General features: G+C 56.2%; 1 protein-coding gene across 9 annotated transcripts; it reads right to left on the reverse strand.

The window, feature by feature from the left end:
* Positions 1 to 574: 574 nt before the first annotated feature.
* ADARB1 (adenosine deaminase RNA specific B1) lies at positions 575 to 113814 on the reverse strand. 9 transcript variants are annotated; one of them, XM_074377830.1, is made up of 10 exons: positions 113635 to 113813; positions 40575 to 40694; positions 36357 to 37297; positions 32895 to 33009; positions 30885 to 31053; positions 30035 to 30183; positions 28836 to 29004; positions 22342 to 22523; positions 5727 to 5905; positions 575 to 4879 (listed from the first exon to the last, which is right to left on the reverse strand). In XM_074377830.1, the coding sequence occupies exons 2-10, from the start codon at positions 40645 to 40647 to the stop codon at positions 4700 to 4702; spliced, it is 2157 nt and encodes a 718-aa protein (XP_074233931.1). In that variant the 5' UTR covers positions 40648 to 40694; positions 113635 to 113813; the 3' UTR covers positions 575 to 4699. The 9 variants fall into 9 exon arrangements, 7 of the variants coding, with proteins under 7 accessions (XP_074233931.1, XP_074233993.1, XP_074234203.1 ...); XM_074377892.1 differs by having other exon boundaries at positions 40620 to 40694; positions 113635 to 113812; XM_074378102.1 differs by lacking the exon at positions 113635 to 113813 and adding an exon at positions 96108 to 96399 and having other exon boundaries at positions 40620 to 40694.
* Positions 113815 to 141547: the final 27733 nt, after the last annotated feature.

Raw genomic sequence — 141547 nt, forward strand, 5'->3', positions numbered from 1 at the left:
TGTGCCACTCACAAGGGAACAGGTGTGTCTCCAGTGTGATCGGCACGTCCTGCGCCGCTTTCCAGGCACCGGGAGGACGCGGCCAATGACGGACCCCAGGAGTCAGGATCTCGTTTTTGGCATAATTGTGGGCTTACAAGAGGCGACTTTGCAGGACGGCCGGGCCCACCTGCTGGCTCCTCAGTCCTGGAACCCGGGGCCGTGGCGCCGGCCACGCCCCACGCGCCGGGCTCACTCAGGCTGCTCACGCCGCCTTCGTAAAGACATGGCTAATCACGACGCTGATCAGCTCATCGGAACTGGTGTTAACACTTGTTGATTTAACGGTTTCTCAGGCAGCTGCCCCGTCCAGCCCTGTCCTCCCCGCCAGAGGCTCCGCGGCCCCCGGCCGTGCCACGAGAGTCCTCTCGCCTTTCCCCAGGGGGATGCGCGCGGGAGGCACCGAGGACGAACTCGAGAGGGAGGCGCCGCTCCCAGCCCTGCTCTGCAGCCGAATCTGTCTTGTGATGCAACATATTGTCACTTAAATCTCGCTTTTTTTTTGTGGGAAAAGAAATGAAAACGGAATCAAAACTGATGCAGAGAGCACGTGCGTTGTCTGTAGCAGTGCTGCTTTTTATTTGAGTGAGTTTTTGACTTTTCAAAAGATTTTCCTATTTTCACTTAATTATAGAAATATTCAGGAAAGACATTTTTTTTTAAAGGGGAAATAAAATTAAAATGGCCCGAAATCCCATCCTTCACCCATGGCGACCAGAGGGGTCCCGTCCAGACTGCTCCGCGTGCTCGTGCACCTGCTGACTGGAGCGCCCGCATGTCTTCACTACCACGGACCTGGACATGCTTGCAGCCAGCTTCACCGAGGACATCCTCCTCCAGTGCTGGTCCCAAACAAACTGCTCTCCCTCGTAACCCGGCGGCTGGGCTGCCTCCCCGCCCACCCGGCACCCAGACCGTCTGGTTCCAGCTCTGCTGCCCGGTTTCTTGTCCCTCTGGCCCTGGGGGCTGCTGCCAGCACCCCTCCGTGCAGACAGGACAGGAGCAGGGGCGGCCCCCACCTCTCACGTGGGAGTGGCTGGGGGTGTAGGGGGCCCGTCCCCAAGGGAGGTGCTCGGAGCCACACACCGAAGACAGGACAAGAGGCTGGCGCCTCCGCACACTTTCCTGGGTTACGCTCTGCACCAAGGAGGGGAGGAGCGGGGAGGAGAGAGAACGTCGGCAGGCTGCAGCAGTGAGACATGGTTTTATTGAGAACATCTCCGGTCCTGTCTCCGTGACAGCGTCTCATGCTCGCTCTGGCCGCTCGCGGCACGGAGGAAGCTCATGCAGGTGGTCACGTCAGCACGCACACAGAGGACATGGGGAGGCGCCTCGGGGACAGGGCTCTTGGCTGAATTACATTCATACAGTGTCCGGATTCAGAAACAGAATTACAAGCATGTGACTCAAAGTCTGGAGAAGCAAACAGCTTTCGGGGCCGACTCCATGGATAGCCCCCACACAGGCTGCCTCTGGCCGTTGGTGGCTGTGTCCGGAAGGACGGCCCTGGTCCCTGACGAGTCACCAGCCCACCCTGAGAGAATCCCTGGGGCTGAGGGCTCGTTCCTGCAAACAGCAGACGGGGCGGTGCAGACGCTGCCGGGAACAGGCGCTCAGTCAGGACCGAGTCAGACCCTCCCCCTCCAGGCCGTGGGTGCGCAGAGCCCAGGGGGCCGTCACGGGACACGCCGGGGACAGGGACACACAGAACGGGACACACGTGATCGCAGCACTCTGCCCTTCCCGTCTGTATCCTTTTGATAAAAAGAAACCTTCTGAGAGATTCACCAATTTCACAGAATTTAGAGCTAATTTTACTCCTCACGCTCAATCAAGCTTATGGTTGGGAGAGACCTTGTATTTTGGTGTAAACTATTTTAGAAATGAAAAAACCCAGATGCTTCTTTTTGTTTTTGTTTGTTTTTGGAGGAAAAGGGCAGGTGGGCAGCCCCCCTCCCAGCGCTGCCTGGCTCCTCCCGCTCTGCCTGCCCCGAGGGGACGGGCCAGGCCCGTGTCAGACCACCAGGAAGGCCGTGATTGTAGAGTCTGGAGAGCAACAAGGTTATTTAAATAAAATAAATTCCACAGAAATTAATGCCTTGCGGGAATCTGGCGTGTACTCTTTAAGACATAATTGCTTCTGATGTAACAAAAGCCTCCGAGACAGGCAAAGGTGAAAGGTCCAGCGAGGACTGAGTCGTGGCCGTGGGCTCCGGTGTCCCTGCCTGTGGGGGGGGGGGTCCCTGCCTGGGGGGATGGGGGCCCGGCCCTGGCGGGCGGGGGGAGGGCTGAGGAAAGCGGGCACAGCGGCCCCCACTCGGCCCCCAGGTGGGCCCTGGCCTGGGTCACAAAACGAGACTTCTCTCCAACGTGGGCCGTCCTGCCCACAGTCGGCTGCCCAGGGCGCCCGGGCACTGCAGGACGGCCAGTGTCTCCGCAGGATTCACAGCCCAGGTTTAGCCAACAAGGCAGGACGGAAACCCTCCCAACCCCTGCTGGTCAAAATGTCCTCAAAACTCGATTGTTCTCAAGAGATCAAGTTCTTGGTTGTGGCAGATTCTCTAAGCTCCCTCTAAAACCCAGAATAAGGACCCTGGGTACAAAGTAACACCCAGGCAGTCCTATACGGGGTGCATGGCGAGCACTGGGGGTGGGGTCAAGGCGGAGTCCCCTGATTTGCCTCACGGAGGGGTGACATTTCCTTCCCTTCCCTGCCCGCAGGGGCGCTGCTCCAGCTGCCCCGTCTGAGGCGTCGCTTCCTCCCGCCCAGCCCAGGGCCCGCCGGCATCCCCCACCCCAAGCCGCCCCGCGCCGCCCGGCCCCCAGCATCCTCCCGGGCCTGGTGCTCTCGGGGCATGAGCCCCCGCCAGGTCTGTCCTGGACAAGGCACAAGTCTGACCTGGGGAAGGCAGCCGCACACAGCTGGGGACCGCGAGGACCGCGAGGCATTCAGCCCCCGGGGGCGAGGGGGGGCCACGCTCAGGTCAGAGGGAAAAGCCGGGCGCCCCGCGCATTCACGCGCACGCAGCAGCGTCCACTGGACTTTGTGACCAAAATCCCCTTACGTTTTAAAAAGTCAGTCCATCCCTCTCCCCATCAGGAAAAATACCATTCACAGAGACAAGAGTGAAAGTGCAGGGGCCACAGGTGTTCTCTGAGTGCACGGGAGCCCACGGGGCGGGGCAGTCGGGGGGCGCCAGACCCCTTTCCCTTCATGGTGGAACCAAACTGGGCGCCCTGGGTGCTGAGGGCCCGAGCCCCTGCCGGGTGAGGGGCAGGAGGGGCAGGTGGCGTGAGCGGCCCTCATCCTGTAACCTGGACGCCCCGGCAGCGGGAACCCTGCCCTGCTCCCGCCCACGGGTGCACCACCTCAAGTCTGCGGGGGACACGGGGACACCAGAGGCACAGCGCTTGGGCTCAGACCCGCTCTGAGTGCACAGGGCCTGGGCACAACGACAGCGGTCATTTCCCTCCTGCCCATGGAGGGCATGGGACACCCGGGCACACAGCTTGGTGCCTGGACTTCGCTGTGGAGGGATCTGCCTCTCTTTGCCTGCGGCACCCACGACACCACCCCCAGAACCGGGAATTGGGGCTGAGTCGGCAAAGGGCAGGAGCCCAGGCCCAGGTCCTGGGAGGAAGCAGCGAGGCAGGGGAGCGAGTCTTCCAGCTCGGGGCGGGGGGGGGGGGCACCGCTGCCCCGACCTCTGACCCCGCCCACCCTGGGGCCAGCCGGGTGCTGTGGGGTGCTGGGCAGCGCCCTGGGTGCCCCAGGCACCAGCAGCACCTGTCCCTGCCGTGACATCGACCTCAGCCCTGGTGGGACCCTCACCACAGCGTGCAGCCTGGCCTGCTCTCAGCCTGAATCCGTCCGACACGTCACCCGCGTCTTCCACAAAGCTGGAAAGGATACTCTAAAACACAGCTTCAGTGGCTTTTCCAGGAATGAGTGTCCACTCACTTCACTCGTCCCCTCATGACGATCCTGGGGCGAAGGTCACATCTCCCTCTGCACTCAGAGGGAGATGCAGAGGGCTGCTCCCCGTGCCACCGCCCTGGGGTTCCTTCTAGTCCCGCAAAGGTAAACGCTGTTTAAAAAGCCTGAAGGAAGGGCCAGGGCGACTGGCCCTGTTTTGCCCACGATGTGGCCCTACGAGGGACACAGAAGCTTCTAGAGGAGGCTGAAGGCTGCAGGGCCGCCGGGAGCCGCTGCGCTGTGGGACTCGGGGGTGGGGGAGGGAGAGGGCCGCGGCCAGCGCCTGCGGGCGGGGCCTGGCGCCACTGTGGGACGGTTCCCTCAGGTTCCTACCCTCTCTGCTTCCTCGCCTCCTCCACATTGAAATGCTGTTTTGCAATGAAAATAACGTGGTGCAAGAGTGACCTGACCAATTACTCCTTATTTTATAAACCATGGTCCTAGTTCTGAATAAGTTAATTATTCAAGAATTTCACACAAAGTAATTTCTATTTTCCTAAACTTCAGGAAGCCCTACTCAGTAGAACTCAATTTCTAAATGTAAACTGAGATTGAAAGCAATCACTGGAGAATTCAGAAGGGGAGATGCCACCGTGGAGAGACGCCGGCGGGGCCCCGACGCCAGCCCCCCCCCACGCCCCACCCTCCCCGGTCCAGGTGTGAGGGTCCGGCCGCACTGCACCGTCAGGGTGTGAGTGAGAACTGGTCCTGCTCCGTGGGCTTCTCCACCCAGGCGCCCAGCCCGGCCTTGAGGAAGGCCCTGAACAGACAGGCCTTGGCCGCCTGGTACTCCTTGGCGACCAGCTTGGACTCGTGGTACACGCTGGGCTTAGAGATCTTGGCGCGCAGTAAGCTGGGGGGAACCTGTGAAAAGATACAGACAAGTGCCGCTGTCAAAGCCCAGCAGCAGAAAACAAAGCTCAGCAAGATGTCCAAAAAGTGGCGCTTCAAACGGCTGGCTTCTGGGGGGCCCCCAGCGATGGCGCCCCCTGGGGGCCGCGGCAGGCAGAGCTCCAGCTGGACGCCCTCGGAGGGTCCGTGTCCGCCACCCGAGTGGCAGCTTCACGTTAAACAGGCAGGTGCGGAGCCGCGCGCCGCAGAGGGCCCGGGGCCCCACGCCGCCGGCCCGCTCTTCTGGGCAACACGCTCAGCGCTTTACAGACAGCGCCTCGTGTGGGGTCCCCTCATCACAGGGAGCACTCGAGGCCCCCCGCGGCACTGGCTGATGGTTTCTGGGAAGATCTTGAGAATAAACAGGACAGCCACCAGCGGGGGACGCGCCCGCCACGGGGACACTGCGACCTCTGTGTACAGTAAAAGCTCCCGACCTGACTTACAAACCAACGGAGATGGGTAACATACGGACGCACCATGTACAGCTTTGCGTGGGGGAAAAGGGCTGCTGCTCCAAACAAAACAAGACAGAAGGGTTTAAAGACCTTCCTGGAGCTTTAACTGAACCCCGAGCAGCACCCGGGCTGCGGGCCCGCATGTGGGACAGGACGTTCCTGGGAGGAGGAGCCGGGGTGGGGTGAGTCCCAGAGTCAGGCGGGAAGGACGGAGCCTGCTCTGATCTGCAGAGCCGGCCACGCTCTCGGCTCAGAGCCCTCGAGGACGGGCAGCCCCATCTGGGTGGTGGCGGGGACAGCAGGGGGGCAGTGAAGACGGGCAGGCGGGGAGCGGGGCGCGTGGCCGCGAGGGCGCTCAGTACCTTGCCGTGCACACGCATCCAGCGACAGTACAACGCGTGCTTACACAGGCGAGACGCGCGGCCCAGCTCGTCCTTCCCCGTGGTGGCGTTGATGACCTCGATGGCCGTGTCGCCCACCGTCCAGTTGACACTGAAGTTGGGCGCCTTCCCAGGCTGCCGCGCCTCCGCGTTGCTGATGCCTGGAACGAGACAGGGGAGGTGACGCGGAGCCTCACGGGAGCCACACAAGAGACGTGTGGCACCAGCACGGGAGCCGCTCAGCGCTGCGGAGACCCAGCCCCAGGTGAGCCCTGCCCAGGCGCATCTCCTCCCAGCAGCAACCTGTCCGGAGCCGCCCAGTGCACACCGGTCCGCAGGGAGGCGGCCAGGTTGCCCGAAACCTAAAACCGTGAGACTTCACGGCACTTCTGAGCTTACTGGGGGCCGAAGTCTCTAGAAGTGTGGGTGGCCCAGGTGCAGACGGGCCCCACCTCTGGGACTGATCCAGGGTCGCATAAAGCTGCGCTCCTTAGCGTGTCACACCCAGGTTTGGGGCTCCCGCCCGGCCCCTCCACGTGCTGTGTTCAAGACAGGCATCCGGCTCCTCCACCAGCGCACGGCGGCGCCCTCTCACCACGCCGCGCTCGCCCGCTAACTCAGCGGAGGCTCGCTGTGTGGCGCTGAGCGGAGAGGCGCTCGGGGGACGGGGCTGAGCACACACGACCACCGTGTGCACAGCCTGGTGATTCAACCTCGGGGACGACACGAGGCCACGCAAATTGCGGCTCCCAGACCTGGGCCAGGGCCGAGCCCCTTGCACTGACGGAGCTCCACCGGCTGCGCTCGCCCGGCCCGGTGCGCAGCCGGCGGGGTGTCCCCAGGGCCCGGGCCACTTCCAGTGCAAAGGCCTCTCTTCCTGAGGGCCGGGTGGCAGCTCGTCTGAAAGCAGCAAGAAAATTCACATTTACAGGCCACAACGCTGGGACACGCAGTTAAGGGACGATAGGTGTTGAATGTGCAATCAGGGCCCTTTCCGTGGGGATGAGGGGGCGCCTGCTCCGCCCGGCCTCACCAGTGCCCTTCCCGCCCGGGTGCGTGTTGCACGGACACACGGAGAGGCGGCGCCGCCTGTAACTGCACCCGACGGCTCCTTAGCGCCTGGGGTTTAACACTAGTCCCTGGACATGGCGGGACAGCTTCTCCTGTGGGAGGAGGGGCGGGGCGCTGGGCTCCCCTCAGGCTCGTGGGCTCTGCACCAGGTTTTGCAGTGGGTCGCAGTGACTCCAGGTTACAGGGCACCCAGTGATACCCCATCTACAGGAAGGCACAGATTCCTCCAACCACAAATCTGACCAGTTCCTACTGACCTTCTGTTTTGGCACCTGAATTCTACTGGCCACGGTGGCCACCTCTAAGGTCTTTTCTGAGCCCCTGGGGGGCGGCCCAGTGCCCACTGAGCAGCTCACACAGTCCTCCTGCCGACGTGATGACGAACTTGAGAGTGGGGTCAGGTTCCACCCAGGGAGCCAGGCCCAGGCTGCTCGACGGGGCAAGGGTGGAAAATGCCCACAGACAGAGCAGAGTGCAGGTCACCCTGCTGGTCCTGGGTCTGACCTATGGCTGACCCTCCCCAAGCTTCAGACCCACCTCTCCACCGCCTCTCACACTGCACACCCCGCATCTGCCTGGGGTGACAGGACAGGAGGGGCCGGGGTCAGCTCCTATGGGAACAGCCCTCCCGGTCCCTGCCCTGCTGCTAAGCAGACGCACTGCCGGGGCCTGTCCTGAAGCAGCAGCAGCAGGAACTTTCATCTCAGATCCTTCCTTGTCTCACTTCCCATTCGTCTGGCTGCTGCCCTAAGTTCACACATCCCAAGTGAAGCACCTGGAATTCTCGCCTCAGTCTCTGCCCAGCCTAGGACCGGGAGGCATGAAGCAAACCTCTGAGTAATAATCCTATAAAACCTGCCAGCCTGGATGACCGGGTGCGTGACTGAGCCCACAGACTCCTGGGACTGAGAGCACAGGGAGACCAAGGCGCCCAGAGTCTGGAGGACAGGGGCCCTGGGGTGTCCAGCGTGGGCTGGTCAGAGCACATATATTACTTGGCGCTGTGGAAGGACCACCTGCAGGGCGAGAGGAGAGTGCCCAGCACCCACATGGGACACACAGACACAAGATACACACTTGCAGAGATGAAAACCACCACACAGCTGAGTGAAAACGCTCTTGATGGAATTAACCACAGAATAAAAACTGTGGAATGAGTGAACTTAAAGATACAGTAACAAAAACTGTCTAAAATGAAATAGAGAGGAAAAAAGGAATTGGAAAAAAAAAAACCCCAGAAAATCAGAGAGCTGTTGGACAAATTTCAGCAGCCCAATATACATGCAACTGGAGTTCCTAAATGGGAGAAGAGAGAAGGGAGGGCAGAAAAAATATCTGCAGAAAAAATCTCAAAAAAATTTCCAAATTTGGTGAAATCAGTGAGTCCACAGGTCTGTGAACCTCTGTGAAGCCCAATACAAGGAATGTGCAAAAAGCCAAAGCACGTCGTAACAAATCGCTCCGCAGCAGCATCAAGAGAAAGCACGATGGCCAGGGAGAAGACACACCAGCCCCGAGGGACAAAGACACGGACCGCCGAAGATGTCTCACCGGAAGCGGTGCCGACAGGACGGCTGGGGAACAGCATCTCTAAAGTGCCAGGAAGTCCAGCAGTGCCCCGGAAATAGGGTTCAAAAATGAAAGCAAACTAAGTATGTGTTCAGACATGCCAAAGCTGAAAGAATTCATCATTAGAAGCCACGCACTGCACGGAATGGGAGAGGAAGTCCTTCAGGCAGAGGGAGATGAGGGTCCACACAAAGGAGCGAGGAGTGCCAGAAGCGGTAAACCTCCCCCAAAGCTGACGACTGAAACAAAAGTAGCAGTGCGGGATGTCTAACATGCGTGAGAGCTAAACGGATGACAACAGCACGACAGGGGCAGGACAGAAACGGAAATGCGCTTTGTGAGGTTCTCACACTGAACACGAAATGGTCCAGCGTTGCTAGAAGGCAGATTGTGAGAAGCGGGAGGTGCAGACCACGAGCCCTAACATACCTGCTAAGGTAGCAAAACAAAAAGTCCCAGCTTTTGTTAGAAGGAGTTAGAGAGGCAAAACAGACTCAATTCATGCAAAAAGATGCACGAAAGAGAGGAAAAGGGAACAAAGAGTATATAGGACAAATAGAGAATACGTAGCAAGATGACAAATTCAGACCTAACCGTATCAATAACCACAACAAATGTAAATGGCCTAAGTACCACACTGAAAAGGCAGAGATGTTAACTGGGGTGGGAAAAAGCAAAATCCGAATGCATGCTGCCTACAAGAAACATAATTTCAACATAAAATAGTATAAAATAGTTTTAAATAAAAGTATGGGCACAGATACTGTGCTGCCACAACTCAAAATTACCAGAGATAAAGAAAGTCATTTTATAATGAAAAAGGACATCAATTTATTAAGAGGAACCAACAACCCTAAATTTGTACCTAATCACAGAGCTGCAAAATAGCAAAAATTAAAAAAACTGGAAAGAGAAATAGACAAAAGCAGAATTACAGCCAAGAGATTCCTAGCACCCTCTCTCAAAAACTGACAGGCCGAGCAGAAGATCACCGTGGACACAGAAGATGCACACGACACAGTCGATCAACCTGATCTAACTGACAACTGACGGGACACTCTCCCCAGCAGCAGACACACGTCCTTCCCAAGTTTTCATGGGACACTTACAAAGATCACATCCTGGTCCTTAAATCAATTCTTAATAAATTTAAAAGGACTCAAGTCACAAAATGAAACTAATTTAGCACAGAAAGATCTCTGTAAAATGCCCTAGTATTTTGAAACTAAATAGCAGATTTCTAAATAACCCATGAGACAAAGTATTTTAAAATGAATGAAAATAACAGCACAACGTATCAACATTTGTGAAATGCTGTGAAATCAGTAAAGAAAGGTCTCTAACAATGACCTCAACTAGCACCTTAAAGACTAGAAAAAGAAGAGCAATCAAAACATAAAGCAGAAAAAAGGGAGTAATAAAGATTAGAGCAGAAATCGTTGAGAAAAATAGAAAACAGCAGAAAAAAATCAATGAAACTAAAAGTTGGTTCTTAAGAGAAAAAAATCAGTAAAATTGATAAACTTCTAGCTAGACTGATAGGGGAAAAAGAGAAGACACAAATCATGATATAGGAAATTAAAGAGGAGCTACCACTGCAGCCCCCACAGACATGAAGAGGACAGTACATGAATGTCATGAACACTTTTTTGCCAATAAATTCAACAACTTAGATGAAACAGAGAAGTTCCCTAAAAGACACAAATCACCAAAGCTCACTCAAGAACAAACAGATCACATGAATAGCCCTGTATCTATTATAGAAACTGAATTTGTAGATACTTTCTCACAAAAAATCCTTTAGGCTCAGATGGAAAAAACTGATATCAAATCTAAACAAATTTCTCTGGAAAACAGAAGAGGAAGAAATGATTCTCAGCTCATTTTATGAAGCCAGCATTATCCTGATGCCAAAACCTGACAAAGAAATTTTTTGAAAACCTCCCCAAAACTAGAGACCAACATCCACACAGACCAGTGTACTACAGAAGCAAAAATTCATAAAAACACCATAAAAACAAAATTTTAGCAAACTGAATCCAACAACGTATAAAAAGAGTAATACATATGACTGTTAGAGTTGCTCTAGGAAGGCAAGGTTGGTTTAATATTTAAAGAAATCAACGTCACATTAACTTAAAAAAAAAACAACTCCACAAACAATCATTTCAATAAAGTAGAAAAAAAGCATCTGGCAAAACCCAACATTAATTCCTGACTTATACCCCTTAGCAAGTTAGGACTAGAAGGAAATTGCCTTAAACTCATGAAAAGGAAAAGTGCGCAGGCAGCGTCACACTTCCGGGTGAGGCTGTGCGCTTGCCCCGAGGCTGCACGCGGGACAGGCCGGCGGCTCTGACCACGTCGGCCCGGCCCTGCGCTGCAGGCCGGCCCAGGCGCAGGAAGGAGAGAGAAGTCAAAGGCGCCCAGATGTGCAGGAAGAGAGAAAACATGAGCCACAGGCTCGCACAGAGAGCAGCTTCAGTCCAATCTGCAGAAAAGCTGCTGTAAGCGCTCTCTCGGTGTCCGCGCAGCGGACGACTGGAAGCTGAAGTACAGCCTTCAAAAGAGCATCAAAACTAGGAAGCACCTGGAGCTACATCTGACCAAAGACGTGTAAGGCGGGGGTGCTGTCAACCAGGGAGCACTGGCCCGTGAGGAAGCGCAGGAGCCGAGTAAACGCGGAGACGCTCGGCCTCCGTCACCTGAAGACTCAAAACCCCGAGATGCTGGTTCTCCCCCGGCTGACCTGCATGTTCAGCACCATCTCAATCGAATCCAAGCCGGCTTCTGTGAACAAACTGGTAAGCTGATTATAAAATTGTTATGAAGATGCAAAAAGGACCTCAGTGGCCAAGACAACTTTGAAGAACTACAGAGCTGGAGGATTAGCCCCACCTGATCTCCAAATGCACAATGAAACTGCAGTTACCATGGCGTGATACTGGCTTCAAGACAGACAAGAGGTGAATGGAAAGCACCAGCGTCCAACACCAGACCTAAACATATACATGCAAACTGGTCTTTTAAAATATAAACTGAAAAAGCCCTCATTTTTGACAAAGGTGCAAAGGCAGTTCAGTAAAGGAGGCACTTTTCAACAAATGGTGCTGGAACAATTATCTTGGATGTTACAAAATGAGCTTCACCCTCACATCTATACAAACTTTCACTTCAAGTGGCGTCTAGTCCGAAATGTAAAAACTGAAACTAAAATTTCTAAGAACACAACATAGGGAGAAATCTTTGTGGCACAGACTCAGGCAGACATTTCTTGGCTACAATATCAAAAGCATGATCCAACAGAGAGAAACTGATGAACAGAATTTTATCAGAAATTTTATCCATATCAAAATATTATCTGGTCTCTGAAAGACCCTGCTGAGAGAGCAGAAAGATGAACGTTTCTAATCATGTCTGATAAAGGACTTGTATCCGGAGTATGTAAGTCGCTCTCAAAACTCAGTAGTAAGAAACGAGAAAAGTTTTGAACAATGTATCGGAGAAGTCACACAGATGGCACCAGCACACGAAGAGAAGCTCGCATCCGTCAGTCACGCGGGAAGTACAAGCCAGAACCAGTGGGACACCACAGCCACCAGCATGTCCCAAACCGCTGCCCACACCAAGCGCTGGCTGGGGTGGGAAGGCCCTGGCTCGCTCCGGCAGTGCTGGCGGGAGGGGAAATGGTACAACCGCCTTGGGAAAGTGTGACAGTGTTTAAAAAGCTCAACGCACACCCAAGCCATGACCCAGCCTTCCCACCCCCACCCCGCGTTTACAGGAGAGGTGCTCGCACACGGGCGTTCTCGGCAGCTTCGCCTGAGGCAGTAGAAGACTGGAAACTGCCAGATACCGTCAACAGCTGCTGGATGAACAGACTGGCTGATCCCACAGCTGAACGTGACGCAGCGATGACAAGGGCTAACGAACCACCGACAGACACAGCAAACATGGAGGAGTCGCAAAATAATGACATCATGCTGGATGGAATAAGCTAGACAAAAAAGCACACATCTCATGATTTTTGTAGAATCCTAGATTTTGTAAAATCCTAGAAAATGCAAACTAACCCATTTTGGCAGTACGCATGTGAGCGGCGGCATGGGGAGGGCTGGAGAGAGCAGGGGCTGCGGGGGGGGGGGGGGCTGGGACACCTGGAGCTGAGGGCGGGGTCGGCGTCTCCCCTGCGTGGTGGCAGGACCGATGCAGACGCGGGTCAGAACACAGGCCCTGTAAGTACAGTCTGTCGTATGTCGGGTGTGCCTCAGTGAAGCTCTGAAAAACACTACAGGGGCACGTAAGAAGGAAGAACACTGTTCTCAGTAAAAAGGTAATACTTGCTCGTTGCGGAAAATTCCAAAACCTCACACACACCCTGGAGAAGAAAACGAAAGCGCCAGCAGGCCAGCAGGCGCTGCGATAGTTTCAGTGGTTGGCAAGCAGGCGGGATCAGTGTGACGCACCAACGATGAGCACGTGTTTGTCCGTCAGACATTCCGACTAGGTAGGTGTTGGTGGGGCCCTGGCTGCTGTCTTTAGAAAAGAGAAAAAGCTTATACGTAACTGTTAAAGGCGCCATAGACAGATTCCTCCCGTCGTCCCCCCGATGGGAAGGAGCGCCAGCGTGCCCTCTGGAACGGCCTGAGACCGACCGGGCGCCTGTGAGGACCACACCTCAGCACCAGGGGCAAAGCTGCTCTCCACCTGGGATCCGGGGCGCGCTGCAAGTTCCATCTCCTGGCGTCTCATTTAGGCGTTGTGCGCCCACAGCCACAGGGGACGCTGTCCTGTGGTTGTTATTTGTGTTTCTCTGTCCAGTGTTAGGAGAAGGAGAGGTCAGCTGCCCTTTCCTGGGAAGCTGACGCACAGCTGGGATCGCAGCTCCCTGGCAGGCTGACCAAGCCGTCTGCAGGCTCATCAGAAGGCTGTCCGTCCCTCGACAGCGTTTCCAGCATCTTCCCTGGGAGCGCCGCCTGCCAGAGCTTTGTCACCCCCTCGGGTCGGTGTCAGCAGTTTCCGTCTCCTTACTCAGCCTTTGCCGCTGTTGCTGAGGCTTCCCAACTCGTCAGCGTTAGAGGTACACACGGGGTCGTCCTGACGTCCCAGCGCCCTCAGGGCGCCCCGGCCCTCCTTCGCGACCAAGCCCGACGGCAGCGCGTCGCTTCGTGGTTCTCTCACGCCAGCATCGATTTTAACCCGCTCCCCCGTTTCCCTGCCTCCCCCTCGCTCTCTGTCTCCTTCCTTCCCCGGCCGCTGTTCGCTTTGCCGCACCTTCCTCTCCCGGGCTCCGGGCCCAGAGGCTGGCTCACCTTCACTCCCTCACTGGCCGGGACCCTGCCGAGCGGACCAGCGGCTCCCCCTCGCCACGTCTGACTCGTGTCCGCTGCATGGCCAGCAGTTTAAGTTCCAGTTTCGTCTCTAATCTGAGAATTGTTAAGAGCCTAACCTCTAAGTGGTTGAGCCATTCGACTTTAAATTTTAACCCTTTGTAGCCAGCCTTCAGTTTCAGCGCCTTGTGGTCAGAGAAACCACCTTCACCATCGATGAGTCTGGACTGAGCACTGAGCCCCTCCAGGGAGCCCGCTCCCAGCGCCACTTCCGATGGAGTCTGTCCTGCCTCCCACCAGCTGCTCAGGTCACGCCGGTATCAGTCACGTCCTCCAGAGAAGCAGAACCAGAGCTCGGAGAGTGGCCACGAGGGACTGGCTCACACCAGCTATGATGGGGTTGAGAAGTCCCTGCCGCCCGCAGACTGGAGGCCCAGGACAGCGGCGGCACGGTCAGTCTGAGACCAGAGGCCCGAGAGCTGGGGTGGGCGGGGCAAGTCCCAGGCACGCCGTGGGAGACGGTGAGCTGAGATGCCCTGGCTCCAACCACGAAGCAAGAAAAGGGGCAAGTTCTTTGTTCCTCACTTCCTGTTCTGTTCTGTTCTGCCCTCCGTGGATTAAATGCTGCCACCCTTGCCGGGGAGGGCAGTGTGCTTTACTGAGTCCACCGACTCCAAAGCTAGCCCACCTGGAAACACCTGCCAGACACCCCAGAAGCCATGACAATCTGGACACCCTGTGGCCAGTCAAGGTGACACACAAATTCCCCTTCACAACACCTTACTTTTGTTTGCCTTTATTTGGACCTTCTTTCCTGAGCAGCCTTTTGAGTTTCCCAGAGTTTCCACGTCCCTTCACTTTTCTGTTGTTCACAAAAGCTTTGTCATAAAGACCACTCAGCTTCCCAGGCTCTTCGCTGAAACACACTCGCGTTCTTCTGAAAACATGTTCCTTTTGGAGCTCTCCGACGCGGCTCCCGGTCGCGACCCGGCGCTGTCCCTGTCCCTGTCCCTGTCCAGGCTTGCTGCTGAGCTACCTCCTCTCCATCGTGTCCTGGATTTACGGAGCATTCTTCTCAGAGCCCGCATTTCTCTCTTACATGTCTATTCCATTTTGCTGGAGCATCCTCACCTTTTTCTTCCTCCAAAAATATACGCCGGAGAAAATGCTTCTCAATCTTTGAACATCTGAAAACTACTACTTCGTCGTAACGCTTGACTCACCCTTGCTTGATAAAAAAAAGCTGGGACCAACGTGTTTTTCTCCTCAGAACAGGGAGGCCGTTTTGTCATTGTGCCGGCTTGCAAGGTCCCCGACAAGCGGCACATGAATCTGGTACTGACTGGAGTTAATTTAGAAGATTTCGGCATCTTTCCTCTGCCCTCGGTGCCCAAACCAGAAGGATGCGCTGGGGATGGGGATTTTCATCATTAGTTCTGCTCAGTGCTCAGCGCATCCTTCAGTTTTAATACTAACGCCTTCCTTCAGGATCAGCGGTTTTTCTCCTGTTACTTTCTCCTCTCGATTTTCTGTTTCTGAGATGCTGCCAGGCGGGAGCCGGGCCTCCGCATCAACTGCCACAGCTCCCAGCTCTTCCCACGCCTCACACTTTTCTGCTCGGAGTTATCTGAGATGTATCTGACGCACCCTCCCCTCTCCCCGCACGAGGATGTAAGCTCCGTGGGGGGCTGTTTTGCTCTGCTCACCCCGCACCCCACCACCCAGAACAGCGCCCCCCACTCACTGGAATGTGCTAAGTGAACACTTTCTAGAGCTTCGAGTGAGCATCTGCCTTCCGCACTTGCCGGCGGCTCCACGCACTTTGGGGGGACTAGCATTTGCATCCCCCTCTGTTCTGAGCCGTTTTCTCTCAGTTGTTCCACTTCTCATATAAGGTCACGCTCGTTTATGTTTATTTTCCTCCGAAGTTTGACCATGCTCGTTCCCTTATGTCTGTGATCAATGCAAGTGGCTGGCGTGGCTGCTTCTGTTTCTTTCTGGGAAGTGGCTCCAGCTCCTGGGGAGCCTGGAAGAAAAGCCAGGACCCACGCCCCTCCTGGACCAAGAGCCCGAAGCCCAGTGCGGCCCCGCCTGGCTGTCCGAGGGAAGCGCGCCACGGCAGCCCTCCTGCGGGCCCGGCTGGCTGCTCCCCGTGCGACCCGGGGCACCGCTCGGTAGGGGACAAACACACGGCCCTCGAAGCTCCATGTCCTCACGTGACCAATTCTCTGCTGCCAGGACACCCTCACCTTCACTCTGGGGTGTTTTCCTCGGCACAGTTTTGTCAGGGTGTCACCAGCACACCTGGCCGACCACCAGCACCTGCCCAGTGTGCGGCCAGTCCCCTCAGGCCAAGTCAATGGTTTCCTTTGTGCTGCGCAAAAGCTTTTAGGTTTAACTAGGTCCCATTTGTTTATTTTTGCTTTTATTTCTTTTGCCTTGGAGATACATCCAAGAACGTATTGCTACAATCTGTCAGAGTGTTCTGCCCATGTTTTCTTCTAGGAGTTTTATGGTTTCAGGTCTTACACTAGGTCGTTAAACCACTCTGAGCTTACTTCAGTGTGCGGTGCAAAGGAGTGCTGTGCCTCGCTGACGTGCACGCTGCTGCCCAGTCTTCCTTCTCGCCTCCCTGGCACCGGTTAACTGACCGCAGGCGCATCAGTCCGTGTCTGGGCTCTCTATTCCGTTCCACTGGGCGATGAGCCGGTGTCTGCGCCAGCACCATGCTGCGCTGACCGCTGCAGCTCTGTAGCACGGTCTGAAGTCCGGGAGGATTCTATCTTCAGCTTTGTTCTTTTTTTCTCAGGATTGCTTTGGCACTTTGGGGCATTTAGTGGTTCTATACGAATTTTAGGATTATTTGTTCAAGTTCTGTGAAAAACGGCATGAATAGTGGTAGGGATTGCATTAAATCTGCAGACTGCTTTGGGTGCAATGGCCATTTTAACAATATTAATTCTTCCAAACCAAGGACACAGGATATCCTTCTATATTTTTGTATCGCCTTCAATTTCCTTCATCAGTGTTTTATAGTTTTCAGAGTTTAGGTCTTTTACCTCTTTGGTTAAGTTTATTACTAAGTATTTTATTCTGTTTGATGCAATTTTAAACAGAATTTTTTTTTTTTTTTTTACTTTCTCTCTCTGATGTTCATTGTTAGTGTACAAAACAGCAGGTTTCTGTGTGGTGATCACGTGTCCTGCAACCTTGCTGAGTTCACTTACTATCTGACAGTATTTGGGAGGAGACTGTAGGACTCCCTGTATAGAGTGTTGTGACATCTACAGACAGTGGCAGTTTTACCTCATTCCTTCCAAGTTGGATGCCTTTTACTTCTTTTTCTTGTCTGATTGCTATGGCTACGACTTCCAATACTATGTTAAATAGGAGTGGTGAGAGTGGGCATCCTTGTCTTGTTCCTGAATTTAGCAGGAAGGCATTCAGTTTTTCACCAGTGAGTACTATGCTGGTTGTGGGTTTGTTGTAAATGGCCTTTATTATGTTGAGGTATGTTCCCTCTACACCCACTTTAATGAGAGTTTTTTTTAATCATAAATGGATATTGAATTTTATCAAATTCTTTTTCTGTGTTTATTGAAATGACTATATGGCTTCCATCTTTATTTCTGTTAATGTGGTGTATCACAATGATTGATTTTCATATGTTGTGTCATCCTTGTGACCCTGGGATGAATCTAACTTGACCACAGTATATGATCCTTGTTATGTATTGTTGAGTCCAGCTTGCTAATATTTCATTAATGATTTTTGTATCTATTTTCATCAAAGATATTGGTCCTTAATATTCTTTTTTGTAGTTTCTTTGTCTGGTTTTGGTATCAGGGTAACAGTGGCCTCATAGAATAAATTTGGGCGTATTCCACCCTCTTCAGGTTTTTTGAATAGTTTGAGAAGGATTGGTATAAATTCTTCTTTATACGTTTGGTAGAATTCCCCGTGAAGCCATCTGGTCCTGGACTTCTGTTTGCTAGGAGTTTTTGTTTTTGTTTTTGTTTTTAATTACAAATCAATTTCACTTCTAGTGATTGGTCTTGTTCAAATTGTCTGTTTCTTCTTGACAGTCTTGGCAGGCTGTACATTTCTAGAAATTTGTCCACTTCTTCTAGGTTGTCCAATTTGATGGCATGTAACTGTTCACAGCGTTCTCTTATGATCGTTTGTATCTCTGTGGTATTGGTTATAGTTCTCCTCTTTCGTTTCTTATGTTGTTTATTTAAGGCCTCTCTCTCTTCTTCTTGGTGAGCCTGGCTGAAGGTTTATCATTTTTTTTTTCCATCTGTACAAAAGACCAGCTCTTGGTTTCGCTGGTCTTTTCTATTGTTTTTTTTTTTTTTAACCTCTATTTTATTTACTTCCTCTTCGATCTTTATTATTTACTTCCTTCTGCTGACTTTGGGCTTTGTTCTTCTTTTCCTAATCTTTTTAAATGGTAGGTTAGGTTGTTTCTTTGAGATTTTTTTGTTTCTTGAGGAAGGCCTGTATTGCTGTGAACGTCCCTCTTAGAGCTGCTTTTGCAACATCCCACGTATTTTGGAAAGTTGTGTTTCCACTTTCATTTGTCTTGAGGTATTTTCTGATTTCCTCTTTGGTTCATTGCTGACCCACTGGCTTTTTAGTAGCTTGTTGTTTAGTCTCCATGTATTTGTTCTTTACCCGTTTTTATTCTAGTTTCACACCATTGTGGTTGAAAAATGCGCTCAAGCTGGCTGTGTTCCCTTATTTATTTTTCTATTGAGTTATCGCCAGTTTACAACGTTGTGTCAATTTCTGGTGCACAGCACAGTGCTTCAGGCATACGTGAACATACATATGTTCATTTCCACGCTCTTTTTCACCGTAAGCCGCTGTAAGACACTGAATATATTTCTCTGTGCGGTGCAGTGTGAGCCTGTCTGCATACACCGGCTGCTCCCTCCACGTGTGTTTCTTCTGCTCTTCACACTGGGGGCTCCGCCCCAAAGGAGGGGATGGCGGAAGCAGCGGGGCTCGTGCGCTCACAGTGGTCCAGAGCGCCGCCTGTGTGGGCGTCCGTGGCTCCGCTCGGGTGCAGCCCTCAGCCTCCTCTCTCCACTGCGTGGCCGCCCCAGACCTAGTGCTGTGCCGTGTGTGGAGCTGGCGGGGCTGGACTAAGGCGCCTGGCAAGGCCGTCGTGGGAGTCCAGGTGGCCGCGCTGCCGTCAGAAGTCTGGGCTGCTTTGGGGCACCGCTTGGGTGAGCTCCAACAGCGGCCGCATCACCCTGCCTGGGCCCCACCCCGGGCCTCTGAGTCGCCTCTGCGTCCCTACATGGAGTCTCTTCCCCGGTCTTGGCCGCCCTGGGTCCAGTGCCAAGGTGTGGCGTGGAGCGAGCAGGGCCAGCGCGTTGGGCAGACCTCTCTCCATCTGGGCGGGCTCAGCCAGCACCGCGTCCTCCTCACGAGTTTAGTCCAGGCTTCTCCCACCTTCTGTCTGTACCCCGGCTCTCCCAGCGGCCAGCCAGCCTTGCCTCCTGCACGTCGGACAAAGCCTGCGGCTCCACCCGCTGTCTCCCAGGGCAGGCATCTGCCCCTGCGCCCTCCCCTTTCCCAGGGAGCGACCTCCCCTTTCCTGGGAGCCCCCTCCCGTGAGTGCAGGCCCTGCCCCGGTGCTTTTCTTCCCATTCTGCCGATTCCGTGGGAACCTTCCTCGCAGCCTTGCCCTGGCTGTGCAGGAGTCCCGTGTCAGCGTCCGGCTGGCTCTCCGTGAGAATCTTCCCACAGGCGGATGGATTTTTGATGTGTCCGCGGCGGGAGGTGAGCTCCACACCATCTCCTCCTGCATCCTGATCTCTCCCTGCCTGTTACTGTTTTGTGACGGTGTCGGCAGTAGAGCCAGCACTGAGAGGAGTCTGACCCCATGAGCCGGGGCAGCCTGGCTGTCCCCACAGCCCCGGGACAGTCAAGCACCTTGGTCCTACCTCTTGAGATCTCTCAGGGTGCCTGACAGCACACCGGCCAGTAGAGAAACTCAGACTCAAGGGCCAACGGAGTGAACGAGACGCAGAACTGTTCTGAGACTCGCAGGTGTCGGATCTGAAACTCAACGGAAAAGGAGGAGTGCGAAGGCGCTGAGGCTCTGCTTCCAAGTCCCCGGGAAGAGCCGCACCTGAGCGTCAGAGGCGGGGCTCATGCGGCGCCGCTGCCACCGGCAGGTCCCTCCTGGGCGTTTACTTTCTATGCTGAAATGCAAGTGAAATCCTTCTCGTTTTAACCTTGTCGGCATTTGCAAGAACAGCCCATCGCTACATCGTTCATGAACGTCTGTCTTGTCTGCTCTGGTTTCCAGGCAAACCAGCTGCTCTCCGCGCCACCCTCCGCGCCATCCTCCGCAGCACGTCGTGGCCCATTCTCGTCGCTCCCCGAGGACGCAAAGCTCTCTCGCTGCTGTTACACACCACTCTGTCCCAGCATGGGAGTGGCCCGCGGTAAACTGAGAGGTGGAAAAAGAGCAACAACCCGCGTGACTGGTTACACGCACACGTCTGCACTGCAAGAGGACCAGAGGGGCCCCAGGATGCTGGTTCCTCCCTGGACCAGTCACTCACTCCCTGTGGGACCTCGCTGTGAGAGAGAGAGTTCTGAGGGCTTTGCCGTGGGGCCCTGCACAGGGCAGTGGGCCCTCCCAAACCGTTATGACAGCGACACCCCCTCCAGATTTCTCTGGACCAAATCTTTCATCTGGGTGGCACCTGTCGTGGTATCTGCCTCTGAGCTGGATTCCCCGGGAGGCTGGACCTCGCAGCTGCTCTGCGGGGCATCCTGCTGCCCTCCCTCTCAGGCCTTGCTCCCCTACCCCAAGGCGTCTTCTCCCAGCTCCCTGCAGTGCCAATGTGAGCTCTCTCAAAGGGACACAAAACACCACTGGTTCCAAATAAAGCATTTATCCGAAGTGAGCCATTTCAAACAGTTTGCATTCTGAAATAGACTTTGAGGCCAGTGACCTTGTCTCCCGGCTCAGCATTCGAGAAACACTTGCTCCCAGAGACCTGAGGCTGTCCCCGAGTTTCACTGGTCTGGGAGGGCTGTGCCGATACTCGGCCCAGCCCATCCTGGGCAGGTGAAGAAGCCGCACGGGGCTGCCGATGAGGCGAGCTCCAAGCCAGGCCTGCGGCAGGGGGCGCGACCGCAAGGGCTGAGCATCCCGCTGGGGATCAGAAGTGATGTCAGGCAGGAAGACAGAAGAGCAGACTCTTTTGCTATTTATAACTTCATGTTTTTAACAAATCTGCACGGAGCAGCACCAAAGCAGTATTGTCCGCGTGTTTGTACAGATATGGATGCACCTCACGCACACGACGTGGGAAGAACACACCTGACCTCTGTCAGTGAGCCCTCCTCCCAGCACCTCAGAACACGCTTCCAGCAAAACGACCCTGTCTTTTCAGATCACGGTGACAGAGGCAACAATGCTCGGCACCGTTCAACCAGGCACCTGCCAACAGCTCTTCCTGAGCACCGCCCACGTGCCACGGACTCCACACGACGTTCCAGTGTCTATGAACATAAAAGACAAGCGACAGCTGAAATGAAACAGGGCAGTCTTCCTTCAGACACAGGCCAGAGACTAAACAGGGAAGATTACTTTCTGACTCATGAGAAATTCATACACCAGCACACACCAGAATACACTTACTTCACGTCTACCAGCAGAACGCCAACGGACGTGCGCTACAGCTTCAACTGACACGCCATCGCATTTTATCAGTCTATTTTTTTTCTTAAAAGATAACGGATAAGGTTAGAGAGCTGTAAGATTTGCCCCATAACAACCTTTGTTTTTCTCGGTTCTGGCAGAATTTATGTGCTTTAAGAGACATGCTTTCAAATAAAATTCCACACTGCTTTCCTCCAGTTAAAAATGTGCCAGTAGCGAGCACCACAGAACACGGCACACACACACACACACACACACACACACACACACACACACACACACACGTCGAAAGAGGCATTCTAGTTTAGGGTTACGGGTTTAGTTCTGAGCTTAAAAAAAGTAAGTAAAGCGATATTTTCAAAAGGATAAAAATACCTTAACTGTGTCCTTTTAAACAAGGGCGAACTGAGAGCTTAGGACCCTTGAATTCAAAAGCGCTCGCTCACTTTACTGCTAGCCTCTGACACTCTAGAAGAAAAACAACAAACAACCGGTAACACAGGGCACGGGGGAGGGGGGTGGTCGCCCGCTTGTCCCGGCACGCGCTGCAGCACCGGCCTCCTCCGGGCGGCCCGCTCACCGCCGTGGGCGCCTGTCCCGCGAGGCCCAGCCCAGCTTAAGCTAGGGCGGCTGATGCCTGCGTAACCCTCGTGGCTGGCATCTGTGAGCCTCTACGGCTGAGACGTAAGGATGGGTGAACGGGCCGCACAGGGGTGCAGGACCTGGGCTGTAATTTCCCCATAAACGGCAAGGTTTTCAGTCGGCAAGAGACAGTAACCCCGAGGGACTCCCTTAAATGACCCATTGCCTCTGCCCTTCAGAACGGCCAGCCCCCACCACAGGGCAGCTGCCCCCGCCCAGAACTGTACTCCTAAGACTTCCACGCTGCAAACCAGGTCCGTGGGGAGAGGACACAGGCCATGGAGATACTTGCCGCTGAGCAGAGGCTTGTTGAGGGTGTAGAGGGGGGGCAAGTCTTCTATGTTGGAGATGCGCTGGTACATGGCCCTGGAGAGGTGGTCCCCATGGTACAGGCTGCCCAGGATGATGCTGGACAAGTAGATCGGCTCCACGAAGACGCTGAGCAAGGAGCCCTGGACGCCCACCACGTTCCACCTGGGGGAACAGGGACAGGAGCTCAGTGCGGGCGGCCTCGGGCTCACCACCCCACCGCGCTGACACCAACGTGCTGGGGGTTCTGTGCACGTGCCAGCCATTCAAAGAGGAAACGGGTGACTCAGCAGCTAAACATTTTATAAAGAAAAACCTGCTTAAAAGTCATCTAGAGCTGGGACGATCTTTGGTCCGTGTTTCTCTTGACGACACATTTACTGAAGATCACTTAGGGAAAGGTGTCAGTAAGCCACGCTTCTCGCAAGAAAAATCAACCAGAAAAGCAAATCTCTGTTTTATTACGTTAGTAAAGACGGGAGCCCTAAAGGAGCCCCTGCGCATGGGAACTGATGCTTCCTGCTCCGAGAGGGGGTCAGCCCGCGCTCTGGCTCAAGCCAAATGGCTGGGACCACGGCCGCCTCCCCATCCCTGTCACAGGCCAGCGGCCAGCAAACCTTGGGACTTTCTCTCTGAACAGATCAGGGGCTGCTGGTGCCACTGCCTCTGCTGATCCCGGGTCAGGTCACCTCCTGCCCACTTCGCCGCCCCTCCCAAGGGCAATCCAGTGACCACAGCCCCCGGCCCCAGGGGCCCAGCCCACGCAGGACAGGCCGCTCTGAGTGCGAAACCTCCCGATAGTCCCCATCTTCCTCCCAAATGACACCATCCCAGTCCCTCCAGCCTGTCTGACCTGGCATTCCTCAGCTCCCTGCCTCCTGCCACCACCCCTCCCCCAGGCTCCGGCCGCCGGGCTCCTTCTGCTCCCTCAGGACCTTGACCACCATCCCTTCACCCTGGAACACAGTCCCCAGACAGTCCCTGGCCTCAGCGCCCCCATCTCTGTCTGCAGCCATCACCTGAGCCAAACTGGTCCCCACATTGGTTGGCTAACTTCCCGCAAAACTTACCCCCCCCAAACCCGCCCAAGTACAGAAGCTCCACACCGGAGGGTCTCTGTTTAATTCACCGGAGCTGCACACTTGGTACACGCAGAGCAGCAAATACGTGCTGAACAGGCAGTAAGTCCTGACTCCGACAGCCCAGGCCTCCCGCTCCCTAACAAGGAAATTAAAACCTGGTTTTCCTGCCCAGTGAGAAAGCAGGAGACAACTCAGCGCTTACAAAGTGCACGGGTCGCTTTCTCAAGTAAGTCAGAAGCTGAGAGCAGCCGCCCGGGGAACCTTCAGAGCCGTGATCTGGCAGAAGCCTGTGTTGTTACAAGCCATAGATGCCGAACACAGGCCTCGTCGCAGGAGCCAGGAGCCCGGCCGCTCTGCGGAGGCCCTGGGATGGAACCGCTGGGGCACGCCTCCCGCCAGCGAGCCCTGTGACGGTGAGGGCGAGACTCCCCCGGGAGAAAGACCCAGCAGGGCTGGGCAGTGATGGCGACAGGGCATGCTCAGGCAAAGCTGGAAGCCGGCACAGGGGGTGCTGCGCCCCTGCCTGGCCGACCCCACGACCCCGTGACCCACGAGCGGCCTCCTGCTCTCCCCTTCCTTACACGTTACCTCTGGAGCACGGGGTTCAGAGCAGGTCCTGCTGCCTCACCCCCATCCGGCTTCCCTGCACTGACCCCAGCCTACCCCCAGCACAGCGGAAGCCCCTTTCCCCCTACAGCTCTGAACAGCCAAGCTGCAGCCCTGGGGGTGGGGGTGCACCCAGAGCCTGGAGGCTGGGACCCTCCCTCTCATGGCCCAGCAGAGCTGGTGGGTCCCTGCAGGCCCCTCCCATCGCTGCGCCCCATGCAGCTCCCGTGCCACATCTCAGCCACGCTGCCCGCTGGATGGACAGACGGCACCTCCCTTCTCACCTGAGCCCACGGCCCCAGGTCAGCTGGCCTGGCGCCTGCCCATCGACCTTCCCTGGGGACTCTACACGCCCTCTCGGCAGGGACCGGGGCGCGGCGGGGGCGCCCTCCAGCCAGGGGCGGTGTGGTGTTGAATGACAGGCTTCTTTCAGCGATTCAAAGTTTACGCAAATGAGGAGGGAGAGGCTGGTCTCCAGGGAAACCAGCCACAGATCGCAGGCTGGGACTCAGCCCCGCCCCCACCCTTCCCTGGAGGGGAGGGGCTGGGTTGAGTTAATCACCAAGGGCCAAGGAACCGATCAATCTGCACGAAGACCCCTAGGGTCAGGGCTAGGAGCTGGGGGCTGGGACACCCCCTTCCCCCGCACCCCCAGGACCCCCACAAACTGGCTGCTCCTGGGTGGTTTCCCTGATAGATAACCAGCCAGTAAACCTAAAGCGGAGGTTTCCCCTGAGCTCTGGGAGCCATTCCACCAAGGTCCTCAACCCAGGGAGGGTCAAGGGACCCTCGGGGTGCAGCCCAGTCAGACCCTGGGCACCCAATGCCAGCATCCGGTGGCTGAGGCGCAGCCTCGTGGGTGAGCCCCGAAACTGGGGGTCTGCACTAACCCCGGGAGGTGTCAGACCTGAGCTGACCTGCAGGGCGCCAGCCGGCATGGGGTGCAGGGGGGGCCCCCTGGAGTCGAGGGGTGAGAGGAGGAGCGGCTGGGCGCTTGTCCCAACGCCGTCCCTGCCAGGAGCCGTCCCTGCGCCCTGTGCTCCCGCCCGTTCACCTCTGCCTTCTCCTTGAGATGAGGCACCGTCCACACGGACCTCAAGGCTTCACATCACTGAGGCCTGACTTTCAAGCGTGGTGGGGGGGGCCCGCATTTCAAGGAGGCAGAACGGTCACATCCTGCCAGCAAGGGCCATTGGCTGAGCTGCGGGAACTGTCTTTATACCCCCTGCTGGTTCTGTGTGTCAGAACCCTCTTCCCAGTGCGTGGCCTTCTATTCACAGTGCATCTGTGGGGTTTTTAGTGCATAAATTTTAAAATCTCAATTCAGCCAAATTTATTCATGTTTTGCTTTATAACTTGGGTTTCTTGTGCCCTGTTTGAGAAACCGCCGAGGTGGAGGCTCCAAATGCTGCCGGGCACCCCTTTTCACACCCGGGTCCTCCTCTGTCTGGAAGATGCTTCCGTGCACGGGCGGGAGGAGGGCTCAGTTCCCTGCGTGCACACGGTCCCCACGCTGACCAGGCCACCTCTTCCATGAGTCGCACACAGCACAGACCACAGCAGCGGCCCCGCGTTCCCTCCCTTCCGGGCGACAGAGCCTCCATCCTCCTCCAGACGGCTCCCCGAGCCTGCTCCGCAGGGAGACTTGACCCCTGCCCGGGCTCTAGATGGTGAAACGTAGCTGCTCAGGGGCACAGAGCCAGCTGGCGGCCTGCCACCGGGCCCTCTGCTGCCGGGACTCAGACCCCAGGCTGGCATCTGGCCACCTCTGGGCGCTGGGAAGGCTCTGAGGACAGGATGCAGGATGGACAGGGTGGGAAGCCGGAACCCGGCCTCCGGGCAACCAGAGACCCAGCGCAGCAGCTCTGGGTGACCTGCCTTTGCGTGTGCTCTCCCGTGAGAGAGGAGCATGCTTCCATTTGGTTCACGCTTCCTTTTAAGTAGCGGCAAACTCAGCATCAGCGGTTCTCCCTGCACCCGGCCGTCTCTTCCAGATCTGTCCCCCGTGACAGCAGCCTTCTGCTGCCACCGCCCGGACTTACACTGTTACTCTTCCACCTGAGTGTTGGGATAGATCTTCAAGTGCTATGAAAAATGATGAGACTTCAGTTACATTGCTTTACTTACAGACGTGGAAAAACCTGGCCAGACGAGTCCGAGTGCTACTGGAGCTGGTGTGCGCGTGCCTGTCTGCACTGCGGCTGGCCTGCCGCCTCGCCCCGCCCCGTCTGGCTGGGGGACACAGGCGGCAGCACCCCGCAGTATGAGCTGGGGCTCTTCCCCTGTTCTTCTGATCTCTAGACACAGACAAGCGGGGACGGCTGCCCACCCCCAAAGTGCAGAGGACTCGGGGAGAGCCATTTCCCTACACAGCCACCTCCTTTCTCTGAGTTTCTTCAACTTCTTTCTTTCCTGGAAGTGGGGGACTGGTTTAATACCTTTAATGCCTACAATTCCATTCAAATTTTCTGCTTTGCTTGAGTCAATTTTAAGAAAGCACACTTTTCTAAAACCTTTTAACTTCAGCTCAGTTTCAGGACCCGCGGGGAGGGAAGCTGTCCGTAGTGCCCCTCGCAGCTGCTGGGGCGCCCGGCCACGCCGCCTCCCCTGCCCCCGCTGGGCCTGACGGCCGGGCCCGGGGCCCCATCGCGCTCCTGCAGCGGCTGCGCCGGCCTGGCTGCTGTGGTCGCTCATCTCCGCTGCACACGAAACGCCGTCTCCCCCCCACCCCCCGCCGCTGTTTCCTTCTTCGCGCTCATGCGCGTTTGTTCCATTGCTCGCACTCTGTTGTTTACTCACGACCGTTCTCTCGCTCGCCGGGATTTCTTCTCCGCAAGCGGCTGGGGGGCGTCGGACACGCAGGCCCCTGCCCGTGGTGCAGGCGGGCAGAGGTGCGCAGCCCCGCGAGCTCTCCGAAGCCTCCGCACGCCCTGCCCCAGGCCCCGTGCCCGCTGACCCGCCCTCGCGCCTGGCCTGCTGTCTGTCCCTGCGAGGTGGTCTGCATTTGCTAGACGTCTGCGCACGTGGAGTCACACGGCAAGCACTCCTTCCACTCTGGTTCCGCGCACTCTGCACCACTGCTCTGCGACGTGTCCGTGTGGGCTCGGCTACATCGCTGTTCACTCTGTTTCTCGCCGGAGCAGTGTTCTGTCGCACGGACACACCCCGTTTACACACTGGGCTGCTTCCCGCTTTCAGAGACGCCGCTGGGAGTGCCCCTGGGTGAGTCTGCGTGACACGTGCTTCCACGTCCCTCGGGAAGCAGAGCGGCAGAACAGCTGGGCGTTGGGCAGGGGCACCTTTAACCTTCAAGAAACCATCAGACTGTCTTCCAAGGTGACTACGCTACTTACACCCCAGCAGGGCTGGGGCCGGCCTGCCTGCTGGCTCGCCACGCCGGCATCTGTCCACAGGTCTGCTGGGCATCGCTTTAGTGAAGTGGCCGTTCAGATATTCCGCCCGTCCTTTAAACAGTTCTTCCTCCTCGTTGGGTTTTGAGGGTCTTTACATGTCCTGGGTCCAGGTCCTTTATCAGACACATGATTTGGAAACATTTTCTTCCAGTCAGTGACTTTATTTCTCATTCTTTTAATAGTGTTTTTCAACGAAGTAATTTTTAACTCGATGAGGTCCAGTTTACCGTTTTTTCCCTTTATGGAGAGTGCTTCTGGTGTTGTATCTGGGAAACTGCCCATCCCAGGTGCCAGGATTATTTCCTGTTTCCTTCTGGAACTTTTGCACGTTTAGGTCTATGACATGTTTTGAGTTAATTTTTGCCTATGGTGCAAAACATGAAGTTCATTTGGCTGTTTTCACGTTGGGGTCTCCAATTATCCCAGCACCATTTGTTAAAAAGATTATTCTTTCTTTACTGAATTGGTGTTGAGCCTTGATCAAAAAGTAGTTGTGACAATGAACAAGTGAAATTCAAAGCAGTACTGTTTACATTATTAATACCTCCGAAAATTAAATACTTAGGTATGAATCTAACAAAACATACACAGGACCTATAGAAGGAAACTACAAAGCTGATGAGGGAGTCAAGCAACCAAATAAACGAGAGCTGCCTCGTATTCACGGACAGAAGACTCAACACTGTCACGGCGTCAGCTCTTCGCAGCCAGATCTATAGGCTCAGCACAGAACCCGCCAGAACCCCAGCAAGGTATCTTGCGGATGTCGACAGCTGATCCTGAGGACGGGGCAGAAGGCCCAGAAGAGCCTCCAGCTCCCCGGAGGGGGACAAACAGCTGGAGAATGGGCACGACCGGCTTCACAGCTCACCACGAAGCCGCAGTCTTTGTGACGCTGAGACTTATCAGGAAGGTGCACTTCATCATCCAGACAACCAAAAATCTACTTCCCCTTGCATACGTTTGGTCTTCTGCTGGGGTTCTTGCCTCACAGCTCTTAGAACTCCTGGAACTTCCTAAGTGAAGGACCCGTGAAGGTGTCTTTTGCTGCCTGAACGAGGCGGATTTCATCACTCGCCTGCGGGTAGGGTCTGGTTGTCTGTGGAGCCACCGTGTGAGACCAGAGGCTGGCACTCTCAGCCGCACCCCACCGGCACCAGGGGAGGGGCTGGAGGTGGCGCTCTGACGCCAACGGCCGATGATTTTCACCCACGGGGCCTCTGTAATGAGGCTTCCGTGGAAACCCAGAAGCACAGGCCCACAGAGGCCCGCCTGTATGCCCTCAAGGTGGCCCTGAAGCACCTGTCTCGAAGGTCGATCCTTCACAGAACCCGAGGAAGCACGGGGGCGGGGGCGGCGCACGGCCAGGGCCTTACCGGGCCATCTTGTCGCTGCAGGACATGGTGAGCAGCCTCTCCCCCTGCAGCACCCCGTCCCACGTCTGGATGCCCGCGTTCGAGCGGACCGGGATCGTCCCCTCGCCGGACTCTATCTTTGTCCGTAGCTGCCCTCTGGCTTTCCGATTCGGATGTCTGTCTGCTGGTTCTGCAAGAGACACATGGGGTGAGAGACTCCGCCACAGCCGCCGTCGCTCACCTCACTGAGAAGCACGTCTAACAACGCCCGCCAATCACACACCCCTGTGTGCACGCCTACCCTGTGTGCACAGAAGACACGCGTTGCCATCTGAGAACACAAAACTGAACAGGACGATGCAACACACAGCAAGCCGGGAAAGGGGCCCCTCAGGGGCTGGGGAAGGACGGCTTCCATCTCACCCGAACGATTTGTGTCTATCACTGAAGGTGAGCTGAGCACACAGGACAAAATGCCAGCCGTTGCTCGCTCTGCGCGATGGACGTGCGGGGATTTGCCGTGTTTCTTCCCCGTACAGTTAAGTTTCCAGCAATACGTCTATGGGGCGGCAGAAGTGAACCCACGGGACGCGTTCACAAACACCCAGAGCCATTATCTCTGGGTTACGCGAATACGGGGTGAGTTAAATTTCCCTTCTTATGTTTTAAAAATGTCTAGCAATTTGCTAAGTGGGTATGCATTGCTTTTATAATCAAGAAAAATAATGAAATCAGACGTTCTTTTTGGAATAAATAATGCTTGCGCTTGTGGGAAGGGCTGTGGGTGCAAACAGCCATCAAACAAAAGCCCCGACAGGAATGGGAGCAGAGCAGGGCGGAGGGCAGCGTGCTGGCCCCTCCCGGTCGGCCTGCTGCGGAAGGCCAGGCCCGCAGCCGCACACGCACTCACAGCTCATCAGAGACAGAAGGGGGACACTTGCTCCCAGCTCAGAGACCTGCGTCGCCCACGTTTAAACAGTGAAAACAATTTTGGTCCAATATTCTCGAGTCTAGCCTAACTTCCTAATTTATCAGAATCTGCATTCTCAGTCATTAACAGTTTCTAACTGAATTGCTGGCAAGAAAAACCTCCTGTTTTTATACATTCTGATCAGATCCACATTCAAGGTGGGCATCTCCACAAAGAAAGGGCACTGATGGTGGTCGCTCTGCCCGCATGGTCCTCTGGGGGAGCACCGGCCGCCAGAAGCCGAGCCCACCTTCGAGAAGCGGCTCGTGCGGCGAGAAGATCCGGGCGTCGCCGCAGGGGGAGGTGCTGATGTACAGGTGGAACTGGACGCTGTCCTTCAGCCTGAAGCCTCCACGCTCCGACCTCTGAAAGATGGATCTTTTTTGATCATCTTTGTTACTGAAAGGAAACAAGTTGCAAAAATAAACCTCAAAGCTGTTGACAACGAAAGTTTAGCCTAGCACAGCTCACAGTGACTTTCAGAGGCCAGTGTTAAAATGGGGGGTTTCAGCCTGAACTGGGCTCTTTATTTTATATGTTAACAAGCAACACGGCTCCTGTCTGCTCACTGACAGGACGCGCCATCAGCACGCGAGCGACCGTTCCCTCTGCTCGTCCACGGCTGCCGGCCACGAAGATGACACAAAAGAAACGGCTCGTGGGGAAAAGCGGCTCCGGCACGGTGACCAGCACAGAACTGACACCCCCACTGGCAGCTCAGTTCCAGCCATGCTCACGCCGCACAGAACACGAGCTCCGAACCCAGAGGCGACACCCGTGACTACGTGACATGCATGCACACGTGCATATGTGCATGCAGGTGTGTGTGTGAGTGCACGTGTGCATGTGTGCTGCCTGCGTGTGAGGACGTGTGTGTGCACATGTACACGCGTGCACACTTGTGTTACGTGTGTGCTGTAATTTAGTCAACCCTAGTCTGTAGCTTGAGCATCGTGAGGAAATCGTTACCTAAAACGTTACTATTTTGAGACTTTTTCCATGATTACAGAAACGATGAAAAGTTTGCAGTACATTCTGACAGAAGGAAAATGCATTTCTTGAGAAACAGCTTCCTGGACGCATTCACCTGCTACACTTACTTTAAGTAAAGCTCCAGCTGCGTGTAGAGAAACCGAAGCAGGGCCCTCCGCGATATGATCTCCGCGTGGCAGTCATTCAGCGCCAGGCCCCGGTCGCTCATGTACTCGCCGTTAACACACTTCGTCCCTGTGGAGACACTTATCACCTTGGCATCCTTGACGTCCGTGCCTGGAAACAGGAGAGAAGTCATGCTTCGGGGGCCCGAGCCTCAGGGCAGGACGCGCACCCTCGCGGACTGGGGGTGCGGCGCAGGGGCAGGCGGCAGCATCCTCGCGCAGCCGCTGACCCCTCCCGGCCGCCACGACGGCCTCCCGCTGAGCACGTGCTCTGCCACATTTCTGGAAGCTACCCCTCCTGACTCTTTAGTGTAAAGATTCTAAACTTAAGAAAGGAGCCTCCTCTGAAACGCAAGCCTTTCCGTGCACAGTCCCCCCGGACACGGGTGGGGAGCTCCGTGGAGAGGTGGACAGGCTGGCCGTGACCGACCTCGAAACTACCAAGGCACCAAGGGGGCCGGAGGACGGGCCCAGGGTAACTCAGGTGTTGCTCAGGGGCCTCTCACCATTTAGCTGCACTGGGAGGCCCACCAGCACTGGCGGGCTTCCGGGGAGCGACCCCCCTGACAGTCAGGGGTCCACAGGCCACACACAGGCCCTGCGGCTACAGGGCGGTGACCGCGCAGCCCGCTGGGCAGGATTTCACTCAGCCCCAGCGTCCTCCCTCTGAGGCCCGTTCCCCTCCTGTCTCTGCGCATGAGGGAACCGTGGCATAGGGCGGTCACAGTCCATTCTGGGACTGGAACCAGGCCGCCTGACGCCACGCCAAGTACTTCAGGTGTAAATCGTGGCTCTGAGCAGATGGTCCCAAGTGAGACACACCCTGCGGTGCATCGTGTCCCCCGACGTGAGGTGCCCCTTCTGAGGCTGTCAAACCCGAATGAAAACAGTCTGCTGGAGGGGCGCAGGCCCTCGCCCGGGAACGACAGTCCTGCCTGTGCAAGCGGTCACGGCGTAGGAGGCAGAGCGCACAAGGGAACCCAGGCAGTGGACATCGGAACACAAACGGGCCCCACTGAGGCTCAGAGCGCCCCACCCCGCCCGTGACATGCTCTAGCTGTGCCGGAGCACAGACGGGCAGGGCGAGCACGCGGCGGCCGTGTCCCAGGGCCTCGGGGATGCACTGAGTGTCACAGAGCCACTCCCGTCACGGTCAGACAGGTGAGCGCACCTCAGGGAAAGGACAAGGCAGCCACCTACATGGAGAGCTGGGCCCCTGGCCAGCGGGTGTAGACAGAGCAGCCACTCCTGGAGCCCGCCCTCTAGCCTCTTGGGCGGCTTCCTGTGCGCGGCCGTCCAGGCTCGGCCAGCGGGGCCGAGTGGATGCTCCAGGAAGAGAGGCCCCGCGTGACGGCCCAGACTCAGCCCCCACGGTGATGGGGGGCCTGCCCGCCCCAGGATCCAGGCACCCGCCATGGCTGTGGGTCCCGTTCGTCGGACCGACCCACGGGGCACTGCTCAGACAGCTGGCTCCTGGGAAGTGGGGCGGGGACGCAGGAGGGTTCCTTTGCTGCTGGGATCTTTGGGCAAGCGTTAACAGGGCTTCTGCCATCCCAAAGCATGTTTTCCCGATTTTCTGCTCTTGCTAGAGGGCCCTCCCTTCCCCACCCAAGTCACCCGGGAGCCGTTCTGGCAGCGTCAGCATCACTGGCAAACCCGCCATGTCCTACTCTCAAATGAGGCAAGAGCCAAGGGGCCTCCTGCAGTTTTCCAGAGCAGATCAAGACCACTCCCAGAAGATCGCAGGGCTCATATTAACACACAGTGCTTTCTCCAAGTGGGAAAGCTTAGGTTAGAGAGACGAACTTTGAGGAAAACACGTAAGATCACGCGGCGGGCACTCCGAAGGAGGGCAGATGCGCTGCCCGCCGGGTCCCGGGGCTGTTCCAGGCTGAGGCGATTCCCCTGCTGAGCGTGAGGGCAGGCGCGCAGACGCACCACCAGCACAGTTACCTGTCGTCATGACGATTCCAGCAAGGACTTTCCTGCGTGCGTGAGGGGAGGAGAAGTTGTCCGTCAGGTCCCCAAACTTATCCAGAACCAGGCGGGCCACGGCGTCGGCTAACACCTGAGGACCAAGCAGGGGGTTAGCGCTCCCTTCAGGGCCACGTTCCCTGGCCTGACACCGGAAACCACGCAGGAGCGTCGGGCAAACAAGCATGTGTGTGTGTGTGGGGGGGGTGAGGATGTGTATGAGGGTGTGGGTGGGTGTGAGGGGGTGTGGGGTTGTGCCCGTGTTTCTCCTCCCAAACACTCCTTGCAAACAGACACCTGAGGGGTGGGCGAGGGTCCCTGCAGAGGGGCCAGTCCAGAGCCCGGGCCATGGGAGCCAGGCCCCGTGCAGGGGAAGCGCCCTCACACCAGCCCGGCCCTTGGCGACAGCGCCTTCCTGGTCACCTGCCTCCAGCCCCCTGCTGCTCTGAGTCGGGGCGAGAGCCCTGGGGCCACACTCCCTGAGCAACGGGGCTTCAGGAGGACGTGACACCACAGGAGGTGCTGCCCGGCCAGCTCAGGGCTGGCCCGACGGGGAGCTTGTCTTCCCAGTGACAACCACAGGCAGAGAAAGGGGCGGCCAGAAGAGTGATCACATTAGTCACCAGGCTCACAGCACCTGCCTCCCAAAGGGGCCCTTTCCATGTGTCCCAGTTATTTCAACATCTAAAACTAGTTACCTGGCTCGGTCCTCGGAACCAGCACTGTCAGAGCCTGCAGGGCACCTGTCACTTAGATCCAGTGACGTGGGACGTGTGCGCAGAGGCCACACGTGTAAAGGGAGAGTGTAACGGGGCATCTGGAGCAGCTCAGCTGGCGCCCTGCGGTATGGGCAGAGCTGCTCAGAAGCACACGTGTCTGTCAGCCTCGGACGCGCCCACTGCACGGCCTCCGACTCACCTTGGGTATGAGGGCCCAGGGCGCGCGGGGAGGTGATGTCCGAGGGGAGGTGTGTGAGGACCCGCGCCCGCCCTCCCACACTGGTCTGGAGAATTTAACGGCCAAACCAAGGGCCCCCTGTGGGGCCTTTAATAAAACCAAGAGAAAAGTCACTCGTCCTAAATGGTGCCTTTTTGGGAAGAACACAGCTGTCAGGGTGTCCTTCCCCATCACCGCACCAGCAGGTACCAGCGAGCCCCAGCAGTCGGGATGTGGACAGAGACCCGGGGACGGGGCCCGGGGACCTCACTCTGCACCCAGTGTGAGCCGGGAAGGCGGTGAGCGCGCAGGCAGAGGACGGGCATGTGGCAGCACGATGGTGAGGGTACCGGAGAGGGGACGCAGCCTTCCAGTCGACAGAGAAGTAGAAACAGCAAGAGGTGAAGGGAAAGCAGAGGAAACAGGTGTCTGCTCCACACAAGCTTAGACGTGGCTCCGAATTCCCAGGGAAGAGCAGCCGAGCTCAGCCCGAGTCGGACCCTCCGCTGGGGTGGAGCCTGCGCTGATGGGCACCCACGGCGTCGGACCACCCTCCCACCCCGAGGGGGCCGGGCAGGCTCTCCCTGCGGACTTTGGGGCGCAGGGAGCAGCACAAGTCAAACCCGCGCCACCCACCGCCCCTCCCGGCCCGACACGGGTGGCGGGGGCCCTGGCTCGAGGCTGCACCCTGCATGACGGAGCACCGGGCCACGTCAATCAAATCAAATTCACTGATCCAGTGCTCTGCGCTCACCATGCGGGCAACATCGTCTGATTTTTAAACCTGCTAAAGCCGCAGTGAACACTAGAAAGGCAAACATCCTAAGACCAGGGACAGGCAAACCACGTCCTCCAAGGGCCCCCCAGGAAGACAGGAGGACCTTTCACTCACTCTAGGTTGCACCTTTGGAAATCCCCAGTGGGGAGGCAGTGGAGCCCAGAAATAAAGCTGCAAGGCCGGATCCTTTGAAGGCCGCCCATGAGTCCTCCAGGGAAAACGTAACCTCACCCCGAGCTACCACGGGGACCCTGGGGGACCTGGGGGCCACTGTGAGCAGAGGGGGGTGGGGTTCCCTGGACTGCTGAGCTCCAGAAACTGCAGTGCAGCCTGTGGAGCAGGGGCACGTGGCGCTGGGCAGGGAGGAGGCAGCCCTTGCTGGCCCACACCCTCCCGGTCAGCTGGATTTCAGAAGAGCCCTCCCCAGCCAGCTCCACTCGGCCCCAGGGAAGGAGCCCAGGCGCTGCTCCACAGGGAAGTCACAGCCAGGCCTGGGAGTGGCCGCCAGCACACATGCGTGCACACGTGTGAGCGCACGCACACATGCACGCACACACACAGACCAGCGCGGCGGTCCCCACCCAAGACGTGGGGTTCGTGACACTTGGTGTGACTCCAATTGTCTTGCAGACAACTGCTGATGTGAGGGAAGACTCGTCACATCGGACGTTATTCTGAACTCAGGTTGAAATATGTGGCAAATGGTAAACCCGAGAATAACAAATCACTTGGGAACGAGTGCCACCCGTTTGTAAAATTACAAACGGACTAAGAGTTTCTGGGGGTCAACAAGAGGTTAACGCGGGAAGCGGTTGTTTGGTTCATAAAAAATCAGTAATATACTTTGAGTATGTTACTTTATACTGATGCTGCATTTGGCTGCTTTAGGCAAAATAAAATCAATTTCCTTCTGTTCAAACTGAGAACTGTGGGCCATCTGAGGTGACCCCTGCACACAAAGGCCCGAGAGGTTCTGGGCCCTCCTGAGGGAGGCGGCCCTCCGGCCGGCCGGGCGTCCCACGTACTTTCCGACCAGGCCAGTGTGTATCTCATCTTCAGACTGAGCTATTACTCAGGAAGGAATGGAGGGTCAGACTGTCTCCCTGAAGGCAGAGTCCTTCAATAGACCAGAATAATTCTGGATTTCAGGGGAAGAGAAGCAACAAGCCGTGGGAGAGTTCTGGGGTGCTGAAAAGCTCTCTCCTTCCCTCTCCCTCCGAGCCCACCCTGGACAGCCACACCCGCTCCAGGGACCCGCTGGGACCTGCCGTGGGGGCTCCAGGTGTGGGCGCCGGGGTGCTCGTGGAGGGCCCTGGTGCCCCTAGCCTTTCTGACACGTGCTCCCCACTGCTGTGGCCCAGCCTCTGCCTGGACAGCCTCCGGAGCCTCAGTCCTGCTGGGCTCAGTCCCTGACCCAGAGTTGGGTTTCAGCCGCTGCCTGGCCAGCCTCACCCAGCCTGCACCTGGGACTTCACACGAGGCCCCAAGGGAGGGCACCGCTGAGCTGGGCAAGGTGCCAGGGCCCTGACCGCCCCTCCGGGCCGGGCTGTACCCTGCAGCCTTGGGCGGGCTTCCCAGCGACCACAGGAGCGGCGCGCTCAAGGAGAGGCCACCGGGCAGCTGGACTTACCAGGAAGCACCTGTGCTGAGGACACAGGAGGAAGGAGGTCAGATCCTGTCTAAAAGCATTATTGAGACACGCCAGGTTTGCGAGCGGCTTTCCTCACCTGTGGTAAATGTAACTGAAGGCCTTCGCTGGGGATGGGCTGGCGAGACGGGGTCTGGTCCAAGTGCAAGTTAAAGACAGTCGCCAGGGCAGACTGCGCGGCCCGGGCCTTGGCCAGCTTTTTGTTCCTCCCCGAGCCCTCGAAGAACTGACCGTCCACCACCACGGACATGACAAAGTTCTTGGCGTGGCTCTCCCCGCTCTCCGACAGGAAGTCGTACTTCAGTCCCGGGCGCAGCTCGTTCAAGATCATCACGGGGTTCTTCCCGCTCGGGGGCGGGAAGGGCGGGGGTATGGGCAGCGGGGGCTGGGCCAGGCCGGCGGGCACGGGGGACGCGGACAGGCTGAGGTCCCCGCTGGAGCTGAAGGAGTCGTCGCCGTTGGAGCCCAGGTAGAAGGGCACGTCCGACCTGTCCGGGGTCTCGAAGCCGTTGAAGAGGGCGTCGGGGAAGTCGGCCTGGTCGGACGTGAAGTCCGTGTTGGCAGACAGGGTCCGGCCCATGGCCAGGTGGGCCTCGGAGGCGTTGGGGAACTGCACAAAGGACCGCAGCGCCTTCTCGGCCGCGTGCAGCTTGGCCTTCTTCTTGGTGGGGCCGGAGCCCTCGAACACCTGTCCGTTGACCTCGACGGACATGACGAACAGGGGCGCGTGCACGGGCCCCGTCTGCGACAGCAGCGTGTACTGCAGGCCGGGCTTGATCTCGTTGAGCTGCATCAGCGCGTTCTTGGGCAGCGCCGGCCCTGGCGCCCTCCTCCGCTTCTTCAGGCGGAACTTGGCGTGGCCGTTGCTGCCCTCCTCCAGGGGCCGCTTCCTGCCGCCGCCCCCGCCGCCCCCGCCGCCCCCGTTGGAGAGAGGGGCACCCTCGCCCGGCCCCGGGGAGCTGCCGTCCGCGGGGGGCGCGCCGTCCAGACCGCAGTTTTCCTTAACATCTGTGCTCGAACCTGCGGTGCCCAGAAAGAGTAACTTACAACGCCTTCGTTGCAGGATCTTGTAAATGCAAAATTTATAGATTCCTTCATCTGTCTTTGTAACTGGTCAAGTGATGTGTGCTCATGCACTCCCCCCGGCGGCCACTCCCCCCAGAAGCCAGCTAAGCTGAAAGGAGGAAGCTGACGTCTTGCTAAACAGTGCCTAACGCTGGCTTTGTTGAGTGTCACCAACTGCTTTTGCATTAAAAGATGAATTTTTAAATGATCTTTTTCTATGAGAATATTCAGAAGCATCTAGAGACTTTATGCCAGTTTATCAAAATGTGGGATAATAAATTGATCCCGAAACCCTGCATTAGTAAGTCTAGCATCAGTGCTGATACACGTGCGCTTTCCTTTCGCATTTCCCTCCTTTGCGAAGCCCTTTTCTCTCAGACTGTACTCACACGGGGCTTTCCACTACAGCACGCCCCAGAAAAGAAACAACATCTAAAACATGCATTCACAAGCTAATGTCTTTCTCTGGTTTAAAATATTCAATCAGCATGTGCAGTTATTTGATTTAGTTCATGGATCAATCTTAGAAAACTGCTTATGTGATTATGTAAAGTGTTCTGGCCTTTTAGAAGCTACTTTTGAAGGATCTAGCTTCACTTCTAGTGAAGTGAACTTTCTCACTTAGGATTTTTTCATTATGTATGGGGGTTGACTCACCTCCGAATAGTTAATACACTCCACGATAGAAAAAATACAGAAGACACGAAAACTGGAGTGTTTAGGACTTCCTAACTTTCTGACTACAGCTGGCAATTTTGTCTTTTGAAGGGTATTTGTCTTTTACAATCAATAAAGATAATTTCAGAACTCTAAAAGTTCATGGCAAAATAAGTATGATTTTAATTTCAAAAACTTAACTCCTTTAAGTTTATCAAACTTTTAAAAAAAGGAACGAATTCCTTGCCTCTGGTTAGTCCGCGTGGGGGGCCGTCTGCCCGTGAGCGCGGGGGCACGGATCCCGGACCTCACAATGTTGCTGATGTGAAAGTATTTAAAGACCTGGCTTTCAAAAATCCGCAGTAAATCTTTAATCAACCAAAATAATTTTTACAATTGTAGACTAATTTACAAGTTACCACCACCATGTGGTGGCTCTAGGGTCTACTTCTACTGCAGAAATAAAAGAAGATTCTCTCTCATCAAGTGAAGGAAACTGGAACACTTTGGTGAAAATGCTCGTCAGCTGTACCCAGGGGAGGGCGGGCTTAACGCGACAGGAAGCCTGTCAGGGCCATCAGCTGCCAGGCCCAGGGCTGGTTAAAGTGCCCTGGCTTCCAGGGCTGTCGCTGCTCAGCTGAGAGGCACAGAAAAACCCTGGGCCAAGCACCCACCATGGGAAAGCTGAGTCCACGCTGCATCAGAGACTAGGAGACTGACAAGCTTTCTCTGCGGACTTCGTTCCTCCCCAGCCCTCCTGACACACACACCACTTCTCCCAGTTGACAAAGCTGATGGAATGGACACTAAATTTTCATTTATAACATCCTCCAGCAAAAGCTCAATAGGTTACTCCTTTCGGTGCTCAAAGGAAACAAAAAGTTAAAAGGGGCAGAGCAAGACAGAATTTAGATTAGCAAACAAGCAGGAACACCACGCACTAGACGAGAGCTCACGTCCCGATGTCGCTGAAACATCGGCAGCGGAAAGCGCATCGCTGTAAGTATGTTCTGACGTGCATTTAATCAAATGTTTGTAATCCCTGAAACACATGCTTTCCTTTAAGTAAAAATAATCAGCACTGACTGACAAAGGATCTTGAGATTATAGAGAAATACACTTTCTATTATGCACAGTTCACATGAATTCCAAGTTCTTATTTGCTCCAGAAGCTCACATTCTACCTTATTTAAATGCTTCTATGCCAAGGAAGATAAAATACAGAACTGGACAAAGACACCCCACCATCACAGCTCTTCTTAAGCAGGAGCCTTCTCCTCACAGACCACGCTAATTTACTTCACAGATGCGGATATTAACCACGACAAAATATTTCATTGCTTTCAAAATGAGAAGATACAGGCCAGGCATTTCAGCTGCAGCCCTGGAACCAGCAGCTTACCTTTCCAGAAACCTCATGCGGAAGGATTCTCTACCGAGGTCACTTACCAGCAGGTCGCCCTGGAGATGGTTACACCATCTGCACACCGTGAAGCTTCCACCCAGACCATGACCCCCACCACGGACAGCAGCCCACAGGCCTGACAGAAAGGAGGAGCAGTGCTGGGTGAACTGGGACTGGTGGGGGGGCTGGTCCTGAAGAGCCCAAGAGGAGCTCTGCCCCTGGGGGGGCGCCCAGCACATGCTGGCAGGGGCGCGGCCTCAGGCCCGAAGCTGCACCTGCTCACGGCTCCCAGCGCCGTGTCCCAGGGATGGGCTCCGGCCGGAGGGCGCGTACGGTGCGGGCCCCTGACAAAGGCCCAGCAGCTGCAGCACATGGCTCGCGGCGGCCCGCCAGGCGGCACGCTCTCCCGGGGAAGTGGGCTATGTGTGCAGATCAGCGCCTGCAGGGCCTCCGCTGCTGTGTTTGGGGTGAGGCCACAGGGAAAGGGACTGAGCTGCGTCCTGGTCCCCGAGGACACGCTCAGTAAAATGTCACCTGTCCTTCACACCTGCACGCTCTTCCCGGGGACAGCCCAGCACGCACGTGCACAATCAGAGCCCTGGTGCCCCTGCCGTGCTGCCCCCACCAAACGCCCCCGCCCCTGAGGCAGCACCGACTCCTTCCCTGACTGCTCTGCCGTCCAGGCCTAGAGGCGGAGCAGGGGAGCCCGTCCACGGAACTTTCCACAGAGAGCTATGTCGAGGGGAAGCTGAGGCCCTCTGTCCGCTCTGCCCCAGGGGGGACAGGGAGTTTCAGGCCACACCAGCCCTAAGGCTCATTAAGTCTTCAGAAACTTAAGATCTGCAGACTCACGTGGGCCCTTTCCCTCAAAACGCAGGGACAACCCAGCGTATTTGAAGGGAAATGCTTACGTACTGTTATCCCACATGCCCAACCTCACGGCCATGGTAGACACACATGGGAGAAAGCCGGCTGCTACTGTGGGGACCGCGCGTGACTTAGCGGGAGGCACGCGCATCGTGGCCCCGGCCGATGACAAGGGCGAGTACCCCCGACAAGCGGCCGTGAGGGAACGCCCACAGCAGACACCAGCCCGAAGCGGACACACACCACTGTCAGCAGCCTGTGTCACACTGGCCCTGCTAAACACGCTCACACACTGAGACTTGCCCAGGAGACCAGCGCTCGGGACCACGTGGCGGGCCGAGGTCTTACTCATGTTCTCTCCATCTTCCAGGTCCATGGCAAGGAGCTTCTGAGGGCTTCTTGACTGGCGGAGGCTGTTTCTGTCTGAAAGACAGCAAGAACACAGCACTGAGCCCTGAGTGACACAAGGTAGGTCCCCTTCCGTGGAAAGCTGCTCAGACAAGGGCGGGTGGGTCCGGCCTCCGGACTGGGCGACTGGTAGCTCCTCCCCCTTGTGCGTGGTCAGGACCCGGGGTCCTGGCCAGGCCCCTGCTGCAGCAGGGAGGACTTCAGGGCGCTGCAGAGAGCGGCCTGCTCCCCAGGGGTGGCGGCCGTGCAGAGCTCCGAGCCAGGGGAAGGCGATGCCCTGTGCATCTCAGAAAGACGCCCCAGGACGGAGCCCAGACCGCCAGCCACTTGCCGACCTGGGTGCTGGGGAGACTGGGGTGGGTTATAAAGTAAAGCTACTGAGCAGGAAGAAACAGGTACCGTGGTCACTCTGCCTCTCAGCCTCAGCGGCGTCTCATGGACAAAACTAAAACGCATAGAATTTTTAAAATCTGATCCAACTTCTTAGCCACATACAACCTATTTTGTTGGCAGGAGAACCACAGGAAACCCTCAGAGAACAATTATTCCAGTTATTTCATTATTAACAAATTAAAGAGTTTCCTCTTTCTAAATACTCCGGCCGTTCTTTGCAGGACCGCACTAGCACGCGACCTGCGGTGCAGGACCCCATCAGACTGCCGAGTTCTGCAGGCACATGCTGCTCTGCACGCAAGCTAGGTTTATATTGTAAATCACTAAAAACCAGTGATTTATAATAAACGGTGACGAGAATGTGTTAAAACGTGCATGTATCTGAAACAGCTTTCTCACATAACGGACATCTAAGACACAGTTTTCATGACAACCGTGTGTTAGTAACACTAATTCTCACTGTATAGTTGGCAGACTCGTTGCTAAAAGCTTAATGAGTTTCTATTTAGAATCCTTTATTCAGGGAAGTGTTCCAGACGTTTTAAAAGCATTAACATTTTGTACTTGTGAGTTACTCCAAGGTGTAGTTTCTGAAAATCTATTACACAAAGCACAGAACTGCTTACCAAGGGACCTGAAGGGAATCAGACAGGCTCGGGGAGATTCAAGTGTTGTGCGGGGAACTGGCTGTACTAAGGGGTTGTTTTCAGCCCTTGCCGGCGTGGAGACAGCACGTCTCTTCCAGGGACACACACTGGCAGGGACACACACAGAGACGCTCGCGGACGGGACGGTCCTTGGGTCTCGTCATCACAGACTGCAGGGCGGAGGAGCGGCCAAGGTGCCCCGGCTGGCACCTGCTGACGCCGGCTGACGGTGCACGGGGCTCACGGAGCCACCCGTACTGGTGTGCTTTGGCGTCTCCATTATGGAAGGTGTCATGAAGCTCGCTTCCTCCAGGTCTGAACGGAGGTAGGACGTGGGCACAGTGCCAGGCCACCGCACGCCCTCGGGAAGACGCAGGTGCTTGAGGGGCCTCTCGGCTGGAGGGTCGGGGGGGGAACGTGGCGTGTGGTGGTCAGCCTGAGCCTGGAGGAGAGGTCGGGTGGGAGGCGAAGACCAGAAGCGGGTGGCGTGGGGCAAGCGCAGAGGCTGTGTGAGACGGGCACTCACGACGCAGCTCCGGGAAACACAAAGTACTGGTTCTGGAAGCAGCCACACGAAACGGTCCGAAGCCCTCCGCTCGTACCGGCTGGAAGCCGGGCTTACAGGCGGCGAGAGGGGCTCGTGGCGGGGCTGGGGGCGGGGCACGGAGCGCATCCTTTCCCTGCCTGCTCGGTGCAGCTGAGAACCCCGATGTGGCAGGCACAGCGCACACGGGGAGACGCTGAGCGGTGAAGGGACCGAGGCCGCGTGGCGGAGAGTCCCCTGCAGCCTCCCTCTGCATCGCCATCCCAGACTCGGAGCTGAAGAAGCCGGCTACCCGGAAACACCAACGGATGGACCAGAAAACCCTGACAGAAGTGCTCTCTCTGTCCCAGGGAGTCAGAAGGGACCTCCCAGCAGGCTAGGGAATCGGCAGACCCCATCTCCCACCCAGCACGGACGTGGGGGCCCTGGCTCTCACTCCCACGGGGCTGTGAGGACCTCTTCCCTCCCACTCACAAAGCACAGTCACGTGGGGAGCCCAGACTCCCCGCCTCCGCCTGCTGAGAAAGTCAGCCGAAACAGTGGGCTTAAGTAAGATTCAGACTCTAATAACATGTCCAGGTTTCCACCAAAAATCATCCATCATCCTGAGAGTCAGGAAGATCTTAAACCGAATGAAACAGGAAGACAGATGCCCACCTGGAGATGGCAGCTTCGCCTGAGTAAGGTTCCAGAGCAGGTGTCACAGAAAGAAGGGGCGAAGCCGGGCCCTGATGGCAACACTCACTCTACAGCCTCGGTCGCCAAGGCAGGCGGCCCGGGGAGGGCAGACGAGCAGGCCACAACGGAGCAGCGCGGAGGACCGGAGACGGCCGACGGCGACAGAGGCGCGGGAGCAACGGACTAGGGAAGGGCGCTCTTGTCCACAAGCCGCTGGAGCAGCCGGGCATCAGATCTCACAGCCCGCGCAGAGATCCACTCGGAGGGGCCCGTGGCCTCACACGTTAGGCACAGAACCATGAGACTTTAACAAAGATCACGGGAGAAAACCCTGGGGAATCCAGGACTAGGCAGTTTGCAGACTAGACACCAAAAGATCAGCCCATAAGAAGAGAAACGATAAACTGGACCTCATGAAAATTGAAACCTTTGCTCTGCTAGTGACCCTGCTAAGAAGCTAGAGACCGGGAGCAAACATCTGACAGCCACGAGCCGGACAGAGTACACAGGACATTCTCCAGCTCAACAGGAAACACACGTCCCTCAGAAAGTAGGGGAAGGACACTGAGAGACGCTTCCCCAAAGAACACACAGACGGAAACCAGCACGTGACACGATGCCAGGGCCACGGCCCGCAGGGGGCTGCGACCCACGACCACGTGAGGCCCCACCGCACACCTGGGAGAACGCCGCCGGGCCATGGTGGCAACACCGAGCGCCGGCGAGGACGCACACTGGGTCACTCACACTGCTGGTGGGGCAGGGGACAGTCTGGTGGCTTCTCAGAACTAAAATGGGCACTCGTCCCCAAGGAATGAAGACGCACATTCATATAAAGAACGTGCGCAGGAACGTTACAGCCACTTTATCCATAACAGCTCCAAACTGGGCACCCACACGCCCTTCAGCAGGTGGCTGACTGACTGGACGCAAGAGAAAGGAACAAACTGCTGACAATGACCCGGACGGATCTCCAGGGGAGGAGGCCGAGTGGGAAAGGCCAACCGCCCACGTATACGCGCCACAGCCCGTTCACAAGTGAAGTGGGTCTGAAGGCGAGGCTCCCCCTAGAGGAAGGCTCTAGCACTGGCACGTCCGAGCCCGCCCCCCGCGCCCAGGCCGGCCGCGCCCACGGGTGCAGACACGGGGGCCCACTGTGGGCTCCCCGGGATGCAGACGGCACCGAGGTCGGCACCCTGAGCCCTGCACTGTTCAAGGGTCAACTGTGTGATGTTCCTGAAACGAGAAAACTGAGAACAGGTGAGTGGCGGCCGGGGCCTGGGGCGTGGCCACGAAGCCCAACGCGGGGCGGGGCCCCGGGGGCGGCGGGCGTCCTCGGTCCCGGCTGTGCCGACAGCCACGCCCGGCGTGACAGGGAACGCGGCCTCCCCGTGTTACCCCTACGGCTACGGGCACTTGTCCTCTCTCACAGTAAAAAGGCCCGTCTCTGCGGGGCGGGAGGCGCCCGCGACGCGTGCCTGATCGGGGACGGTGCCGAGACGCCGGCCGCCTGCGGGTCCGGGCCCTGCCGGGACCGAGGCGGTGGGCCTGAGCGCCGCAGGGGCCCAGCTCTGCAGCGCCCGCCGCCGCAGGGCACGCCTTGCGCCCCGGCCCTAGCACAGTGACGTTCCGGGAGAGGACGCGGACACGCCTCCCAGCGGAAAACGAGCCGGCCGGCCGGCCGCGCAGAGCACGGCGGGCGCGGGGCGAACGCGAGGCGGGGCGCCCGCGGCGCCGGCAGTTGCCGCCTGGGCACCAGGGCTCCAAGCGGAGCGCGCAGCCGCCGCGAGCCCTTCGGAGCATTCGACGGGACCGGTTTTCTCTCTCTCTGAAAAGCGCCTCATAACGGCCTGAACCACAAACACTGAAGAATTAAAACTCCTTCCAAAACCCCTCCCAAAATTCCAGGGATGGTCAATGAAAGGAAAGCTTTATTTGACAGCAACATTCAAATAACTTCTTCATTTTCCAGGACTCCTCTAAGGCTTAACAAGGGAGCTGAACCTGAGGCAGGGAGGCGTGAAAAGACCTTTAAACTCGGCACCAAACGGCTTGGGGTTTAGGTTTGCTTTGCTTCCAGTCGTAATTCCAGCTTTTCTTTCTAAAATAGAACCAGACAGCTGATAGTAAAGGTGATGTGGGAAAACCATCAGGTTTGAAGACTCTGAACTGAAGGAGCATTTAGGTGGGACTGGCCCCCAGCCTGGAAACGACGGCGCCTCCGCTGACACGAGGAGCAGTGGACGGAGCAGGACAGGTGCAGGCAGAAGCACACAGCTGGGGGGAGGTGGCGCCCCAGACCAGTGCGTGCAAACCCACTTTCTAACAAGTGGGACTGGACAGTGCATGGCCACACGCAAGAGGAGGAGGCAGGGCCCCCAGTGCCGCTCAGCTGGCGTCAGCGCCAGTCCCCCGCGGGTCAGCTCTGACTTCCAGGGGCACCCCGACTGGCAACGGGCCACTCCCTAGGCGGGCGGTGGGCCACCTGCTGTGCGACTCCCCACACGTTTGTAGACGCCCGTGCTGTAAGACGGGGTATAAACAGGTACACACGTTCTGTGGACAGTGTTCCTGTCAGCTTCCGACAGTGTCCTTGCCTCATCGCTTCCTCCCCTCCCCTCGGTGAGAACAAAGGATTCTGGAATAAAACAGGAAGAACACAACTGATTCGTATTAAAGATGCATCAGGTCGTGAATTCTCTATTGTGCTGGTGGAAAACACTGTCTGTAAAAATTCACTTAAGTTTATAGATTAAAAATGTTCAGATAAACAGCGAACCTGACAAAGTTACTAGCAATTATTACTGGTTTTAATCTATTCTACTTTCCAAAAAAGACGGTTTTTAGAGAAGTTTTACATGTTCTTCATGACTGTTACGTGTTTCAGTTTTAATAGCGACACACTGCAAATTTTTAAAGAGAGAAGTGTTGAAATGAAGATTATTTGTGTTGATTCTTCATGTAAATCAAGCAACTTGCGAAAGGCTAGATGACTTTTGCAGCTATAGCAAAAAAAACGAATAACGATTTAATTATTTAACAAAGGTAAATGAAGTGTAAAATTCTAATATAATTTGAGGGAAAATAATCTGAAATTCAACAACTTAACCATGCATGTTTAGGGAATGCACTCATAGTTGCATTTTCCTTCCAAAATTATCTAAACAACATAATATCACTAAAATATTCAAGGCATTCAATTTATAATACTTTGCAATGAATTACTTTCCTTTCTAGGAACCCGTCCAAGCATGTGACTTGGTCCCCCTCCAGAGACTCCGCACACACAGGACAAGACACGGCAGGCGGTACGGCAGTAAGGTCCGTGCGCTGCTTTTAGCAAACATGTTTTTTTCTAGTGAAATGCAACTTGGAGTAATTAAAATAAGTGTAGCAAGTGACAAAAACCCTCCTGGACCCAGTAAGCAACGACCGCAAGGTCGCAGACTACAAGATTAATGCACCAAAGTCAACTGCTCTCCTCTCTACGAGCAACGAGCTGGAATCTGCCATAAACAACACAACAGCATTTACATAAACACCGCCCTCCCAAAATGAAGTTCTTGGGTATAAACTTAACAACAGACTCTATATGAGTTAAAGTGCAAAACTCTGATAACAAAATCCAAGAACTAAATAAATGGAGAGACAATCCCTGCACGTTACTGGCGATACCGGCTCTTCCCAGCTTGACCTACAGACTAGGCTCCATCCCAGTCAAAACCCCAGCGAGGCATTCTGTGGGCGTCAGTGCCCTGACACAGACCTCTCTTTCCCGCCGTGGCCGTCACGGCCCCCCCAGGGCGGTGCCTCCGCACAGGGACCTGCTCAGGGAGGGTCTGTCCTGACTTGGGGGGCGCTGTCTGTGACCGGCAGTCTGGGTCTCCTGGCGGCCAGCCTCCTGCCCCGGGCCGTGAGGGCGGGGGGCGCGGGCTCCTTTGCTCTGCAACCCCCGCTCCTGCCACACGCCTGTGAGGACAGGCGAACAGGTGACCCCAGGCTCGGCCACTGCAGCCAAAGCCAGAGCCACACACGCAGGGTCCCCCTCACTTTCCTAGACGAGGTGCTGCTGGTTAACAGGTATCCTGGTCCGCAGCACCCCCCCCCCAGAGTCTTCACTCGGTGTTACAGCTGCTTCCCCAGAAATAAAGCACCCTGCGCCCCGAAACCCTCGCTGGCTGTCGGGCGGCGCCGTGGGCTCCTCTTTGCCGGAAGGAGAGGCGCTGGCCCTCATCAACGCCTCCTAACTTGTAATTCTTACTGAAACATGCCAACTGCGCCGTGCTTGTCCGAATGCAGAGGAGCTCCTGTTACCGTCCAGACCTCAGAGGACAGACGGCACAAGGTCCCGAGGGAACCGGGCGGGCGCGGATCCAGCACCACAGTGTGGAGGGGCCGCAGCCAAGAGCCGGCCCCGCGCACGCCGGGCACCCTGGGGAAGAAGCGGCGGCAGCCCGCAGCGGACGCCAGAGCCCGAGTCCCGCGTCCCTCATACTGCCGCCCCCCAGCGCCTGGCAGCAGGCTTCCCTGGGACGGCCGGGAGAGCCTTCTCCTCCCCAGGGACGGCGGGTCCTCCTGCGTGCTCCCCGCCCCCCTGTGTGCTCCCCGCCCCCCCTGCGTGCTCCCCGCCCTCCTGCGTGCTCCCCGCCCTCCTGCGTGCGCCCGCCCTCCTGCGTGCTCCCCGCCCTCCTGCGTGCGCCCGCCCTCCTGCGTGCTCCCCGCCCTCCTGCGTGCTCCCCTCCCTCCTGCGTGCTCCCCGCCCCCCTGCATGCTCCCCACGCCGCCGCCCTTCCCTCCCCGGCCCTGAGCTCCTCTCCCACGTGGGGCACCCGCTGGTAGGACAGTGGTGGGCGGTCCCCCCGGAACGTCGGGGCTACCTCATCACGTCTCGACTAACACCCGGGTCCCGATGTGGGCTCCTCTGAGACACGCCTACGCGTGACAAGTCACACCCTCACCTGCCGAGCCTGAGTGGGAGGCGCTCGCAAACGCAGCCGCGGTAACCCGGTCACTGACGTGAAGGGGTCTGCTGGGCTCGGCTGGCGATGAAGGCGGCTCCCTGCTCACTCGGGGGTTACGCCCGCGCTGTCGGAGGTCCCTCTGCCCCCGGAGCCGCCTGGAGGACGAGGATGGCTGTAGCGTCGGCAGGGCGGGGCGCGGCTCTCAGGGCTCCGGCACCACAGCGCCGCGCCGGCAGGTCCGCGCGCTGGGGGCGCTGTGCCGGGCCTGCACACCGCAAGGTCTCGGGGCGTCACCTATGGCCCCTGCTCCAGCACGGAGCGGGCCACGCGTTCACAGTGTCCACGTCCCTTGTCACGGGTGGCTGTTTTGGTAAATCAGATCTCCAGGCTCACGTGCCACAAGAGAAAACGGGCCTTGATGGAAACACTGGACGGGCCCCCTCAGGGGCCAGCGAGGCCTGGCTGACCGCTGCGCCGCCTGCAGCCTCAGCCCCGTGGTGCTGCCAGAGACCGGCCGCTCGGCTCCCGGGAGCGCTAACACGGCCGGGAGAACGTGCTCGCCAGCCGACAGCCTCGCAGGCCACACGTCCCGGGTCTTCTGCTCGACCACCCAGGGGCCACGACAGCAGATGGGATAATGAACCACGGAGCTCAAGGCGTGGGGATGAACACCAAAGGGGCAAAGCTGCCCAGACTGAGCTCCTCTCTAGGGGGACGCCTACTGCAGCCAAATAGTGAGGCAGCAAACACAATTCCACCTCACTTATGATCAAAGCCCACAGACTACGAGTTGAAGTCACAGCCAGGGCAGCTTCCAGCAGACGAGAGCTCTAGATACATGAAAGCTAGAGCCTCTGCACAGACGCGATGATCAGTTGTGCTGAGCACCGAGAGAACTACGGAGCTGAGCTGCGGGGAACGCTGACCAAGCACTGCGGGGACAGCCCGGCGTGCGGGCGGCCGTGAAGGAGTGATGGGGCTGGGAGCACTAAGATTTGGGAGAAGCAAGTGAACAGAGCGATGCAGCAAAGCGTGAGTGATGAAAACACAAAAAGCAACTTCTCTGGGGCTAACACAGCCACGCTGCCCTGGACTCTGTGCCGGAGCCCCGGTCCTCAGCCCCCCGTCTGCGCTCTACTCCGCGTGAGGCTGGAGGTGACGGACGACAGAGGGCTGCACTGAAACTGCGTTCTTTGGGTGACTCTTAGCCAGCCTGCTGGACAAACCGCCAGCCACCCCGGCACGTCTGGGGGCCCTGGGTCCCCCTTGTCCCACTGGGCACCGGAAGGCGGAGGGGCAGGGCCAGTCACTCCTCTCCTCGTGGGCGCTCTCCTCCCGGGGGACCCGCAAGTGGCCCCAGGCAGGAGTCAGGCACCACTGGATTTCTGGCCATAATACCAAAATCCGAGGCTGTAAACAGTCACTAAACTCCTAAATCTAAATTCAGTTCCAGGAATTGGAAGAAAATTATGCAGACTTGCTCACATTCAATGATTTTGCTACAAGGATTATCACCTTAGCTTTTCCATAGTTTATTCTGCATCTCCTAATTCTTACAATAAATACTGCTTCCATACTGAGAAAAAACTTTATTCCAAGCCCTCCTTCTACACGCAAACACCTTGCTGTGCGGACCCCGCAGCAGCCTGAGAAGGGGCAGACCGTTCCCTGAAACTGGCCACGGTGATCCGGCAGGCCCTGCCCCCGCCCAGTCCCCGCCGCAGTTACCGCCGAGCACAAGGGCCGCACACTTCTCACGGACGTCAGCGAATGCTGGAGCTGGTAGGTTTTAGCAGAACGTCAGACCTCAGAGACAGAGCAACGAAGCAAAATAGGGACAGAATTAAATGCTCACAGGTAGAGGACACACTGAGGGACGCGGGACCGCTGAGAAGGTCTGGGAGCTCAGGGCACCTGGGGGCCCGACGGGGAGAGCCAGGCGGCCCTGGGCTAGTCCTGCCGGGGGGCCCCGACTCCCTACGAGTCTCCATAAACCAGCGTCACTGGCACAAGGGCACCAAAGGGCACCAAAGACATCAAGCTCTCTGACACAGCTCTGCAAACTTGAGTCATTTATTGCCCTCAGTCATCACCATTACACACACTCTTCTAAACGTGTGTATTTACACCGAGCAAATATGCGGAAACAAGTCTTGCCTGAGGTTAAACTGTAATTTATGAAGCCTACAGGAAAATTTTCTGACGGTCCCATGCCCCTTCCTACGTTCTGCCCGACACCCACCTCGGACGAGGCTCTGGAGGACAAGACAGAACCCCCGGGACGGAGCCCACGGTTGGGGGAACAGGAGCCCCCCCCCGGGAAGCCCGGGCTGTAAACACGCACGCGCCGGGCAGAGCTCAAGATGCCGGGGAACGGGCAGGGCGCCCCCACCGCTGAGACCCTGCCTGCCACCCCACCTGCTGAACGAGCGTCTCTACCGCGGGGGTCCTGCCCCCGGAGCAGCGCCACACCCACACAGCAAGGACCCCAGAGCCCTGGACAGAGGCCTGGGTGGGGTGACTGGCGAAGATGCAGGCTCGTGTCCTAAGGGAAACAGGCTCCTCTGTACTCTCCCGCCTTCCTCTTGCTGGACTGGGGTGGGGCCACCCCCAGGGTGACTCCAGAGGCTTCTGTTAAAGAAGCGAAGCCGTGGAACAAAAGAAGCCTGGGTCCCTCAGGGACCGCAAGGGCCAGCTGTGTCCCAGAGCGCTGGGCTTGCCTCTTACACAGTCACGGCCCCCTCGACCACCCCGCCTGCCCCACGTGCTCACACGCACCCACGTGTGCGCACACGCCCCCTCCTCTCTCTTCTTCGCCACATCGCCTGCTCATCTCTGAGCAGTAACAGCCTTAGAAATGAACACAAACTGCAGACGCCAGAACAACAAAATAACACACCAGCTTGGCTGACTACAGTAAATTGAAAAAAGCTTCATAAAGTATTATTTTTTATAACCATACTCTGTCCTTTGAAATGGATAAACAGCACCAATGCATTTGAAATACAGCCCACATTTGCTCTGTTTAACATGGCTTCATTAAAATCCCATTTACTCGAAAATTATACTTTATTTTCTGGAATCAAAGGGAAAAAAGACAATAATGTGAACTGTATTTTCAATATGACCAATAATAATGCACTAAGAATAGGCACTGCTAAGATGTGATCCAGTTTCCATAGCATTTCAAGCACAGTTTCACAAATCTAACCCCACACGTTTGCTTTAGAATTTCAGCCGTCAGACTCGGGTGGCCCTGCCCTCCCCTGGAAGGCACCCCTGTGGAAGGAGCCCTCACCGGGGAGCTGACAGGACGCTGTCCGCACAAATGAAATGAAACGCACCCATGCGTCTGTCACAGTGGTGCCCGGGACACCTGGGCCTGCCATCCATGACCGCTGCTGGTCACCAGGGGTCAGCCACTCTCAGGACCTGAGCGCCTCTCCCACTCCGGCCAGAGACTGGCTCCTGACCTACACAGCACAGCAGCAGCGCATCACACGGATCCACCCTCCTCGCCAAACGGCGCTTCATAGCCCACTCTAGAGCAAACCCCAAGCCTGAAAGCTGAAGCCGTCCCTCTGCCCCTGCCACCCTGTCACCCACACCTGTCTCATGCACACCCAGATGCCTGGTGCTGGCACACAGAAGGCTTAATGGCCACCTGCTGGATAGATGGACGGATGGATGGTAGATGGGTGGGTGGATGAATGGATGATGCATGAGTAGGTGGGTGGGAATGGACAGACAGAGTGGGTAGGTGGAGGGACAGATGAATGGATGGATTGGTGGATGGATGAGTAGGTGAGGGGATGGGTCGGTGGATGGATGAATAGATAGGTGTATGGGTGGGTGGATAGATGAGTGGGTGGATGGACAGAGTGGGTAGGTAGATAGGTAGGTGGGTGGATGGGTGGATGGACAGACAGATGAATGGATGGACTGGTGGATGGATGGGGAGATGGGTGGATGAATGGATGCTGGGTGGGTGGATGGGTGGATGGATGGATAAGTGCCCTTCACCCCATACCCCCGCTGTCACATGCTCTGCACTTCACTAAAAGGCGCTCTCTCAGCAAGGAGGAACCAGGGAGGAAGCCTGGCATGACAGCTGCCTGCTCCTCAGGGACGGTCTGTGTCCACGATCAGCTCAATTTATGAAGAAAGGACGTCACAGAGTCTTCAGGGCCCATCCCCCAGCAGCCTGCCTCCATGGGCTGGCGGGGCCCGGGGAGGGCTTGTGCACGGGTCCAACTGTCCCCGTGGTGTGACCTGGGCTCCAGGCCCGCCTCGGGTCCTGGGCTGGCAGCACCTGCCAAGGCAGCCGCCTCGGCTCTGGAGGCTCCTGGGCAGTGTTTAAATTGCACATTATTCTCTTCCAATCATAGTTTTCTGACGACTGAGCTAACGCACCTGAGTCTCACACAGCGTCAACAGCCGACAGCCTGCGCCGTGGGAGGCAGTGACCGCGTGGGTGGCTCAGGAGCAGGGAAAGACCGCTGGAAGTGTACTGCCCCCGAGCGCAGCAGGCTGGCCCGTGCCGACAAGTAACTGAGCTCCCAAAGGCATGTGTCACACCAGCCTTGGGAGAGGTTTTAACACACGTGATTCGGAGCACCTCAAAATTACACAGCACTGAACGCTTCACTTCACACCCTGTAAAACTCTCCCAGTTTCCTAAATGGGATGGCCAGTCCTAATAGCACTCATAAAGGCATTTTTATAAGCTCCAAATATAGGGCATATTATAAATAGGAATCATAACTTTTTAAAGGCATTTTTGTTAGCTTCAAATATACAGCATATTATAAACAGAAACGGGCACTAATGTCCACCTTCTGCTGTCTGGCAGAGCCCACCGCGAGCCCACACACACGGGGCGCCCAGCACACACCCTCAGCGCACAGCTTTACCGCCGCGTCTTGTGGCGCCCAGTTCTCCAGACGCTGCTCCAGAAGTGCAGCGTGTCTGGGGATGGTTTTCCTACTGAAGAAGAAGCCTCCAGCGCGGGTGGCGGAGGCGTCTGAGCCTGCACACCGCAGGGCCAGGACAGACCGCCTGACCTGCAGCAAGTCCCGACAGGGAGCTGGCAGGACTCCTCTCAGACCCTCAGATGTTCCCCGCCTTCGTGCTGGGTGATGAAGGGCCGCGGAAAAGCAGGGCAGCTGTAGCCTCGGGGCGTCTGGACGGAGCTTCCTGCGGCCTTGGCTCCCACCTTGCTTGCTCTTCTGTCACGCACCTTAACCCTGCCGTGCTGTTCATGCCTGGCTGAGGGCCAACGGCGACACCTGATGCGCGTGTGGGTCGAGAGCAGGGAACGGGCCCTGGGGACGTGCCTCTGTCCTGGACACACCAGTGGGCTCGGCGCCGGGAAGGCCTCGCGTCAGGTGGCCCCTCCTGTGCGAGACGCAGAGCTCCCTGAGCACGGCGCCTGGCACCTGGCAGGAGCTGCCACGGGAGGTCGCTGACTCCAGCCCCGACTGCTCCTGCCCTCTCTCAGGAAGCCACACTCGGAACCCGTGGCTCGTTTCACTTCCTGCAGAGACGACGCTCTCCTGGCACAGAAGACCCCCAAGGTGCCGAGCTGGTGGCAGCCAGAGTCCCAGTCCCGTCAGCCGGTGAGCAGTAAGTGATGCCCCTCCCAGAAGCACCCCTGCTCCTACGACGCCCTCTCTCAGCGCACAAACGCTCAACACCTTCAGAGCAGCAGTTCACCGCAAAGCCAGCAGTCTGTGGTTTTATATTCATGGACAACTTCTGAATCTGGTATTAAGAAAAAAACATGCCCTAAAACCTCCAGTTGAATTAAAGACTGAAATCACCTGGATTTTGAATATAAGGAATTTGCTCTCAGTGTTTTTAAAAGGAAAACACCAACAGCGGTGCCACAGTCTTACTACAGCACGAAGAGTGGTGTTACCGCGAGGGAAGCGGGAACGCGGAGCAGCAGCAAAGGAGCAGCAGCTAAATCGTCACCAAGCCTCCAGGGAGAGCCCTCTGGGGCTCAGGGCTGCGGGCTCCGAGGGTCCTACACGTCTCTCTGAGGCTAAGATGACTTCTACGCATGTTCACAGATGTTTTTAAAGTCTGCCTTTCTAAGCCAGCGCCAAGCTACAACTCTATGAAATGCCAGCGGAAAGAGAGGTACTTTCAAAGGAAAGGCACAAAGTAACCGGCATGGACAAGATGCCTCACAAAGCAGCCCCCCCCCCCCCCGCAAACGCGCTGCACCGCATGGGGGGCCCAGCATCTCCGTCTCAGAACAGAAGACAATTACCTTTCCTCTCAGAGCGGCTCCTGCGCCTCCGTTTACATCGCCGCCCCCGACGCTGAGGACGGTCCCCGTGGCCAGAGCCCCAGGGACGGGCGCTGCCAGCCCCGGCCCCATCCCATGCCCTCGGCCGGGGCTGCGACACACTGGCCTGCTGGTGACACAACACGTGGGAGCCGGCTCCCCCCAGCCCGGCTGGCTCACCAAACAGATGCTGGTGCTGGGCGGCCAGCAGCGGCGATTCTGGGCGCCCCCACTCCGGGGCACGGACAGGTAACCCTTCAGCTCCGGCAGAGACACATTCCACCAGGAGGGAAGAAAGACACAACCTTCACAGCAAACACGAAGCCCTGCAGCCCAAGCCCGTCGCCTCTAAACCCCGGAGCTCCCAGAACGGTGAAGGAGGACCACCGAGCAGCCCGTCGGCCAAAGGGGCTGCACAGAGTCACAGGCCTGCAGCCCAGCGCAGAGGCTCTGGGAGCCGAGCAAGGGGCCGGGTGCGGGGCCAGGGCGCCTCTCCTCGATGCCCGCCGCCCGCCCTGCAGCCCGGCTCCCTTCCCTTCCCTTCCTGCCCCAGCTGGGGCGCTGCTGGGCACTGAGCAGGCCCACGTCTCACGCATACGCGCCCGCGTGCACATATCAGGGCGCTGGTCGGCACCAGGGCCAGCACAGCGCTGCCCACTGCCCCAGAAACCGTGGGCTGCCCTGGGGGCAGTGACGGGGAGGACGAGCTCCTCCGTGAGAGAAACGACAAACCAGTCAATCCTGGAACTTTCTCTCAACTCGACCAACTGTATTTTGCACAAAGCTCCCTTCCCAGCGACGCCTGGCATCCCCTTTCCAATTAACTTTCCAAGGGCGCGCAGGACGCGGACCTCCTGGCTGCACCCGGAGCCCAGGCTGCCCCGGCACACCGGCGCCCTCGCCCGCCCCACCCGGATCGCGGGCGCGTGGACACGCTCTCCGCAGGCAACCAGGCGCACCACAGACCCCAGGATCTAAAAAGGCCTAGTTTTGTAAAGTGATTAACATGCAAAGTGTTAAAGGTAACAGCCTTTTAAAAATAATTTCAACTTCAACATTTGATATTAACTGTAATTTATATTTTTAAACTTTTTAAAAACTGATTTTTAATAATTTTGGAAAAATATTTTCTGAAAATGTTAAAACATGATACTGTTTTGCTTTGTTTACTTAAATTCACGTTTTTTACAGAAATAGATTCAAATTTTGTAACTTTAATTCAATTATATATTTCATTTGTAATCTTTTGGATCAAGGGCCAGATAAGAAGTGTTTCAGACTTTGTGGCCATGTGTCTCTTGCTGACAAACTCAGCTAGGCTGACGTGGCCCTGTGGTTCGGTGGGGAGAGAAGCTTCTGGCAAAAGCTGTCCCACGTCTGGGGCAGATTCCTTTAGGAAACAGTGAACTCCCTCTTCCAGCCGTCTAAGCTTGGGACTTACATTCGGGGGGTGGGGGGGTGGGGGGGTTACATTCGACGTGACTCTCCAGGACTCGGGACAGGCTGGTGGCAAGTCCCTCAGGGCGGCGCTGCCAGGCTCACTGCTCGCCTGGAGGTGGGCTGGCTGGAGGGTCCCAAAGCCCTGGGTGGGGTGGAGCTGCTGCAGCTCTGTGGCCGCTGGGCTGGAGATGACCTTCTCCCACGGTCCTGCGCTCTGGCTGTGCCCCCCGGGCCAGGCCTGAGACCTACAAGATGCCTTGTTTAGCAAAAGAAGCAGCTGAACGTCACGCAGCCCCTCTCCCTCCAGTCTGACGCAGCCGCTCCGCAGCTCCGATGACAGGTCCTTCCCGACAGCACGCCTCTGGGCCAGCATTCCTGCCGGCCGCCGTCCAGGGGGCCGTGGGAGTTGGGGATTTCTCTCAGGTTCGGGCGCATAGCACAAACCCGACCGAGGAACTCGAAAGCAGCCCACAGGACTCAGAGCCAAGAGAGCCCGAAGCGACCACCGGAAAGGAGGCCACGATCGTCCTCAGTCTCTTTAAATAAGAGGTAAGAAAATCTCTTTGGAGCTCTTTCATAATACGAAGTCACTACTACATTTGAAAATGGGGGCTTTCCATGGGGTTATTAATTATAGCCTTGCCACACATCAGAGCAAGTTAGGCACCTAACCATGAAACGGCCGCACACCGCGGTCACCAGGCTGGAAGGGCACACCGGAGCGCGGCTGCTGGGCCGGGCTGAGCCCTGCGACTCTGTCCCCAGCCACTCCGAGGTGGCACCCACGCAGGCTGCAGCTGCGGCCAATGGGACTGGCCCCAGGGCCTCCTAACGGGCCTGAAACGAGAAGAGACAATTTGGGAAGTGGAGCTGGAACTTGCAGCACTCACTCATCCAAGAGGGAGAGCTCCGACGGCCAGAGTCCCGAGCAGCCCAGATCAAAGCAAACACAGCTTAAAAAAGGTGGGTGGACAGGCCGTCTGGATTCTGGGTTCCTCACGATGCAATGGCACTGGAAGAGGTCGCCCAGGACTGAGGACCACCCCCCAGCCCCTGCAGACTCGTGTTTGAGAAGCAGATTGCTCTGCCTTCTCTCCCTGATCAGTTCTCATAGGGGTTTGGGAGGAAGCTGGGCGCGGTGGGGGGCCCAGTCTCCAGTCTGCCCCCCTCCCCGACCCCAACCCCAACCCCATCTGAGAAGCGGGGGAAGGGGTGGGGAGAGGCCCGGCCGCTCCCTGTGTGCCCGCCAGCCCCTCAGACACAACCCTGGGCGAGGCCACACCGGCAGGGACCAAGCTGCCCTGTGGCTTCCCGCCCCAGGCTGCCTGTCCGCTCCCTTACAGCGAGGAAACCCCAGGTCCTCTGTCTCCTTCACAGCCCTGGTCTGGAAGAGGCGAAAGTTGACACCAAGACAGACCACAATTTATAAGAAGCATATTCATAGAGAGAACAACTTGCCAAGTGGGCACACACTCCCAAACTAAACTCCTGTAGCAGGAATCAGTCCGACACGGTAAGCCTGGTGACCCGGGTGGCGGGTGGCAGAGCCATGCGGGCAGGTTCAAAGGCTCCCACGAGGCGAGGCCCGGCCCGGGCACGCGGGCCCCGTCAGGAGCAGCGGAACCTAACGGCACAGCCTTCCCGGAGGCTGCCAAGTAAGACACCACTGGAAGCAGAAGCACCTTCGCCCCAAACCCGGGAACTGCACTGTCAGGTAACTCGGGGTCACGTCTGGCTGTGAAGGACACAGCTGAGTCTCTCAGGAGGCCTCTGCGTGTCCGCCTGGGGGTCTGCGGGCCACGCAGCCGCTGGAGGCGGGCGTTCCAGCCGCGCTGTCCTGGGCTCTCGGCAGTATTTGTCTCCTTGGTACCGTTCGTCACACAGCAAACTCATTTAACTGCATTTCCTTTCTGCGATGCCCTGGCGTTTGGGGACCTACAGACCCAGGGAGGGCCTGCTCTTCCCCCCCCCCCCAGGATAGCCGATTCTGAGAGACAGCAAAGGCCGGGCGTAGTGCGGACACTGCCCTGGGCCTCCGTCCCCCCCACACCAAGCCAAAGTCACCCCTGCCCTCCATCCCTCGGGCCAGGTGCCGGGCCACCGGCACCTCTGCCACAGCCCAGCGCCCGCCGCAACCGCTCACACCGGTCAGTGCTAAGCTGGTACTCCGCCCACCTGGAGAGGCTCCCAGTACAGGCCTTCCCCTCCTTTCTGCCTCCTGACCCAATCGGTGGGCAGCCCCGCGCACGAGCACCGCGTGGTGCACAGGAGACAGTGCCGTCCTCGAGACCCGCCTGGTTTGACAAGTCCGCCTGGGCCCCTCTTACCTAAAGGGCACAAGACAGTCTATGAAATGCAGGGACGAGCTGGTCCCCTGCCTGTCACCTCGCACAACCCTACGTCACGTCTGCTCTGCGTTCCTATAAAAACCCAGGTAGAAACGGCGGCTATGTTCACACACTGCCTTCACCTCACGAAGTGACCGTGCACAGTCCACCTCACACAACAAACGCCGTGTTTTCTGCCTTCTGGAAAGGCAGAGCAGCGGAGAGCCCACCGGCACGACGAGGCACACGGGCCCTCAGTGAGGCGAGTCCGTGCGGGGACGGGAGACGCCACTCTCGCCCCGTCTTAGGGCCAGCCCTCCTGACGCGACCAGCGTCCAAGGGACGTCCTCACTTTGCGTCCGTCTCCTTTTTCTCCCCCTTTCTTTCTTCTGCTTTTAGGATTATTTAAGAGAAACATAAAAACAGAGCATCTGCGCTCATGAGAATCAGGAAATCCACAGCAGAGTGGCAGTGATTTTGCTGCATCAGATATGGTTTCCATAACCATTAAATCGACGGCTCATAATCTGAAAAAATACTTTAAAGCCCTTTCTCCAATTTTAAAAGTACATCAATCTCGGACTTCAGCTGTCACATCTTTGCAAGCTAATGACTACTGAACTCGAGAAGACTGTCCTAAATAGCCACACGCCATTTAGCATCTGACATGACTGCTATCTCATTAACTTTATTTTTATCTATGTCCTAGAGTCAAGCCTCCAACATTTAGCGTTCCCAGAACATCAGCTTGGGGTAAAACTCTTGAAAACTATCTTTCTACTCTCACAGGAAGGAGAAAAAGGTGTTTATTTCATTAGACAGAATTCTAAACTCTCGAAACGAGCCAGCTAGCCATTGCTTGCTTACGTGTGAGCAACAGCCGGGAAGCGGTAGAGTCCTTGCTGTGGCGTTGAAGTGCCTCAGACGTGTCCGTTACTAGGGAAACCAGCAAACGTCCCCTCACTCGGCTGCTGGACAGCGAGCTCCCCCTCTGCCAGCACTGTCCTCAGGGCCTGGGCTCTGGCGGTGAACGGAGGACACCAACATGCTTGCAGGGCCTCGTGTCCCAGCAGGACGAGGACTCCAACCCATGGGAGCGTCACCAGCAGCTAAAGGACCCCTGCGTCAGCGGAGGACGAGCAGGTGGGAGCACAGCGGGCGCCTGCCATCCTGAGAAGACCAGGCCCCTAAAGAGCCAGAGACTGAGGCTCCGAGGAGGCCGCGGGGAAGCGAGTTCTGAGCAAAGGGCGGGTGGAGACCCTGAGGCCGCGGCCACAGCTGCAGACCCAGGAACAGCCAGAGGCTGGGGTCCTGGAGGGTCACTGGTGGGCGCTGTGGCCAGAAGTCCCGGCCTGGGGGCAGGAGCGGGCATGGGAGGGGCTGCCCCAGGGAGACAGGTCGGGGGACCTGAGCAAGCAGGTCTGCTGGCTCTTACGGCCGCAGACTCCGGGCGTGTCCTGTGGCTCGGCTGGCAGGCGGTCTCGAGGGCTGGGTGTGCAGTGGGAAGAGAGGGTGGCCCCAGCTTTTGGCCCGAGAGTTGGGAAGACGGGGCCGCCACGGTCGGAGGACTAGGGGCAGGGAGGGCTGTTGGGAGTTTATAATCTGCCATCTCAAGTTGGAGATGGGGGGATCCCTCCCCAGCGGGCAGACCCGGGTCTGAGCTGGAGGTCCAGCTGCAGGACTCATCTGCCCAGCGTGGGGGAGAATCCCAAGTAATGGGTGGAGACAGGCCCAGAGGAGGGCCGCGACTGAGCCGGAAAGCACCACCCTGGGAGCTTAGAAGAGGGAGCAGCCCCTGAGGCACAGCGCAGGACAAGGTCATTAACTGACCACCACCTGCAGTCGCTACATGTGCATTAGCTCACTTACATGTCACCAAATCTGAGTAAAGGAGACTGAAAGGACTGCACGAGGGGTGGCCTGGACACAGCCACCGTTTGTGTTACAACCATTAGGGATGCCATTCAAGTGTTGAGTGGAGTTGTGCAGTGTACAACCTGCACAACTGTACAGGGTGGCCATGATTACTGGTCATCAGCTCGAAGGCCAGAGCAGGTCTCCCTGATGGAAGGCCTGCTCTATCTCCTCTAGCTTGGGAGTCAGGGCAAGTTCTACCCTCTCGGTTCCCAGGTGACAGTGACAGTGTCCCAGGCTTATGGGGAGACCCAGTGAGGGACAGGGCAGGACACAGGAGGGGCCACCTCTGCTTCAGCTGCTCTGTGACAGGGGCCTGCCAGTGGGGAGGCAAAGTGACCTGTCCAAGGTCACAGCTGGGCTCCGAGTCCAGGACCCTCCAAGCTCGCCCTCAGCTCTCTGCATTCCTGCAGCCCACCCGCTACAGCGAGAGCACGGCTGCTCGGTCTGTTGGTTTAATTAGCTAAAGTTCCCCCAGTAATAAGTCAAAGAAACACACACACACTTCTCTAAAGGAACGCACTTCGATATTCTACGTTGAAACGGTTTCAGGCAGGTTAGGACAGGTATAGCTTTCGGTCTGCTTGCAACATTCCTCCACTCAGTTAGAATCATGAACTCAGCTAAGCTTTCTCCATTGTCTTCCAAGGCGACGTTACCAAGGAATTTAGATTAAAATGAAAACTACATTGTTCAAGTCAGTACAGCAGGTGTTAGATTTGAAAAAAGAAAAAAGAAGAAGAAGTGGGGGGGAAGGAAGTGAAGGCCCCTAAAATTAGCTCCAATGGTCTAAAGCCACTTAAAGCCAGAGGCAGCCACTGACGGCGGCCCACGGATAAATGCTGGCCACAGAGGCCACGCCCAATCCGAGAGGCCTGGGGCTGCGCGGGGAGGGTTCTGACTCCTGGTCGCAGATGAAGGGAAGCATGAAGCAGATGCTGTTACCAAGCTGGATCACAAACGTGGGACGGAACTAGGTGGACAATGGTAGCCCTGGTTTAAACGGGTGCCTCCTGAAAGAATACTTCTGAAGCATCCTTTAAAAAATGCCTTCTTACTGGTCATTAGAAACAAAGTAGAATACAAAGTAAATCCGGCTGGTCCTTGAAAGAAGACGGAGCAAGTCTGCTCACTCCAGGGTGGAAGACCTTGGCCGAGCTGCTCTGCTTGTAAGTGCTCCCAGGGTTGTTTGGTTTGGTTTGGTTTTGAACTGGGGGTTGATGAAAGAAATGACATGAATGTATGTATGTACGAGGAATGTACGAAAGGGACAAAAATGATCAGATCTGACAAAAACCTCAAACAAGACTAAATGGAAAAGGAAAAACTTAAGAACAGACTAGAGACAAGACAGCCCAGACCCACAGGGTGGGGGCCCAAAGGCACACGACGCGTGGGTCTGAGGACCAGACACAATCTGGGGGGAAATGCCCAAAGCTATGGTAGAAGAACACTTCCCAGGAATAAAGACCCGAATCTGCCACTAAACAGACACTGTATTCGTGGAGAAGGTGATAAAATGTAAGGAAAACCCACTTGGATAAAGAACTGGAAGGGAGTCTGGGCCAAAGCAATCCAACTGCCGAGGAGAGCCAGCCAGGCTGGATCACCACGTCCGAAGGGGACACGTGCCCCTCACCTTGCGTTCCAGCAGCCTGTCGCTCAGCTGCAGAGGGCGGGGAGGTAGCTATAGATCCTGGTGTGTTGTGGGCACCTCCAAACCCAGAGACCCGGTGCGGGGCAGCCCGCAGGCCTCACGTCCCACCTCCACGGACCCAGGGCTGCAGGTGCTGGAGGGGCCACCCCACCCCAGATCTGCACCCCCAAGCTGCTGGAGACCCCCGGGGGCGGAGTAACCTCTCTGAGCCCCCAGGAGAGGTGGCACTGTCCCAGCAGGAGAGAACTCTGCTCGCTGAAGTCTGCCTCCTTCAGTCTAGAAGTCCAGCATTCTGGGGCCTTGTGGGCAGAGCCTGAGCTGAGGCTTTTAGCCCCTAGATCACATCACTGACCCCGGCAGCTCTGGCCAGCCCAGACCCCCAGGACCCTGTCCCTGTGCCGTGGGGGATGAGCAGATGCAAGGTGAGGGTTTATGGAGGAGAAATTTTAAACCTTAAATATTTACACCATTTCTTCCCTTGATGTTGGCAACTTTTCACTCAAGATCAAACACACACATGCACATTTTGGTTAATTTAGTCTTATTAAAATTGGCGATCTGTCACCGCACATTTAGAACTTGACGGTACAGGCTATTTGAGTGGGTTTTTTGCATTTTATTTTAACTGTTACCTATCTGAAGTGTCAAGCTAAGACAGAAGAGCCATAAAACGACGTCGCACGTCAGCGAAGCAGTGACTGTTTGAAGCCTGGGGCAGGTGTGCGAGCCTGTGACCTCCAATCCCACAGCCCGGCAGCCCTTCCACGGACTCAGTTCATTATAGCTGAATTTTAAATTATCTGATAAAATTTAGCTTACAAGTCAGGTCACTCACTGAACTAAACCAGCTCTAAGTATTCCCACAATTACCTCGTGAGCCGTTTAAAGTGAAGTCAGTGAGGAGCTGCACCTGGGCTGGCGGGGGGTCGCGCGTGCACTGAACTGGAGATGAGAGGAGCCTCCTCCCCAGGAGCTGCCTTCACACGGGCCCAGGGCGGCCCCACAGCACCACCTACCGTCCGCAGTCGTCCCCTCGCGGCTCCGGCCAGCCCTCATCCCTTGTCCGGGGTGACAGTGCCAGCAGCAGACAAGGCCAGTGTGTGGCCAAGATGGGTCAGGACACCTGAGTGGGCAAGAGGGAGCCTTTGGGACGCGGGAGGTGGCGATGGCGGCGGCATGCCGACCGTACACACTGTCAGAACACATCAAACTCAGCACTTGAAAAGGGTGATTTTCAATGCATGTAAATTACACCTCAATACACTCAGCTTTAAAAAAAAATCCCAGGAGAAAAACCAAAGTGTATGAGAAAGTCATAGCCTCCATTTGATATAGAATAGGAAATACGCAGATTTCAAGAGGAACGAATGACTGGATTTCAAAAACCAGTGAATAAGCCGGGCGGGAAGACTGAGAACACGTGACAGGACAGAGAGGCTTTTCCGGCCCGCACTCAGGGACAGGGGCTGACGCCTGAGGGGACCACGCAGGGACGGAAAGCAGACTGCCCAGAGACAGAGCTGCCCGGGGGAAGGCGGGTCTGAGCCCTGCCCGCGGCCGCAGCCGCCCCTCACCCTCTGCTCTACCACCCCAGGCCACGCAACAATGCAAGAAGATAAACTGAACAAAGTGTGACCCAGTTATAAAGCACATTGAAGTGCGGCACGACTTTCGGCAACTAGTGGGATGCGCTCAAAGAGGAAGCATTCTGCCGTTTCCCTTTTCACGCACAAACGCGATGGCGTGCAGACTGGAGGAGGAGCCCCGTGTGCACCTTACCTGGCTCGGGCATGAGCACCACCCGCTAACCGTGGTAATATAAACGCCATGGATGGATTTGAAACTGATTAACCATGGTCATAAGATAGAAATAAGTTTTCCTACGTGTGAAAAACAAACAGAAAACCAAACCTGCCAGAAGAGAGAGGAGGAAGGGGCGACAGCAGGGTAGGGAAGGCACCCGCGTGCACCCGACGCGGCGAGGAGCTGGGAAACGGGCCAGGGTCCAAGCAACTGGTGATGCGCAGCTGCCGATGCAGGCGGCCAGCCGCCCACCGCTCCCCATGACCGCCCCTGCCCCTGTCCAGGGACGCTGCTGCATTTACTAGTTTCCTCAGTCTTCCTCGTGGCTGCAGCTGGCCAGTGAGGTACACACGAAAGCATGCTGGAGGCTTCTGTTTTGATTGTTTTGTTTGGTTTTGTTTTTGGGGGGTTTTTGGGGGGATACTTAAGTTGTTTGTTTGTTTGTTTGCTTATTTGTTTATAATGCAGGTACTGGGGATTGAACCCAGGACTCAGGCATGCTAAGCACTCACTCTATCACTAAGCTATACCCTCCCCCAGCTGGAGGCTTCTGAAATGCCCCGGATGAAAACAACAGAAGTGGGCTGCACTGCTTGCCCCTTCCTTCCTGGTTATTGCTGCCTTGAACATAGATGTGATGGCTGGAGCTGCAGCAGCCTCACTGCAAACATGAAGGAACGATGAGAACTGCAGAGACACTGAACTGGACTCCTGATGTGGTTGTGCTCTGAACCAACTCTAGCAGAAACCTACCTTTGCATTACTTATTATGAAATAAATACATCAATAAATCCTCAGTTGTTTAAGATACTACAGGGCATGTTTTCTACTACTTTCAGCCAAAAGCACCCCTAAATGACACAGGAAAAGAAGGGAAGGCAGAAGGGTGAGTTAAATCCTCCTGTATCTAAACTGAAGGCCAAAAGATAACATCTAAAATGTATAAATCAGAAAACTGCAAGTCTGCTACGTAGAAACAGGAAGCACAGCAGTGACTGCCACCCGTGCCAACAGCAGAGCACCGTGCGGCCAGCCACGGAGAGTGACACCCCGGCCCCCTGCCGCCAGTCCTGGTCACGTGACACTGGGACGGAAACAGAGGCGCCACGTGGCAGCTTCTGGGAAACTTCTCAAGAGCCAGCACACAGGCGCCCTTCATGCACATGCCGGGCACCCGCCCGGCAGCGGGCAAGTTCACCCACGGCAGGCCCAACACCAGGACAGGGCCTGAGCCTTGACCGCTGAATGCCAGTAAGGCCCTGTCTGCCGGGCAGACGCTGCCAGGGCAGGGGGGCCCTTCCTCTGGGTGAAGCCCCCCACGCTGTGTCTCTGTCACCTGCAGCCAGTCCTCACACTGGCCAAGGCAGAAGCACAAATACCTATGACTCTTTAAAAACAATGCTGCCTCCGAGGAGGGTGGGGGCCGTGGACCACTGCTTGTCCCCAAGCCCTTCTAAAGTATGTGATTTGTCTGACTTGAAGGCATCACTGATGAAAACGGGGAAAAAAATAAACACATGAAAACCAAACAGGTCTGGTCTTCTCTCCCCCACCCCCATGCGCACCCCTCAGCCTGCCTCGGGCCCGCCCCCACACCCCTCCCGCGGTCGCAGCCCCTCTTGGGCCCACCAGGCTGCTGGGTCATCTCCTGCCCCTGACCCCCCGCCCCGTGCCCACCTTCCCAGGCCTCCTGCCTGGAGAACAAGCCCCCCACCCCCACGTCCACCACAGCACCAGCAGACACCGCTGTGGTCAGTTGCTTACATCCCCTCCCCTGCCCATGAGACTGTTCCCACAGTGAGGCCACATCTTTTCCCCAAGGCCTGCCTGGGCAGTGCTGCAGGGGCCAAAGCCCTCCGTGAGCCAAGAGATGGGCCCCTTCCTCCAAGCAGCTCTGGGCTTTATTCTTCCAAAGCAGGACCCACAGAGCTCTCCCCATCGCTGCTGCCAGCCATTGCCCACATGTGCCAGGGAGTGACGGAGAGGCCCATCGAATGCCCATCCACATCCAAAAGGCCATCGTGGGCCATAAAATCAGGAAGGCACCCAATAGCCAGCACCCGTCCACAGCGCCCTGGGCACAGGCAAGGGTGGGTTAATAGGCGGTCAGAGGTCATCAGTGTTCCAGAATTCTCCATCTGCAGTGAGGGGCAGGGTCTCCGGGAAACTCAGCACTCAGTGCTCTGCACTGTCCCGCAGGACACGAGCAGTCTACTCCCCACAAGAGGGCGCTGCTGTCCGACCCGGCCAGTCCCCTCCGGGGGACACTGCACACGGGGAACGGGGCGGGCACTGGCTTGTCCTGCGTCCACAGAGGAACCACCTGCCAGCCTCACAGCGGCTGCCCCCTTGCCTTGTACTTAGTCACGACCGGAACACAAAGCAGCTGGAAGCAAGTTCCCAGCCGACTTCTAAGAACAGCAGACACAATTTTGCATCGAGCATCGCACAGGCAATGGAATTTTTATTTACTCAGGTCATACTTTTGAGGTTAACTGTGCACCATTTTGTCCCTTTGGACACTTAAAGCCACAACACATGAGAACTGGGAATACAACCACTTTTTAGAAACTTTTCAAATTTGATGCTGTTAAACCAAGTTTTACTCCCAATAATTTTTCAATTTTTTGAACGGCAGACAATCCGAAATCACCAGCTTCCTGTGGTTCCACTTCTGCTGGTTTCCTGGGCCCCCGTGGCCAGCGCCCCCAGCAGGGGTGTGGAGGGGAGGAAAGTGAGGCCCAGGGGCTGCTGTAGCGGGACCCCCCCCCCCGGGTCCTCTGCAATGCACCAGCGCCGTCTGTCCAGTCCCACCCTTGTCCCTGAGGCCCCACAGTGCTCAGCACATGTCTGTTGCATGAATGAAAGAGTGGGTCCAGAATGCCACCCAGACCTTTCCTGAAAGTTGCTGCAGGATCTAAGAAGCAGAATTCCTATGGGATGAGCCCCAAGCTCAGGGGCCCGCATGGCCGCATACCCTGCTCACCAGCTCCACGCCACCCTCCTCCAACCAGGCGTCTGTAGCCTCACCTGGGGAGTTCCCTGCTGTCTCAGTCTAGGCCTAGGGGCTGAGGAAGGCTGTTCGGGCCGACTGTTGAAGGGGAGGTGCCCCCGTTTACGCAGAACATTCCAGGAGGCCAGAATCCTCAGCTGTCCCCAACCAGGGGCGCAGAGGAGGAGGCCAGGGCCAGACCACAGCCTGGGGTCAGACCCCCAGAGGGTCGTCACGGCACTGCCCACCTGGCAGCCTGGCTGGGGAGCAAGTGGGAGGGGACGCCTCTTGTCGAACTGACGCCGAGGAGCCAGGCCAGGTGACACAGGGACACCTCCTCGGGGCAATGACTCGTGCCAGAAAAACACACTGAGGATCACTTCTCAGCCTTAGTTTTACGACCCTCAGGGATGCTCATAAGCTGAAGTGTCATCTGTGCCCAGAGCTCGCTTTGGCCGGCGATCACAGGGCCGCCCCACCGCGCAGGCCATTGGTGCCCCTGCAGCGACGCCCCCCCTCGCAGCCGTCCGCGCACCCGGGAGCCCTCCACCCGCGGGGCCCCGAGTGGTGCCTTCAGCTGGAGGACAGCGTGGGACACCCAGCAGGCCCCCGTGTGGACCTCGCACCACCCCATCCCCGACAGCCCCGCCCTGCCACTGGGTCCGTCAGCCAAGCCCTCAGGCTTCCAGGGAGCCCATCCCAGACCAGCCCAGGCAGTGGCCGCAGGGGGCAGCCGGGGTGGCCACACAGGGAAGTAAATGGTCTGGTCACTGCAGGGCTAGGGCTCTCCGGCACCGTGTGGGGAGAAGGCAGGGCATGGGACAGGCAGGACCGTCCCACAAAGATCTATCTTGCTGAAGGACTCCGACAGAGAGGTTCACGGTCACTCACAGAAGCCCAGACCCCCTGTTTCATGTATGATCACAACCTTCCCCACACCCACCGCTCAGAAATGCGACGACCATGTTGAGGGAGAGGGCTGGGCCCTGCGTCTCTGGGGGCGAACCCAGGAGCAGAACACGTCCCACCCAGCCTATACACGTGGTTCGTGCCACCCGCTCAGCGCCCCGTGTCCACTGCACCACAGGGCCCACTGAGAGTACCGACCCGAGTGTCCACGTGCCAACAAGGGAGCTGCTTCCTCCGCAGTCTTACAGTCTTACGTTCTCTTTATCGCCTACCAATACGGTTACAGTTACATGAGGTGGTCTCTGCCACGATTTTGCTTCAGAATAAAAGGGAATTAACAAACATTTGTATAAAGAGAAGGTGGGGAGGGGGCAACAACGAGAGTCGCTAAGGAAAAGCCTCAGAGCCTGAGCAGCAGGCGGAGCTCCCCTGGGTCCCTCTCAAAATCTGAGCAGCTGAGGAGGCGCTGCAGGAACCCCACTGCACAGCCCGAGATGCCCGGTCGCAGAAGACACGCTCCCGTGGAAGACTCAGCAAACAGCTTCCACCTCTGCAAGCGGTGAGCGAGGCAAAGGCCGCAGCCATGCGGGAGGACAGGGCCGCCCTGCAGCGCGCCTGCGGCCTGCGGGCCGGGGGGCAAACGGCTGCCATGAATGCTTCCACCAGGAAAGGCTTTTTTAGCCCTAAACTTTCAAGTTTCCTTTTTTCAAATCACCCTGAAAAAAAGACTGATGCATCAGACTCTGGATGCCAAAATCGCTCTCATTTCATGAAATCAACACAAAATTTCTATTCTGCAGCTAACACCTATCAGCGAGCAGCAGGAGACCTGATTCTGGACGTTGTAACACTGGACGATCCCCAGCCCTTCCCGCACACCTGCTGCCTGCGTGCAAAAACGGAAAGAAAGATGAAGATCAAGCAAAACCTCTTCTAAAGGTCTCCCGGGGACCAGGTAGGTGCCTGACATCCCTGATGTTTACAGACACAGAAATGACTGACAGGAGGGGGCTTTCCAGGCACAACTCAAAGCCGAGGACGCACGGTGGCGCGGCACCCGAGGGGCCGGGGAGGCCAGGCTCGCGTCAGCCCCACGCGGGGAGCGGACAGGGACACCCCCGCGCCCTCCGCACGCAGCAGCCCCGGCGGCCACTTCCTCACACGCTTCCCCACGAGGCAACCTCCCCAGGCGCTCAGAGCTCGGGTCTCTGAGTTAGTCACTCTCGGGCCGTACACTGGCCCTGCATCACACCAACCACCGGGACTGGGACGTTCGCCTCGACTTCTCCCAAAAGCAGACGCTCAGTCAGGAAACGGTCACCAAGGAAGAGACTCAAGAAACTTCCTTTGAACCATCCCAGGAAGTAACTAACGGTAGAGGCTTCACAGCGAGTGGAGCACAGCGCCCGGCCTGCGGCACCGCCCCGAGCAGCGCCCCCCCCCACCGACCCCGGGCAGCAGCCGAGGGTGGGGGGGACCGCAGGGACGGGCGGGGCCCAGGCCACGGAGACCACGAGCCGAGCGGCTCACGGTAACAAAGCGCCTCCGCCGGCAGTCGCTCGGCCAGCGAGAGGCTCACCTAGCGGCTTACACCAGACGGAAGGGTGTCCATCAGCCCGGCGCCAGCGCGCCTTCACGGGTTCCACGCTCACCTGGAAGCGGGCCTCGCGTGCGCCGGGGGCCGCGGTGATGTCAGCGGGGCCCTCCAGCCCCGGCTCGGCCTCCACACCCCGCGAGGGGCTCGCTCTGTAACAGGGAGACTCAATGACTTCACGTTAATTCAACTCAAGAGCAAAGCCCTTTCACCATTCCAGAAGTTAGTTCCGACAATAAATAATCTTAATTAAAAGTCCTCTCCTAAGTGAGTTCCGATCCTTTAGCGTAGCCTCCTGATTTTTAAGGCAGACCCTCGATAATCAGTCACGCCTTCACACACCGCGACAGCAGGCGCAGGCGTGTCACCACGACCAGGTCTTTGCTCGCCAACTCCTGAGCGCAAACCAGCGCCGGCCCGCTCACGGGGGGACGAGACCTCCGGCAAAACCCTGAACGTACCGATCTTCCGAGAAACAAAAGGGCACACGCACAGGCCTGCGCACACGCATGTGTACAAGTGGGGACAGATCCAGGGCGCAGCCTCGGCCCCTTCCCTGCCCCTTCCCAACCGGGCAGAGGGCGGAGGGCGGAGGCCCCTGGGGGTCCGGAGGCCGGGACAGAGACAACGCGCTCATGTCATTTCCTCCCGCTGGCAGGACGACCTCAACACACTAATACGCCTACAAAACCTAGAAACAAAATGCTGTGTTTTCTTTATGAACCGATACACAAAGTCTGCATTGGGTTTCTCGGGGCAGAGCGCTGGCTCGTCTGCAGGAGGAAGCAGTGGGTCCGGGGCGTCCAGAAGGCTGAGGCTGGAGCGCAGACCCCGGGTCCCCGGGGACCTCCCTGCTGTCCCCGTCACAGTGGCAGGTCCTCGGGGTGAGAGCCCCGGGCGCTGAGCCCTCTTGTACCCCAAGGCTAAGACTTGCTCAGACACCCCTGGGACGCATGTCAGCAGGGCTGTGAGAAAAACATTTAAACCTTAAAAACTGAAAGACTGTGTGCTGAAATGTGTGGCCTGCAGATAAAGCAGCACCGCAGAGGGAAATGCGCAGCCTTGATGCTCGCACCAGAAGAACGTCCACGAGCCCCTGCGGTAAGTCGGCGAAAGGGGAGGACAAGCCCAAAGGAAACGGAAGAAAGAAAACAAGAAGCTACCCTCGCATTACTCACACACAATAGCAGGCACACGAGGGCGCAAGCAAGCAAGCACAGCACGGCGGACCAACCCCCGACACACGGAGAAGGCCCAAGTTAGCCGTGGGACTGGAAAAGGTCAGCGGAGGACTGGGCTGTCGCCGTGATGTGACCCGCCATCGGGTGCGGCGGGCCCCCGGCACCCCTGGGAGACCCGGCGGGCTCTGGGAACCAGCGATGGGTCCCCGGAGGGCCTGCACCTGCGGAGGCTGTCGGCCCGGGAGGCTGTCCCGGGGGGCGGCCGACACAGTCAGCCACCCCGGGACCCTGACCCCGCTGTGTGGGAGGCCGAGCGGCTCTGCAGAGAGGATGCTGGGCTGGCCCGGGCGGGTGCCAGCCGTGCCACGCAAGAAGCCTCCTCAGGCGGACGGGGACAGAACCGCAGAGCCCAGCCGTGGGCCTGAACGACGCTCCAACAGAGAGAGTCACCACTTCTAACTCCGACAGCACCGAAAATGTAGAAAGAGGGTACTAGGAATTTTATTCCAAAAACGTTGTAAACTTAGGAAAAATGAGCAAATTCCAAGAAAAATACAGCTCGTCAAGCCGACGCGGGAAGAAATAGAGACTCCGGCTGCGCTTCAAACACTGAAGAACCGGAATCAGGAGACAAAACCAAGGCACAAAGAGCGCCCCACGCCTGGATGGCTCCTCCAGAAGCTCCACCTGACATTCGACATGAACACGCCTGTCAGGAGCGTGAGGACGGCAGGCGGGGGCCCCTTCCCGGCGGCGCCCCCCACCACGGGCGGGCGCCGGGCACGTGCCTACCGCACCTCAGAAAGCTGCTTTTAAAACCACTCCTTCATCTCATATTTTAAAACCCCTCTCCTTATTTTTTGAAGTCAATTAGTGAATATTACTAGAAATATTTTTATGACCTGAAGGAAATGTTATTTCTTCAAACTTTCAACAGTCCAATGCTTCATGGGAAATTAAAGTTTTGTTGCAAACATTGCAGCAACTTGTGAAACAGGCAGGGGGGACAGAGAAAGAGACAGAGAGACAGAGGGGGGACAGAGACAGAGACAGAGAGACGGGGGACAGAGACAAGAGGAGCAGAGACAGAGAGGGCACAGAGCAAACAGGGCGCTGTCACCGCCAGCACTGAGGAGCAGGGCTCCGCTCCTGCCCGCCTGGCGCTTAGGTCTGGAAGGGTCCGCGGCACTGAAGGCAGTGTCCGCATTACCCCATCCCAGAAACAGCGTGTCAGCCCCGGGCACAGGGAGACAGCCCCAGCCTCAGGACGGCAGGTGGGGAGGGGCGGATAAGAGCGCGTGGGGGCGCTCCCTGATCTCGGCTGCTGTTCCCCTGGGGACACCTGTGTGCCCTCCGGCCAGATACGTCCGACCACCCAGGAGGCCAGCAGGGGAGCAGAAGCGGTGCCTCTGCCACGGGGAGCACGAGGCCGTGCAGCCGGCTAAGTGAGGCCTGGTTCCCCCATCACCGCTGCCCACGAACAGGACCCAACCCCGCAGACGTGAGGGCCCCGGCCCCGGCCGCCCGCGCGCCTGCCGCACAGACGTGCTGCAAGGGCGCCGGCCCCTGCCCCCCAACAGGACAGCCAGGCAAAACCCGGCATCTTCCACACGCAAAAGGCAACGAGGACGGGGAGTGAGAGGAAGAAGGGCAGCGGTGAGAGGACGAGCCGGGGCGTCTGTAAGGGAGCGGGGGTGGGGCCGGGGGCCCCCGCGCGGCCCTGGGGCTGACGGGCTGAAAGGCTGAGAACAGCGCTGATGCGCGAACTTCCCTGAGGACCCGTGCCCTGGACGGACGCGGCCGCCGGCCTCTACCGCCACATCCCCACGTCCCAGAAACCTGTGGCGTCGCCAGCTGCTTTGACCACACGCGTGTCAAACTGACACACTTCCAGCAGCTCTTCACCCAAATCTAAGCAAATGTGAGCTCTGTATTCCTTGGTTAACGTCGTGATCTAAAAAGCGTCCAGTAAGGCTATTTACCAAACGCTCCAGCAGAATCCCCGCTGCAGGGAGGTCAGCGGTCTAGACAGGAAGAACCTTCCAGCATTCTGACAGAAGCTTCTCGACTCTGTCTCCGAGCTCTCTCAGGTAAGAGTGCTCTTCCGCTCCCGCGGTCAGGGGAGCAGAGAGAGGGAAGGGGGTCCTGGAGGGGAGCCTGGCCAGCTCGGCGGGGGGCGGGGAGGCCGGCCCCCCACCCCCAGGTGAAGACACAAGAGCCGCTGTAAACTCAGACGCCCAGAGCACAGGCAGCCCGGGCCGGAGGCCGCGGGGAGACCCCCACCCCCGCGGGGGTGAGGAGGGGCAGGGGACCCAGACCTCGGCGGGCGGAGGCCCTTCCACAGGCAGAGAAGGCAGACGTTCCAAATGACGCCTCACGTGGCTTGCCACCAGCAGACCCTTGCTGGGATCCCCCTCAGAGGAAGGACGGGGACCTGGGAGAGAGCAGAGGACCAGCAAACAGTGGAGACACAAGCGGGCGGCCTGAGGATGGCTGACCGTGGGGACAGACGCGGGTCCCACAGGCTGGTCAGGCAGGAGCAGCAGGGAGCCCTCCCCGCTGCGTAGGACCCTGGTGACCCTGGTGACCCTGGAAGTAAGCCTGTCAAGGACATCACAGGGGTCAAAACCCGGGGCCAACCTCTCCCGCACACAGAGACAAAAACGTCACGGCCGAAACGCGGGCAAGTGCAAACCCAGCATGCGGAGAGGGCAGCGCCCCTCGGCCCGGGTCGGCAGGCGCGGCGGGCGGAGCTCTGCGGGGGACCCAGGGCCACCCCCACGGGGACACTGCCCACCAGGGCTCAAGTCAGCCTCCTCGGCCATTCGAATCGGCACTTTCCTAATGTGCACTTTTCTAAAAACCACACTTACTGGTGGAAAATAACTGAAAACCGAGGGCAAGAAGGAGAGAAGCTGACAGAAGGAAAAGCGATGCTTTGGCCGCTCAGGAAAGTAGAGCCCAAGTGCCCCAGGGTCCCTCCACCTCCCTCCCCGGGGGGGCGACAGGGCTCAGACGGCGCACCCGAGCCACAGGGACGGTGTCTCAGGGGACCCGTACGCCCACCGGGAGGTCGTGGGAGGAGGCACAGGAAAGGGCAGGAGGTGGGTGCCCGGCTGTGCAGGCCCCGCTCTCCGCCCCGACGCCGGGAGGACCCCTGCCCGGGCGCCACGCCGGGAAACGGCCGCCCACACTCGTGCCAGAGCAGGGCTCCCTGCGGGCCCCAGGCCCATGCAAACGGTGAAGGGCACAGCAAAGGGTGTGTCTGTGTGTCCAGGCGCATCTTTCTAGCACAGTGGACAGAGCTGTTCTCAGATGCTCAAAAGAGCACACAGGTTTGAGCGAGGGGCCGACCCCACACTCAGGCCCTCGTGGCAATGAACCAACAAACGGCAGCGTTTTTCTTTTTCCAATGCAACTTTTAGTCAGTGGTAACTGAGAAAGCGAGTTCTGACGGCACACTAAAGTTTGTGGGCGTGACCGAGCCTGCAGAGGCCAATCCCCCCCCCCCCAGCAGCAGGGCTCCCGCGCACAGCCGCAGGGCGCACGTGCCCGCGGCTCAGGAAGGAAGGGCTCGCTACCAACGACGGCTTTCAAGTGTCGTGGATTTCAGTTCCTGCTTTTAATCATTCTATGTCAGCTTTGTTTTATTATTTCTCATTAGTTTAACATGGCCTGTTTGTGTACACAGGGATGAAAATTTTGTCAGTTTTTTGAAACATAACTTTTCAATAACTAAACTTACCAGTAGCATAAGTCATCTCCAACTTTACTGCAAAACAGACACTAGAACCACCCTGAATTTTGATGAGGTAGAGACAGCTCATGAACTAGCGATGCACTGACTCACAGCACGTGGAATTTAACTAACTCGCAGCAGGCTGTCAACGTAAGTGTAACAAAATACCCAGCTATCTGTAAGCTCGGGGGCGCTCTTACATGACAAAGGATTTATTTATGCTGCCGACAGACTGACTGGAGCTGGTTCACTAATTTCTTGCCAACTCTTTGATAACGTCGAGCAACTTTTCCAGTGGAAAGAAAGAACCACCGTTAAAAACGCTCAAGGTACAGAATCCTGACCCCAACAGTGACCTGAAAAGGCTCTTAAGCGAGCGTGGTGGTAAAGCGCCCGCCTGCTCTGCTCCCTCCCCGAGGCCCCGTTCCGGGTCAGAAGAAGAACCTTCTGGCAGAGGATGAGTTGCAACAGCACCAGAGTCACCCGGGCTCGGCAGCACGGGGAGGCCGGGAGTCAGGGCAGGGGGCGAGGAGGCAGACCGAGGGAGCAGAGGACCCGGCACAGACGACGGGGCCAGGGGGACTGTGACTTGAGAGCCACTCTGGAAGACAGTCTGAGCTTTTCCAACAGGGCCATGTGGGCTGGAGCCGCGCCCCAGGGCGAGAGGACCCAGAGCAGGCCGGCAGCGCTGGAGGCCACGGTGGGAGGAGGGGGAGGGGAGTCACTTGCAAAGAACAAGGGAGGGCTGACATCCGACTCCCCGTCAGCAGCACTAGACTCTGGAAAAGGGCAGAAATACTTTCTGAGTTGTGTGAACCTAGATACTAGGGGAAATTGCACGAACCTGGAATTCGAGACGCAGCCAATCGCCAGTCAAGCAGGGCAACAGGACGACAGCACGTTTGAACACGGCAGCGGGAGCCCTGGAAGCCTCCCAGCCTCGTGCTCCGTAAGGAAGTGGATTAGGAGGTGCTCCCGCAACACAAAAGCGGAATTTAAGAAACGAACATCGCGGGGGGTGAGCAACCAGGCGGCTGAAGCAGCACAGACACCAGGAGGCAACTCGGGAGGCTCCGTCTGAACGCTCCCTTTCCTGGCATGAGCTTCCGGGTGCAGTCGCAGCTCTGCCTTCTCCAGCGGCACTGCGTGGTCCCGCAGTGAGATGCGCTCCTGTTCTCGTAACGTCGCTTTCCTCACGTTAACACTTTCAGACTAAAGCTTCAGAGAGGAGCATGAAAAAGCCTAATGACAGATGAGAAACAGACCACAGGTGTTTTCAACCTTGTCCATATGAATCTAAAACCGTGACTCGTAAAAGCCAAGGGCAGGAGAGATGCTACGTGCTGACTCCCCCACGTGACCACGGGACCGCCAAGGAGGGCGCGACACCAGACGGAGAGACGCAGACTGTTAGGCGCTCGCCTCCGGGGAGAGCGGGGAGAGAGAAGGGACCTGGAACTTCATTCTCGCGCATCGAGGGGCCCGAATATGCTTTATACCACGTGCTGATATCACGCCAAGTTTTTAATGCCCTTTCAAGAGGCACCCTTGTCAGTGGGGACTTACTACACCCCCGCAGTGTGTCCGCAGGACAGAACAGCACGCTCTCCTCATGACAAGTGAAGTGGGTGAGAACGTTACATGATTTACAGAAAACCAGGGGTTTAAAACTGCTTTTAACTGTGACGGAGAAAAGATAAAATGTGTCAGTCCCGTGAGGAGGGAGGTGCCTGCACCAACGGTCCGCAGTGCAGTGGAAAAGGCGCGTGACAGGAGCCCGTGTGTGACACACGCACGCCAGAAATCCCGCGCCTGTCCCGGCGGCCCGCGCGCAGGACAGACGCCCGCAGGGCAGCAGCCCCTCCGGGGCTCTCCTGCGCGCACCACACACAGCAGTGTCGCCCGCCTGGAACGGGCGCCCGGCGTCCGGGGACAGCCTCCCTGGGAAGGCAAAAGGGCGGCGGGCCTCCCGCCCCCTGGAGACTGCGGCTGGGACCAGGGCCGCACGGGAGCCACCTCCTTCTCCTGCGTCCTCCGTCCTGGAGGGAGAAGTCCAAGAAGCGCAGCCGTGCTGCCTGCCGTCATGGCGTCATCAGAGTGTGGACAGAAAACAGCGTCACTGAAGTCTTTGCTAAATGTCATTACACGGTGAAAACCAAAATGTAAACCACTTCCCCAGTTGCTGTTGTTAATTTGTACCACATCTTGTTCCAAAGACCTCAGAGGCCTGCAGACACACACAAACAGCAGCCTATCAGCTACGTTAAGGGAAAAAATAAAACACATACACGTGTGAGAAGACTCAGAGGAAACATACAGAGCGTCTCCAACAGCCGCCACCCGGCCGCGGGGCCGCCGGCCTCCTTTCTCCCGGCGCTGCGTCTCTGCAAAGCACACACGGCCCACGATGAGCACACTGTGGTTTTGAAGAAAACATAAAATCTTATTTGAAAGACACTCAGAAATGCAAGAAATGTTCTTCACAGACGGCAGTGGAGGCAAAGGTCCGGCCCGCCCCGCTCCCTGGACGAAGCCAGCTCCCAGACCGATCCTGTTTGTGAGACAGAACGGGCTCAAACAGGCAGCTGTTCCCGTGCTCAACCCGCGAACTCTGTCCTGGGGACACCGAGGGACGTGGGCGGACATCCCTGGCCGCCCTCCCGGCGCCCGGCGCCCGCCCCTTGCGGAGGGTGAAAGCACGGCACGCCGTCCTCACGCAGGGAGGCGACAAAGGCGAAGTCATCCCGGTAACAGATGCCCATCTCTGCAGCTTTCAGCCTCGCAGGAAACAACAAATTCCCTTAAAGGACAAGTCACGCCCCGAGTGCTCAAGCTGACGGGCGTCCGCGCCCTGGACTCCAGGTGAGGCACGGGCCGCCCCGGACGAGGTCGCGGCCCCCGGGCTCAGTCCCGCGACGCTGAGTGTTAGGTAGCAGGACACATGCGGGACTTCTGGCGCAAACATGCCGCGCCTGCTTCACGGAGCAAAGCAGACAAGGCCACGACTTCTGCAGAAAACCTCGGGCTAACTGACACAAATTAAAAAAGATGTCTCAGCTATTACACCTCAGAGTGAACACGTGAAGTTCAAAACCCAAGGACCCAGGACGGGGGCTGGTGTCCACGCACAGGAAGTCAGCACCCAAATGCCAACGGGGCTGGGGCGGCGCGCAGAGAGCGCCAGCCGCCCACTGTGACCTCCATGACCTCCAGCGAGGACACCAGTGCGGCACAGCCGTCACCTGCTCACGGCCCCCCGTCACTCACGCCGGGCCAACAGCCGGCCAGAGGACTCGAGTGGACCGCTTCCCTGACCACCAACAGATGAGACCAAATAACCAAACCACGCCGCTCTGCGTGTCTGGGACGCAGGCACAGAACTCAGCTCAGAGAGCTGCTTGTTGGCAGGTCGCCTCGCTCCTGCCTGGGCCCTCACAGCCGAAGAAGTGAACTCCCCAGAGGCCGTCCTGCTCTGCTGCTGCGGCCGCTCTGAGGGCAAGCTCGCGGACCCTCCCCAGCGAGCCAGCCCGGAGCCTCCGTCCAGGCCAGGAGGACCCGCCTGCTCGGACTCAGGATGGAGGTGGAGGCGTGCCTGCTTGAGCATCCGGCTCCCTGGCCTCGGGGCCCTAGCTTTCCTCCTAGACGCCTGGGTCAGGGCTGCAGCAAGGACGGGATAAAACAACCCAGGCAAAGAACCCACAGACAAACAATCCGGCGTGGAGAAGTGCTCCCGGAACGCTGGCTGCAGACAGGGAGGGGGGCAGCCACCATGTCAATAAGCAGGCTACTGGGCCGGCGAGAACCAGATACACTTTTAATCAAGAAAAATTAAGTGATGTTGAAGATTTGTAACGTGTGATTCGGTACCAACTTTAAAAGAGTGTTTGGCTCAAGTCCCACCTCCTCCGTGAAGGCCCTGCAATTGCAAAGCCCTCCCACCTCCCAGACCCCTGCACCCCCATGAAGGCAGAAGGCCTCATCCCGGAGCCCGCCCTGAGACGCAGCCTGGGGTCGCCTGGGGTCTAGAGGAAGAGAGCATCACGTGGGTCCCCACGTCTGCCGTGGGGACGGCCATGCAAGGGGTGGCCGTGTACCACCGGGCGTGCCTGCTCGTGTTCTAGCTGGGCGCCCTCTCAAGGCTGGATGCCTTTCAAGCGTGGGAACCAAGAAAACCTCCAAGCACTCCCAGGCCCAAGCCACTGCCTGACAAGAACGCGCTCGGTAATTGTTTTGTATTGGGCTCGGGACCCGCCAGTTGACACGCAGGACACGCCCACCAGCCCTCGTGCTCCCTAAAAGAAGGCTCGGCACCACCAGCCCTGGCAGATTACATGGTCTTCCTCAATGTACAAAAGAATTCTGGTGCTTCAGCAGGTGTTTAAAGGTACTTTTAACTAAATATTAATCTTCATATGTATGACATGTATGTATGATTAATCATTAGACTGCGTACGAAAGTAAAAGCCAACTGCGACTTCCAATCCGAATGTATGAAAAGTTTATAAAGTAGCCCAGCTAAACCGACACTTGTCAGGGAAGGGGTCCCCGGGACGCGAGCGGGTCAGCCGCAAGGAGCTATTCAGATGTGCCTCCAGCAGGACCCTCTGCCTGTCTCAGAGCCTCTCCGGTGGGCCCCCACCCCCGCCCCAGCAGAGCGGGGCGGGCAGTTGTCCCCCCAGCCCCGCCCCGGTTCCTTTCAGTACCCGCTAAAACATAGACGAGGAGAGTTGAGGGCAAGGTAACTAATCAATATTTTACAAAATATTCTAAAATTTTATTATCGCATTTTATTCCCCGAAACAGCCCCGGGGAGGCAGCAAAGCAAGCAGACCCCCTGCCACAGACGAGCGACGCCAACAGAGGAAGGTGACGCGTGCGTACTAGGCGCCCTGCCTCCGACCCCAGCGGTCCTCCCACGGCCCGGGAGGACCCCGTCTGAGCCGTGGCCCCGGGGACATCGGGGCCCCTCATAGTTCATCCTTCATCCTCCACGTGACCCCCTCGGCCTCTGAGATCGTGGCCCGATCTGCCGGGGACATCCAGCTCACGTGCCATCTCTGGGGGATGACTCACTGCAGGCCTCTCACCCTCCAGTGTCCCCATTCAAGCAGGAAACTACACAGCCCCTGCTTTAACACAGGGCCACGTCCCCAAACCGGAGGTGAGAGAGGGCGTCTGCAGAGGCTGCAGGCCAGCCGCCCACCTGCCCACCTCCCACCAGGCAGATGGGCCACGAGGAAGGCGGGTGCCCTGTGCCCCTCGCCCCGCATTGCCCCAGCAGCTCTGCACAGGGAGGACCGGGGGGGCCCTCGGCCCACAGTCCCAGGTCCTGGGGGGACGGGGCGGGGGACTGCACAGAGACTGTAAAAACTCCATAAAACGGGCAACTTCAGAGAGAACATCCAAGGCAGAACTCAAAAATGATGAACCAATTTCTACAAATTACACGGGAAAAAAGTTTTCTATGTATTTTTTTAAGGAAAAGAGGAAGGTGTGACATGATCTGTGTCTGAGCACTGTCCCCCAGCCCACGCTTCCCGGGCATGTGGGAGAGGACGCCAGTCTCCACGGAAACAAGAGCTCCAGCCCCGCCCCCCCACCCTGGCGTCGGAGGGTGAGGGTCAGGACTGAGGAGAAACACCCCCGCGCCCCCACCACGACTCGGACTCACAGAACACGAAGGCAGTAGAGGCCAGGCGGCGAGAGAGGCGCCCGGGGGCCGGCACGTCCGGGCCGGGAAGCCTGCGTGGCTCCCACAAAACAGACAGCAGTTCTGCTCACAACTGCCCTAAATGCTGCGCATCCACCGTCAGCAGAGTGACAGGCGGTCTAACTGTGGGACTCACACACAGCAATGAAATAAACTCCTGCACCCCGGGGGCCTCGCAGAGACGGCATCCAACAGAAGAAAAGAGACACAGATGCGTGCCTTGACTACATCTACATGCAACGAAGCAGCCGGCCAGCAAGCAGCTCACGGCCCGGAGCTGCAGGTCCCACGCTCAGGGGACAGGTCCTGGGACGGCGACGAGCTGCTTGCTCACGTTCTCTGCACCTTCCTGTGTGTGCGGCGCTGCTGAACAACAGGAAAACACTAATTGTCCTAAAGGTTCCTGCCGATGGGCTGGAAGAGCACGGGGCTCCCGAGGAGACGTCCGACCATGGCTGCACAACAAGCTGCGGGAGGCGGAAACGCTGGGGGGGCGCGCAGAGCGCGGCCAGCGCTGCAAGTGTCTCCCAGGAGGACACCAGCTGGAAGGGGCGCAAGGCTCACTTTTTCGGTGCAGAACAGGAATCTGTTTCCCTGACACCTGCCGTGAGATGCGGTTTGATGTGTTTGTTTATTACCTTTTTAATAATGGCCAAAAATTCATTCCCTATTCCAGGCGAGATAAACGCAGCAGCTGCCTGGCAAGGAGCGCCTCGGAGGGCAGGGCACACACCGACACACGTTAGGGCCACTCCTCAGACTGCTGAAGGTGAGCAGTTCGGTCTTTAGGGACCAAAATAGACTCCTGTCAGGGACAAATACTTAATTTGATTCCTGAAGAAAAAAATAAAACCAAGTAGTGAACAAATTCTCTGCCCTCGCGCGTCATCCTCCACCAGGAGGGTCCCCGGGGCGGCCATCCCGCGTCCCTGAGTCCTGGACTCCTGCGGGGCTGCCTGGAAGACACCCCACTGCTTGGGGTACATCCGTACGGTTTTCCAAGTTACTGGAAAAGGAATGAATAATCATCGCACAGAGCAAACAGATTAACATGTTAAAGTTTGTTTCATGAATGGAAAATGTGAGCATGCCACCCCGAGGTTACTTCCACCGCTTTCAGAGTCTGCAGCCGAAAGTAGCTTCTCATCACAGCAGAAAATTATGCAGAGAAAAGGATCTCACATTTTCTTCTCAAAATCTGGAAGTGAAAAGGCCAAATAAAAATAAATGCAAAGCAAACTGACTAATCTGAGCTTCCCTTCTCCCTGAGCTCGCTAATAGAGCAGAAAGCTAGAGTTAGAAATAGGAGGTCTGAGCTTTTTGGAGAAAGGGCTGAGGGTATAAATACTCGCTCACATCTGACTCCAGCTGCATCGTGACTGCTGAGCGCCCGGCACAGCCACCCCCCGACCTCCACTCAGCCTGCACACTCACGACTGTCCCTGCCGTGCGGCGCGAACCGCATCCCGACAAGCAGCCGCACGCGTGCAGCGGCCTGCCGCAGGGCTGCACGGGAGGCCTCAGGAGTCAATGAACTGGTTTTGCTTAACATCAGCTTGAGTTGGCTCTTCTACACGCACAGCCCACAGCACGCTAAGATGAGTGACACACCGGTCTGCGTGGAAGCCTGGGGACAACCAGAAAGTGCGCCGCCGGCCGAACCACTGCGGCCACCGGTTCACTCTCCGGCAGCGGGGCGCCCAAAGGAAGCCTGAAGGTCCTGCACAGAGCAGGAAGATGCCAGACGATGGCCTGGGTACTTCTAACCCGCCTTCGAGTCTCTAAAGGATGGGGGCTCCCCTCAGGGGGCGAGGAGGAGAGGGAGGAGGGTGGGGGTGCCTGCCAGGCCCCTCATCTGCCCAAATCACAGGTTCCCTCTCAGGCAGGCACATCCTGCAGGGTGGGCGGTGACCAGCAGGGGAGGGGCTCACGCGGTCAGGAGAGGGGGCTGAGTGCTCCGTACTGGGTGGGGGGGGATGGGAGCCTAGAAGTCAAAGTGAGCAAGCCTCTGGCCACCTGAGAGCCAGCGGAGCACGAGGTCCCTGCACGTACGGGCACAGTCACTCTCTCCCAATCGCTGACCATCCGGCCGTGTCCACTGCACAGGGCAGGGCGGCTGCTGGCCCGCAGCTGAAACCTGCCCGAGGCTGAGCTGTACCCACAGTGAGAAGCAGGCCTTGGGTCCACAGGCCACTGGCAGGACTGACACGGGCCCGCCTGCCACCCAGCATGGAGCAAGCGTGCAGCTCCTGGCTTGAAAGGGGCTGGCCCGGGACCCCCTCCCCGCTCCCTGAGCACAGGAGGACCCGGAGCAGCACCAAGGCTCCTTGTGTTTCACCAGATGCCGCAGGACCGTCTACTCCGTGTGAGAAGGCCATGTGCTTTTAGGTCCACGTTTGGAACATGAAATTAGTTTTTCAGTCAAAACAGTTCGGCCTTTAACAAGAACCAGGGAGCAGAGAACGAAGTCCTCTGTCAGCAGAGGGTGTCTGTCATGAGATGGCGGCTGGAGGCCCAGGCCTGTGGTTCAGGGCAGAAGGTTCCAGCATAGCCCCAGCCGAGGTTCTGACCTGAGACGCCTTCCAGCCAGAGAGAGGATGAAATCCGCAGCAGGGCAGAAACCCGTAGCCTTCAGGAGCCCAGGTGTGGGGACGAGGAGGCGGGCGTGGCGGACGGAGAAACAGCCTGGGGCCGTCCACAGGGCCACCGAGGGGCCCCGAGGGCCTCAGCACTTCGTGACCCAGGGGCCCAGCGCCCGCAGACTCCGCGTGGTCAGCACCTACGAACCAAGAACCTGGGGCAGCGCTGCCGTGGCTTCCAGCACAGAGCCCACATGGGAGCCCGCGCGGTCCACTCGGGGACCAGCCGCCGCCACACAGCGCTCTCCCCGGGCTGGAGAGGCCCGGCCACCACGGCCGCACACGGAGTCACTTCCGACTGAGTGTGTGCGTCAGTGACCGCTTTCCCAAGGGCTCTGGGAGTTTTGTCAACCGGCCGTGTGAGAAATGGCACCTGGGCGAAGCTGAGGGCCCGCCGTAACGTGTGTGCACGCGCCCCGTCTGTTCCTGCGCTCTGCCTGTTCTGCAGGGTGCTGATCTTTTTCTTCCCACGATTTTTAAACATTTACATGTTGTGAATCACACTTGATTCTTCTGTCTTCTAACTTTCTTGTTGTGTTTTTGTTGTCATTGGTTGGTTTGGGCCAGGCCATTGTCCAGTATCGCAGTATCTAGCGTAATCACACTCTGCACCTTTCCTTCTGTTGACACTGAATCCCGAGTTACACTTTTAAGAGCCTTTCCCAACACGCAGGTTATGTGGACGTATGTTTCTGACGCTCGAACGGTTTTATCTTCACATTTAGCTCTGATCCATTTGGAGCTTACGTGGTCCTCTGGTACGTGGTCTAAGGCATAACTCTAACGTTGTCTTTCACAAAAAGGTGTCCAGTTGTCCCCAGACCACTTATTAAAAAGTCCGTCTTGACTCAGCGCTTGAGAGACTGCCATCATCACACACCGACCTCTGTCTGCACTTGGACCGGCGTCCGGGTCCCGGGCACCTTCTGTCTGGTCTGTGAGCGCCGTCACCACCTTGTCTGGCTCAGAGGGCGTTGCGGTGTGTGAACGTCCAGGGGGCTGTCTGCTTTCCCTAGCCCTTCTCCCGTTTTCTAGGTGTTCACGCATGCTTGATTTTCTGCCAATTGTACAATCAACATGTCCAGTCCAAAGGGAAAAATGACTCAAGTTTGTATTTTTATTGAAATCACATTGTTTGCAGATTTAGTTAGAACATCCATCTCAGTGACGCTGCGACAGCCAAACCAAGGATAAGGCACGTCTTTCGTCTGCTCAAGGCACTGCTGCGTCTTTCTCAAGAATTTCTGGGATTTTCCGCACTCAGGTTTGGGACAATTCTTATTACATTTATTCCTAAGTACTTTATTTTGCTATTGTAAAGGGCTGTCTTCTCTAATTGGTTAACTTTGTGCACATGAAAGTTACCACTGATGTTTGCACGTTAACTTTGCACTTCCACTACCGTGGCAAATGCTTCTGTGAGCTGCGCTGTTTTCGCCACTGGCTCTCTGGGCTGCACGCTCCCGCACGGCGGCCTCTGCACGGACAGCACAGGGCCAGCTCCCACCCCCACAGAGAGCTCGGCTGGCCAGGCTGCCCGGGGTTTTCTGGGGGAGCTGCAAATGGTGAGGAGGGGGTTACTTTCTCTATCCCAAACTCCGTGTTTCTGTGTTTTCTTGCTCTTTTCTTAGCCTAGCTGATCATAACTTTGCAATTTTAAATTAAACTGCACATGGGTTTTGTGCAGCTTCTGGCTCCTGCCCTCCCTCTGCCCGCCGGCCAGCACCTACTCCTCTGTGGGAGGACAGGTGGCAGGGGAAGGACAAATTAGCACCAACAGTTCATTTTCAATAAAGCCGCCTTTACTTTTCTGGCTCCTGCATAAGCCTTTGATAAGACGTTTGTTTTCCTCTATGAAAAACTTCCATCTAGGACATTTGTGGACCCTAAAAGGGAGATATTTTGATTTCTAAATGTTACTTTTTATTAGCATCTGAAATAAACAGGAAACACATTTCATTACTAGAGTACTCCGACAGTCATGGTTCTTACCGATGGCACGTTCAGCCGCACGCATGGCCTCCCTGAGCACGTGACCCCCTTCACCCTGCTGGGAGGACCCGCGTCCACTGCAGGCAGCGCGAACGTGGTCTGCAAACGCGCAGCAGGCCAAACTTCGTATGTTGCTGGGAAAATTCATTCTGTACTAACATGTTGTTCTGACCAGTTCCCAAGGGGCAGCAAGCACACCACAGGCCTGTGGCCTCGCCAGCGCTGCCGTGGGTCTGCGCGGGACCACACCGGGGAGACCCGTCCAGGGGACACAGCGGTCAGGTCCGCGCACCCCTCTGCCTCCAGTTCACGCCGTCAGGTGGCTGCAGAGAAATGATCACGACAAGACTGGCAGGGACGAGCTAACTGGCAGGCTGCACGTGGAGCTCACACACGCGTCCAGGCTGCGCCTGAATCCGGACGCCCCACCTGGACACGGCGCGCTTTGTCACCTGCCACAGAAGGGCTTCCGCCTCAGCAGGCGTCACGGCCAAGAGGAGGAGGAGGCCTGTAAAACCTCCCAAGGAATTCAATAGGCCAGTTTTCACAGGTTTCAACTGCAAGACAGACAAAGAAAGGAATTAACACTGCTGCTAAACAGAAAAAAAGCAGCCGGTTTTGAAAGCTTGAAATCCTACTGATAACACTTGAGACTCTAAGAACAACTCTGTCCACCAGCTGAGAAGCAAAAAGTCTTTTTTTTTTTTTAACATTTTTTATTGATTTATAATCATTTTACAATGTTGTGTCAAATTCCAGTGTTCAGCACAATTTTTCAGTTATTCATGGACATATACACACTCATTGTCACATTTTTTTCTCTGTGAGTTACCATAACATTTTGTGTATATTTCCCTGTGCTATACAGTGTAGTCTATTCTACAATTTTGAAATCCCAGTCTATCCCTTCCCACCCTCCACCCCCCTGGTAACCACAAGTCTGTATTCTCTGTCTGTGAGTCTATTTCTGTCCTTTATTTACGCTTTGTTTTTGTTTGTTTGTTTGTTTTTGTTTTTGTTTTTTAGATTCCACATATGAGCGATCTCATATGGTACTTTTCTTTCTCTTTCTGGCTTACTTCACTTAGAATGACAGTCTCTAGGAGCATCCATGTTGCTGCAAATGGCATTATGTTGTCGGTTTTTATGGCTGAATAGTATTCCATTGTATATATATATACCACAAATGCTTTATCCAGTCACCTGTTGATGGACATTTAGGCTGTTTCCATGTCTTGGCTATTGTAAATAGTGCTGCTATGAGCATTGGGGTGCAGGTGTCATCCTGAAGTAGATTTCCTTCTGGATACAAGCCCAGGAGTGGGATTCCTGGGTCATATGGTAAGTCTATTCCTAGTCTTTTGAGGAATCTCCACACTGTTTTCCATAGTGGCTGCACCAAACTGCATTCCCACCAGCAGTGTAGGAGGGTTCTCTTTTCTCCACAGCCTCTGCAGCATTTGTCATTTGTGGATTTTTGAATGACGGCCATTCTGACTGGTGTGAGGTGATACCTCATTGTAGTTTTGATTTGCATTTCTCTGATAATTAGTGATACTGAGCATTTTTTCATGTGCTTTTTGATCATTTGTATGTCTTCCTTGGAGAATTGCTTGTTTAGATCTTCTGCCCATTTTTGGATTGGGTTGTTTATTTTTTTCTTATTGAGTCGTATGAGCTGCTTATATATTCTGGAGATCAAGCCTTTGTCGGTTTCACTTGCAAAAATTTTCTCCCATTCCGTAGGTTTTCTTCTTGTTTTATTTCTGGTTTCCTTTGCAAAAAGTCTTAAAACACCAAATGGCATCAAGGAAGCTGCTTCCCCAGAGGAAGCTCCAGATTGTTCCTAGGCCTCCGCACCTGCTCCACAGACCAGAGGCAGCAGTGCCACCTGCCAGACTAACACTAAGACTGAACTCCTAGACGCAGGCGAGCTACGAGAGCACGTGCGGCAGGCCCGGGGATCCGGGCGGCGGCGCGCCTCAGCCCCGAGACTCGGCTCCCGTTCTCGAATCAGCCTCACGCCTTCCCACACGCCCGACACGCTCTCGGGAGCAGCCCCGCTCTGCAGACACGCCCACTGACACACGGTTTCTTGAAGCCTAATAGGGAGCCTAGAAACAGCACAATGTTAGGATGCTCCTCCCTGCACAGTGTTCAGAATAATCCAGTATTTCCTGAGGGTGAGCCCTCGCGAGTGAGCTCACTTAGAATACATTCAGCTAAGTGTGATCTGAGCAGCTTGAGGCTTCGAGGGAGCAGACGGGCGAGCAGCCAGGGCGTCTGGAGAAAACAGAGAAGCCAGGCCTTCTACCTCTGTCGTCACACTTAAAAGGCCACCTGCAACCGAATGTTCCCCTAAAACATCACCAATGACACAGAAACTGAAAACACAAAGGCTCGCTGATGCATCTAGAGCGCAGCAGGAAAACCGCCGAGGAGGCCGCCCGACAAGCTGGCAGCGCCACCGCCCCTCCACGCTGAGCCAGGTGGTGGCCTTCTCCCACTCAGCCCTCAGCTCGCCCGACCGACACGGGACCTGCGCTCCTGGGCTGGGCCTAGCTCCTGCTGGGGAAAAGTGCAGACCGCAGCAAGGCCACAGGAGCCGAGACCCCTCGTGCGGCCGGCAGCCACCCCAGAAAGGCCGCGGGAGCGTGTGCGGGGCCAGGCATCTGCACCCACAGCTGCCAGGCAGGGTCCCCGCTCTCCGAAGCCCCCGCCCGTCACTTCAGACACTTTCTCCGCCTCCAGCTCCTCACAGCACCCCCTGCCCTCTGTCCGACTTGGCGACACGGCCCCCTGGACCTCACTGCTGGCAAGCAGGTCGGAGTCTCCTGCCACAGCCCTTCGAGAACCCTCTCCTGCGACACCTCCACTCCCAGCCTGACCCCCACACTCCCTTGGTCTCCAAGCCGCAGTCAGGTGGTCCCCGCCCCGGCCCAGCTGTGCCTCCACTGCACCCTCTCTCTTCTCGCTAGGGTCCCGAGGTCAAAGGGCAAGGGGACAACCGCCCCCTCCTCTGGCCCTGCTCCTTTCCGCCCCAGCTGCACAGCACAACTCCAGAATCTGGGCTTCCAACACTGGAGGCACCTCACTCCTCACAGAAGCGACCATTCCTACTACACTTACCCGTCAAACCCGCACTAACGCGTCCCCGGTGCCGCTTCCTCTGGGCGGGTTGGCAAAGATGCCCAAGACCATCCAAGGCTTCCCAGCTCCGGAGAAGGAGACAGGGCTGCGGGGGAAGCGTGTGGAAAGAGCTGGCAGTCCCAACTAATGGAATTAAAGATCTCACTTTGGAAAAATGTGTAAACCTGTGTGATTTGGTGAAGACACTGCTGGGAGGGACCCCTGTAGGCGAAGTCCCTGGAAATCCACAGTCACTAGGACCCGGCCTCGCCTAGGAGCCCTCGCTGGCAATCTGACCCTCTTCCTGCTGAGCCACATTCATGCTGGCAAAACCCCAAGGTACACCACTCAGGGTGACAGAGGGGACACATCTACAAAGAAAGCCCAGGGGACAAATAACACAAAAGTCAGGATGTTCCATACTTAGGGCAGAGGGTGGGAACACAAAGGGAGCTTCTGTGGAATTATTAGCTGCCTAAAAAACTTTTTAAAAAAGACTTTATTTTTGAGAACACTTTTAAAGAAACACAGAGACGACGGTACAGAGATTTCCCACATACCCACCCCTTCACATCCCCATTCTTAGCAGCTTATGTTAGCATGCTATGTGTGTTACAATTAACGAGCTAACATTAACATATTTTTATTAATGAAACTAATAAGTCATAGTTTATTCAGATCTCCTCCGTTTTTACTTGGTGTCCTTTCCTGTTCTGGGACCTCACCCAGGATCCCACGTGACACCAGGTCATCATGTTCCCTTGGGTCTTCTCTGGGCTGTGATGGTTCCTCCGACTTTCTTGTTTTCAACGACCTTGACAGTTGTGAGGGGTCAGTCAGGCGTTTTCCAGGACGCCCCTCCATGAGGACCGCAGAGGAGAGGGCCCTTCTCATCACGGCCCGTCCAGGGCAGCCGTCAGCACGACCTTCCCCACGACCTTCACCACGGCCGCTGACCTTGGTCACCCGGCACAGGGGTGTCTGTGGGGTCTCTCTGCCACACGGCTGCCCCTCCACTGTCCCCCGGAAGGAGGGGGTCCACCCCCTCCCTGAGGACGGAGCAGCGGCCGGACCGGTGTGGATTCTCCTGGGAGCAGATTCCCTCGTCTCCCGGTGTGCTCGCCAGTCGCTCGTTTACAGCAGGTGGACTTGGGGGTTTTTACTTTATACTCTGGGCCGTGATCCAATCCGACTGAGTTTTGTCGCTGCACCCGCTCCAGCTCTGGCCGCTGGGAGCTCCCTTGGTCGCCCCGGTCCCTCTGACTCCCCTGTGGGGCTGTTTTTCCAGCACTTCCCTACTTCCGGGCACTGCCAGGTGCTCCGGGACCACCGTGGGTGTTTCTGTCAGTCTCAGAGAGGAACCCTGACCCTATTTCTTAGATACTGCTGAAGGAGCCCGCGGTTACACTCCAGAAAATACACTTGCAGCGGCGAGTTTTGTCTACCTTGAATCCATCTTCTCCTTCTGACAACAGCACCCCAGATTTGTTCCAAGGAAATGGGTTTCTCCCACTGGATACTGACTGGGTGGGCCTGTGGAAAGGGCTGCCCGCAAGGAGTGAGACGGAGAAGCCTAAATTCTCCATTTTTAACTGCTTGCATAATTACATCCATAGTTTTAAAAACTGTAAAAGATTTTAAACCTTTTGTTGTTAACAAGCAGAGACCAAATCTAAATGAGAACAACACTGACGACTCTGATCTAGAATAGAAACGAGCACGACGCGCGCCCACTTTGGAATGAAGCGTGTCTGCCGAGTGTGCACCCCGAGTGCATGTCGCCGTGGCCCCTTCCTTTACACAGCTTCACGTTGAGCCCTTTTCCCACGTGACAGTCAGGAAAGGCTGATTTGCTAACGTAATGAGCACTTACAGTATTCAAACGTTTCTGTCAAGTATGCAGCGCTTGGGCATTTTCCCACGAGTTTTGCTTAGGGAGAGAAGTTTCACAGCCCTCAAATGGCAGCGCTCCTCACAGCCCCCAAAGCAAAAGGGTCCCTGATGCACTCGGGACATAAGTTACCCCCTCAACGCCAGCGCAGCAAGTAAGTGTTACACGTTAGCAAACCTCGAGAAGCATTAGCTGAAGAATGTTTTAATTAGGACACGGGTACACTTAAGAAAGAGTCAATTTCAAGGGTTTTAAAACAAAAACTGTGTGCACTTTAGGAGGTAAGGTTTTCCGACGTCCCCTAAAATATCGGAACCTGGAGATCTGTGGAAATGGGGAGGGACTTGCGGCGGACATCCCGCTAAGCCCCCGACCCGGCTCAGCAGGTCTGCGACACCACCCGCAAGGGGCCGCAGGGTCGAGGGCGCACGGACGGCCGCGAGCCCAGCCGACCGGTAACCGCCGCGGGCGGGAGTTAGCTGGGGGGCAGCCGCCCAGACCTCGCTGGACAGGGCCCCGAAGAGCTCCTGCAAAGCAGACTCGCCGGGCACCGGCCGCGCCCGCCAGCACCGACCAGGGGACGCGCCCGAGCGCCCGGCCACGACGGCCCAGACGGCGCCCGCGCCGATGCTGCCAGCGCTGCTGCCCGCGCTGCTGCCCGCTCAGGCCCGCCCCGGGCCCCCCGCCCCGCCCCCGCCTCCGCCCCGGCTCCGCCCCCGCCCCCGGCCCCGGAGGGCGGCGCGTCGGAGAGCAGGCCCCTGCCTGGCGTCGAGCTCAAAGCCCGCGCGGCCCGGGCCCCGCTGGCCGGGCGGCTGGCCCTCGGGCAGGGGCGCCGCGCTCCGGGCCTGCCCGGCGTGGACGCTGCGCCCCTGCGGCCCGCGGCCTCCAGCCTTGACTTCACTGGCAGAAGTGGGGCCAGAAAACAGTCCCGCCGCCAGGCTCTGCAGCACGTGGACGCGACGGCCACACCACCTGCGCCTCCGGGAACAGACTGAAAGGAGACGCCACACCCCAGCACGTTGAAGACGGGGTTTAGGAACTTTCGGTACCTGCACCCCTACCTTGGGAATCAAAAGATACCTTACCTTTACTTTGATTCATTAAATTTATAAAGTCAAAAAATGACGGGAGTGCAAAGCTGTCCTCTGTGCTGTAGGTGACGGGCAGTGGCCGCGCCCCGCCAGAGCCGTCCTTGCGAGCTGGAAGTTCTCCTAGGGGCTGGCGGCTGCATTTGACTCGGGGACAGTAAGTGACAGGGGCCAGCGCGGTGACGGCAGATCACCTCCAAGCCCAGGCCTCACCAGTAAGTCCACCTGTGCCCTCTGCTTTCCCGCACGCCCCCCTCAGCTGATCCCAGGGACCTCAAATGCTGCGACTTTGTTTCTGCATGTGTTGAATAATTTTTACAATTTAAAGGTGAGTTTTTTTAACATATATTTTTAAATCGTGAACATAAGGTTTGGAGAAAAAAAGGTAAATGGACTGGAAAGGGGAGATTAGAAGCTTGCCTGAGCTAAGTTCACACAACCTTTATGCTATTTTACACGTGTTTCTGTAAACCCACATTGGGACTACGTCCCACCAGTGTTTTCAGGCACACTTGGGACGGAGCCTCAAGTGTGTTCTGGAAGGGAAACCTCACACAGCCAACAGTGCCCAGGCGCCTGCTCTGAAGTCGCTGGGCCGCGGTCACACAGGCACAGTCCAGCACCCGGAGGCTACGGGGCCTTCAGCACCAAGCACGTGCCGGCCTCAGAGAGCACTCCAGAAACCCCGGGCTCGGCAATCCTGAGAACAAGGGCAGCGTAAGAACCAGCACCGTGTGTGTTGTGGATTGCACACTGCGCATCGTAATTATGCTTTGGGTTCCATAAAATGATACAGTATTGATCTGCACTGAACACAAATGGCAATTTTTAAAGCTCATAGAGCAATCTAGAGAAAAAGACCCTAATTTAGCAGCTGGGCTTTACTCTGCATTAAAGAATGACCAATTACGGCTTTATTTGGTATAAAATGACAATGAACACACAGCTCTCCCACAGGAAATCACATTTTCTTGGTCACCAGTCCTACCACCCATTTCTCAAGGAGTTAATTCTGAGTTAACAATCCTTAAGAGAAGACATGGAAGTTCCTTTCAGATGATCCAAGGCTTAATTTCAGTCCCAAGCACCTACTAGATTTCCCCTCCAAAGCTTGGAGAAGCCGTTTCCAGCCCCACCTGCCTGCCAGTACACAACTCGGGGATTTATTTTGTTGGGGGACTGGGTTCCTTTACCAAGGCTCTGCATTTCTGCTCCACAGGGAAGGCGCTCGGTCTGGCCCATCAGACTGAAATACTAAGAATAACTTGGCCGCACCTCCGTTTCTCAGGCAGAGGCAGGGCGGCCCAAGCACAAGGTGAACACCTCCTTCCTGACTCCCTGAGCCAGCACCCTCGACGGGGCACTCTGCCCGGTGCCCAGTCCAGTTCTCACCCAGCACCTGCTACCCACACACACTGACAGAAGCTTCACGCAATCATTCAGTCCTCGTGGTAAAGAGGCAGGTATCAGTCTCCCCAGTTTGCAGACGGGGAAGCTAAGGCCCAGAGGGTTAAATAACATGTCAAGGTCACACAGCGAGTGACAGGCAGGGTCAGCGTGACTCCAACCCAACAGTCTGGTTCCAGAGACCAGGCAGGTAACCACTTCCCTAACCTGCCCCTCAATAAAAACTAGAAAATGCCTCCATAAACCAGGAGATAGTCAGGACCACCTCAGAGACGGCAGCAGTGACGTAGGGAGAACACGGGGAAGGCCACCATGTGGGAACAAGTGAAGCACGTGTGGGAAGCTGAGGAGTCTGGGAGCTGGAGCCACGCAGGTCAGAGACAGGAGGCCGTGGGCCCGGCGCGACGAGGGGAAAGGGGGCAGACGGAGGGGGGCAGAAGACAGGTGGGAGCCGGGTCAAGCCGGGCGTTTGTAACTAAGTAAGTTACAGTTTTATTGCAGATACAAAGGCAGGTCACAAGGGCCTGTAAGCGCAGGGCTAAGATGACGCCCTCGGGCTGCCGGTGGAGGGCCCTGAGCACAGGGAAGACTCAGGCCCCGGCAGGAGGCTTCTGTCAAGGCCAAACAAGAGATGGCGGTGGCCTGTAGGCCACTGGGCAGCGGGGGAGATGTGGAGAACAGGCACCTCGGGAGAAGGGTTAGTGCAGGGACAGTGGGAACACAGTGTGCTGGGGACTGGAGGTGACAGCAGGGAAAAGCGAGGAGTCGAGGATGGCTGCCAGGCTTCTAGCGACTGTGGGGTGTTATGGCATTCACCGCGAGGAAAAAGGGGAGAAAACTTAGGAAAATGAAGTGATTGGTTCCAAATGTTCAGCTGGGAGCCTGTGAGATGTCAGCCTAGAGGGCGGTGCTGCCTGCGGGCCCGGGGGCCAGGCACCCGCGGGAGCTGGAGATGGGAAAGCAAGAGCCGAGCCGCCGCGTGTCCACAGCAGACCAAAGGCCGGCCCCCCGCGGGCTCTGTCCGGGCAAAGGCACCGCCTCTCATCCCAGACATTCGCACAACCTGAGTGTCTCCACTCCCCGCCTCCCGCCTGCACTGCAGAGCCCCCCACACCACAGCTCTGAGTTCAGAAACCCCCACAGTGCCTCGGCCAGGGCTCAGAATACAGACACAAGTGCTTGCGGCGGTCCCCAGACCCTGCTCTGGTCTCCTTTTCCGCACAGCGGACCTCGAACAAAACTCCAAGGCTCGCCTCAGCTTTCCCAGCAACACTCTGCTCCTCTTTATCAGTCAACAAAGAGAAGGCACTGTGACCACCTCCCTCTCACTTGTGGTGAGAAAGGCTCTCTTGGGCCTGCGCTAGCCGGGCCCTGGGCGCTGTGCAGACAGGTCCGCTGGCCTGCATCCAGATTTCCCAACCTGGGGCGAGAAACCGAGCTCGAAGAGGAGGGAAGATCCACTCCAGTCCCGGACGGCTTCCCAGAGGCCCCCTCCGCTCTCATAAGCTGTTCTGGATGCCACCCTGGGTGGGGTTTCTCTGCAGAGTACAAACAGCCTCAGAAGCTGGGGAGGGGGGGAGTGGCCAGCAGTTACTTCGGGGACGGCCCACAAGGACCCCAGACCCGGGGCCTGGGGAGGAGCGGCTCTGGGGGCTGGGGTCAGCGCCAGGTCAGGGTTAATACCAGCCGGGCCGCCGTCCCTCAGGCAGACAGCGGGGGCAGACTTCTCCCATAAGAGGAGCAAAGCCCTCTGGGGGATGAGGGAGCCGTATTCCTCACTCCTCTCGTGCCCCCGTGGGTCCCCTGCCCGCTCACACTCACTCTCCCCAGGAGGGAAGGCAGTGTGGGCTAATGATGCGCCTAGAGGGAGGCCCGGGCCCGCCTGGCCGGTCGTGTCCTCACAGGGCCACCCACAGTGGCCGTGCACTCAGGTCGCCTTACAGGTGAGGCTGGTCCCTCTGAGGGCGGCTGCGCTTGTCCCCAGACGTGCTTGGCACCAGGTGGATAAGTCTGTCTAGTTTGAGATACGAGACTGGCCAGCCCACTGGGCCACAGAGAGCTGCTCTCGAGTTATTTCTGTGTGAACAGGGCCACTCTGACCTCCGCTGGCCTTTGGGGTGTGGGGTTCTCTCCACTGGTCTGGAACTCAAGAAGGTCAGAAGTAGGTGCTGAGCACAGAGGCCCACACGAAGCCTGTGCTGGGCAGGTACTGGGCCCCCCTTCCTCAGGAGCCTGACTTCCTGCAGCACAGACTCTGCCCCGTTAACACGCTACCCGCCAACCAGATGGAAGCCGGGGGCTCCCGAAATGCTTTCCAGAAAGAGACCTCGCCCACCTGCTCCCCTCAGAACAGCCACCAAGAGACCAAGGAGCCCAGCACAAGGACAAACAGCAGAGAGGAGAGACGGCAGGTCCAGAAGCCACGTCCCAGGCTCAGATGAGAGGCCCAGGAGTTGAAAGCCACAGCCACCAGGCTGTCTGCCACATGCTGCCAACGCCTCCCCGACCCAAACCCAGGCCAAAGAGAGTGCCTGGTGCAGGCCTGTGGACACGCCTGCTGCAGACCTGAAGCCACCAGTGGCCAGGGCTGCCTCCGGCTTCCAAAAGCTACCGGACCAGGGCAAGGGGACAGACAGCACACGTGCCAGCAAACAAACAGGGCATCTCCGGGGCCCTCACAACAGGGGCACAGACAAGAGCGGCATGGAGGGGGCCAGTGGGACAACAGCCGAGCTGGTGGCTGACCAGTGAGCAGCGGCAGCCTCGCGAACACGTGGGGGACGACTGTCGCCCACAAGAGGAAGAGCAGACACTCGGGCCCTGCGGTGGGGCGGGGTCTGCACAGAGCAGCAAATGGGGAAAACAGAGGGGAACTGGGAGCTTCTTCTTAAGGGGCCATACTTCACCCACCGTGATGGGAAGTCACCAAAGGGGTCGCACAGGGGCTCCCTGCCTCAGTGACCACACGAAGGTGCATGCACCAGAGCAAGTACAGGCCGGGAAAGCCAATGAGGTGCTCCCGCGGCTCAGAGCGGGTTCGAGTGGGGAGGACGCCAGCAAGCCTGGCCAAGACCCGGAGTGAGGGTGAGAGAAAGGGGGCTGAGGGTGGCTGCATGCCCCTGGGGACCAGGGACAGGGCGGGAGTGACAGGCGGAGGGAGAGGCACCGGCCCCCAGAGCAGGAGGGAGCGGGGCCCTGGGGCTGAGGGCGGGCGGCGGGGACCAGGCCGGCGCAGTTAGTTCGGTCAGACCCTGCTGAGGGCCTGAGTGAGACAGGGACAGGACACTGGCCACTGCCCTTGACAAAGACAGGTCACTGGGGACTGGAAGAGACATTTCCGAAGGATGTGAGGCCACCTGACAAGAACAGACGAGATCGTGACAGTGGGGACAGGCGGTGGAGGTGCTGGGTGAACAGAGGGCCCACGAGGACGGTGCCCAGGGACCTGTGAGCTGACACGTGCTCGGGGTGGACGGCCCTGGACACGGCGCAGGGGCCATTTCTCCAACAGGAGGCCGCACCAGCACCAGACCGCAGCCAGTGGCCTCGGGGTGGTGCCCAAATGTCCAAAACACATACTCCACCAAATCCGTCATTCAAAAGCACCCCAGGGAATTAATCAAAAACTTCCCAAATTTTACTTAAAGATTTCCCGATGTAAAGGTAATTTTAGACAACAAACTAGCATTGGGTTCAGAGGGTGCCTGGGGCCCAGGGGAAGCCCAGCCCTTAACACAAGGACAGGGAGCGGCCTGGCACCAGCTGGCGTCCGGAGCTGCGACGAGGCTCCAAGTGCACATGAAACGCTGTGCTGCGGGCCCAGCTGCTCACAGGGCTACGAAGACTACTTCTGCTGTTTCTCAACAGATAACTTGATTTATTCTTTCTGAAAAGAGCCTCACTTTTATACACAAAATCACCAGAAACTCACAATAGAGGACATTAAAAGCAAGAAGCCACCTCTTAAAACCCTGTGAATAAAAGGATTACAATCACCTAGAGCCACGCAAATCCCCAGACGAGTCACAGGCTGAGAAGACAACTAAGAAAATCACCACAAAAACTAAACGCCATAAAGGCAAGTTATTTAACTTGATTTCGCCGAGCCTTTGAGCACTTGCTGTGCGGTGGCCTAGCCCTAGGGTTCTTAACGGGGCAGCAAAGAGCCAGCGCCCAAAGGGAGAGCCAGGAGGGCACCGAGAAGTTCGGGTCTGGACCGTGACTGCAAAATCCAGGAGGCCCTGCTGGCAGCCCCGCCGCCGGCCGTCACCCAGCCTGGGGTCCCCCGGCGTGGACCAGTCCCAGCCCCCACCCCCCAGCCCCCGGCCGCCACCCGTGCTCCTCCAGGCCCCGTGTCCAAGGCCCCTTCCCGGGAGAAGAGCACAGAGCTCTTCTCTTCAGGACGGGGAGGCCAGGAGCCAGGGGCAGACGGCGTCCTCCTAGAGACACCAGGGACAGACTCCTGCCTGGGTCCCGGGTCGCGCACCCCCAGCCTTACCACCCAGGATGAGACCTCCTTCCAGAAGCACAGACGAAGGGTGAGGGCGGCGGAGGAAGAGGGTGGCGCTCGGAGGGCTCGGCCCCGCAGGATGCCACCGCCCTCTTCCGCTGCTGGGGGTGCCAGTGGGCGCTTCGGGAAACCGGCCGATGGGAGCGACAGCCAGGCCGATGGGAGCGACAGCCAGGCCGATGGGAGCGGACAGCCAGGCCGGCGTGGCGTGGCGAGCTGCAGGGACCCCCGCGGCCCTGGGAAGCGCGCAGAGCCCGCATCCACCCCGCTGGGTGCACACGCAGTCTGTCCCTCATGCGGGGGGAGGGGTCCCCCATGGCCGGGATCACGGAGGGCGGGTGCGGCCCCCGCACTCTGTCAGGAGCCGCGCTGCTTCCTTCCTCCCGAGACCAGCTTATCTCAGAGCCTCGGTTTCCTGGTTTTCACTGCGCTATTGTGTAAAGGGGGGGGGGGGCTGAGACTCACCAAAGGGGTTTCAGTGGCCTCCTAACAGACTGCCCTGTTGGCGCTGGGAAGCAGGGTACAGAGTTCCCTGTTCTTAGAAAACTAGACATGATGCTAGTTTTGACATCGTTAGGACCTAGAACCAACCCTGAAGAAAAAGCTAAAAAGTACAAAACTGTGTGATGATGAATTACTCCTATTCTATAGGATGGAGAGGCTTAATCTACAAAAACGTCTTTTAAATAATTACTCAAGCAAAGAGTCAGGTTTGAGCGATCAAGATCACCACGACTTCCTCTGCCTCGTCTGCTGTGTTGCGGCGCGAGCCCTAATCTGCTCATCACGGTAACGTTTACAGAAGGATGTTTGTCTTTCCTATTCTGGGACACTGTTAGTGTCAGGCTGACTTATAAATTTAAGTACAGATACAACTAAGATGTAATCCACTTTTTGAAACCCAGTAGGAGCGCCACACTGTTGTCAGAAGTGATTTTGACACTTTGTAAGATGTGAAGGTGATCTAAGAGGGCTCGCCCTTCAGATTAATGCTCCATCCGCATTTGCTACCTTCAAAGACTAAATTCCAAAGCTTAACTATACAAAAAAAAAAGACATTTTTACCATGAAAAATTGTTTCTTCGATACCCGTTTTTAAACCGCCTCATCAGGCAGTTGCAATATGGCCAAAAGAGTAAGGAGGCCAGCTCAGTCAGCACGCGTGGGAGGTCACAGCCACCGGACAGACGGGAGCCCGGCGCTTTCTCTCCATCCTCAGCAGGGGGCCACGCAGGGCGGGTGCGGGAAGAAAATGTGTGTTGGCTTTGGATCTCGGCTGAGGCCGGGCCACACCTTCTGGACCGACGGCCCCAGCAGCAGAGTGACCGGTCCTTCCTCCAAAGGTTCTTGTCCGCAGACACACGCTCACGGGCTGGGAGCCAAGACCCACACACACCGCGCTCTCACACACAGCCGTTCCTCAGCGCCCTCCTGGGGGAGTGAGGGAAGTTCATCTCTAAGGCCTTGTAAGTTGTCTGAATAAATGAATTAGAACCATTTCCTCCTGTTAAAATAAAATACTTTCAAATTAAAGACAAATTAACTTTGCAAAGGATTAAAGAGGCAGAAATTCAAACCAGCTTAACAGGATGAGCAGGTGAGTTTCTGAGGTCCACTGGCCTGCATCCGGATTTCCCGGCCCACCCACCATGCTGGCTACCCTGGATGGAGGTCCTCCAGCTCCTCCTCCCCCAGGGAGACCCCCCACTGCTCTCCCTGGATTGCAGCCCTCAGGGGGATGGGGACCTGAGTCCCAGCCGCCCCACTCTGCCGATGCCAAAGAGTGCAGCAAACGCGCAGACACCGGTGACCAGACGCCCAGCCTTCGGAGCCACCCGGCCGCCAGAAGGCGCAGCCCGACACACCCCAGCGCCCTCAGGAGCTAGACAGAGGCCACACTGGTGGGGAGCGAGTCTGCCAGCCCCAGAGCCGCAGGGGAAGGCCACACGCTTGTCCCCACACTGTAAACGGTGTCACTGCACTAAACTTGCCCTGTTAAGTCTACTGTCACGACACTTTTAAAACATTGGCCTTTCCTAATAAAAAAAACCACCAGATGCAATTCCTTTGCCTTTTCATTGTGAGGATGTGGGAAAAGCAGAAATAACTATATAGTAGTTAAGCTAAACGCCAACTGGCATCAAAGCAGGGAATTTCAAAGCTAAAGCAGCAGAAGAAATCGAATTAATTCAGGGTTGACTTAAGTTAGTACCAGGGGCAAAGACAAGGAGATGTCTGAGTAAGGAGAAAAGTGGGGAGGACAGACAGATGAGAAAAACTCACAACTTGAAGATATATCAGAGCCTACGTGCCACAAGGAAAGAGGCTGAGTTATTTTTTCACTGCTACACCTTTGCCATCTAAAATGACACAGAGTAGGTACTCAAAAAACACCTGTCAAATGATTGCAAAAACAGATGAATAAAAAACGTTAAATTTATACTAATGAAGATGAAAAGCTACACAAATATAAGATGCTAGCAACCCTTTAGATTTAAGGAAAGTGACTATCACAGAAGCTACAGTTTTCTAAATAAAGTTCGTGCCACAGTAGTAACCATGAGTCACAGGCTCAACCTTTCAATAAACTCACTGTGAGCCCAGCACTTGACTGTCTGTAAGTTAGGTGGCCGAGGCAGTCCTCGGGGGAAAATGAGGAGCTGTGAATGCACCGAACAGAACGCTAGGTCTCCCAGACGGAGGCGAGAACACGAGGCGACCGAGGTCAGACCGGTGGCTACCCCGGGAGGTGGGTGCTGATGCAGACAGGCAGAGGAGGGATGGGAGGATGGTGGAGACGGTCATGTGGTCGCACACAGCCCGAAGTCACCAGGCTCACAGCTGCCCTGCCGGCTCCTACCAGCTCAAGAGAGGGTGCTGGGTTTCAGGAATGCTGTGGGCCAGCCCGCCACAGCTCACTGGGAGCCTGAAATAGGTAACGGCAAGAATATTTATGCCACAGAAATTGGAAAATGCTACAAATCAGGGCTTTTTACAACCCCCTCTCAAGAAAGCCATTCGTTAAACATTTATCAGCACACCACTGCAGGTACCTTAAGATATGTAAACTCTATCTCAGAAAAAGAAAAAAAGAAGAAAAATTCTGGAAAAAAAAAGAAAATATTTAAATAAATAGCAAATTTAATTCTCAGTGTGTTAAAAGTAAAGTAAGTTTTACCCTGAGAATGAAAAGTTTATCATCAGGAAATCTATGAATGAAATTTACTATATTAACAGATTGGAGGGAAACCACACGATCATTTCAACAGATGCAGAAAAATCAAACAAAATTCTACTGCTGTACATGATAAAGTTTATTTTTTAAAAACTCTCAGCAAAGCAGGGCATTTACTTGCTTAATTAGATGAAGGGCATGAACAAGACGACTGCAGTGAGCATCACTCCTGCAGAGGGAGCATCAGAGGCGTCCCCGCGAATGCCAGAGCCGGAGCAGTGCCTGCCTGCCGGCCGCCCCCACTGCTCCAGCCCGCTCGGCCTGGTGCCTCATGTCCTGGCCAGGGAGCCGGGGGCAGCGCAAAAATCAGAGAGGAAGAGGCACCGCCTGCACAACCTGATCCTCCCTAGAAAACATGGGACACAAATGATGGGTGGGGACAAAGTCCACATTCAAAACTCAACAGCCTCCTATACAGCAGTGACAGGCAACTGGGAACGCACCCTTCCGAAGAAGGAACGCAATATAGGATGCGAGTGGCACTTCTCATCGCTGGGCAAAGGGCAGACCACGCAATGACTGAGGCCACTGGCTAGCCAACAGGAAAAAAATATCAGGTGCTGACCTCAAATCGTGTAAAAACAGATTTCACATAAATCAATAGGCTAAATGTGGAAAACAGAACACAGACCTGCTGGAAGAGATTAAAGAAGAATGCCTCCTGATGTAGGAAAACGTTCTCAGATGGGCCTCAGTCCAAAAGTCATAAAGGGAAAGCCTGATACCTCTGAATATATAAAAACTGAACGTTTCTCTTTGGACAAAAATAATACAACGTGAAGGCCAAGGGCAGCCTAGCAGAGCATCCACAGCCACGTGAGAGGCGCCTCCGGCAGTCACTGCCCGGGGCACAGCGCCTCTTCCCACTGGCACCAGGCAGCGCTGACGGCCCCCTTTCACAGAACTGTGCCCGTCCCCCCCCCCCCCCGGCGTGGGAACCACACCTCAGACCGCCGCACACCGGGGCTCGAGGCGCCCAGACCGCTCAGCGCGAGGACTCCGCCTCCTCCCGAGCGGCAGGCCGCAGGAGCGTCAGCGGGGCGCGGGGCAGCCGGAAGGCGGACAACAGCCCGCCCGAGCCCTCCGCCCGGCTTCCCCCGACGGCCACATCTGACAGAATCGCTGGACAGCCACCAAAATTAGGAACTCAACACAGAACATCGGCATCAGCTCCACCACCGAGCGGACTCAGGTTCTGCCGGTTTTCCCCTGTGTCCTCTCTACTCGGCCCTCTCCAGACCCAGGCAGCCTCTCCCCGCCGTGTCCCCTGAGGCCCCTCACTCCCTCTTGCGTCTCGGGACATCCTCTGCTGGAGTCCTCCTGCTGTCTCCTGGCGGTCACACCGTGACTGCACACCTGTGGCAAGGACCCCGGCGAGAGGCGGTGCCCGCGTGGTGTCAGGGAGGACGCGACGGCCCCCTGTCTTACCACAGGCGATGTGGCCTTGATCGCTCGGCTGAGGTGGTATCTGCTGGCCTTCTCCGCTCTAAAGTTACTACTTTTCCCTTTTCAATAAGTAAATAACTTGAGGAAGAGCTACTTTGACACCAGGCACATATCCTGTTTCTCCTCAGACTTTCGCTCGCTAATTTCTGCCTCAGTCCTGGGTCTTGCCTGAAGCACTCGCTACCACGGTGTCTTGCTCCTTGCTCCTTGTCTGTTGACGAACTGGAATGCTCCAGTGCCCCCCCCCCCTTACTTACTCAGTTGCTTATTTACGTCAGCGTGGACTGACGGGTACTTACTGTTTTCTGCAGATTACAAACCAATACCGTTTATCCAGGTCTTTGCTCAGGGTGGCCAGCCTGGGCGCCTCTCCCACTCCGGCAGTCCCCACGCCCCCCCCCCCACACGCCCGATGCTCTCTGAGCACGTCTTTCTGCACCACGAGGCGTTCCGAGCCCTGCTTGTCGGCTCGGAGAGGGTATTTGGGTGTCCTCGGGACAGAGTGAGCTGTGCACGCACGCTGACACCCTCCGCAGCCCTGGACCCATCTGTCCACGCGGGTCTACGGTCCCCTCCCCTGGTCTGCAGCTCCCTCCGGGCTCTCCTCCCCACCACACGTTTGCTGTTCAGTCCTCGTGTAACATGCTCACACGGCCAACCAACCTTGCCCCGAGAGAAACAGACAGACAGGACTGTGTACAGCCCTTTTCATCTGCAGCCTCACAGAATCTAGTCAAAATATGGTATCCCCAAACCGGGCTACTCCTTCCTCCTGCGCCCCCACCCCCGCTGCGGCTCTGCTGCTGCTCTGTCCTACACTGAGCTTCGGTCAGTCTGCATTCCACCCCGGCTCCCCCACATCCTGGCTAATGTTCATTTATTTTGTCTTGGGGTCTGTGGTTCCAAGAGCTGGGCTGTACTGAGCGGTCCACCCAGAGAAGCCCGGCGCGCCCGGCCCCCCAGCCGCCCCTGACCTGCGGGGCCCGGCCCTCTGGTTCTGCGCACCCTGCCCGCATCCATTTCGGCCGGAGGCGCAGGTACGCAGGTTTTCTCGCGTGGAGGGAGGCACACCAGGCGCCGTCGGGCTCTCTGCCCTGCTCACTTCCTGCAGGTTCTCAGAATCACCACAGGTCAGTTCACAGAGCGCGCCCCGCCCGCCCCCCATGGCTCTTCGTGGTGTGGCCAGCCAGAGCTGCCTCGCCCGGGCCGGAATGGACGGCTAGGGTATTTCCACGTGTGTTTTCATCTTGTTGGAGGCGTGTCCTGGGGCTCAATTCCTAGAAGTGCGACTGCTGCATCTAGGCATGGAGAGGACGAGGTTCTGCAGGCTGGCTGTGGCGTTTAACATGCCTGCCAGTCCTTTGCGGACCTCCTCTGCGGAGGGAGACTGCAGGTGGAACACGGGGAAGAGCGCACCCGCTGGGGGCTCAGTGTCCAGCGCACGCAGGGCGGTGAGGTAAGACACCCGAGCAGCCTGTGCTGGACGCTCCGCCCACGGTACTTCGTCCCGGAAGTAACAGGGCCGGGTGATCCCAGAAGCCCCATGCACACGTGGAGACAGGCCCGAGGAGGAGCCCGGGGTCTCACGGCGGCTGTCCGGCGCCACCACCCAGACATGCTGCCACCCTGGCGCCAGGCCAAGCCTGGGCCACAAGGACGTGTGTGTTCATGTTCAGAGCTGCATTATTCACAGTCAAAAAGGGGACACAGTCCAGACGCCCACCCCACTGGAGGGACAAAAAGGATGCGCTACCCCGCGCAGCAGAGTGCTGTCAAAGGCACATCTATAGGACAGCAAGCAGCCGGCGGTCGCCAACGGCGGCAGGTGGGAATGAGGACTAACCACAAGCAAACACAAGGAGCGCTTTGGGGTAATGGAGACGTTTTACAACTGGACTGTGGTGATAGCTGCACAGCTTAGAAATTCATGAAAATCGTTGACCTATCCACGTACTGAGGGTGACTCTCACGGCAGCTTTTAAAACAAGAGAAGACAGAGCCTCCTCATGGTACCTCCCCGCCTTCCACACCCGCCCGCACCTTCCCGAGCGCTCGAGGATGAACACCCAGACCACGAGCTGACCACACGTGCCACCTGCAGCTTCTTCAGCCACAGCAAGCCCGGGGACACGCAGGTGATTCTTCCCCGCGACAGGCGCCACGCTGACCGCACCATCACACGGCACGGCCCTCCCCCAGCACCACTCACAGCAGAGTTCTGTCCCGAGGATCCGACGCCCCTTCCCACGCTCCATCGAGGCAGAAAGTCTTGGTTAACTAAAAGGAAAGCCCTCCCTTCCCCACAGCAAGGGCTTTCGGTGAGAGAGGCTGGCCTTCAGCAAGCGCGCCTCCGTGCCCCTGCGCCGACCCACCCCGCAGAACCAGGGGAGCGGGGCGGGAGCGGGCGGGGCTGCTCCTCCAACGGGGATGTCGTCAAGATCCTCGGTTTTATTAGAGAACAAAGCTAGAGAACAGAAAGCTTCACTGTGGAATGATCGAACGCGTCTCACTCACTCATGTGCACGTGGGTGAAAACGACCTACCACACACGACACCAAGAACCCGGAGAGGAAACCCCCAGGGTGGGGGTCAGAAGACGCGACTGACCCTGGTCCGCACGTGGCTGACACGGCACACGCCCCCTATTCCAAAGGACGAGCCAGCAGTCCTGACACACAGGTCTGCACCGCACCACTTCCAAAGCCGCCGAACTTGGCACAAGTGGGGTTTTTCCACAGGGTCCCACTGATGGTCAAACCTAAGTTGCACTGTGACCCCAAACCATCACAGCTCTGAAAGCCGATGACTCACTCCCATGAACCCCACTCTCCCTGAATTAAGCACTCGCAGCCCACCTCCTAACCTCGCTTCTACCCACAGCCTGACTTGTCACCATTTACTGTGTCGCTTGCCCGGGCTGTTAATTCAAAAAACTCGTCACATGAGGATCGTTAAATGTTTTGACAGCTTTTTAATGAAAACAAAGTTTTAATACACTAAGAAAGAAAAGCTAATTCTCTGAAGCACCCGCCAAGAGCGCTGTGTCCTAAGAGGCACATTGTGAGACCAGACACAGACGCCCAGCCCAGGAATGGTGGTTCCTTCTGACGATTATTTTGGGGAGATTCCTGCTCAGAAAAGGAATCAAACTCAGAGTGATCGAGGCTAATAAATATGCATTTGATAGAATTAATTTCATTCATACCTAGAGTAGAACAGACACAAACCGTCAAATCAGTGCTATTCAAGCAGTGGCCCAGGCACAGAAGTCCCCAGAACTGTCCCTCCACCGGGCTGACCTCAAACTGTGCTCAGGCCTAAGCCACGTGAAGCGTCTGCACGACCTGCACCTTCCCTCCTCCTCCATGCAGGGGTCAGGGGCTGCCCTGCGGCCGCCCAGCACCCTCTCCCCTCTCTCCCTGGGGACAGCCCCTGGATGAGTCCAATTCCCTGCCCTCTCCCAGCACAGCACACGGAAGACGCGGGCGCCCTGACCTGACACAGACAAGACCTCTTGCCTGAGAGCAGGTGTCTGGCAGAATCAACCCCTGGAAAGGGAAGAGGCTGGGAAGGAGGGCTGGGTGTTAGGAGGCGACAGTGTCCGCCCAGAAACTAGGGATGGTGGCCATCCCTCGGCCTCACGCAAGTGGTGAGATGCTGCCTCGCCTGCGGGAGTAAGTTCCTTTCCTCAAGGACATCACTCAGCCAAGGAGAGGTACCACCCGGGGAGCCAGAGGACCTGGGCTGTTAGCAACCAGGACAAGGAAAGAAGCTGGACTTGGGCTCACTGCCCATGAGTAAAGGCGCGAATGCAAAGCAACTTTCAAACTCATTCTCCACCCCGGCGGGTACACGTGTTAACAACTCGGTTTCTAAGGGCACAACGTTAGAAGAGGGGCCAACTAATCATTACCTACTACTGAATTACCCTTTTCTTACAGGTTTTTTTCTTTAACGGAGGTACCGGGGACAGAACCGAGGACCTCGTGCATGCTGAGCACGCGCTCTGCCACTGAGCCCCACCCCTGCCCCCGCCGAATTGTCTGGTCGGCTGCGACACGCCCTAGACCTGCAGACGTGCGAAGGCCGCCCTGGCCCGCGAAGTTCAGGGCGGCCAGCAAGCCCGTCCCCAAGGCCTAGGCAAGCGGGGACAGGGCCCTCGTGCTTCCTTGCTGAGCCAGAGCCCAAGGCCCCACCCCCAGGTCCCGTCCCTACCCACCTCTCTCAGGACCAGAGGGAGGGGACGACGGGACACCACGCCGAGTGCCGGCTGCGTGTGGATCCCCTGCAGCCGCAGGGGCACCGGGCCCACGAGGGGCTTCCCCGACCAGCACGCGCGGAGCGCCGCCTGCAGACCCTCGAGGCCCTCAGGCCTGTTACCTTCCTCCTGCAGTCTTCCAGCAACAGCGAGACCCTGGGACAGCGCCACCCCCCACCCTACACACACACACACCCTGAGGGAACCTGCCCGGGCGACGCAGTGAGCAGCCCGCCAGGTCAGAGGCAGGGCTGGGATTAAGTTCCCAGTTTCCCAAATTCCGGTAAATTCTGCCACTTGCTCCCCACCAAACAGCTTTTAAGCCACGTTCTTTCTAATTTTTAAATCCTCTGAGCCTCCACAATGAATTAAGTATTTTTTTTCTTTTTGGCTGCTTTTCTGAAACCTCCCAGAGTTATTCAAAACAGTCTCACTGTCGTCACGATGCACTTACAGCTGTGCCTTCCCTGTCATGGGTGCTCCACCACTCACGACAATGCACTTCATCACGTGTCACCTAACAGGCGAGCCGAGGACTCCCCACTTTCAACAGATTAATTGACTACTCTGCACTCCATGGTTTTCGAGTAATTCTGAATGTTTTGTAAATGTTTCTGTTCTACAAAGAAAAGCACAGAAATCTGGAGATAACACAGACATATGGGGCATAAATATATGACTGATTCACCAAGCACAATAGGAGTAGGGGGTGCAGCCTACTCAGGCAGAAAAGACACATTTTCACAGGCAAACAGCGTGGAATTGGGTTCTACTACCTACATTGAAAGTAAGAAAGGTTATCCATTCAAACGACAAACATGGGTGAGTGCCTACTATCCACCAGGCATGGCTCTGGGCCCTTAGGACAGAGACAGCACGGGAGCCCTGCCTTCCTGAGGCGCCAGTCTGCCTGGCGGGCTGACGAGGGGCGGGGGCCGCGCACAGGGGAGACCACGGCGCACACGGCAGGGCCGCAGGGGTGCAGAGGGGAGGGTGTGTGTGGAGGAGTGAAGCCCACCAGACAGCTGGAGGGGTGAGCGAGGGGCCGGCAGGCGGGAGGCCTCTGGGATGCGGCAGTTACAGGGCTGAGAGCAGGAAGGTGCCTGGTCCGTCCTCCATTTAAGGCTTGGCTCTGGCAGCCTGTCAAGAACAGACAGGAGGGGATGGAGGGGAGGGGAGGGGGCTACTCAGGTGAGCCAGGGAAGAGGGGACGATGACGGTTCTGCATAATGGGGACCGCCAAAACTTGTCATCAGGAGTAAACTAGATTAAACTGGTTCCTCCATGCCTGACACACAGCAAAAGCTCAGTAAGTATTAGCTAAATGGTACCCAGCTTCCCAAGAAGCGACTGACCCTGTCAGTTCCCGATCTGAAAACCAGGGGTGCTGTCACCCCTACGTGAGACCAGTGAGCAGTAACTGATGGGAGCGCCAGCTCCACCTAAAGGGAGTTTCGACACAGGAGTGCCTAGGTTCCTGAAACAACACGTTCTGTGGCTTGCGGATCCCACGTAAGCACATAAGAGTAAATGCCCTGCACGTCACACACCCGGGCACAAGTGACCTGTAGATTTAAGCCGAATCCAACAGCCAGTTGCCGTCCACAATGGAACAAGGTTCCCTCAGACCCTCGGGCTCAGGCCGTGACGATCCACAGCTATAAGGGCCCTTCTCAACCCCATCCGTCCCCAAAGCCTGCTGACTCCGCCGACACCCCTGAGCTCTCTCCGCTCTCTCAGCCCCTGCCTGGTCCCGGCCCCCCGGCCCTGCTGCAGCCCTGGCCCATGGCCTGGCCCGGAGAGCCGCACAGCTGGCACCCTGCCCCACACACCGCCCCGACCAGGGCTGCTGCCCCGGCTACTGCAGCGAGCAGGGCTCCGGCAGGCTGTCCCTCCCCCTGGAACGTGACTGTCCCTCTCCTGACACGAAGGGTGCACTCTCTGCTTTGGGCCTCAGCATAGCACCCGGTCCGGAGAGCCTTCCTGAACACCACACCTCACCCAGGAGCCACCTCGATGCCCCAGCCTCGCCTGTGCCTCCGTCTGCCTCCTGCCTGGCTTCGTCTGCCCCCTGGAGGTCGGCTCAGAGAGGCCTCCTCGTCTTCCTTCTCATCCTCCTCGTCCTCTGTGCGTCCTTCTGCGAGGGCGCACACAGAGAAGGCCTGGGTAAAACCCGTCCACTGAGGGCAGGAGGGACAGGAACAGGGCCCAGAGCCACGGAAACCAGCCATCCCGCTGCACACACGACAGACGGAGCGCAAGGGGTCGGCTGGCCTCCCTACGTTTCATCCTATTGATTGAACCACTGAGAAGATGGGTATTTCGAAACTTCCAAACCAAAGAAAAATCAAATAACCACAAACAGTACCAGCTGACATGCGTGGAAGCTATTTCACCACTTGAACAGCCACCTTCAGCAAATGCTGCTGCCCCAGCGGCGCCCCAGCTTCTGGAGGCCCAAAGCATGGCCACCTGCCCCACCAGCCGGAGGTGGGGGCAGCCGCCCGGACGCGGCGCTGGAGCCCAGGTCAGGGGCCCAGTCTGGTTAGCCCTCTGAATGGCACTAAATTTGGTGAATAAAGGTGCCAACCTCTAGTTAAGTTAATGATACCTTTAGAGACATGAATTTTTTTAAGTTAAAAAACCCACCATTTCCACATGTATCTTTCTGTGAGGACGCCCCAAAGCGCGTTTAGCACCACAAGCTAATAAGAAAGTAGATCCGAAGTCTGCTGCACAGTTCCCAAGTTTCCCACATTGAGCACAGAATGTTTTATTTTACGCCCTCCTTTCAAAGGGGCAGCAAGCTGCTTAGGGATGTCTGAAGTGCACCGCAGCTCCCGTGGGCAGGAGTCCCGCCTCGCTCCCGGGGCTGAGCTGGCCCTGCGCCTCCGGCCGTCCCCTCCCACACCTCAGAGACGGTGCTCCGGCAACTACCCGCCTCCCGATGCGTCAGACATCCGTCCTCCTCTACGGGATCCTCCCTGACGGCCCCAAACACACTATAATCGCTCTCACTTACAAATAAAAACCCTGCAAGCCTGCAGCTGTCCAGCTGCTGTCTGGCTGCCCAGTCCCCTCCAGAGGGCCCCCCATACCTGACGCTCGGCACCTCCTCTCTCTCACCCAGGCCTCCCCACCACCAGACCCCTCCTCCTGTGGGCCCCTCGCCAAAAGCCCCCAGGCTCAATCCTCACCCTTCAGCCTTTCCGTGTCTGCTCACCGCCACCCCTATGGTTTCAGACATCAGCAATGTGCAAATGATGCCAAATGGACATGATTGGCCCCAACCTCTTCTTGAACCCAACCTTGAACTTCCACGCAGATCATAACACCTCCACTGGGATGACTAATCACAAAATAACACGGAAGAAACCCTCTGCAGTCCTGCTGGTGGCGTCCAACTGCAGGCACTGCACGTCAGCTCAGCTCCCCCACCCACCAGCCCAGCAGACGGGGCGCGGCTCCTCTCCCTCGTCATGGAGGAGGACCCCGGGGTGCGAAGAGTAAGCGGCGAGCTCAAGACCACACGCCTGGTAGCCGCGGAACGGAGGTCCGACCCGCGGGTCAGCCTGCAGCACAGGGCCGCCTCCAGCCCCGGACCCCGGACCTCTGGCCAGACAGCTGCTCTGCCCGGACGGCCCGCGTCACAGCAGCGCCCGTCGATGGCTCCGGCCGGCAGCCCTGGGGTCGTCGGGGCTGCTCCACCGCAGAGCCTACCGGCAATCCCGACAGGTCCGCCTGTGGAACACGCCAAGTTCCTCAGTTCTAAGGCCCGCGCTTTCCTGCACCTTCACGACTGTGAAATCAGGCCGGAGGTGAGAGGGGTCGCTCAGCCTCAGCTGAGCCTCTTGGCGGCATGACTGACGGGGCAACTAACCCATCGTCAGGCCGTTAGCAAATCATCTTAGGGCCGGAAGCCCCTCCGCGACACCTGCCGGTGAGACCAAGAGAGCGTCCAAGCTCGCAGACTGCAGCCGCGGCGTGGACGCGCCCCAGAGACGGCAGCCAGGAAGGCCACGCAGTGACGTCGGTGACAGCACAGTGGACTCTGCCGTGGCGCCGACTTGGAGGGACCAAACTCTAAAGGGGAAGAAATGTTATCCTTACTTTATTTCACTTACCTTTTCTTTTGTCATGAAGGCACAAGAGCGGCATGGTCTGAAAAGCCCATGCGGGAAGTCTAAGGGCTCTTCCACCGAGTGCGAGTGACCCCCAACTGACGGGGCCGTCTGTGTCACAGTCAAAGTGGCAACATTTCCCTGGTAACAGCACCAGAAAATAACACTGCAACTTACTTACAGAGGACATTTCACACGTGCTGGAGGACAGCACGCCAGATCTGCTCCCACCACCTCTGCCTGGGCAGGCCCGCTGCCCCCTCCTGCCCGCGGCCCGGGCTCTCAGGGAAGTCCTCCCTTTGCCACTTACCCGTGGCCTCTCTGAACCCAGCTTTACCCACCTGTAACATGGAAGACCTATAATAATGCCTGCCTATAGACTGCCTAAGAATTTAATGAATAAATGTAAAGCACTTAAATGGCTTGGCACATCACAAGCTTCCAAAAAAGATTAGCTGCAGAACAGCCAGCGTGATTCCTTTCAAAGGTAAATCAGATCCTGCCCTTCTGTTGTTCAAAACTCTCTACTAGGAAGGTAGGCGGGCAGGCGGCACCCTGCGAGGCTGAGATCACCACCTCAATTCCACACCCCCATGAGCTGCAGCCCTCCCTTCCTCTCAGCCCCCTGGGCTCCCGTACCAGCACCACATCAGCACCACACAGGAAGCTCAGACCCCTGTGGCCCAAGGCCAGGACTTCAGAGCTCCCTCTGCCTGCCAAAGCCACCAGCCTCCAGCCTCTGAGAGCCCCCTCGACCCCTCTGCTAGTTTTACATGCTCCTCCCTGCACTTAGGACTTCAGCTGGGGTTCACCATCCTCATCTCCCCCATGGGGGCAGGAACCACCCTTGCCGTTCACTCCTCTGTCTCCAGGGCCTAGAACCGTACTGACATCTGGTCTAAGTCCGGGGAGGGGGGTGACCACGTGAGTGAAAGAAACCCGCCCTAGACGCTCGCAGAGTTTCACCGCGCTTCCCATGGAAATACCAGGCCCCTCCGAGCTGCTTCCATCCCCTCCCAGCCTTGTCTTCAGTTTAAATCCACCACGAAGAGAAAGCCGTTCTCTGGTACACCCTAGACACCTGGCACACAGCAGTGTCACCCAGATCACAATAGAACGTGACGAGCTGGTACTGAGGGCCTGGGCCCCGCGGCCGTCAGGCTGCGCCGCAAGGCCAGGTGAGCACCGCTGCCGGCTGCTAGCTTCCTGTGCACGTTCCGAACAACACATGACGTCAGGAAGAGAAGGAACGAGGAAACCTCAACGACCTCAACATACAATTTTTGAATGAGGTTCTCACTGTCTTTCCTACTTCACATGTTATAAAAATATGTCTTAAGTTTTTTTTAATAGTAGTATTTCTATCACACCAATTGTAGATTTGGAAATCCATGTTTTAGAACACTGACAAAAAAAATCAAGTTTTCCAATAAAACTGGACCTAAGTTTTTCAGTTTCATACTAAGATTGACAATTTTTCTTAAACAACTTTTTTATAGGCTGGTAAATGTATAACTTCACCTATTAATCTCCAAAGTATACTTTCTATCTCCTACCTATTTAAATAATTTCCTCGGTCATAAATACATCGCACATCACAGTATTCAAGGGAATAAAACCCAGCTCTTAAATAAACCTTACAGCCAAGGAATTTTGATGATTTAAAGAAATGATTAGTAGGTTTTGCTTGAACCCATGCACAAAAAAATTCACTGCAGCACTGTTTCTCACATTCGATATTAAAAACTATATTAAAACACATCTGTAACCACATGTATATTTCAACCACTGCTGAGGCAGCACACAGTCACCCGGTCAGAGCAGTTAGGGGCCCGAGTGGCTAGGGATGGAGTGGAATGAGGCTGTGTGTCTGTCTGCACCCCTTGAATGTGCAGTGTGAGAGCTTATACTTTCAAAGCTGTAAATAAAAACTTCAATGGTATACATTTTAAACTTTCATAACTAAAATTATGAATTTTATTTTTAAAAAGGTAATGCTATAACAGTGTTTAATAAAGTCAACCGCCAGCTTTTGCACTGCTTTGAACTCTGCGTATTTTGCTCGGCACTGTGTGTGGGGAGCCTAAAACAGGGAGGGCCCCGCGTAGCCCAACATGGTAAGTACTTGCCAAATGAATTCATTTACTTTATTCATTCATCAGACAAATTTAAGTTTAAGGAATTTTCTTATCCCCGTCTAAAAGCAGTTGAAATGCCTTTACAACATGTAAATTCACAAAGTCCTGAATTAGCCTCTGAGCCGAGAAGTTTTTTGTGGGAGACGTTATTAGCTCACGGTCCTCTCTTCACCTCCCGGCGCTGACCATGAGCACAGTGCATCTCGGATGCATGTGTCATCAATTTCTCAGAGCTGGACCAATTTTCTCTTCACCACTGCCCCCTGCAGAAAGGCCTTTTTTTCCCTTCCAACTATAGCCTCAAATTTTGTTGGAGATGTAGCTGAATAAATTCAGTCTCAGGAACCTTCAGACATCAAACAGGCACGACTCACAGACAGCGGCTGCCCTGCAAAGCCAGTGTGAGTCCCCACCTCCACCTGGGCAGGGCAGGAGCGACACCCAACTCACTGAGTCTCATCCAGTATTCATGAGCGCTGCTGTGGGTGTCCCTGCGGAGGGGACCCTGTCCCTGGAGGGACCTTGCAGCTGATTCTCACATCAAGGAGGAGGGGTACCAGCCAATCTTTGCCTTCTTCTTCTTCTTCCTTTCCCTTCAGGGAAACCCTCAGCAGGCAGAAGGTAAAGGAATCTCAGCCTCAAAAAAAGACGGTAATCAAAAGACACTGCACGGGGAACTGCCCAGAGCACAACCCGGTGTTTGGGGAAATGCAGCTTGTAGGCGGCACCTTTTAAAGGAATACAACACATGGTAAATTTAAGAGGGAACAAAGAGAAGTAGATAAATATTTCTGTTCTCGAAACTTAACTGGTCGATCATCTTAATTACGACACTAAGAATAAAGAAGCAAGTCTGACATCAAGCCACTTTTCCTTGTACTTCCAGAACTGAACGCTAACCATTACAGCTCGCGCAAGGAAACAAAACGCCCTCATCAGAAGCAACGACCCAGACACGCCGGCTGAAAATACTAACGGGAGCCACACACAGCGCTGCGGGTCTCCACGTACAAATCGGGACTAGGACACGTTTTAGGTTCTCCAGTACGTTAACGAGACTCCGACACGTCTCAGCGTCCACAGCCCACGTTGACCCCTTCCTTCAGACCCATTCGCGTCCCGGTAATTTTCCTACTGCAGATCTGAACATGTCAGAATTCACCTCGAGCCCCTAGTCGCCCCAGATCGTTCCGATTGCTCAAGATGCCCGGAATCCGCGGGAACTTCCCCGCCCCGGGACGCCCGCGGCGCAGAGCAACCCACGCGGACACTGCGCCCTCGGGAGGACACGCGGGGCCGTCCCCGGCGCAGCCTCACTGTGGGGGTGCAGCCTCCATTCCCCGGGGGCGCAGCCTCACCCGGAGGGTGCACTGTGCCCTCCACACAGCGCAGAGCATCTTGCGCGGACCCGGTGCCCTCCCGAAGGGGACGCGGGCCGTCCCAGGTGCAGCCCTGTCCCGGGCGCAGCCCTCCCTCCTAGGGCGCACCGCAGCCGGAGCAGAAGCGGCACTCCCGGGGAGGGGACGGGGCTGTCCCCGGTGCAGGCTCCCCTCCTGAGGGCCCAGGCTCTACTCTCCAGGGCGCAGCCTCATCCCTGGGGAGAGTGTCCCTCCCCGGGGGCGCAGCCTCTCCTTCATCCTCGGGCTCAGCGTACCCGCCCCGGGGCGCATCCACATCCCTAGGACGCAGCCTCCCCTCCGTCCAGGTTCATCCCGGGAGTGCAGCCTCCCATTTATCCTTGGGCTCGGTGTACCCGCCTAGGGGCGCAGCTTCATCCCGGGGACGCAGCCTCCCCTCCGTCCTGGGGGCGCGGGCTCCACTCCCCAGGACGCAGCCTCATCCCTGGGGGCAGTGTCCCTCCCCGGGGGCGCAGCCTCCCCTTCACCCGCGGGCTCGGTGTACCCGCCCCGGGGCGCAGCTTCATCCCGGGGACGCAGCCTCCCCTCCGTCCCGGGGGCGCAGGCTCTCCTGCATCCCGGGGCGCAGCCTCCCTCTTCCGCGGCGCAGAGCATCCCGCGCAGATGCGGCGCCGGGGGCAGGAGACGTGGGGCCGCTCTGGGCGCAGTTCCCCTCCCTGGGCGGCCCGCGGCCGCTCCGGACAGCGTCTCCGGACAGCGCCCCGGGCCGCTCGGGTCCCGCTCCAGCCGCACGCCCGGCGCGGCCTCACCACCTGCCCCGCGGCGCTTACATAAACGCAGCCGCGGCGCTGCCCCGCGCTGCCCGGCGGCGTGGCCCGGCAGCGTGGTCCGGCCGTGCTGTCCGGCCGCGGTGTCCGAGCCCCGCCGCCCCCGCAGCGCCGCCGCCCCGCCGGCCTCACCTCAGCCGCGGGCCGCTCCGCTCCGCGCGGCTCAAGGGCTCCGATCGCAAGTCCGCGGGGCTCCGATCGGCCGCCGGGGGCTGCGGCGCGCTGGCCGTGGCCTGGCGCGGCCCCGAGCGCGCCCCCGAGCGCGGCCCCGAGAGCGGCCCGACCGGCCGCCGCCTCAGCCGCCGCCTCAGCCTCCGCCCTCCGCCCTCGGCGTTGGCTCCGCCCTCCCCGGGGCCCCCGCGGCCGGCCGCGCGCACGCGGAGGGGGGGGCGGCGACGCCACGACGCCGCACGTGCGCGCGCACGCAGGCCGCGCCGAGTTTTACCCGCGGTCGGCGGGGCCCGGGAGCGCGAGAGGGGGCGAGGGGACGGAGGGATCCGGGAGAGAGGGCCCAGGGCGGCGGGAGGGGCGCGGCCCCGCGAGGCCCCTCCCGCGGCCGGCGGCGCGGGGTCCCCGGCGAGGCGGGCGGGGTCCGCAGCGTCCGGGCGCTGGAGGGCGCGCCGGGAACCGGACGTTAAGGTGCACCCGGCCTGCGCGGTGCGAAGTCAGGGGCGTGCTGGAGGAGGTGGGGTCACGGCCCCCAGACGCCGACGGCGCCCCCCGGTTTCTGCGTGGGACCCTCGGCGAGATCAGAAGCAAGGCCAGATGACCAGCTGCAGGGCGCTGGCTTGGTCGGTTAGCGGGTGAAGGCTTGTCACAGCTGTTTCACGAGCACGCGGTAAGCGTACGCCCCCGGGCACCATAATTGCATTTTCTACGGCGATACCGAGAAGTGTTTATACGCAGAGTGGTAAGCATTTGTGGAAGTGCCACGTTTGGAAGACCAGAATAACCAACTCAAGGCTGCACTTCTACTCAGAAAACAGTTTGACAAGAAAAATCCAGTCCTTAGACGCGAGTGCCCAGAGCGCTCTGGGGGCTGGTCACCTACTAGGAGGACTCCAGGGCGCAGAGGGCGGCGGCGGGCCAGCCTGGGGCTCTCAGCCTGGGCCTCTCAGCCTGGGCAGCGCCGGTGCCAGCGGAGGCTGCGCTCCAGGGCCCAGTTCTGCTGCCCCCTTCTCAGCTGCGGGGCCTAAGGCATCTCTCCGGACCTCTGCCGGTTTGCTCCGGTGTAAGAGGGGGAAGAAGACACATGTCCGGGAAGAGCCCAGCCTCCACACTCTAGAGGTTAGCTGCGGTCACCCCCAAGTCATGGGACAGAACGGGGTATCCCTGAGTGCAGTGACCTGAGTGCTGCGGCGGCCAGCTGTCTGCTTCAGGTTGTTCTCTCACGGGAAGGCCCGCCAGCTAGCAGGAGGCCCAGCACCTGCCCTGAGGGCCGCTGCCAGGTGCAGCGTCCAGAGGGGCGCTGGACAACACGGAAACACCAGGGTTCCTGGGATGACGTCTAGGGATTCATTCTTAAGAAGGAAAATGTACATGAGGACTTTTATTTCTATGCAACCAACCACCCCAACTAAGTGGCTTGAAGCAATCATTTATTTGTTCGCGATCCTGAGGGCGAGCGACTGGCACTGTTCATCTCTGCTTCGTGGGGTGTGGCTCGTATGAGCTGGGACTCACACGGGCCACTCCCTCGGGTCTCGGGCAGGGACTGCCATCCGAAAGCTGGCCGCCGCTGCTGCTCATGCTGGTGTGGCCCCATCAGCAGCAAGAGGGGAGGCAGAGTTCGGTGCCCAGGGCTTTTCCAGCCTCCGCACGTTTCCTAATGTCCTGTTGGCCAAAGCAAGACAGAGGCCCAGCCCGGAGCCAGTCTGAGAGGCCCGCGCTCAGTACTGTGTACACAGGGGAAGCGGTGCCTGCCCTCCAGGCGGAGCTGGTGGAGTGAATGCAGCCTGTCAGCTGAGGCAGAGAGCCCCAGGCCTGCACGGGGCTCCAGCTGGCTGGCCCGCCTCTTGGCCACTTCGGAGGCGGCTGGGAGCCTGGGGTCGCCCCTGCCTGCCATACTGCTCTCCTCAGCCACCATCCTCTCCAGAGATGGGTGTATGTGGTGTTCTCCCCGACCTGTAGTGACACCCACAGGATGTGTCTCTTTATGCTGATGTGGGGTGAAAGCAGTTTCCAGTCACCCGGCACAGTACCAGGGCTCGCCGGGCACCTGAGAGGTCAAGGTCCAGGATGAGGGTCTTACGACCTCCTCAGGAAAGCCCGTCCTTCCCCCTGATTACGGTCAACATCAGACACGTGGGTGCCTGGGATGGGCCCTAGGTCTCCTCAGGGGTGCTGGCAGCTGTGCCTGCAAGGCCCTCAGTGCAAATAGCATTGCCCCAGCCTGAGCCCCGCCCCGCCCCCAGGCCTCCGGCCCACTGCTTGCCTCACTTGTGCAAAGTGTGAAAATGAAATCACACTTTGGTGTCCTGGAAAATAAAGCTGTTGCTCAAATGCTCGCCTCTAGGGGTCTAGCCGGTCATCTCTCCCAGGACGTGGTCTTGGAGGGACAGAAGGGTGTGGAACTTCACCTGCTGGGAACACTGGTTACACAACACCCGGTCCACCTCACCCCTTTTCTCCTCCAGCTGAATCAGTCAGCGTGACCGGGTAGCCCGGAGGCGGAATTAGAAATTACTCCAGGCACAGATGCCTGCGGGTCAGAGTGGTGCAGAAAGATGGGTAATGGTCTGAGGGCAAAGATGCAGGCTAGTGAGAGGCAGCGTGAACAGGATTTCAGTCTGCGGCTGGGGGACTACTGGAAGGAGGGGACCGGGCCAGCCCGCTGGCCGCAGAGCTGCTGGGCATGCATTCACACCCTGGCTGTCAGGCTTTCCATGGAAGGGGGGTTCAAGGCTCACAGGTATAGAAGCCACTCTGGTGCAGCGATCCCCCAGGTGGGCATGCAGCCCTGAGCTGGGGCAGCCATCGTTGCCTGGCTGTCCGACCTCCACTCCAGACCCGGGCCGGTACCCTTGTGCCCACACAGGGTGACCTGAGTGATCCTGTCCCCACCTCTGCAGGGCAAGCACCTTGGTGGCCAGTCCTGCAGAGACCACGCCCAGGCCACAGTCATGGTTTAACTGGCCTGAGACGGATGCACCTTGACTGTGGATTTCAGTTGTTCAATGTCAGGGATAAACTTTTTCATGTTCTTTTGAAGCCCCTTTCACTTTAGTCCCTGTGAACAACCAGGAACGTATCTGAAAAAATGTGCTTCACCTTGTTTTACTGAATTCTGCCCAGTCTTGGAGAAGGGACACTCACTGGGACTTTAGATCATAGTCTGAAAGTAGGTTATTGATTTCTTGGCTTTTAAAAAAGTCAGGTAGCTAGAACTACTAATGAGTGGTAACCAATATACTGTGATACATTTATCTGAGACAGATTTTTTTTTGCCCTAAATTAAAAAAACAAAAACCAAAAAACATGAGACTGGAGTGACAAAGATCAAATGCTACTAAACCTTGAGGCAGGTCTTCCTGGGAGTGGACACCTTGCTTGGAGTCTGCTCAGCTCATGACAGACTTCCTCCTCTGGGTCCCCAGCCCCAGAGTGAATCCCCTCAGTCACGAGAGGGGCCAGGAGTGGCCATGTCTGTGCTCGGGACACGTACACACTTCCCACCCCCACTCCAGGACCAGGGGAGGAGTTCTGACTCAGTGTGTTTCACTGGGGATCTGGGGTTGGCACTGACTCAGTCCTAAGCCTCTCCTGGTCCTGGACTCGAACAGTTTAAACCCAGAGGCAGCCAGGGAGGTCTGCATCGCTGGCCACGCACACCAGCCGGGGAAGCCAGGCTGAAGTGGAAATCTAGGGCATCAAGCAGAGCTGGGAACTGAGAACATTCTGCTGGCCTTTCAGCGCCTTGGGCAGTGCGTCACGTGCAAGGGCGGCACACGCTTACCACAATGAACTCGCTCTCGAGTTGTTCATAGTCTGCAGGTTAGATAGGGCGGGGGGCAGTGGCGCTCCCGCTAACTGGAGGCAGCCTGGTGTGAGGAGCCAGGCGCCGGGGTTGGGCGGGGGCAGGCCTGCTCGCCCCAGCCTGAGCACGTGACTGTCCGTGGTCCCCCACCCTGAGCCTGGTCTCCATCCTTCTGGGCCGTCCTCCCAGGCAGGCGATGCCCAGGGTGGAGAGCACCGGGCTGCAGTGCAGGGGTGGGGGTGACAGGAGCCGCGGCTCTCATGCTCAGGGCTGACCAGCTTCCCCTGGAGCCGTGGCTTTGAGTGGACCGTTGAGGATGACAAGGCCTTGGTGGTGAGGGTGCCCAGGCCGACGGAGCATTTCTGCTTCTCATGAACTTGGAGAAGGGAGGATGCTGGGTCAGCACGCCATGGGCGGGAGCGGGGGGGGGTGCTGATCCGGCCCCATGGGGTCTCTACCTCCCTCAACCACCGGTAACACGGAACGTGCCGGGCGCTCAGACCAGAGCTGGGCAGACGAGGCCTGAGGCCTGCTCTGTACCGTCCACGGGCCCAGAATGAGTTGCACACTCACAATGCCCGAGGGAGAAGAGTGCATGTCAGAGATACACGCGGCCTGAGAGCCTGAAATAGTAACCATCTGGCCCTTTAAAGTAAAAGCTTGCTACCCCCAGGTTTAGGCCAAATAGGGCCTCCTCTTCGAGCTGGGAGCGAGACCCGCTCCGTCAAAGTACACAGACTGCCTGGGGAAGGGAAGAGATGCCACTGCCCATCGGGGTGCCACTCGTGATGTGGGGCACCCGGGGTGTCTGTGCTGCAGCTAATGCGCGGACCCGGGGGACGTGCTGATGGCTTGGGTCAGCTGGTAGCGGTGGCAGTGGAGAGAGTTGGGGTGTGTTGGGAAGTACACTTGGTGTTCTTGGTGAGGGCAGACTCGGTGGGAGGTTGGGTGAGGGGTGTGAGTAGGGGAGGATTACAGCTCACAGCTGGGGTTCCGGCTTGTGTGTTTGGAGGGTGATGGCGCTTTATAATGAGGTGGGAAAGACCAAGGGAAGCGCCGCGGGGAGAGCCAGGAGGTCCTCTGGGCTGCGCTGAGTTTGCTGCACCTGCCGGATGCTCCGGCGGCTGTGTGTGGAAGGCAGGGAAAGCGAAAGATTGGCGTCCAGGGACGAGAACGGAGCTGGGGACATGCCTCTGAGAGCCTTGGAAGTGGAAGCAATCGCCCAAAGAGAGACGAGAGAGCCTGGGCCGGACCTGAGGGGCTCCGACCATCATCGTGGGGTGTGGGGGAGGGCAGAGGGGGCTGAGAACCCAGAGGGGCAGGAGGACCCAGCAGAGGACCGCGTTTCAAGAAGAAAAGATACATCGTTGGAATGATAAAGAGTCCAAGTAAAGCCACCGGCCAGCGTTCTCACTCCTCAGTGCTCCCGGGGTAGAATCCTTCCACATGTGGTCAGGGCACCGGCACCAGGACGTGCTCACAGTATCCAACTACCCATTTCGCAGGACGAGACGAGATGCACTGGGTTCATCCACACACTGTACACATGTGGTGAAGTGGCCAGACAGCTTTCCAGGGAGCCAACTACACAACACCCAACCTGGGGCATCTCGGAGATTAAATGTTGACTGAAAAGCACGCCATTCTATAAAGCCTGAAAACGGGCTTGGGCAGGTGCGCACATGCACACTGTATGTGTGTACGTGTGCATATAGCTCTGTGTGTAAGTAACGTGTGCACACACCAGGTACACGTGATACACTGACCAGCTCGGGAGTGGTACACAGAGTTTGGGCGGAGGTCACCTCCAGCAGGGAGACGACAGGGAGCAGGTTAGGGGAAGGGCGTGTGGCTGGAGGCTACTGGTGAGGCGGGAAGCCCCATAAAAAGACTAGCAGGACCCGCAGGCAGGGCCACTACTCTCCTGCCAGCACCATCCGGTTCCCTGGCCCAGAGGCTCTATCTCACTTTTTGCTTCTGAAACGGCTTACTTACCCCTAAAATTCTATTGGTTCCCTGAGCTCACTTCTGATTGGTTCCTTCCTTCTCTCCTGATTGGTTATTACTCTCACTTCTGATTGGTCCACTTCCCTAACTTCTGATTGGTCCATTTGTAGTACTTCATTTGCATGGAGCTCACTCCTGATTGGCTCAGTCCCCTCACTCTTGATTGGTTATTTCTCTCACTCCTGATTGGTCCATTTCTACAAAGCTTGTTCCTAGTTGGTCAACTTCTGTTATACTTTATTTGCATGTGCTGTTACAAAGCGTAAAACTGGCAGCCTATAAAGGCCTGTGTAAACCTACAGACAGGGTCCATAGCTTGGAGTGTTAACTCCTGTGGGCCTGCTGGCGTAATAAAACCTGAGTTTTCTCCAACTCTGAGTGCTGCTTGGTCTCTCGCCCAGATCCAGGTTGCTGGAAATGGTGCAGTTTTGGGCAGCGTGGTGAGTGGAAGGTCATATATCATACTTTGTAACTTCGTATGTGCTACACACAATCTTTTGGTAAATCAAATAGCATATGAAGAATATTTTAAAGTGTACATTTTAAGAGAAGAAGAGGGGTGGGGAGGACAGAAGAATCAGGCAGGGAGAAGTCCCCCACCAGGTATCAAGATGGATAAAGCTGTAGTTGGCGCAAGAACTCAGCAGTGCACAGGAACAGCGTGATGAGCCACTCTGTTGTCTGGAAAACAATTTGGAATTTTCATACAAAGAGACGTGCATCCCCTGAGAACCTGCAGCCCCTCTCCTAAGCACACACCCTGAGGAAGCGTGCACCCGTTTCCCAGGAGCCGTGCTGCAGCAGGATTTGTGGCATCAAAATGGTGGCAAAGGTGAGACGCTCTCCACGAAAGCTGGGGGTCACGCTAGGATCTACAGGACGGCGTGTGGGAGCGGTTAGTGAGAGCGCAGGTTCTCAGTGTGAGACGGAGGTAATAACACGTGGTTGTGAGGATTAGCTACACAAACTACTTAGTAAACGCTAAAGGACTGTAAACGTTGGGGATTAGTATTGCCAAACGCCTCGAATTCTTTGTGGGATAAGATGGTGCAAATAAATACATAAATCAAACAAAATTAGCACCTGCACCCACTTCTTTTGAATGATTTTTGTGTAAATCAGATGCAAAAACAGTATGGCTCCTGGTACATACTATTCTAAGATCATGGACTGGAACCAGGAAAAGGAGCTTTTCTTTTCTTGGCTTTCTTGCTGCATTATCTCTTAATTACTGTGTTAGCAGTCTTTCTTGAGAAGCTGAAAGGCAATTAGGAACTGAAGCTGGGCAGGGGTGGGGAGGCGGAAGGGGGCCGGGGGAGGGACCCCTGCTCCCTCCCTCCCCTCCAGGGGCTTTTCTAGAAAGCGCTGGAGGCTGAACGTGTGCCTGATGAAAGTTTGGATAATGAAAAATGAGGTGGCTCTTGTGGTTCTTGAACGCCTTCTCTCTGGGGGACTTAACGACCACGTGGTCAGAGCTTGCAGTTTACAGTTTGAAACTTGAATTCTAGGGGCTCTAGCTGACTGTATATGGGTAACTTGGGAGTCCGGTCCCTGTGAACCGGGCCATGGAAGGATCACCTCAGGTGTATTTCTAAACATTTCTGTTGAGGGAGGACATACGAACAGAAAGTACCCACAGTGTAAGTGTGCAGCTTGATGAATTAACTCAAAGTGAGCGCACCGTGAACCCCCCCCCCCGGGGTAAGAAACAGAACCTGCCCCCCCCCCCCAGAGTCCCTTTCCTGCCTCTTGCCTGTACTCCCTCCCAGCTCCCACAGGGGACCTCTGCTCCGACTTGGAGCAGCATGGAATTGTTGCGCCTGCCTTTCACTCTGCTCAGGTGGAATCCTGCAGCACATGCCCTCTGGGGTCCTGCTGCTTTTGCTTGAGAGCCTCCCTGCTGGGTCTGAGCAGCTCTCATGAATGCATTTTCATCACTGTATCGTAGTCCAAAGTGTTAGCATTCCACAACAGATTTATTCATTCTGCTGTCGATGGAGATCTGGGTTGTGCCCACATTTTGCTGTATGAATAATGCTTCAATGAACATTCTCAAACATGCCTTTCTGCACACGCGTGTACATGTCTCTGCTGGGCGTGGGCCACATCACAGGCGACGTGCATGTCCCACTTCAGTAGGGAATGCCAGTTTTCCAAAGTGCCGAACCCTCTTCCACTCCCGCCAGAACCTGTGACGGCTCCGACTGCTCCTCATCCTCCTGGGCGCTCAGGGTGGCGGTCCTTACGGTCTGGGCCATTCTGGAGGGTGTGCGGGTCTGACCAGTGGCTGATGAGGCTGAGCAGCTCTGTGATAATTCCCGGTGCTTGTCCTTTTGCTGAAGAAGCCGCTCAGATGTTTTCTTATGTTCATGTCTTCTGGACACAGACTCTTCTGTTGCTCATGTGTCCTCCCTCATTTCTCACACTCAGCGACTGGCCTTTCCAGAAACTTCACAGTGTCCTTTAACAAACAGGAGTTCTTCATTTCAATGTGACTTAATTAATCGAGCTTTTTCCTGTGGATGGCGCTTTCTGTGCCCTGTTTAGGAAACCCTGACTTCCCCGGTCATGCAGGTTGCTTCTGTGATCCTCTGCAAGGCTCGTCGTTCTGATGCTCATCCTTAGAGCAACGTTCTGGCTGGGACTGTCTCTTCTGTATGGTGTGAGGCAGGGGTCCGCCCTCATTCCGTTGTTCTTTGTATCCAGTTGCCCCAGCGCTATTCAGGGAAAAGATTGCCGTTCTCCCTCCTGGTCTTCAGCACAACTCTGTCACACGGCCAGTGCCCAGGTGGGCCTGAGCTGCTGCTTTTAATGGGACTCACTCTCGTCAGGTGCTGCTCCTGTCCTCACACCAACACTCGCCGTCTTCACACTGAAGCTTTATCAGTCTTGTGACCTGGTAGAGTCATCTTCCAGCTGTGTCCTTCTTCAGAATTTCCTGGCTATACTTGTTATTTTATACTTCCGTTTAACTTTCTAAGTTGACTTTTCGATTTCCCCAAAAATCCTGCCAGAATTATTAGAATTGCACTGAAGCTATAGATCAGTTTGATGAGACTGAATACTCTTAAGCATTGAGAGCTCCACTAATGTTTATTCCTACATTTTTAAAACAACTTTATTGTGCTATAGCTCCTGCACAGTAAACTACACATATTTCAGATGTAACAAATTGATGAATTTTGATAGATGTCCACACCCATGAAACCAGTACCACAATCAAGACAGCTAACATTTTCATCCCTCCCCAAGAGGCGCAAATCTCAGGCTCCTGATTTATCCCTTCCCACCCCCTTCACCCCCTGGTAGCCATAAGTTTGTCTCTATGTCTGTGAGTCTGTTTCTATTTTGTAAATAAGCTCATTTGTGCCTCTTTTTTTTTTTAAGATTCCACATGTAAGTGATATCATATGGTATTTTTCTTTCTCTTTCTGGCTTACTTCGCTTGGAATGACGATCTCCATGTTGCTGCAAACGGCATTATTTTATTCTTTTTTATGGCTGAGTAGTATTCCTACATATATTATAATTATATATGTATTCCTATATATATGTATCACACCTTCTTTACCCCGCCATCTGTCGATGGACATGTGGGTGCTTCCATGTCTGGCTGTTGTATGCAGTGCTACTGTGAGCACCGGGGTGCAGGTGTCTTTTCAAACTATAGTTTTCTCTGGACATATGCCAGCAGTGGGTGGGATGGCTGGGTCATACGGTGAGTCTAGTTTTAGTTTTTAAGGAACCTCCATACTGTCCTGTCCTCCCATTTGTTTAAGGATCCTCAGTGGCCCTTATCATCAGAGGGTCTTCTGTGCAGCTGTCTCCACACACTTTGTTAGGGTTACTGCTTTGGGTGACATCTCTAAGTGCTCTTTATTTTTATTGTGTAACCACTGGTTTCTGGTTTGTATAGAATACAGGTGATCCTTGTATATAGACCTTGTATTCAGCCATCTTTCCAGAAGTCACTTAGTTTTAAGAGTTACCTGACACAACATTTTAAACTGACTATATCTCAAAAAAAAAAAAGTTATCTGTAGGTTCTGTTGGGTTTCCTACACGTACAATAATTTTGTCCATGAATGAATGCTGACTTTTTATTCTTATTTTTATTTTATTTTTTAAGGCAAATTTTTGTTGTTTTTCTCTTTGGAGGGGGTAGTAGTTAGGTTTGTCTATTTATGTATGTAATGGAGGCATGGGGACTGAACCCAGGACTCTGTGCATGCTGGGCATGCGCTCTGCCGCTGAGCTATATCCTCCCCCACTGACTTTTTAATTTCTTCCTTTCCAGACATTTTTCCTTCATTGCTTCTGTTTCTTGGCTTGCTTCACTTCTGGTGCTGCTTAGAAGTGCCAGTAATGAACATCCTTATCTTATTCCTGACCTCAGAGGGAAAACACTCTGCTTTGCACCAGTGAGTGCGACATTTGTCGTAGGGACGTTGTTTATACAGATGCTGTCTGTCTGATTAAGGAAATTCCCTCTGTCCCTGCTCTGCTAAGAGCTGATTTTTGTGAGTGCATGTTGAGTTCTATCTGATGCTTTCTCTGGGCCTGTTGAGATGACAGCGTGACTTTCCTGATTTGTTTGGTTGACATGATGAACTAAGTTGATTGAAGTTCAGATGTTCAACTAATCTTGTGTTTCTGGAATCAGCCCCATTGGTCACAGTGTGTTTGTCCTTTTCATGTATTTCTAGATTTTGTTCACTAATAATATGCCAGTTAGGACATTTGTGTCTATGTTTATGAGTGAGATAGGCTACAATTTTTCTTTCTTGAAATGTCCTTATCAGGACATTAAAGTGTACGCTGGACTCCATGCCATGAGCTAAGACGTGTGTCCTGTTTGGCCCCTCGCTGGAGGAGTCTGACATAAGGCCGGTGCTCACTCTTCCTTAACCGTCGTTGACTTCAGAAGCCCTCCAAGCCCGGTGGCAGTTTTGCGAGATGGTTTATAGTTACGGGTGCCTTTTCTTTACTGGACATAGGACTGTTCAGATTTTTCTATTTCTTCTCCTTTGGGCAAGAGTCAGGCTCCGGTCTTGCCAGACCTGATCTCCACAGCCCTGCAGGGGACGGCTGAGGTGGAGGCGGCCCTTGAGCGGGTTGCTTGCCTTGGCATGATGTTGCCTTTGGAAAAAATGCTGGTCTCACACACAAACATAATCAAAAAGCAACTTAAATCTGTAAGCCCGTGGATCCGAGAATGCCAGAGCTGGGGGGTGGGGGGACGTTCCCACACACAGCGCGCTTCCTCCCCTCTGGCTCCCCGGGGAAGCCCCGCTCTCTCCTAAGCTCCAGAACCCGCTCCTCCCAGCTGCCCTGGGCATCTGTGTTTTCTCTTTGGGGAGTCTCTGTCTTGCCCTTTTGTTGTGATGAGCTGGGTGCGTCTTGTCCCCGATTGTTCCTACGACTTGGTGGCATTCAGCCTGCGGGCCGGATAGGTGGAAGGGGGCAGCTCTGCACGTTTCAATGTGAAGGTTATGATTGGGTGAGTTAGGTAAGCTTTCCTTCAGGTATGGCCTCCCGACTGGCCATCTCACAGTCACCTGGGCTGCACCTCACAGGTGCACACCCTGGGCCCCCAGGCCAGACCCCACAGCCAGGCCCAGAGCCCCATTTCAGCGGGAACCATTGGAGGGCCAAGTGTCACTGAGGATGTGTTGTTTGCTGGCTCGGGCTGGACCTGTCAAGGACCCTGCCCAGATGGAAGCATGACTTCCGAGGGCAGAGCCCCCAGAGAGATGTCGCCTGACCACTGCCTGAGGGCCTGGCACCTCCTGCTCCCTATGCATCTGCAGCAGGTGTGCCCAGAACTTCCCAGGCTTCCCGCAATGCCCAGCATCCTTCCAGGAGCCCCTGTGCTCTGCCCCTCACCCCCAGTCTCGCTGCAGGCGCCGAAGCAGAAGTGGAGTGCGTGGGGAAGCTCGGGCCTCCCAGCCTCCAGCCGGCCCTGCCCGCCCTGCCTGCCCTGCCTGGCCGGGAGCTGTACCCTAGGCCTGGACTGGGCCTGGAGGTGGAGGGTGCTCTCTGGCCTCTCCTTATCAAGAGCCTGAGACAGCCAAGCCCAGTGGAGGATGGTCACTCCATGGGCAAGCTGCTGGCCTCTCTGGGCCTCACCGTCCTCCTCAGAGAGGATCTCCTAAATCACACGTCATCAAAGCAGGTAGGAGATGGTATGTTATAACCAAGTATGTAGAAACAAAATGTAATCCAAACATACAAAACATTCAGTAAAGCACACGCTCGGACATAAGTCGTTGCTTCTGCGTGCGGGGTTGGGGGGTGTGTGCAAACACCCGCCTCCCCCCACAGGGATTCCCCGCACAGGGACCCCCCCACAGGGATGCGGTGCTAAGCATCTTAAATCCACTAGGGTCCCAAGGGGGGAAGATGTCGCTACCTGTCCACTGCCAGCCACCAAGGGGACCTGTGACTCTGTTCCGGGTCAGTAATGCAGGCCCGACAGTGGTGAGGGCCCCTGTGGCCCCACGTGGCCCCGACCAGGCCGTCAGAGCAGGGGTCCGGGTAGGGGAGAAACGAGGGCCTGGAGAGGGCCCAGGGTGGCCCAGCTGCTGCAGCCCCAGGGCAGGTCCCAGGCTGCTCCTGCCGGTCCCCAGCCTTGGGGAGACGCAGGCACACATTCCAGAAAGATGAGCACATCGGAGTCCGTGCAGATCCGTCTGAATTGCATACATGGAGAAGCCCACCTATTTTTACTTTCTAGAATTCCACTTCTATTTTTGGTGGAATAGAAAAAAGCTTTGACTATTTCCTAAAGTGGAAAAACACATTTTTTTTTCCTTAACTGTCTTGCCGATGGCCGTTGCTCTTAAATAAATGCTTTCAGTCTGGATGGGCTCTCCGCGGCCCTGCCCGGCTCCCGGGGCTGGAGCTGGCTGTGTGCACAGTGAGGGGAGAGGATTTCCTGAGCCCTGACTCTGCTGTAGTTCAGTTTCTGATGCTTTTGGGTTTATTTGGGTTTTTCATTGTTTTGTGGGTGGGGGTGGTAATTAGGTTTGTTTACTTATTTTATTTTTTTAATGGATATACTGGGGATTGAACCCAGGACCTCGTGCATGCTAAGCGTGTGCTCTATCTCTGAGCTGCCTCCCCTCATTAATGCTTTGGTTTTCAACACATATTCCAGTAGGTGGATTTGGAGGGGGCATCAGCCGTGCCCACCATTCTGCAACTGTGGACTCAGGGAAGCCTCTCCATGGGGATTCCAGGCCTCGGGTCCCAGGCCTGCTCCCTAGGAGCGGGAGAGGGGAGCGGTAGGAGACCGGGAGAGGGGGCAGGGAAGGAGAGGAGGGAGAGGGGCAGTCTGGCCTCTCACTGCCCTGCCCTAATGCCGTGTGTGGTGGGCCGAGGAGCTCCTGTTGTGAAAGGAACCGGAGCATTTCACTGTCTATTTCCGGAAGCCCCCAGCCCCCGTCATGGGTAAGCGTGAAGAGACGGTTCCCAGCTTGCCTCACTCCCACCAGCCTGTCAGCATCCATCACAGCCGGTGAACTGGCAGGAGGATTTCAGCTTAATTGTTCGCCACCTCCAGAAAGTAACAGAAACTTGTTAACACATTTGCTTAAGCAGCAGGGATTCTAGGTTCCTCCCACTCCCCAACAGAAGAGCCTGCAGCAAGTGCACCAGAACAGCTAGCCCCTCTGCCTCTCGGGCATGGCTGGCGGGGGTCCCGCCGAGCCCCAGTGGTTAACCCACTGCCCTGAGAGTTCGCAGGCGGTTAAGGGCCTCAGCGATCGCGTTAGAGCAACTCTCCTCCGAGAAAGTCCCTTTCAAATCAAGCCATTTCTCCATTGGTGACCTTAGCAGGTCTGTTTCTAGACTCGATTCTGGTCCACTGATCTGTGTGGTGTCACCGCCACCAGTTGCCTGGATTCCTGCAGCTTCGCCGTAGATGCCGCCGTTGTCCACCCCTCAGGCCCCGTCGGGACTGCTGGGGCTGCTCAAAGTCCGTTGCACCTAGAGGACTAACTAGCTCATCCATTTCTACCAAGAAGCCGGCAGGGATTTGGTGCGGCTGGTGCGGCTCCTTAGGTCCTTCCGGGTAGCGGGCACGTGGGTGCCGCGTCTTTGAGCCGCCCTCACGACTCGGGCTCTGCTCATCCAGCTGCTTCCCTTTCTCTGGCAGTGTCTGAGGGTTTTCAGCATAGAGGCCCCACACATCTTTCTCTTAAGTTCATTCCTGAGTATTTTGTGGTTTGTTGCTGCTGTAAATGCCATTTAATTCTGATTTTCCTGTTCGTTCTTGTCGTACAGAAATGCACCTGATTTACTGTGTTCCCTGATGTCCTCTGGCCTTGCTGGGCTCACTAGCTGATTCCGGTAGTTTCAAGGTTCTTTAGGATTTCCTGCACATATTCTAAGTCATATTCCTAGAAGGAGACACAGATGAAGTCTTTATTTTTTTGGCTGAAGTACAGTCAGCCGCAGTGTGTCAGTTCCTGGTGCAGCACAGGGTTTCCGTCGTACGTATCCTTACACATATTTGCTTTCATACTCTTTTTCATTACAGGCCACTGCAAGGCACCAAATACAGCTCCCGACACAGATTGATTCTCATTCCTTTTCTTGCCTTATTGTGCAGGCCGGAGCTGAGATGCCGTGTGGCAGGCAGTGCTCACCGTGCCCGTGACTGATCTAAAGGGACACACAGGTGGCTTGGGTCCCAGGAAGCCACCAGGAGGAAACGCTGGCAGGACACCTCACATCTGTGTGATGCTTGAGAGCCCAGCGGGCTGTGTAATTTGCAGGGCCCAGAGAACAACGAAAATGTGGGGCCCTTGTTCAAAACACAGGGAAAAGGCTTTCTTTTCTTTAGGAGTCTGTGTCTCTCTGTCTGTATCCCCTCACCTCCTTCTCCCCTCCTCACTGTCTCTCTCCTAGTCACTGTGCTTTTTATTTGCTGTTGAATGCCATGCCCTGCAAGGCACGGGAAAACTGCAGGACAAACACGGCCCTCACAGGCACCGGGGGCCTCCCCCAGCAGCTTTGTATTTGGGGCACGTGTGCCTGTCTCCACCCCTTCCCACACCTGTGCCTGGGCCTCCGACATAGCGGAGGTGCGGGGTCACTGGGAGGGGGCTGGGGTGGCAGGAGGTGTGGCCACCTGCGAGTCCAGGCTCCAAGCCCTGCACAGCTTCATTTTCACAACACAAGTTCAACAATAAAATTATGAAAGTTCAAGGTGGCCACCACAAAGCATTAGAACCACAAGCAAGGTCTTCCTGGCTGGTAGGAGCCCCTAGCACGGACCTCCAAACAGGGACCCCCAAAACAAAGGCCCCCCGAGCCGGTGCTGTGCATCCTCCTGGTTCACACACCCGCCAAGCCGAGCAGACTGTACACAGCACTTTGCGAGTCATTGTCCCATGGGCCCCACTGTTTATTAAAAGTGCACTTTTGCCCTCCTGCACTGTCAGTGGGAATGTCGTTTGCTGCAGTCATTATGGAAAATAGTATGGAGATTTCTCAAAAAACTAAAAATAGATTCACCCTATGATCCAGCAATCCCACTTCTGGGCATATATCTAATTCAAAAAGACACCTGCACCCCAGTGTTCATAGCAGCATTATTTACAACAGCCAAGACATGGAAACAACCTAAATGTCTATCAACAGATGACTGGATAAAGAAGATGCGGTATATTTATACAATGGAATACTACTCAGCCATAAAAATGAAAGAAATAATGCCAATTGCAGCAACATGGATGAACCTGGAGATCATCATTCTAAGTGAAGTAAGACAGAAAGAGAAAGGAAAATAGCATGTGAGATCGCTGATACGTGGAATCTAAAAAGGAAAAGACACAAATGAATTTATTGACAAAACAGAAATAGACTCACAGACAAAGAAAACAAACTTATGGTTACTGAGGGGAAAGGGGGTGGGAAGGGATAAATTGGGAGTTTGAGATTTGCAGATACTAATGTATATAAAAGATAAACAACAAGTTCATACTGCAGAGCACAGGGAACTATATTCAATATCCTGTAGTAACCGATAAAGAAAAAGACTGTGAAAACGAATGTAAGTGCATGTATGTGGGACTGAAACATTCCACTGCACACCAGAAACTGACTCGCTGTAGCTGACTCTACTTCAGTAAATAAGTAAATAAAAGCCCACTTTTGCCCCAGGGCTTTGAGGGGCCTCCTTTGTCGAGTGCTGACTTCCTGATGCTCTTGGGCCTTTTTCTGGCTTCCCCTGTATCACAGGTCTGACGGTTCACGCACCTAGGGAGATGTTCCGCCACACAAGCCAGGCTCACCCGCTCGTGGCAGTCTGCTCCCTGGAGGACCCTGTCCAGCGGACAGGCAGGAGCAGTGGGCAGGAGTTAGGAGGTGGCTTCCAGCCACTCCCCTTGGCCAGGAACTTCCCTGAGGACCACCCTGAGCCTGGACACTCCGGGACCTAATTCTAAGGTGCTGCCCAGAGCCCACCCCTCCCTCCCTGCAGGATCCGCACCAGCAAGTGTTTCCAGGAGGCAAACAGCAGAGCCCTGAGCAGCTCTGGTTCCGAGGAGACCCTATGTTTTCATCACAGAGCTTTACAGAGACAGCTCAGGTCAGCCCGCGCCCAGGTCTCCACAGCACCCCTCCCCACCTGCAGCCATGGCATCACGGGGCCGCCGCATCATCTCCGGCTCTCGGGGACCGCTGTCCTCCCTGGTCTGAGCCCAGCCTTGACAACCGTTGCTTCACATATTTCGTCTCTCTTGGAGTTTTTGGTTGTTCCAAGCAAGAGGGTAACTTCGGTCCCTGTCACTCCTTCTTGGCTAGAACTGAGTTCTCTCGTTTGAATTGTCCTATCTCCTCATTCCTTATTATGACTTAATCTTCTCAAACTGGAAGTTTCCAAGAGCTGAGTCTAGGGGTGTCCTGGCTCCCCTGTGTCCACGTGAGTACCCGTGGGGTGTCCTCTGACTTAAGCAGGGCGTGGCCTCGGGTGCTCAGCACGGAGCCCAGCATCTCCGGGACCAGCACGCACCTGGCTCCACTCCCTGCCTCTGGCCTCTGTGAGGAAGCTCCGTGCTCTGCAGGTTCAGAGGCTGCCGTTCGGTTTGGTCACTAATGGCTTCCGTCCAGGCCGTACCCACCACCGCCCCACACTCCCCAGTGACCTGCGAGGAAGCATTACCACCCCGCCCAGGAGCTGTGCCCTCCACCCACCCCCGTCAGCCTCTGGGGCAGTCCTGGTCAGTTTATTGTGCTGAAACTCCTCAGGGAATCGGGGGTTTGGAGTCGTTTCTGAGAAATGCCTCCTCCAAACATCTGGAATGGGGGGTCACCTAATTTTTTTTAATTAAAAAGATGAATTTGATTTTCTGAATAAGTGGTTCAAATATACCACTTATATTTACCAAGGGACAAAAGTCCCTCGCACGCCCCGCCCCTCCTCCCCCAGGACCCTCCAGCATCACTTTGCTTTTTCATCCTCCCCAAGAGTTCACGTTACGCGCAAAACTGCAGTTTGGACTTCTGTCCTTCTCCTGTGCAAGGTAGTTGCGGTTTATACACACAGCTCCTCCCTGCGTTTTTCACCCAGTAGAACATTCTTGAGCTCGCAGAGCGGGTGGCAGGGAGCAGGAGGGTCTGTCCTTTCCTCAAGGAGAGCCAGACACAGAGAAGCTGTCTAGCGTGCGATGCGCAGGGTGCCACTGGTGAGGGGCCCTGGGCAGACGCCTGAGGCAGGAAGCAAGAGCAGCAGCTGAGGAAGGTTTCTGGGTTGACGAGCGGCCGGATGGAGGCTTCCGGGAGGAGGCAGCATCTGAGCCGCGGCGGGGCAGGCAGGTGGGGGCCTGGGCACCCCGAGCAGGGAAGGGGAGCCAGGAACCCCAGTGGGCCGGGCCGAGTCGGTGACGGCAGTGGACCCTGAGGGCGGTCGGCGTCAAGGTCAAAACTGTGATGCTGGGGGTGGTGGGGGTTTGGGAGAGGACCGGCTTACTCTGCGGTACGTGTGCCCATTCGGCTGGCTCTGTGGGCTGCGCGGGCCCACTCGGGGAGGGATGGCCACCACTCCATGCAGTCAGTCCGGGTCCCAGGCTGGGGGTCTGCAGTTCCAGGCCTCCCGGGCGCCTCCACTGGCAGATGGGGGAGGGGGGCTCCTCAGCCAGGCCTGGAGGGGCATCCCGCTGCTGCCCACTTCCCTTGGGGCCGTCCTGGGCAGGGGCCTGGGAGGCGGGGCCTCTGGCTGGGGCGTCTGCAGCCCACTGGGCGCCGTGGTGGGAGCCGGGCTTCCAACACAGGGCCCACCATCTGTGCCCCGAGGCAGCTGAGATGAGGCGAGGGGGTGGGACGGGGAAGATGCCAAGAAGGGACCAGATTCTGGGTGTATTTCCAGGGAAGAAGCAACGGGAAGAAGAAGGACGGCTTGGATGCTGGGCGAGCAAGAAAGAGGCATGGAGGGCGAGGGTCGAGCTCAGTGGTGCAGCACGGGCTTAGCATGCACGAGGTCCTGGGTGCAACCTCCAGCACCTCCATCACACACACACAAAAAAATAGTAGGGGGTGAAAAAAAAGAAAGGCGTGGAGAGTGGGCCCCAGGCTCCTGCTGAGGGAAAGGCAGTGGGCTTGCCGCTTCCTGCAGTGGGCCTGGGGAGGAGGTGCAGGAGTTTATTTTGGATTTGTTCGCTCTGAGGTGCCTGTTACATCCAGATGGAGAAGGCTTACAGGCAGTCAAGGGCTGCAGTGGTGAATTCTGTGTGTCAACTTGACTGGACTGCCCAGGGGCCCAGGTATTCAGTCCAACATTCTGGGTCTTTCTGGATGAGATTAACATTTAAATCTGGGGACTGAGTAAAAGACTGGCCTCCTCAGCATGGGTGGGCATCGACCCATCAGGTGAAGGCCTGAATAAAACCACAAGACTGACTTCCCCCAAGGTAGAAAGAGTTCTCTGCCTGATGGCCTTTGAACCAGGATATTGGCCCTTTTCTGCCCTTAACTGAACTAAGCCATCAGCTCTTCTGAATCCTCACCCTCCACTCACACTACAGGTCTTGGGGCTCGTCAGCCTCTGTGTTCACGTGAGCCAGTCCTGTAATAGCGCCCTTCCTCTCTACACACATCCTGCTGCTTCTGTTTCCCTGGAGAGCCCTGGCGAATACAGGTGCACTGGCCGGGAGCTCCAGGGAGACGAGTGGGCAGTGAATCTAGAGTCGGTTAATCACCACAGCCCAGGTGGCTCCCCAGGGAAGAGGCTGCAGAAGTGAGGAAGGGGAGCTCTGTCGAGGTCGGGCAGACCGAGGGGCAGGAGGGTGGCCAGCAGGCGAGCTGTGCTGGGACCCGGTGGCCCCCGTAGTGGGCACACGGCGGTACTGTCCCCCCACCCCTGACCCTGGTCACTGTTCCTGCGTGGTTTCCGCTCCTTCTTCTGCAGACAGCTGACCTCACTCCACTTCTTCTGTCTCTGCCCAAAGCGAGTTTGCAGGATGGAAGGACATGTCTATTCTTAATCTGGCGGTATGTGAACTTGCTCCTGCCAGCTCCGCGTGAGAGTAGAGCTCATCATTTTAAGATGATAAATGGAGCGAAGCCTTACGACCCAATAACTCCTAGCACCGCCGGGTCCACCTCGGTCGATGAGCTGTGGCTGCATGAAAGTCCCTGGACGCCCGCCTGTTTGATTGCGTGTTGGATGCGCGAGGCTGTCGTCTGTTACTATCCAGGCTGCCGAGCCAAGTTGGCGTCTGAAGGACGTTTCTGTATTTAATAGACAGTCTGGAGGGCTCCAGTGTTCCTTCTAGGTTCCCCTCCCTGGAGCGCTGCCCCTGCCAATCACTGCCCTACGCTGAGGTCCCTGGGGCCTGCAGGCACCTGCAGCCCAGAGCTGCCCCACTACGCGACCCGCAGCCTGGGCTGGGTCCCGCCCGGAGGAATGGAATTAATTTGTGACTGGATGTGATGGAATAAGCATGTATCTACATAAGGTTGAGGTTAAATTCCACAGCAGCGTTTCTACCACAATCCCCACCTACAGGTGGAGGGGGCTTTCCTGGGGTCTTGCAGCCGGGGGAGCAGGCTCCGGTCCCATCCCCGCAGCACCAGCCGCACGCCCCCCAAGCGGGGGCTGGAGGGGTGGGGCCTCCCTGAAGTCCACCAGCTTCCGGGGGTCGCCCACCCATTACCTGTGAGCGGGGAGTTCCCCTCACACCAGAAAAGTGCCCAAGATGGGAAGAGCTGGGCGTAGAAGGCAAACACGGATCCACACGCACAGAGTAACTCAGGCGCCTACGGCACCAGCGAGGGCAAAGGCACAGATCATGATGGGAGACAAGCTGGTGGCCGAAACAAAGCAGCAGCAGAAACCCAAGCAACAAGGTTCAAAAGCTTATGGCAAACCAGGAGACGTGTTTGCAGCAAGTAACAGCAAACATTGGGTTTAGGGTCCTGCTAATATCAACTTAAACGGACAGAAAAAACTGATGGCAGTGCAACAGGCGATTAACTCGAGGAACAACAAGGGGTCAGTTAACGTGAAAACAGGGCAACACGTGGATAGAGCTGCGAGTTAAATGAAGAGCAGTTTACTACGTGTCGATGACCCGATTGGCAGGTAACAAGGGCACCACATCTGCCGCCGAGGGGGACTGGGGGCTTGGAGCTGCATTGCTTGCTTCTGCGCCAAACACCTGCCCGAGCCCTTCAATGTGCGCAACTCTTAGAATCTACCCCGAGGCTGTGACAGGAGACGGGCCCCCCAGTGCAGGCCCAGCAGTGTCTCCACGCTGTTCTCACGATGGCCGAAGTCGCAGCAGACAAGTGCTCGACGATGACGGACCCGTCTGCACGGTTTACTTGCTCAGAGCCATGGCAGCTTACCAGCATCTCAGCGACCGGCAGGTCTGCACTGTCGGCCTTGATGACCGCTGGTGGTGTCATTGCTCCCGAAAACCCGAGCAGGAGCCACCACACGTGACTGCCGCGTGCTCCTGCGTGTCGTGCAGGCCCAGCTCAGTCAGCTGCTTTTCTGTGCGCAGCGGCCGCGCCTTTTCCTTCTCGTTGCTTACTACTTGTATATTTTTATGCAATGACTGTGTGTAGCTTATTGAGCGAAAGTGATAGAAAGCGTCCCCGTGTTCTTTCCGCGGCCTTGGTTCTCTGGAAACTGTGGTCTGGAGCAGCCAGCCTTCTGCAGCCCCAATCCTGGCCCGTCACCGGCTCAAAGCAGAGCCTTCTGGAAAGACAGGCCTGGCAAGCTCCCTGCCCTGGAAGAGCCTGCGGTGGGTTAAAGGCTCTCCTCCGAGCACATCCGACCGCAGCCTGGGCTGGTCATTGGCCCCAGTGAGCGCCTGTTGTGTGCTCAGACGCCCCCGGGGACGGAATGTTCTGGAACTGCAGCAGCAGGTCAGACCGGGAGCTCTGGCAGACACCCACTGTCCAGATCCCAGGACAGAGGCAGAACATGGCAAGTGTGACTGAGCCCCTGCGAGGCAGGGTTGATCCGTGGCTGCCGGGAAGTGACCGTAATGACAGGGTTTTCGGAACAAAAACTCGACGTCCAGGAAGAATGTCTCTAAAGCAGTTCCAGTTACGAAACAGAAGCAAATATCAGGAGGTGGATGGAAAACAGAGATGCTGAGCGATGTCTCCGGAGAAGGCAAGGACACCTTGCTGCTCACTGGGTGTGCTGGGGCGGGCTGGCTGCTGAAACAGGCAGCCCCCAGGATGTTCAGTGGCACAAACACAGTAGACGTGTGTTTACTGCTCCAGTAACCAGTGGGACGAGGCCCTAGTTAACAGGGCAGGCAGGGTGGGGGTGGAGGTCTGAGCAGGAGAAGGTCCCGCCTCCGCTCACCCAGCAGGCCCCAGGCGACTGGAGACCCTGTCTTTCCAGGCCACAGGGCTGGCTCCCATTCCCACCTGCTGAGAGGAAGAGGGGGGCAGGTGTGAGCCTCCTGCAAGGGGTCATCACTTCCGCTCGGGGCTGGTGGCTGGAACTTGGTCGCAGCCCCCTGGCCACAGGAGGCTGGCAGACGTCCTCAGACCGCGGGCCGGGAGGAGGACCAGATGGTCTGCAGAGCAGCAGGCCACATCGCGTGCAGTGATCATTAGTAGCTGACTACTTTGACACTTGAGAAGTTGCAGTGCTTTCTAGAATAAGAGTGATGAAGACAAATTTGAACGCGGCAGCCTTTGACATAGGTGCAAATTCGTTCAGAGTGGGTCACTTTAACTCTGCCACTGCAAGCAGGAAACAAGCGAACTTCTGGACTCAAATCTGGCGTTTATGAACAATTTTTTTCTTTAAACATAAATAGTACGGATAGCCCAGCAAATATAGGTGGTCTGGTTATTTTCTGAGCATACGGAGAAACATAATGATTTAGGCTCAGCTTACTGACAGCATTTTATGTGGTTCTTTTCAACCAAAATTAATGTAAATACCATAAAAACGTTGAACTGAAGATTTGGTTTTTAAAGAGAACTTTTGTGGCAAACATGGTATTTCTTTGAATGGCTCTTAGGGTTTTTTTTTAAAACAAATTTTCCTGTTTTTCTTCCAATGCGTTTCTCTGTTTTTTTTTTTTTTTTTTTTTTTTTTTTGGATCCCTGTACAACTTTGCTCTGACCACACTTATTTTTCTAAATTCTTTTGTAATCGAACACTGTATTTTCAGTTGGTACCAGAACTATGTGAAAGTTTCCTCAACCAACGAGTCAAAATGTTCACGAGATGGGCTGGTGTCTGGCTCTCCCTGCGCGGCGTGTCCGAATCCTGCCCGGATGGCTGTGACTTTTTCTGGAAATGGGCTGGACGGGGCAAGGTGGGCGGAATCTGCCACGGAGCCGCCAGCATCCCGAAATGAAGGGATTTCAAAGTGAGGAAGAGAAGCCAGCCCTCCTACCGAAGCTGCTCTCAAGGGAAAGGGCCTTGGGCGGGAAAACCAGATCAGAAGAAGATACATTTAACTTGTAAGCGTAATAATGACCTTGTTGATCGATAACAATCTCCGCTCAGCGTAGTTTAACGTGGTGAACCCAAAATACAATTTAAAGCTGCAGCTATCAGATGTGGAGTTCCCCTTGCAAGTTATTTCTTACCGAAGGAATGCATCACCCAGTGACGGAAACCTAGCTCAGGGGCTTTCTTTCTCTTCTCCGCGGGATGCTTAGGGTCCACCCCCAGACCGAGAGAGCCGTCTCGTGCTTTTAGCGTAGCAGCCGGCCAATTCCTCCGTCTCAGGGTTCTTGAAATGTTGAAACGCCTTCTGCAGAGGAATCTGAAAAGTTAACCACCCGACCTCATGTTGGCCCAAGAAACGTAATCTTTGGTGACAAGATAAAAACTACTCCAAAATTCTATTTTATCGAGCTCCTCCGATTAATAATTATACAATCACATAGTGGAAGTGGCTTTTGTGTTATAGCTTCAGGCTCCCCAGTCTTGCCACTGTAGCTCCTGGACACCAAATAAGAAAGGCCAGCAGGAAAGGGGGGATATACGCGTTGGCAATAGTTCTGACTCTCAGCACATTTGGTGTCAACACCCAATAGTTTGAGAACAACTTGGGATGTATCTGTTTTATTTTAAAAATGTAAGAAATTTGCCTCTGCCTTGGGTGCTAGTCTCGTGTCCTCTTTAAGCCGCACGCCCTGAGCACCACCATGGCGCTGAGCCCAGCGACACGGGGCACCCCTCTTCCCCGCCATCACTCACCACCCTGCCTAGTGCACACCCCCCGCTGTCACGTACACCTGCACCTGTCATCTGCTCTACCGATTTTAAGTCATGGCTGTGAGGGTGAGGAACTCAGCAGACTTTTCCTGTTTCCCAGCTGCTTGGGAAACCTTTTCACTCCAAACCATGGTTGGTGCTACGATTTCTCTGCGGTCACACACCTATCACCTTACATTCTTAGACGTCCATCCTAGCCACGTTTGGTGATGTTTTCCAATTCATTTCTCGGTTGGCTGCGGTTCGCACTCTAGCCCGAGCTTCTGCACGCCGGGAAGCGTGCGTTCGTTGCCTTGCACCCGCGACAGTTCGGCTGGGCATAAAGCTGTGTGCGCACGGCTTCCCCGGGGACCTCACCGGGATTGCCCTGTTATCCTGCAGCGTCAGTTGCCGTGGTGAAGAGTCTGAGGACAGGCTGATCTTTCTCTCTGTAACTGGCTTTTTGCTCTTACTGGGCTGCTGAGAAAAGATTAGTGTTTTAATTGTTTGAGGTCTGGTGAACGTCCAGGTGTCTTAGGGTTGGCAAGGCTGTGGGGTGTTCGTTGTTCTTGAGATGCAGTGTGACTTCTTTAATCTGTAAATTTAGGTCTTATTGTAAGGAGTGTTCTTGAGTTCTGTGCCCTAATACTTGCTCTGTTCCACTGGTGCAGTCTTCGTCCTGGGGGCTCCAGTTCTGCACATGCTGACTCTCTTTTGACTGTCCTCCATGTCAAGCATTTTCTCTTCAATCGCCTTTGTAAGAAAATGTTGTGCTGTGGAAGATTTCAAACATATTACACAGAACTGTGTGATACACTCTATGTATCGGACACTTCGATACGCAGTACCATTTTTCCATCCTTGAAAGTCTGTACTTCCACTTATTCCCCACCCTTCAGCCAATTGCTATCACTATTTTAATCTTTTATGTAGATTTATGTACATTGAAATGCACAAATCTTAGCCATAAATTTTTAATTGACTTATTTTTAGAGCAATTTCAGTTTCATAGCAAAATTGAGCAAAAAATGCAGATGGTTCCTATCGCTCCTGCCGCCACACGTGCACACCCTCCGCCGTTATCATGCCTCCCACCAGGTGGTGTGTTTGTTATCAGTGACCCTGCACTGGCACATCCTCACCCAAGGTCCATAGTTTGCATTAGGGTCCACTCTTGGTGCTGCACAGTCTGTTGGTTCTGACGGATGTGTAATGACATGTATCCATCACTGTAGGCCCATACAGAGTAACTCCTCTGCCCTGAAAGTCCTCTGTGTTCTGCCTATTCATCTCTCTCTCCCTTCTAACCACTGGCAACCACTGACCTTTTTACTGTCTTCATAGTTTTACCTTCTCTAGAATGTCATATGGTTGGACTTATACAGTATTCTTCTTCCTTCTCAGATTGACTTCTTTTATGTAGGAATATGTAGTTGAGTTTTCCCCATATCTTTTCATGGTTTGATAGTTCATTCCTTTTTGGTGCTGAGTAATATTCCATTGTCTGGCTGGACCACAGTTTATTTATCCATTCACCTCCTGAAGGATGTCTTGGTTGTTTCCAAGTCTGGGCAATTATGAATAAAGATGCTTTGAAGATCATTGTGCAGGGTTTCGTATGGACGTGAGTTTTTAACTTCTTTGTGCAAATACCAAGGAGCATGACTGCTGGATCGTAGGGTCAGGGCATGTTTAGTTTTGTGAGAAACCACCAAACTGTCTTCCAAAGCAGCTGCACCGTCCTGCATTCCCACTGGCAGTGAATGAGCGTCCCTGCTGCTCCACATCCTCACCAGCATTTGGTGACATTGGTGTCTGGGTTTTGGCCATTCTAATGGGTGTGTCATCGTTTCTCATTGTTTTACTTTTGTCTCCCTGATAACGTCTGAAGTGGAGCATCTCTTCATGTGCTTCTTTGCCGTGTGTGTATCTTCTTTGATGAGACGTCTGTTAAGGTTTTGAGCCTTTTTAAAAAATCAGGTGGTTTGTTTTCTTATTTTTGACTTTTAAGGGTTCTCTGTATATTGTGGACAACAGTCCTTTGTCAGATATGAGCTTTGCAAATATTTTCTCCCAATCTGTGGATTGACTTTTTATTCTGACAGTGTCTTTCACAGAGCAGAACATTTAAATCTTGATGAAGGCCACCAGTTCTTCTTTTTGAGGATCATGCCTTTGGTGTTGTAGCTAAAAAGTCATCGCCAAACCCGAGGCCCACCAGGTCTTCTCCCCTGTTTTCTGCTAAGAATTGTACAGTTTTCATTTTACGTTTAGGGCTGTGAGCCGCTGTGAGTTAACTGTTGTGGTGGGTGGAAGCTCTGTGTCTAGATTTACTTTTTATATGGTGTCCAATTGTTCTGGCACCATTTGTTGAAAAGGCTCTTTGCCCCACTGTATTTTTGGTTAAAGACGCGTTGACCATTTTTACATGGTTCTATTTCTGGGCTCTCTGCCCTGGTTGTTGATCTATTTGTCTTCCCCTGCAGCTTTACAGTAAGTCTTGAAGTTGGAGTCTCAGTCTTCCGACTTTGTCCTTCTGCTTCCATATTGTATTGGCTGTTCTGGGTCTTTGTCGCTCTACATAAACTTTAGAATCAGTTTGTTGATAGCCTCAAAACAACCTTCTGGGGTTTTCATTGGAACTGCACTGAATCTATACAGCAGGTTGGGAAGAACTGATATCTTGACAATCTTGACTCTTTCTATCTATGGACATGAAATACCTCTGTATTTCCTTAATTCTTTGATTTCTTTCATCAGTGCTTTATCGTTTTCCTCATATAGATCTTGTATACATTGTGTTAGATTTATAAATAAATATTTTATTTTGAGGGGTGCTAATGTAAATGATACTGTTCTTTTAATTTCAAATCTCACTTCCTCGTTGCTGGTGTATAGAAAAACAGTGAATATTTGTATGCGGATCTTGTAAACGGCAGCCTTCCTGTAATCACTTATTAGTTCTGGTTTTTGTGGGACTTTTTTTTTTTTTTTTTTGGTCAATTCTTTTGAAATTTCTACCTAGATACTCACATTATTTGGGAACAGGCAGTTTTATTTCTTCTTTCCCAGTCCCTTTTATTTCCTTTCCTCATCTTACTGTGTTGGGTAAGACTTCTGATGTGATGTTGAAAGGAGGTAAGAGAGGACATTCTTGCCCTTCACTTGATCTTAGTGGGAAAGCCTCGTGTTTCCCACTATTAACTAGGATGCTAGCTGTAGGAATTTTTGTGGGTGTTCTTTATCCAGCTGAGGAAGTTCCTTACTGAGAGTTCACTGAGAGTGTTTATCACAAATAGGTGTTGGATTTCGTCAGATACAACTTGACATCTGCACCTATGGACACGACCGTGTGATTTTTCTTCTCCAGCCTGTTGGCGTGGTGGATTGTATTAGCTGACTTCGGATGTCGCGTCAGCCTTGGATACCAGGACAAACCTCACGTGGTTGTGGTGTATGATTCTTTTTATACATTGTTGGAGTGGATTTGCTAATGTTTTGTTGAGGATTTTCACACCTATGTTCACGAGAGTATCTTTGTCTGGTTTTGGTGTTAGGGCAATGCTGGCCTCACAGGGTGAGTTAAGAAGTGTTACCTCCGCTTCTGTCTTCCAGAAGAGATTGCGGAGAATTGATGCAGTGTCTTCCTTAGATGTTTGGCAGACTTCGCCAGTGAACCCGTCTGGGCTCGGTGCTCTCTGTTCTGGACGGCGTTAATTCTTGACTCGATCTCCTTAGAAGACATAGGCCTGTTCAGCTTGTCTGCTTCTTCTTGTGTGAGTTTTGGCAGGTTGTGTCTTTCAAGGAGTTGGTCGTTCTCGCCTAGGATATCAAATTTGTGAGCGTAGGTTGTTCATAATATTTTTATCATCACTTTGATGTCTTTGGGATCTGTAATGGTGTCCTCTCTCTCATTTCTGATGTTAGTAATCTGCGTCCTCTCTTTTTTCTTAGTTAGCCTGGGTAGAGGCTTATTGCTGTACTGATCTTTTCAAAGAACCAGCTTTTGGTTTTGTTGATTTCATCTATAGATTTCCTGTTTTCAATTTCATTGACCTCTGTTCTAATCTAGTTATGATTTCTTTTCTTCCTACTTTGGATTTAATTAGTTCTTCTTTTTCCTACTTTCCTAAGGTAGAAGCTTAGGTGATTGATTCTAGATTTTTGTTTGTTTTCTGATATATTGATTCAATGCTATAAATTTCTCTCTAAGAAATGCTTTCACTGCATCACGCAAATTCTGATAAGCTGTTTTCATTTCTATTAACCAAGATATTTTAAAATTTCTCTTGAGATTTCCTTCTTGATCGTGAATTATTTAGAAGTGTGCTCCTTAGTTTCCACGTGTTTGGGGATTTTTCCAACTACCTTTC

The sequence above is a fragment of the Camelus bactrianus genome, chromosome 1, assembly GCF_048773025.1.
Source record: "Camelus bactrianus isolate YW-2024 breed Bactrian camel chromosome 1, ASM4877302v1, whole genome shotgun sequence".
Lineage (NCBI taxonomy): Eukaryota > Metazoa > Chordata > Mammalia > Artiodactyla > Camelidae > Camelus > Camelus bactrianus.

What these genes read in the sequence shown, in the direction of transcription:
- ADARB1 (XM_074377830.1), bottom strand. Translation starts at nt 40,647, where the DNA reads ATGGACCTGGAAGATGGAGAGAACATGAGTAAGACCTCGGCCCGCCAC. An exon ending in CAGCTGGAGCTTTACTTAAA is followed by an intron (nt 30,184 to 30,884) that starts GTAAGTGTAGCA and finishes GTTTCCTTTCAG; the next exon opens with TAACAAAGATGATCAAAAAA. An exon ending in GCACGAGCCGCTTCTCGAAG is followed by an intron (nt 29,005 to 30,034) that starts GTGGGCTCGGCT and finishes TGTCTCTTGCAG; the next exon opens with AACCAGCAGACAGACATCCG.